General features: G+C 42.0%; 4 protein-coding genes and 2 long non-coding RNA genes across 8 annotated transcripts; 3 read left to right on the top strand and 3 right to left on the bottom strand.

Annotated features, from left to right (window-relative positions):
- Positions 1-1,056: 1,056 nt before the first annotated feature.
- On the bottom strand, positions 1,057-4,598 carry LOC131472739 (uncharacterized). Its single transcript, XR_009242123.1, has 3 exons — positions 4,229-4,598; positions 3,132-3,205; positions 1,057-2,701 (listed from the first exon to the last, which is right to left on the bottom strand). It is a non-coding gene; the product is annotated as an uncharacterized LOC131472739 (long non-coding RNA).
- Positions 4,599-14,398: 9,800 nt separating this feature from the next.
- On the top strand, positions 14,399-29,450 carry sh3rf2 (SH3 domain containing ring finger 2). Its single transcript, XM_058649861.1, has 11 exons — positions 14,399-14,712; positions 15,024-15,478; positions 17,842-18,138; positions 18,790-18,885; positions 19,919-20,314; positions 26,898-27,016; positions 27,168-27,338; positions 27,543-27,817; positions 27,914-28,185; positions 28,272-28,576; positions 28,701-29,450. The coding sequence occupies exons 2-11, from the start codon at positions 15,089-15,091 to the stop codon at positions 28,879-28,881; spliced, it is 2,502 nt and encodes an 833-aa protein (XP_058505844.1). The 5' UTR covers positions 14,399-14,712; positions 15,024-15,088; the 3' UTR covers positions 28,882-29,450.
- A 548-nt stretch (positions 29,451-29,998) lies between these two features.
- kif3a (kinesin family member 3A) lies at positions 29,999-41,935 on the top strand. The gene is made up of 17 exons (XM_058649862.1): positions 29,999-30,171; positions 32,116-32,389; positions 33,032-33,176; positions 33,661-33,745; positions 33,875-33,980; positions 34,126-34,265; positions 34,388-34,585; positions 34,735-34,909; positions 35,119-35,217; positions 37,400-37,556; positions 37,652-37,832; positions 38,390-38,500; positions 38,630-38,755; positions 39,540-39,593; positions 39,683-39,751; positions 39,844-39,974; positions 40,930-41,935. The coding sequence occupies exons 1-17, from the start codon at positions 30,166-30,168 to the stop codon at positions 40,976-40,978; spliced, it is 2,106 nt and encodes a 701-aa protein (XP_058505845.1). The 5' UTR covers positions 29,999-30,165; the 3' UTR covers positions 40,979-41,935.
- A 3,695-nt stretch (positions 41,936-45,630) lies between these two features.
- atrx (ATRX chromatin remodeler) lies at positions 45,631-75,282 on the top strand. Of its 3 annotated transcripts, none has more exons than XM_058649859.1 (34): positions 45,631-45,832; positions 47,355-47,416; positions 47,529-47,578; positions 47,685-47,797; positions 47,920-48,000; positions 48,124-48,233; positions 48,351-48,418; positions 48,778-50,924; positions 51,339-51,408; positions 51,837-52,021; positions 52,115-52,279; positions 52,392-52,506; positions 52,607-52,703; positions 52,929-53,105; positions 53,610-53,751; positions 54,113-54,222; positions 54,521-54,667; positions 54,816-54,993; positions 55,531-55,668; positions 55,788-55,963; positions 56,066-56,183; positions 57,376-57,506; positions 57,767-57,861; positions 57,990-58,129; positions 58,699-58,849; positions 58,979-59,079; positions 60,209-60,317; positions 60,423-60,600; positions 61,777-61,968; positions 69,026-69,175; positions 71,314-71,427; positions 72,338-72,433; positions 72,922-73,050; positions 74,406-75,282. In XM_058649859.1, the coding sequence occupies exons 2-34, from the start codon at positions 47,360-47,362 to the stop codon at positions 74,628-74,630; spliced, it is 6,255 nt and encodes a 2,084-aa protein (XP_058505842.1). In that variant the 5' UTR covers positions 45,631-45,832; positions 47,355-47,359; the 3' UTR covers positions 74,631-75,282. The 3 variants fall into 3 exon arrangements, with proteins under 3 accessions (XP_058505842.1, XP_058505843.1, XP_058505841.1); XM_058649860.1 differs by lacking the exon at positions 45,631-45,832 and adding an exon at positions 46,610-46,643 and having other exon boundaries at positions 47,685-47,755; XM_058649858.1 differs by lacking the exon at positions 45,631-45,832 and adding an exon at positions 46,610-46,643.
- Positions 75,283-78,490: 3,208 nt separating this feature from the next.
- On the bottom strand, positions 78,491-85,787 carry fgf16 (fibroblast growth factor 16). The gene is made up of 3 exons (XM_058649037.1): positions 84,705-85,787; positions 82,401-82,504; positions 78,491-80,031 (listed from the first exon to the last, which is right to left on the bottom strand). The coding sequence occupies exons 1-3, from the start codon at positions 85,006-85,008 to the stop codon at positions 79,786-79,788; spliced, it is 654 nt and encodes a 217-aa protein (XP_058505020.1). The 5' UTR covers positions 85,009-85,787; the 3' UTR covers positions 78,491-79,785.
- A 985-nt stretch (positions 85,788-86,772) lies between these two features.
- LOC131472837 (uncharacterized) lies at positions 86,773-89,558 on the bottom strand. Its single transcript, XR_009242134.1, has 2 exons — positions 88,817-89,558; positions 86,773-87,531 (listed from the first exon to the last, which is right to left on the bottom strand). It is a non-coding gene; the product is annotated as an uncharacterized LOC131472837 (long non-coding RNA).
- Between the last annotated feature and the right edge of the window lie 14,516 nt (positions 89,559-104,074).

Genomic DNA, 104,074 nt, shown 5'->3' with positions numbered 1-104,074 from the left:
TGTTTACACGTTTACATGATCACTGTTAACCACGACGGGCCAGACACCAAGTCAATCCAAGAAACAAATCAAATCAAAAAATTCATTAAAAAGCTGCAGCTGCTCACTCCTGCTACCACAGGGTACTTGCACAACAGTCTTTAACAAGCCAAATTCTGTCTGATTTTCTAAACGTCATGACTCCGGACAGAATAAAGGTTTTAGTTCAAGTCGTCGTAGCGAAAGATAAAAAGTTTGAACATTTGGCGCAACTTTCACTTAATAAATAATCTGAGTTGTCTCTCTGCCAGGTTTGTGTCCACCTAAAGAAAAGAAACGCGCTCTAAACCTGCAACCTACAATCCCATTTATGAAAGAAACTATGCAGGATAGCCCTGCATCCCTAAGGCGAGTAACGCATAGTTTTGCAGGGGAAGATAAAAATCCCCTGCTGGGAGGCCTCCCAACATGACGCGCAAAAAGACTATGAACACAAAAAAGTTCAACTCCTTTAGAGGGAAATAAACTTGGCAGAGTGAGACAAGTCAGCATTAATATTAAATTTTAGTTAGCAACTACAAAAGGCTGATGGCAGTGCGTTAAGTTTACGACTTAAATAGATATCAAAAGTGTGCCAACAAATGCCAGATCTAAACTATATCATAACATTATCCGTGGGCTGAAGAACACCTACAATCTAATGTAGCTACACTTGCATATAAATCAAAAGTTTAGCTTCATAATCAAATCAGGATCCAGTTATCTTAAAGCAATTATTTATTTATTTTTCCCTCAAGACAAAAAATAGATTTTTAAATCAAAGCCATTTAAAACTAAGGTATCATCATTTCCTGCAGAAATCAGACGCCTCAAGACTAATCAACTTTAAAATCATCTATTTAAGTCCAGACTAAAAAGTGACTAAATCCGACACAGGACAGACAGACGGATACCAGACAGACAGACACAGAGAGAGAGAGACAGACAGAAACCAGACACAAGACGGGCAGAAAAACACACAGGACAGACCAGTGAGAGAGAGACAGACAATCGAGACAGTCCAAAGGTCTCACTCACACACACACACACACACACACACACACACACACACACTCACTCACTCAACCAGGAAAACTTAGAAGGAAAAACAGATCAGAAATTATAGACTGGTATAAACACCAAGACCAAGTACAGTCATGACACAGTGGCCATGAAGAATCAAGATTTAGGTCAGAGCAGGTAAAGTAATGGCACAGCGGCCAAGCAAGAAAGACAAACTGCACTTACCATTTGAAATTTTACTTTAACTAAAACGCAATCTAATTAGGATGGACATGCAGTGATGTCGGTGCTCCTCTTGACTGATGCTAGAAGGAAAGTACAGGTTAGTTCACTTACTGTGCATGGACGCGGAAGGCACCCATGTTTGTCTATGCAAAACGACTACACGCGCAAGGCCAGACGTACAATAACACAAGTAGGCTACGAAGGCGCGGGCACAGTTAGCGATCATGGCCTACTTGCATTAAGGGACGTATGGCCATACAAAGGCAATGGCAGGACTGCCATCTAAAGCCAGGTACTATGTTTGTAGATCACCAGGATCTATTTTAACGTTCTAGGGCTAATGGTAGATTAATGGCCACGATAGAAAAGAGAGAAAAAAAAAAAAGGCACAGCGGCCAAGAAGTCTAAGCCTTGTGACAGAGCGTACAAGGCACAACATTCATTTTATTACTACCATTTAGCTTTAACTGTACACCAACATCCATTTAAACCTCATATTAAAGATCTGGTCCTCCAACATCACTACTACTAAGGAAAACACTTCAAGTTGATATTTTTTTTACCTTTTCGAAGTGAGGAAAAGCAAGAGAGCCAGGACAGATCGACACGGCGGCCGGAAGAGCGATGGCCCGCGGCCTGCGTGTCACTTACCGTCCTAAGAAACAGTTGGAGAGAAAAAGTGGTTAAGGGCACAGTGGGAAGGCAAGAAAACGCCTCCATAGAGAGGCGTGTTCTTACCTTTGCGTGAAAATTGTCAGTGTGATTCGTTAGCTGTGGGCAGCCAGACTAGCAAGTCAGTTGCCGACACCTAAGTACCTTCACTTTCAAAAAACACAACACACAAGTTTTCTTTTATTTATTCCCCTACTCTGCAAACCCTACCACACATGGAGGCCAAGAACGTAGCCCCCAGAGAAGAAATACAAAAATATGGACTCACCCTTTGTAGACAGACCTAAAAAGGAAATGTTAGTGCATTATAACTTATCAATCATCTAAGCCCTTCAAGACACCATATCTACTTTAACATGAACTGCTGAACATAATCATATTCTCACACCATCTTAACTATTCAATCCAGGTATCTCAGTCACACACAACCCATTAATTCAGAGAGTGAATTTCAAACACTCCATCAGTCACCTCATTCTTTTAAATCACTCGCTCAGCAGTTCTACAAAAATATAACCAACAAGGACCAGATTTCAGACCACCCAATAAAGTGGACCGGAACATACAAAACCAACCTGTGGCAAATGCTCCACGTACAACCCTCAGCTATTTGACAGATGGAAAGCAGGAGATGGAAAGAACGTGGCCATGTTGGACAATGCAGAGAGATGTAGGCACGGCGGCCAAGAAAGAGTGGGGACACAGCGGCCACCCAGAATTAAATCATGACACCTACTATTTGACAGTCTTCATGAAGATCAATCTGGAGGGGAAAAAAACAAACAAAAAAAAATGTTGAGTCCAGTCTCCAGCCTTGAAAATGTTCAAGTTCATACCGTTACAGGTGTAAAATAACCAGGTAAGGTGTTCTACAATGTGTTTGTATGAGGTACAGACAGGGGTCACCCAGCCTGACATATAAAGACTCACAGTTTTCACAGTGAAACAAAGAAATTAACATAATCACATGTGATGTAGAATAAAGTTGATTAAGATTTAAAGAATGCCTTTTAGGGTGCAAGTATAGAAATGTTAGTACCTCATACAGCCACACTCTTTAAAAACACAAACAACTTATATTACACATGTGTGATTAAATTAATATGATATATTGCCATCAGTTAAATACATTATGAAAATTAGCCATAACATTTTCAATTATGTAGTAAATTATCTCTAAAGGTGCCACTCACCTTTTTTTGACAGCCTCAGGCTTTTGTATATGGCGGGTCCGACCAGGTCTCCGTGAGCAGGAAGCAGGTTGTTCCTTTAAAAAAAAAAAAACGTTTGTATTTTAATGACTACATTAAAAGTTTAGAATTATAAAATAATTGTATAACCCTAAATCTGTTTTTAAACATTAAACAAAAACAAATAAGTCTTTCCAGTGAAAAACTCAATTAGTAATGACCATAACTGGAACAGTGAGTTAACATAGCACAGCAGCCATTTTAACTTGTTTTTAGTCTTGTTTTGTCTATTTTGATAATGGATTGGTTTAAGTGTTTGAGTTTCAGATTTGTTAAATGTGAATATTTCTTTGCTCTATTTAAGCAATCATTGAAACCAAATCATTTAAGAATATAACATTTAACATTGTATGGACCAAGCATGAAAATAAATCACAGGTTAATGAAAATAGAAATGAGTTGCAGCCCCATTTAAACCAATGATTTAACTTCTGTAACCAGACAAAATGGCTGATCCATGATGGTGCATACAGTTCATTGATGTAGTTCATTTATATCCTCAATTCATCGTTATTTACATTTATATATTTACATTTCATATTAATGTTTGGTTTCATGATATTGAGTGACAGATGATTAATGTGATTATTCTCATGTACATTATTTACAACCCTGGTCTCACCTTAATATGGAGACTAGTTTGGTTACTCACTTCCGGTTACTTCCGGTTCTTAGTGACGGAAATTGACAAGATGCTCGAACGATTAGCCGACTTCACGGTCTTTTCTAATTATTCCCGAAGTTTATAAGGTTTACGTTCTTCGCAAAGACATTGAGGACACGTTTCAAGGACACTGCTATTCCCTCCTTTGTGGCATGCAGCCAACGAGGTATTTTATGTTGCTGTATAATATTATTTTACTTTGTATCAAATTGTTTGTCTGGTCTGATTTTACTTTGTTATTTGTGCTGATTGTAATATTTTATGTGTACAGTGTTCACGGTGCTAATGAAGATTTGGACGCTTCATTAAATCAGTTAAAGAAAGCCACTTGTGTCTGTCGTGCCTGGAGGGAATCATATTGACAAAAGTTACTCACCATTCTGGACGGGCCACCAATCTGGACCAGGTCGAACACGCCATCCTGGAGCGCCTTGCTGCGTTTTTATACAGAAGCTGATGCACGCGACCACATTTTCGGCGTCTGACGTCACGCCACGGTAGTTTTCTTTATTTTCTCTTCTTTTTTTAAAATTCCCTCCTTCTTTTTTGAGGTTTTATGGCGGTTGGTGCATTACCACCACAAGTTACCTCCTCCCGGAACAGTTTCAGTAGTTAAGCAGCGACACTTTTTTCGCGTCTTTTTTTTTTTAGTTCCACGGCTCGTGCGGCTTCTCTTCAAAGGAACATCACGGAACTGTTGGCTGGAGCCAGATTATATAAGAAGAGGAGGAGGAGGAGGAAGCAATCAGCGGTCATCAGCTGATTGAAAAACACCTGCGTGAAGACAACTACGCTGAAGTTAGCCTCCGATTCGTCAGCTTCCGATTCGGCACTTAAGGGGAAAGTTAAGGGGAAATTTACCGAATGTGCAGTGCGACTGTTTGTCCACTGACATTAACTTTGCTTGACATCCACTATTGTATTTGTGAAACTTTTATTTTAGTTGTGAAAATGCTAAAGGGGAGATTTCACTGTTTTTGTTTCATACCTAGATCTCATTAGACCAGGTCCACATCAAAAACCACTGTACCTAAACTTCTCAAATCTGGACTGGATTAATTTACAGACCCTGAAGATTCATAAAACATCGTCTCTGATTTGTGAAACCTTTATTCTATTTGTGAAAATGCAATAAATGCACATTTCACTGTTTTTTCAGCATATAGACCACTTTGGACCAGGTCCACATCAAAAACCACTGTACCTCGCATGACTCTGTACTAGTATTCATATTGTGTCTGAAGTATTTCCCCAAACCTAAAGATATTCCTGGGAAATAAAAAGTGACTGTGACTTGCACTGTTCTCTGTGTCCTCAGTGTGTCCTCAGTGAAATTATATAGAAACAAGCCACAAGACTGTTTCATGAAACAGTCCAAAACTGTTGTTATCACCGTCCTACTTTAGCTTGTTAGTGTGCTGATATAGTCAGGGAAATTGAGGAGACGGCGATGACGATGTGAGATAAAGGGTCAGTGGATCAGCAAACGTGTTCAGTTGTATGATGTCTTTTGTGTCAAAGAATCACCAAACAATAGAACATGGGCCTGCATTTTGCATAATGTTATGGCTATCCATCAGCAGTTGTTGAGATGTTTCCGTCTGAACCAAATTAGTGCACAGATGCCAGTCCATAGAACGATGCGTGTTTGTCCCCGAGCGGCAGTTTGTTGTACAGCCAGACGTGACCACTCAAAACCAAACAATAACACTATATACAATCACAAATGCAATTATAGTGTGCCATTTAAAGGAGACATTTAAAATGACTGAACACTGGGAGGGAGTGCTTTTCAGACTCACATTCTATTACTAGGAGGTGCTCTTTAGATGGGAAACAAGTAGAAACCAAGTAAAAACTCAGAAACTCTCTGAAACTATTAAAATGCCTTTAATCTAATGGCATGGTCATGTTCAATGGTTTAAAGCACATACTGTATGTAGCGATGTGTTTCCGCCTGAAGCCTTCATCAGGGTGTCAAACAAATCTTATCTTACAATGATGTTCCACCAACTTGGAGGTAAATGATAATGGTTTTGAGATAGTGATTTTGTGGTTTGGTCATTCACACTTGTTCACACAGCACATCTAAGTGCAGCACATTTTCTATCACACCGCCGTAGCAGTGTGGGGTTATGTGTCTAGCCCAAGGTCCTGGTCTACATCAGCATGCAGACCGGGAATCAACCCCCATATCCTTCCAGTTGAAAGACAACTCACTGAACTACCAACGACCCATGGTGGCCTCAAGAGTGTGTAAGGAGATGAAAATCCAGCAGATGGCAGCAAGTTTGGCCCAAAGTATAAATAATTTAAATACGTCGTAAATAACAAAATAGGACAGATTTGAAAAATAGAAAAAAGTAGCAGATTATAAATACCTGAAGTGACAGTGGGATGTACACAGAAAAACAGTCAAATATAGGATAATTAACAATTCCTGGTCATATGGCAGATTTAGGCTCTGCTAGTCTGTCCTGCCATCGTCTTTTTGTTTTTCAAATGTATAAAAATTAACAGCTGGCACATTCTAGTCTGTAAAACACTTACATTCCTCCATTCAACCACTTTATCCTCCACATGTGGGTCGTGAAAGGGTGCTGGTGCCAATCCCAGCTGACATAGGGCAAAAGGGCGGGGGACTTCCTGGACAGGTCATCAGTCCATCACAGGGCAAACATACAGAGACAAACAACCATTTCCTCTCAAAGTCACAACTATACGGTTAAGTGTCCGGTAATTAAATTCTGCATGTTTTTTTCGGACTGTGGGAGAAACCCCTCGTGCACACGGGGCGAACTTGCAAACTCCATATAGAAGTTGGTCTTTTTGCTGTAAGGCAGCAACAGTGCCAGCCACTACTTATAAATAAATGTTTGAATCTGTTAGTTTTGCATCTTGGCAGATTGCATCTGTGTCCCGACTTAAGCAACACAAACTGACTGTGTGAGCAGTTAAAAATATCTGTTGTTTGACAATCCATGTTCAAACACAATTGCTGTTTTTTCATTAAATAAATAAATAAATAAAATGTGAACAGAATCATTATTGTCAGAGTTTGTGTTACGATCTGAGGATAGAAACTGACAACTGAAAACACAAGAATATTCATGAGCGCTGTTGATCACCACAGAGCGATGGCAGCAGGTCAGCTGATGTGGATGCAACATGCCCACCATCTGTGTTCAACATTTAATCTCTGGAGGGATTAATCTGGAACGCCGTGTGGAATATGCGGGGCTTCTTACATACATCGGCTTTGCCCGGAGATAAGAATGCAGTTTGATGAGTGTAGTGGGAAAAATAATGCGTTTGGCATTGATAGGGAGTGTCTGGTGTGTGGCGCTGGACCCTGTCCACTACAAACAACAGATTACCACTGATAATAGATTGGACTGCATTCAAAGAACTGTGACAGACTGTGGGTTTGTGCGCTGACTGATGCAACTGAAAAATGATTTCGATGGTCAAAAGTATTTGTCTGTAAGTGAGTTTGAACTCTCATCACTCAAATCATGTGAAGGAGGACTTTTAATTAAGCTAACCCCCCTCTCTTTTGCCAACTTTAATACTGAGGTTATTTTCCTTACACAGTAGCAGCTCCAGAATGAATTCAGAGCGGCATTTGTCCCCAGGCCCTCGTTAAAAGGCATGACATAAATGAAGACCCAACACATTATCACACTTATACACCAATAAGTGTTACAAATATGGAAAATTGGCCTGAAACTATTTTCAGGATGTTTCATAAAGCAATGACACCTCGAGGTGCGGCTTGGTTCTAATTGCACAGTACTGGAAAACACTGGGAGGAATTAAATCAATGTTCCCCTATAGTGAATATTTAATAGGCAGACACAATGGCTGAGTGCAGCACATTTTGACATTGCACATTCTGGCTCCATGGAAAAGGGAAATCTTTTGCCTTCACAGCCTGACAGACTTCATCATAAAATGCAAAGTATTAAAGGTTCCTGCCATAATTCTCGCCTCAGAACAGACTGGCTTGATACAGAAGGTGACTAAGTCCTTGTCCGTTCTCCCATAACATCATAACTGTTTACTTGACCCGCTGTAGTCATTGTATGATTATTTTCCAGATTTACGATACAGTGACTACAGTGGGGGGGGGGTTTTGTTCTCCCCCCCCCCGCAATATACTTTGTACTCTTCCTTTGATTTATAATAGCTGCTGCCCTGCACAGCAGCGCACACCACTGCATGCACCCGCGTGCTGCAGTGTAGCTGTGCTGATCAGTAGCCCTCGGAGGTGATTTATGATCAGTGGGATTTCCGGTCAGAACAGCTTAATTGAGCCTGTAGATTCTCCTGAGCAGACCTTGAAGACGAGATAAGGTAATGAGGGGAAAAATGACGAGGTGAAGACATTTTGGTTTTAAATCATCCTCCTTCCACCTGCCGGGGAAGGCAAAAAAAAGTAACAAACCCAAATCATTTAGTAGCCTACACCTGCAGAGATGATGTGGAGCTTCAAGTAAACTTAACTGACCTCATAACAAGGCAGGAGAGTGACTTGTCGCTCACACCCTCATTTGTCTCTCGTTCTCTTCCCACTGGTAGACTCTTTGTCCCAGGAGGGGCTCAGGTGAGCGTCGGCATGCAGCTACCTGGATCGCTCTCCTCCACACTTGGCTCTCGGCGCTCAGGACCCGTGGATATTTTGTCTCATTAGGAGCTTTGCACCTGGAATCAGAACCTTGTTTTGTGCAGCAGGAGGCTGAATGGGTCCCAGGGGAAGATGGAAAGAATATCCAAGAATGTGAAAAGCTGCGCATTTGATACAGATAACTACCTGCAGTGCTGACAGTGGTTGTGTGGGGAGGTGAATGATCATGTGTTCATTGTCGTGCCTCAGTGCTGGCGCTGGAGCTGCAAGCTGAGCGAGGAGATCGGGCGCCAAGGAAATGCAGAAGCATCCTCACAATAGAGTCGATGCCTGCTGAAGTCAGCGCTAATGACTGACACCTGTCACATGTAGATGTGTGTGTGTGTGTGTGTGTGTGTGTGTGTTTAGTAGGCTGTGTGGAGGACATTTTGAACTTTAACAGGCTTTTTGAGCATATAGTTGAAATGGTTAGGTTTAGGTTAGGGGGCTAGGGAATGTATTATGTCTATGAATGGATGAGTCCTCACAACGAATGCTGTGTATGTGTGAAACCTGTGCATTTATCTTCGTTACGCCCCAAAAATCCTACAAACCACAGGAAGCAAAGATATTTTTTGGGGGGTAGGGTTCATTTTGGCCACTTTCTGTCACACCTGTTTATGGTAAGGTATAAGACCTTAGACTGTACATAAAAAAATAAATAGATGTTCAGCAGGGGTGAACATCAGCAAACATTTTTCTGAGTTTCAATGGTCTCAATTGAATATTTGTGTTCCCCTTCAATAGCACATGATGTCGATTTTGGAAAACTGACCATTAAATTCGACATACGTGAGTGGACATCAGTTTGATTGACACCTGGTATTGTCTTCCACACATGTTGTCAACAAACTGTCAACATGGCGCTGACCAAATTGTGAATCCTGAATCTTCAGAACAGGAGGTGACATTCTGACATGGTGACGTGACTGTTTGCTACTTGGTTAAGACCTGGTTTTAGTGTAGAGTTAGTGTTTGAGTTATTATAGGGATAGTTTAATGCATAGAGTTAGGCATTTAGTTGTAGTGGTTAAGGTTAGGATAAGGGACAAGGACAGGCATTATGTCTGAGTGTACAAGAATGTGCACGTGCGTGTGTGTGTGTGTGTGTGTGACAGAGAGAGAGAGAGAGAGTGAGAGAGCCTTGAGCAAATGCATAAACCACTCAGAGGGACTGGTGACATTTCTCGATGTTGTGGTCCATACAGATTTCTTCCCTGGTTTAACACGAGTCATGATCTGGCCTGTGGATGACATTCATCGTCACCTTAATCACTTCTGACATACTTCCCATCACTGCCATGACGCCACTTATCACAGCGGGTAGTGAAAATAGACATGCCTTTTCGTGGTGTTTCGTCATTTTCACATTCCCATATTCAACATTCCTTGTGTCTATTGCACACTTGCAGGTCGTCCCGACAGGTAATCATGTGTGTGAACAATAATCTAAATTGGAGCACTGTGTTTCTGGTGGGTGTGCAAGAATAATGATGAGGCAAAAAAAAAAAAAGGCAGAATTACCCCCATTTTGAATGTGATACTGAACAAACAGTGTGACATGTGCCTACCTGCTGAATGGAAATTAGGCACACACAAAAGCACATCAAAGGGCGTGTGATTGAGGGAGTTTGTTCCACAGGAAATGAGGGAGCGACACTCAGCCCATTCATTTCAGCCGTGAATTACTTTCACCGTGCGCACACGTACAGCAGGCTGCAATAATCATGTTACTGCGTTTACTTTGCGTAACACAATTTTCCTGTTCACAGAGTCTTGAGGGACAATTCCATACAGCATGCATGCGAACGGGGCTGATAGCTTTTCTGTCCCTCATGGAAAAAAAAAAAAACCTGAAATATTTTCCTGTGCAGGTGCTTCTCTGATTTCTGCATAAGGAAAATATAAAAGATTATTTTAATCCTTCCATGTTTCAAACAGAGCCAATGAAAAGACAAAAGCAACAATGTCTGTCTCTCAAGTATGTACAGAATGTGACCCACAGCCCGAGGGCATTTGTTCCTCCTGACATAAATCTTGAAAAAGGGCTTACACGTGTAAAACACAGTCAGTGTGAAGTTTTAAAAGTTTATTCATTTATTAATTAACAGCTATGGTAGGTTTAAGCAAACAGTACTCCATGATTAGTAATGTTTATTTATCCTTACCGCTGATCTTTCCCCAAACCTTCCTCATCCATAATCCTTTGGCCAATTTTAACCTAAAACAATGTGATCATTCTAACAGTTTTTCAAACACAAAAGTGAAAAATGCAAAACATTCTCTTGTAGATTCTCATATGTGAGGATTCGACTCTTTTCTTTGTTATCTATCACGATAAACTGAATATCTCGGACTGTTCACTGTTGGTGGGATCAAAGAAGCAACTTAATGATGTGTGTTGATCTTGATCTTTGTCAATGTTTAGGTCTTTCGTTGTCAGTGGGTTTTTGTGCGAGCATTTTTCTCACAAAAACATCTCTTGGAAATGGAAAATGCCAAACTGACCATTGTCAGATGTCGGATGAAAGGTTCTGTCTGTTGATGGAAAGTTTGTTTAATTATTAAGCAGGAAAGGAGTACAAAGATACAGCTCCAGCAGATCTGAGCTCATTTTGATGTACTGCCAAACTTGGAATACAAATATGTTTGGCATTTTTCTGGGGGTCCTTTTCAAACGCACATTTGCTTTTTGCCACCAGATTTTATTTGGATGGATATTAAAATAATGTGTGCTTCTCAAATAACTGGATCCAAGACTAATGGAACAGAGACTCTCAGTATTGAGCCTCAGTGTTCTAGATTCCCGTCCTGCTGGATAATAGACTGTTCCACAGTGTGGACAAGTGGTGTCGTGTTTCAGGTCTTTCATGCCAGCACAGGTCTAACTGGACACAGAAGGCCTGTTTCAGACACTAAGAAAAGTAGAAGAATGGAAAAAAGGGAGGTGAGAAGCTAGTGTGAAAGAAGACGGAGAGCGAGGACTGAAAGAGGAATGAGGGGAGACGCGGAGGCAGTCCCAAAGGTGGTGTAGAAGCAGCTGGCTCAGAGGTGTGTGTGTGTGCGTCCTATTTTTAGTTTCACTCATGCATATCTCCAAGTCAAACAGTTGCCGGAGAATTTGCACACCAAAAGACTTCGGCGCCATAGTTTCCTGCAAACAAAAATCCATACAACTGGAAACAGATTAAACGATTCCCCGGAGCTCAGGTGCTTCACCTGCCATTGGCTCGAAGTCCTGCCACTCGGCTGAGTCACTTCTACACCTGAACATGGAGATGAAGTGCAGCATGAAGTCACGTGACCTATAGCACTGTTAATGCACTTATCAGCCTGTTAGGTGCAACAGCTGCCCACGTGAGTAATGTACAGAGGGAAAATGCAGGCTAAGAGCAGTCAGAGGAGGTCTTTAATGACATGATGGGCTTCTATTAAAGCAGTAATACATGTCACTTCTCTTGCAGGCGTCTTGGGAAAAAAAGGTGATTTTTATTGTTTTCCCGAAGAGACACAGACACTTCTTCTGCAATAATGGCTACAAACTGAACGAGAAAAAGACACAGCAGCAAGTAAAATAGCAGTGAATGCATACATCCCTCAGCCAAACCTCATTTCGGCAATGACTGAAACAATGTCAGAGTTCCAATAGTAATCCCCTGCTTACGTAGGTAGTGGAGCAACTTAGTGCACTACTCACAAGTAAGAAAAGAGGTTGTTTCATTTATTTATCAAATATGAAATATTTATGACTCAATCAGCTGGCAGAGGAGGACCAGGCAGAACAAACTGTGGGTGGAAGAATCGCAAAGTTGCTTCATGAATGTATGTTTTTTTTCAAAAAAGCATCTGCTTGTCTGCATATATTTCTGTTCTTAATTGCATTCCCATGTTTTCAGGTAGTCAGGACAGGAGTCGGTTGACACAGGGTGACAACACACTGTGGACCATTAATGTATCACTCTATTGTGAGCAGGACTTTGTCTGTCAGACAATGGGAGTGGACACCTCCCCTGCATTAAGGCTGACGTATCTGCATAATACACACAAACTCATGAAGCGAGAACAAGTTCGGGTGTTCCTGTTGAGCCAGTTTAACCGGTGACACAAATGTCAGCCTCACCTATTATGTTTTCTCTGTAGGGAAAGCAAGTGGAAACACCTCTGTGAAAAAAAAAAAAAACCCAAAAAAACCAAACATGAGTCACTTATTGAACCGTTGGGAACTACTGTAACTGTGACAGACACTAAGTTTTGGGTGGTAAGGGAAAGTCAATTATGGGATTTGAATCAACTAAAGGGCTTTCTCATATGTGGTTAATCCTCACCAAACGGCTGCGCCCGGTTTTTATGAATAATAACCTTGTTCAAATCAAACTGCTGAAACACACTTACACAGCAAAGCCCATCGGTACACAGCGAAATGGTCAAACGGAGGCACAGAGAGGGAGAGTGCGGGAGCTGAAAAACGAGGGAAAGGCCAACGCAGAGACAAATCACATTCAATGAGTTAGTAGCACTCTCTGAGCAAGACAGCGTTTTAAATAAAACATGAACGAGGGAGAAGGAGGCACTTCTCCTCATACTGCAACTTGTGACAAGCTATGATATTCTGAGAGACAGCACGCTGAGCTTGGAGCGTTCCCCGGGGAGACCTTTCCCTCTCCATCAGACAGACTATACATCAGGAGCATTAAACATGGTCGCTCTTCCCATGACATCCGAGGCTCCTGAGTGGAGACCACACAGACCGTTGGCTTTTTACGGAGCAGATTTGCACAAACGTGTGCACTGACTACCTGAGCAGCAGCAGCAGCAGCAGCAGCAGCAGCATAGTCACACTCCTCCTCTGTGGGATAGGATGACGGAAAGTCCATCACATGCACTCATGACATCTAGCCTTTAGTTTCCACCCAGGAAAAAAATTAAAGAAAGTTAAAAACTTAAATCAAGTCACCTCCATTTACCTCTGGAGGTAAATGGGACCCAACATGTGAACATGTGAATAAGTGATGGCATAGTATATCTTGCTCTCTCTATCACACACACACACACACACTTGTTCCTTTTGCTCTTATCCATTCAGTAAAAGGCATATGTACATTTTTAGAATTCCCCGAGTTCTGCTGATGTGAAGGAAAAAAATGAAAGATTCATGCTTGTTTAAAAAATTCAAACAAATGTCCTGAACTTTCAGTACGTAGCCAATATGGGTAAATTATTTAGTCTCGAGATGCAAGGAGGGGAATCTGGGGTTTGGACTGTTGCAGATAAAATCCAAACAACAATAACACAAGGTGATGCTAAAAGCACTGAATGTGACTAATGAGCTCCAGTTGTGACTGTTTGTATGCCCAACAAATGCAACACAACAATGAAAGATCAAGGACTTCAGATTTGTCTGATTTCCCTCCAGTTTTCCGCAGGAATGACGGAAAGTGTGGGCATTTGGAGGTGGGGGGGAGAACCCTGTAGACATGGTCAGTGAATGCACCAGCAGAGGGAGACCATGTCACATTACTGTGCTCATGCAGCTGTCTTCCTGAGTTCTCCTTATTCTGCTCAGCTTGATCAATACACAAATAGTGTACAGGGAGAAATAACCAATAAAACTGTTGGACTGCATCAGTTAAAAATGCATAACAAATGACGCATCACATAATGCAAAATGACGCCCACAAAACATAGAAATGAATCCCTAACTGAGAAATTGTTTAACATATAGCACGTTTTTCTTCATTGGTCACTATTTTTTTTTAATAATTATTCTACACGCCTTTTTTGTTTGAATGACATTCCTGATTTTTTTTTTTTTTTTTTTTTAACAGTGCCGTCACAACAAGAGCTGATGAGCTGTCAAAAGGGTTAAAGTGGGTCGGACACTGAAATCTGATACATTTCCTTTAACGAATTTGCCGTGCTGAGGTTGGGACGCGACATAGTTACCTTGTTCTTTCACCTCTGGTTTCTACAAGTGGTTTCAGAGCGTCACGAACACAGAGGAAAGTGTGAACTTGTCTTAACGTCTACTGTGAGGAGAAGAAGAAGAAGAAGGGGGAAAAAAAAACACACGCCAGTTGTGCGTCACACGCGCAGAGTAACACGGGACGCTGCGTCATGGCGACAGCGGGGCAAAATCCAGTCGTTTCCTGATCGGAGTTTTAGGACCGTGACTGTGGCTGCTGTCAGAAACACATGTGAGTACGAAACACTGACTTATTGAGACACGAAGGTTCGTTTGTGTGGTTTTATGTGTGGATATTTCCTGCTTCCGAGTGACTGTCTTACCTGTGCAGCCAGGTGAGCGCATGACACCTGTAGCCCGAGCGCGTGAGCTGGGCTGTGTTGTTTACTACGAAGTGCTTTATCTCAGTGTCTCGAGCACCATAAGTGTTTAAAGTCTTATTTTTAAAAACCTCGGTCTTACACGGGAGGACTTTGGTCAGTGATGTTGGAAGTCCTTCACTGTCAAAGTCCTGACTCATGTCCTCCTTCTCTCTCCTTCCAGTATGGTTTACAGTGTTTCCCATGCACCAGAGGCCATAGTCTCACACAGAGGTGGCCCCATTTAAAATGGAGGAGCTGTCTCTGATGACATTACTAGAGTGTCCTCTGTGTTGGGAGCAGCTGGATGTGTCAGCCAAGGTCCTGCCATGCCAGCACACCTTCTGCATGCCCTGCCTGCAGAGGCAGGAGGCAGAACACTCCCAGCTGCTCTGCCCAGAGTGTGGTGCCTCTGTCCCGGCCAGGACGGTGGAGGAGCTCCCTGCAAACCTCCTGCTGGTGCGGCTCCTGGAGGGGCTCCAGGGCTCCACGGGGCCCAGCAGCAACAGACAGAGCGCCCGCTACGCAGTGCCTTTGGCAAGAAGCTTCTCCACAGTCAGGGAGGGTCAACAACAACAACAGCAGCAGCAGCAGCAGCAGCAGGAGGGTCAACACAGGGAGACGCAAGGGTACAGTGAGGTCAGTGCACGGCCCAGCCCTTAAAATCATTTGCTTGTCTAAAATATGTCATGTGACTCCAATTTGGGGTGACATTTATATACATATTTTTAAGGTCCAGTAGCAAAAGTACTCATAAACACAGTGTATTTACATGCACACATACCCACACACAGATACAGTATGTTTACATACATACACGTAAATGTAAATATTCCAAAGTAAACAGAAAAAAACACAAGACAAAAACACATTAAAATGCAATAAAATAAAACAACATTTAAACTTCAGGAGACTCGCTTATTTGTAAATCACTCACAGTGAATCAAAGAAGAAACCTCACGTCATGATTGAGGATTTAAATATTATCAATATTTACGACATTGATAGCAGGTGAGACTCAGAGGAAGAAGAGTAGATGCTTTATATTTAACCAACTTTCTCCCATCTTTTTTTCATTGCCACTAAATAGTGAAGTTGTAATTTCTTTTAACTATTTTTTTGCTCTTGTTATTTAAATGAACTCTTGAGAAACTTAGATACATGAGCAAACCAATTTGCTCTTGCATTGTGACCAAACGTAGACACAGTGATAATCAAAATGCCAAAGATTAGATATCACAACATTTATTGTCGCTGTAAAACCTTCCTTGCCACTCTTGCAGGATGTGAAGTTTCAGACAAATATACCAGCCCCTGTCACGTCCACCAGCCTATTAACAAAAAACTATCGCACTCTACCCAAAGCTACAGTATGTATGTGGGTGATGACACTAGAGTTACAGTTACAGTCAGAAAACTGTTGCTCCTAAACAGCAGGACAATTAAAAGAGCCTCAAAAGCCATTTTAACGACAATAAACACAAAAAAAAATACAAGCTAAAGTGCTAAATACGACCAAATGCCACAAAATAGAAGTGAATATTATTTTACCTATAATTTACTTACAAAATGTTTGAAATGGGCTTCATATGATAATAAACACCATTTCTATAATGGCTCCAACCATTGCAATACCTGCTAAAAATGTAAAACAATTGACTGCAAACATATTATAACACTATTCAAAATGAACTTACTTAATATATGTTTATAATTAGTGGGATTGCTGTGAACAATCCAGCAGCCATTTTTTACAGAGCAATGTGAATTTATGACTAATTAGGTATGGGACTATATTATGATTTACCACATTAATGGCACATCTCACAGAGGAATACACTCCAGTTAATTATACTGTAGCGTCTGATAGAATATGACACTGTAAACTGAAGTATATTGTGCCGATAACAATTTTAACAAAATTAGAAAATCTGTTTAAATGACACTTTAATTGAAGCGCATATTTAAAGAATACATTTGTATTTGCCACCGTCATAAAAATTGACACATTTTAAAACGAAATTTAAATGACTAAGTAGAGAGGAGTGAGTGTTTTTATGTGTAAAAAATAATCGTTTTAAACACAGTTTTGACTTGAACTGAACAGAGATCCGAAGGCCATGAAGCTACTTCACAGTCATTCTACTGTTACAGTGTTTATTTTCTAGAGACCTGGTTTTATATTAGGTCTCTGCATAAACTGTTCAGAGTTTATTTTTTAATATGTAGCTTAATGTCGAACACAGTTCATGACAGAGAGACTTCCTGCAGGAAATTTGTTTATCTTAAACGATTCGTATTTGTTTTAAAATCAAAATCAACCTGATATGCAAATCACACAGTATACTGTACCATGGTGAGTAACACTTAATCAGACATCGTATGTTTTTTTATTTGCAGACTGCTTTCAATTCCTGCAAACCTTCCGTTTACTTAATTATATAAAGTACGTTTATGACCTTTTAGAATGTTTTTCCATCTATTGTATTCAATGAAACAAAGTGAGCACATAGATTTGTTTTCTGTGGCTGATAATTAACCCAAAAGCAACCACATTCATGGATTATAAACTGTGATAACATTACATTATGTCTGATTCACATGGGCCCGTTCATTGCTGCTGGCAAGTCAAAAAAAAAAAGACTTTGATGGTAAATTCATGTAATAAAAAAGACTTTGATTACATGAAATATAAATAAGTTGTAAAATATGTTTTGCAACTATGTTACTTTTACACAGAATAACCATGTGTTTGTGGCCCCTCTTGTGTTTTCCAGTAAAGTCAGATTCAATACTTGAAAATATCTTTTAAGGTGGAGTTTATTAAGTTTATTAAAAAATGAGAAAGTTTAATCAAAGTGACTTAAACCAAATGAAAAACACTCAACTCATGTTATCATCTTATAAAGAACTTACAGACTAGAGGGACTTAACTGTGTCTGTTATTGTTATAGTTATTGGACACACGCACTGGCTGATGCATGCTTTCTGTCTATTCTCAGCTTTCTCTCAGAGCTTCGATGAGAAACAAGCGAGGTGATCCAGCCGGAAAGCTGGTCCTTGCGCACGAAAACGGCATCACCCCGAAACACAAAGTGGATGACGACTGGCACCAAGTGAATGCTGGTGACAGTAGCACCGTGACTGTCACTGCCAGCACACAGCAGGCCGTCAACCAGACACTTCAGCTGCAGCCACTGCAGCAGTCCCAACCACTGGCTCTCCGCAGGGCGCTGTGCAACTTTAATCCGGAAGAGATGAATCTGGAAGACAGTAAATATTGTCTCAGCTTCCTCAAGGTCTGACTCTCAAAGTGCTGAATTAATGCGGTGGAAAGCCTCATTTCCATTCGGTTTAGTCACTTGCGTTACTGTACTCTTGAACTGTTAAATTACCAGCAGAGTTTCTGAGGGAATAATAAAATGATGAACTAAGCAGGGGAAGAATAAAGTTGTATATAAGTGTTGCATCATTTTGGTGACGTGAATGTTGATCAATGTGTTGCCTTTTTCAGATAAACACTTGAAGTAGATCATGCTTTTGTGCTGCGCAGCTCCCAGTTGTACTAACAAGAGCTGGAGCTTCAGATCCTTGTTACAGTGGTTTTACCCTGAAGGATTTCTGAGGCTATTATATAAGGGCTTCTGCACTTGCGTGTTCTCCATTAAAGCACACTTGAGCTCACCTTTTTTTTTTTTTTTTAATGCAGATGGTCAAATGGTTTTTAGAGTGAGGGTGGCTGCAGAGAGGACTGGGCCTGCAGACACAAAGAGAGTTGGGAGAGAGAGGGAGGGAGAGACAGGGATCGGACAGTTGCTGAGTGGAGTGCTCAGTCTCCAGGGCAAGCGAACTCTGTCGTGACCTCCGTGATTTCTCTGTCGCTCACTTTTTCACAACTTTCTCTAAGTTGAGTTCTCTCTGTGTGTCCATTACTCATTTCTGGTGAACAGGGAGACGTCCTTACTGTCATCAGACGGGTGGATGAACACTGGATCGAAGCCAAACTCTGGGACAAAGTTGGACTCTGCCCTCTGCAGTTTACAGAGGTGAGCGCTCTTCTTCTGTCTTCTTTATTCCTTCCTTACTTTATCGTTTGAATGTGGCCTTTTCAGCGTGTTCAAGGTTGACACTCGCTGTTTGGCACTCAGGTAGTTTTGTTGCTGTATGCCATTATTTCTGGGTCAGGATTGGAGCTCTTAGTTGTCAAATCTTTGATTCATCCCCAAATATCTCTCTCGTGTTGCCAAGTGCTGAGGCAGAGAGCTAATTTGTGAAGCCCTGCTGTGTTTGCAACTGCTCATTAGTCTGTGACTACGTGGCTTAGTTTGCAGAGCTTGCTTATCTATCTGTTTGTCACTGGTTTTCCTCTGTACACTCTGCCTCCAGGAATTAACTTCATCCATGCTGGGAAAAACTATTTGGTCTTACAGTGGGTTTAATGTGGTGCCTCATTCACCTCCTGCTCACTTTTGTCACCTGTCGTCTGTAGTTTTTCGCTCAATATTTCAATATTTCCCCTACTGTCGTTGGTCTTCTCCTCCTCTTACGCCTCCTTTCACCTCCCGTGCAGCCACTTCTTTCCCTAAAGCCCCGCCTCAGTGATGCTCTTTATCTTTTTTTACCTCTGTACTCTCTATTCTTTCATCCTCTACTTTCCTCCCCTCTCCCATCCTTTCTGAGCCCGCCTCTCCTCGTGTCGTGCAGCCAGGCGTAAAGACACATTAATGCTTTCTCTGCTTGGGTGGCATAGCATCACATCACTGTGGGGAGTGAAAGCATTAACCCTACCATGCCTGTCTGTTTGTGCAGCTTCTCTCCTAGCACCAGTCAACCCTTCCTGTCTTATTGGCTGGCACTTATTCTCCTCTCTTCCTGCCTGTCCAACAAGTTGTAGGGGTGAGTGGATTGGTGATAAGTGGGTGTGTTTAGACAGACGTCTGGCTGATCAGCGGCTTGATAGTAGCAGGTAGTAGCAGGTAGGAGCAACTTGGAGAGGATTTTCTTAAGTGAGGTCTCTTCTGATTGAGGATGTATCCCAATGTTCACTGAGGTTTGTGTTTGTGTATTCATCTCCTTCAGCCAATCTCAGTGGCTGCCAAATTCCTGGAGGGAAAGAGTCGGAGGGTGAGTGACTCAGCAGAATTTCACCATCGAACCACTGGGAAAGGGGGCAAAGAGAAGGCCACTGACTCATCCAATAGGACCACCCATTACGGACAGGCTCAAGTTCCAGCTAAGACACCCATCATCAATGCTTTGCCCATCTCCAGCCTGCGGAAACAGCCCATAGCCAGCAGCAGCAACTTATATCAGATATCCAAGGGAGGGACGAACAACAGTCACAACTTCAGTCATCCGGCTCAGCCACACCGTCAGTTTGTGCCCTCTGCTGCTCGCAGCCACTCTTACCCGTCCAGGGTGAACTCTCACCGAATCAGACGCCACTCTGACAACACACACAGACACCTGTCACAGGTGAGTCACTCGCAAACATATGTATGTCCTAATGTGTGCTGCACTGACGTGATAAAGTCTCAAACTCTGTTTGTTAGTCTCATAATCTTGGAGCTCAGCTGTGTTTGGCTTTGTTTTTGTTGTTTCTTTAACAGAAAACATGTGGTTAGCAGAAGGCAGTGTAGTAATAGTTGGTTTTATTTGAGTCACAAAATGATCAAATTGTCCTCAGGGCTAAAGGGAGGGGAAACCATGACATGGAGCTTTAGGAATGAAAAAGAGAGCGGCATCGCCCTTGTGTTGGCCCGTGCTTGGCTAAGTGTGTCTCATTAAGAAAACACAGATGTGGGAAAGGGCTGGATATTAAAGGAGTGAAGGTGTGTGGACTGAAACTATGAAAGGTCCTTAATCATGAGCCAGGGTTTCCCCTCAGATATGAAGAGCACTTTATGAGGAAGTGTGTACTTTTTTTTTAAGTGTTTGAGGGAAGCTGTATCACAGTCATAAAACTAAAGAAATGAGCTCAAGAGAAAATAGAGAAAAATCACAGATGACTTCCTTAACTACCTTTGTCTTGTAGCACTGTGGAAAAATTAGCATCTTTAAAATCTGCATATTTAAAATCACTTTTAAAGATGCAGTACGTATCATTCAGCCCTACAAGATTCATGAGATAAGTAAGACACATATTTGTGATAGTGCGACTAAAAGCAAACTTATGTTAGTCTGACATGCCACGCCAGACTAATAGCGAGAAATATAGAAGATGCAGGTACAGAGAAGAAGACAACAGCAAACAAAACATGGCAAAATGGAGTTGGACTGATAAGGGACCAATTTTTATGCTCTGTCAGCTTCAAGAATTTGCTAATATAAGAATATAAATATATGTGAATATATATAACTATGTGAAAGGAGGTGTATTGCCACCTAGTGTGCCACACGAAGACACACTTGAACATAATTGAGTCCCCACTAATGCTTGTACCCTGGGACAAGTGCAGTAGTCCAACTGAATGGCGTAGTTGTTGCTTAACTGTGCATGAGAACAAAATAAAGTGCGTAACAAGCCGTGCGATAGTGAAGAGGTAATGTTAGGCAAGATTGCAGGAGGTAGTTCAAAGCTGGCTGAAGGCGACTCGTTGGATTTACTTCCAAAGAAAGTTTGCTCTTTAAATAAAAAGGCCTCAGACAGCAGAGATATGACCGAACATGATCGTGATCGAGCTTGATTTCTTCGTCTGTGGTGTTTTAGGTTAGTTGGCATTGGTAATGTTGCTCAACTGCCCTCTTCTGGATTGAATCATCCCTTACTTTACCACTTTTAGTCAAAGTGGTAAAGCCCAACTGCTGTTATTAGTTTCAGCATTCGCAAACCATTAATATACAGCACCTTTAGTCTATCACATGAGCACTACAGACACTAACGCTGACTAAATAATTCACTCTTAAACACCGGCTGCATCATTTATGAGACGACCTTACATAATGTGTGATGAATGAGAATTTTGTCTATTTGAAAGATGTTGTTGAATCGGACAAAGACGTTGTGAAGCAGCTGTGTTTGTGTATACAGGCAACAGTCGGTCGAGCTCTTAGAGACTTTAGGGGATCCAGTTAAAAGGGACCTGGGGGCCATACATTAAACTGAACTGAAGCAAGCGCGTGGCATTGGTTCTCTAGTCAGGGGAGTTTCCACTGACATTGCAACATGGTCTGTCCATAGTCAGTCAAAACATTTCAGGGTGTTCTCACAAGATTGTTGTTGTTGTGGAGTAGTGTAATCATTATTCTCAGGGAGCCTCTCTCAGCTCAGGGACCAGCTAATTGCCTGCTTCTCCTAACCTGTTGCAGCACCCATGGCAACAGTTTACATATGGTAATAGCAGAGTAGTAATGTTTGGCTAAGCGCCATTCAGTTTGTGTTTTGATGACTAAAGCTGTAACTAATGGGATTGAATTGAGAATATTCATTTATTTAGTTCTGATCATTCAGCCTCAAGGGGTTTTCAAAGGCCCAGTGTGTCAAATTTAGGTGAAAGTATTAGAGATAAAATAATTATACTTATTTGTTTATGAGTGACTGTGTAGATTGTTGCTTTAGGGTGAGGCGTCCTCCTGACGGCTGTGCTGGCAGTGTGTGAATGGATGGATATGAAAGATGAGTGATAGAAAAATGCGCCGCACAAAGATGTGCTGTATGAAAGTGTGAGTGAAAACTGTTGTGTAAAGCAACTTTGAGTGGTCATCAAGACTGGAAAAGCTCTATATAAATCCAGACCATTTACCATTTTCATTAGCTCTATTTCATAGAGGGGAGGGATATTCAGCTGCAAGATGAAACTTCAGTAGGTTTGACCCTCTGTACCTTTTAATCAAATTTGAAATGCTGCCATTCATTACCGTAAAAACTGTGTAACACTATTGGGAAATCAAGTCATTGCCAACGAGTGCTAGTGTCAACATAAAATCCTCTCCGGGCGTGACATGACACAGTCTATCCTGCTGCCAAGTGCCCTGCCTACTGAGATAATAATTTCCTTTGATTCATTTCTAATGTCGCGGCTGTTATACATTTCACCATTTCACAAAATAAATGGCTGAACCTTGTGTGGTTCAAAGAAACACCACGAGAGGAAGGGAGGCACGGCATACTTGATAACAAGATAAAGAAGTGGCTAAAGGGAGCGATAAGACAGGAAGAGGAAAAGGTGAGCTGAAGTGTTGAAAACAAAGATGGTGTAAATCTGGGAAGAGAACCAGAAAACATTTGTGACCTGCTAAAAGGCAAAAGAGAATAAGTAGGAGGAAGGAGGCAAAATAAGAGCTAGTGTGGGAGGATTGGAGAGTCCCTCAGTGTGTCTGCTTATCTCTCTTATTCTGATGCTGATGAGTCACTGGTGAAGTTGGTTACATAACACACCCCCCTTCTTTTCTATGCCCTCAAACTCCTTCCTCTTCACTAAGCAGGTAACGCTCACTCTCACATCAGTGCCAGCAATAGCAGACAAACCAGGCACATCCATTTTTAAAGAAGCAAAGGGCTCCGTCCTCGAACCAGCCGTGAAGTTCCCCACTGACCAAAGCAGCATGCACGCTATTCTTAGAGCTACATTCATCAGCCCTCACCTCTGGCTGGGCTGTTTGACAGAGAGGTGCAGCTTCCCACCAACTGTGGATGAAATAATGCATATTAGTGTGAATATTGGCATGGTTATGTAAGAGCTACCATTAACATGGAAATTGGCCAAAGGCAAGAATTACAATTACAATACACATACAGCACAGATTACTGCAACCATTTAGTCAATATGCAAAACAGTTACATCATGCAACATTTCTGAATTCAATTATTTTATAAATTACTAATGGTTTTAATTATCGGCACAATATCGGTATCTGCAGATAGCCGCCCATGACCCTCATGTGGAGGATGAAGTGGTAGAAGATGATGGATGGATGGATACCGGAAAGCAGAGAAATAGAGCTTTGCGAGCTTTGAACGTCTGCGGAACGACCGTCCACATATTCCTAGTGGCAGGAATGACATGCTGTGCATTTAAGCCATTTTGCTGCACTGGTCTGCACTTGGGTTGGCGTTGTATTTGCATGTAAGTGAGAAAACCTTTAATACACATGCACAGAGAAGAGCAGGAGCACAGGGTGCACGTGTGTCCTTTATCATCTGTCATATGACAGATTTTCTTCACATTTGTTGCTCCCCAGCAATTAAAATATAACAGATAATGTTACGGATAAAGTTTTGGAATTCATTTGTTCACTGTAATTTTCCAGGTCACAGGTCGAATGTAGTGGCAGGAAAGGTCTATTATAATAATAACGATGCTGATGTCAGCTTAGTGGCACCGTGAGTCTGAACTAAATCAAAAATCTGAAAGGAACCATCATGTTTTAATTGGTGGTCACTTGGGGGAACCAGCACTCAGTGCACGGCTGTTTCATTTCAAATGAGCCTAATGCAGATATTTAATAGAGAGCAGTGTCATGACGTGAGTAATTAAGTCAGGGACGTTTTCACTGTGTGTTCATGTCTCACTAATAACATTGGCTGTAACATACATACTGTAACATCTGTCCAACACCGCCATTTATTTTTATGTTCGCATTCCACACTCACCATAGTTTTACCATAGACCAGTACTGCTAACAAATATGTATAAATGCATACTATTCAGGTCGGATTTTTCTAATCTTATATTTATATTTTTTAAATTAGTGTTAGCGAGTCGAACTATCTTAAAACTGGTTAAACTTTTTTTTTTTTTTTTTTAAATAAAAAAAATATATATTTTTTTTTTAAATAAAAAACCTGGTTAAAATATCTAATATTAACGGGTGTTAGGGTTTGTTTTATTTGTTATGCCAAAGGTGTTAATCAACATTTACCATTCTGATATAAGGTAATCTTTGGAAAAGAGACAAGGAAGTAAAAAAAAATAACAACCTATTTAACCATTTACTTTATGAGAATAATAATACTGCCTCTGCCACTGTCAGACTTCGAAGAAGAAGACAGTTTAGATAGAGATATGAAAAGAAGTACATAATGTAAGACATGAGGAAACATTGTTCCAGGTTAAATACCAGGTGGGCTTCCCAAAAGTGAACGTGGGGCACAGAAAATCACAAAGGTTCCACATGACAACTTCATGGTAAAAATACAAACTTTGCACACATTTTGTATAATTATAAAATGAAAAGGACAAATAAAATAAATATCAGGTGTGCAATAAATTGCAGTACGTTACAAATATGCTGTAGTAACTGACCCTGTTACCCATGTATAACTATTTCTTTCCTTTCTCACTACGTTCTAGTCAAAGACTGAAGCTTATACATCCATTCTCCTGTATGACATAAAAAGCTGGTTTCTCCTCGGGGCATACAGTCCTAACAGCATCTCAACTGCATGTGTACGTTTTACTTCTGCCTCTCAGAGCAGCCTTTTATCAGCAGGACTGTGAGACCTACTGTACAGCAATGGCTGCATTCCAATTATGGCTCTTTGTGTTTCTTGGAGTTACACTGTGAATACAGTGCAGCTTAATGGTGGGAGAGCTGCAATATCCAGGGATACACAGTACTGTATCCAGGGAAGCCCATGCCCACAGGCCAGCATTAATGCTTTTAAGTAGCAGTTTGCGTAGTAGTGCTGTAAATAGGGACATGCATCTGTGGACAATATTAAGGAGTTAACAGACACTGGGAAGGTTATTTCCACTTCACTGTAATGATGACAGTTTGTTTGGTCTGAAGAGAAAATGAAATCATTCAGTAAAAGATCTAAATAAACGAGTAATTAAATCTTTAGGGATTGAAACTTCATACTGTGTCATCAACAGCCTTGGTGTCACTCCCTGCACCAGACCTGACTCACAGACTGCTGGCTTTAAGCCTGTCACAGTTTTTTAGCCTTAAGCAGAGAAACTGAGGTCTATAGAGGCAAATGTGACATCTGTTGATTAATGGAGCTGGCATCACGAGAAAGTGTGGGACCTGTTCTTCAATATCCTTATAGTGAATTCTGGCCTTAACTAATATACACATTCCTTTATGAAATAGGGCTTTCTTGCTGTAGTTACTCCTCGTACTCCTTGTACTCCTCATACGCCCACCAATTGACTGAAGTCTGAAGTTAATATGAGACTTCTGCAGTCTGAATTACACAAGTCAAGTTTTCTCTACTATTCATTATCCTCTGGTGGCCATAATGATGGTCTTACATCACTTTTCCTCTAGCACTAACAACATCCTTCAGAATTTGAACTAATATTGATATAATTGTTGGATTGTAATAACCTTTGGTGATTTTGTGACTTGATTTTCTTCCGAAATACCTCATTGCTTTCTATTGTCTTATGTCGCATTTACAATTTTTTTACTCACTCACTCATCTTCTATCACTTTATCCTCCACATGAGGATTACGAGAGGCGCTGATGTCAATCTCAGTCCATCACAGGGACACTTAGAGACAAACAACCATTCACTCTCACCTACAGTCAATTTTAGTGTGTCACCTTGCCTAATCCCCAAATCTGCATGTTTTTGGACTGTGGGAGGAAACCGGAGAAGCCAGTGAAAACCGATGCCTTTTTTAAATTTTATGTACAGCACAATTAAAATGTGCTCAACAAATGCATTTGGATTTGAGGGTTGCCGGTTCAAGTCCCTGCAGGATCAAGGGCTGGGCCACCCTCAGCAAGGTACCCAATCCCCATTACTCATTGTTAATTGACACCATCCACAGGGGGCGCACATCTACTCCTTATTCCAAGCACGGAAGGGCAACCAGCATAAAAATATCTGCCAAATCAAATTTGTGGATCATCCGCTGTGATGACCCCTAGAGAAAAAAACCGAAAATAAATTAATTCAGTATATCCACAATTAATCTATTTCACATCAGCCTCAGTTGTAATTTGTATTAGCAACTGCTAGCATGCTGACATGTGACACAAAGAGCATGGACATGCTCAGAATAATAACCAGCTGAATGGCAGCAGACTCTTGTTCACATTTTTCTGTTCTTTATAAATTCATGTATTCCATTTTATGGTAATTGTGAATCTGTCCCATTACAGAGAGAGAAGATGACCAGTGAGACTTCACCCACCATTTCCATGGCCCTGGTAAATCCTCAGATGTCCTCTGCCTCCACGGACAGTAAAAACACCTCCACACAACAGCTTTCCATCAGTGTGTGAGTCACCATTTTAAACATTATACTAAGTGTATGATCCTGCTGGGTCACAGCTGTAACATGTGAACAGAGAAGGGACCACAAACACTCTTACAGTATATTACTGTGTGGTCCTAAAAGTAACAATGACAGTCTGTGTTTGACTCCTCAGGTGTGCTGTCCTCTACTCCTACAAACCACGACGGCAAGAGGAGCTGGAGCTGAGGAAAGGCGAGATGGTGGGAGTGTACGGAAAGTTTAAAGAAGGCTGGTTGCGTGGGTTATCGCTCAGAACGGGCAAAGTGGGAATTTTGCCCAGCAACTACATCACGCCAGTGCTCAGGTGAGAGACTGTGTTCCCTGACTGCAGAGAGTGGGAGGTAAATGATATTTGGATGCACTCAGTAATTTAATGCGGGCAGGACGACATGTCCTTCGGAGCACATTTCACTTATCCAATAAATTGGTATAAACCTCTGTGTAACTTTTTTACAATATCACGCACATGATATTGAAAACTGAAGTTCAGTTTTGTGCCTCACTGCAGAACCTCGGCCAGACTTCTGGAGACAAAAGCAGCGAATGCATCCTCACAGTACAACATGGTAGCTGGGAAGAAACCTACTTCTGCCAAGATTCCTGCTGCGGTCCATACTCTTGATAGGGTTAACAATGATGGAGCAATACACTCAACAGGATGGATCCCATCTGTGGCAAATGGAGCTCAGCATGCAATGTCATCCACTGGCAATGGAAAACTGTCTACCTATGGTAGAGCACAAGGTTGGGACACTGTGAGGCGAATCTTTAACCCTCACAGAGGTGAGTGTAAACATGACACATTTGTCATCTGCACCAGGTTCATTTCTTTTAAATGTTTTTAAAAATATATTTATTTTTCTTATACATCCTCTTTAGATGTCCTCTCGACATCACAGCACTTTGCACAAGTTCAGGAATCTGGCTACTCGCCTGCCATACAGAAGAAGAACCACAAAAGCATCCTGTCCAGTTCTGGCAGACTACTTGGCTGGATGACTGAGCCAACAGCACCCTCTGCTGTTGCAGTCATGAAGGACAGGGACTTCACTGCTTCACATGAAGCGACTGTTCAGCATGAAAGACAGCCTATCATTGCGCCTCACTCAATTTTAGTCAGACCTGCTTCACACAAGAACAATACAGAAAAGGTAATGTTACACAGATGTATTGTGAATGCATTGGTGGTAAAGTCATATACCGAAGGACCTTAACTATTAATGTTTCATTTCCGTAGCCTGCAAAGTCAGTGCGGTTCCTCACAGATGAAGAGTCCCCTCCTCCGAGTCCTTGGACCTCCTCTTGGTCCTCAGGAAATCAGGTCACCACCAGCGGTCAAGCAGGCCCTCCTCTTTTAGAGGTTTGGGCCCCATCACTCACTCTGGGAAGAGATGGTCCAGGGATCATTCTCAAGGAAGGAAAAGCTCCTGTGCTCCGGAAAGGCCTGGAAGCGACCATCTCCAACCTAAATTCAAATCTACAGAAACCAGTATCATCACAGCAGTCCCTATCTGCTGTATCAGCTCAGTTTAGCCCCAGCAGGTGCGTTTGATTTGTGTGTTTGCCCTCAGAAATAACTTATTATCATACCAGCAAAGTAGACGTGAAATGTTATTGAGCTGGTGAACTGAAAAGAGATCTATGGCATATTTTTTCCCCCCCTCAGACACAGAGTCAACACATCACACCTAGCCCAGACAGACTCTGAGCTTAGTCTGCTTCAAGGACAGCTCGTCCTTGTCCACAGACCTCGACCTGACGGACGGATTCTGGTTACTCAGGAAAGCAGTGGTCAGACAGGGTTGTTCCACAGCAGTGTTCTTCAAGCCCTCGAGAGGCTCAGCTGACTGTGTGGTACCATTGTCGTATTTTTATAGTCCATGTGTTCAAACTGCCAAATGACCAGTCTCACCTGCTGAACAAAATGCATTTTACGAATGCCAAATGAAACTCCTGTGAAGGAGGTGTTTTTTTTTGTCCTGAGAGCTTACAATATGAGAGAAAGACTTCAGTTCTCCTATAAGAATATTTTGTGTTCTTCAACATGTGTGCATGTTTGTGACACATGTACCGTTTACTGTACGTAAAAGATTTTGCACAAAAACCCACTTAATGACTGTTCCCTGCTTAATACCCATGTGACAAGCATTGGTGAGTGCCTTTGTCAAAACCCACTTCGTAAACAAATATATTTAAATATATTTAGAGAGATTATAATGTAATATGTGTGATAGTTATGTGACAATAAACTGTACAAGTACACAAGCAATTTAGTGTCTTGAGGTGTGTACTGTAAATGCTGAATGATGATGATATCTTTGACCGTTTCTTCCTTGGTGGGCATAGAAATGAGAAGATCATTTGTTATAAAAGTACAGTTAAAGACATTGCAGCTCGAATAAAAACATTATGTTTACATTTTTTGCATATTTATTTGTGTTGTGATATTTACCAAATTTTATTTCAACAATCCAGTTTTAAGAAATGTTGTCTAGAGTAGCAGAAAGTGTTAAAAGGGGGCGTTAAGATGATCCTTTTTTTTTCTTTCTTTTTAAAATCCAAACCGTGAAATGGAAATGAGGGCTGAACAATTTTAAATAGATATCGCGGTTAAGTAGATATTCCGATTACGTTGACTTAAATTGTGATTGCAATGCGATTCGCGATATCAGAGGAAATTGACATTTTTACATCAGCATTCTCATTTTCATTTGACACAAATTTTGGCTTTAATAATTGTTCAGCCCTAGTATTTCATGTTGTGTAAAGGCTACTCACTGTCTGGGACAATATACAAACAGTAAGTCCCAGAAGGACATTAATGTAGTGATATCCTGAAGTATTTGTTTATTTGTCACAAGACATACTGAAAAATGAAACAACAATATCACATGTTTGAGCCCTACTGTATACCCCCATGTAAATATAACTGCTAATATCTGTAATATTAGAGACCGCCTCCCCTGTACGCATGCGCAGGTTGACTCAGTCGTAACAACAAGCTATCGGATGTTATGGACACTACACTGACATTTAAATTCTTCGGATAGCTTAGCGTCACATGAACAAAGGCGTACGAACATTTCACTGTCCTAAAAATCACGTCATAATCTCGTCTCTGCTTCCTCGCCATGCCGGTAAGTCGTCAGGCCTGACCTGGCATTTTTTGTTTTCTCTGGAAATGGGTTCCTCCCTTCCTCCGACCTCACTGATGTGATGCTAACCGGGTTAGCTTAGGGGCTTACCAGTTGCCGCTGCGACATGATTTAGAAGGAAATTGAACACTTTTGTTCACAGCACCGGGGTTTTTTTTTTTTCAGTCACCACAAACCGTGAAGTATGACGTACTAACCACGTTGAGTTATGACAGAAAACTTGATTGACAATTAGCTGCGACGGTAGTTGACCGTGCAAACGAAAGCGTTCGCCTGCCTAGCAACCCAGTAAAAAGCACAGCTGACGAAACATGTTTGATATCTCCTCATACGTAGTGACCGCCTCATGAAACACACGTTTCTCTGTGATTTGTATTAGTTATTATTCATCTAAGCTTGCACATGTTTGTTTGCAGAATCTTAAATAATGCTGCTCATTGCTCTTATAATTAATCTTTTCGTCCCCAAGTCGGTGTAACAGTTTCCAGTTTCATGAAAGGATAAAACAATACATTATATTCGTGATTCATTTTAATTCAGTCATCCCAGGACCTTTTGCAGGGCCAGCCCTATGCATTTTGGTGCCCTGGGTGAGATTGGGATTTGGTGCCCGACACACAAACACATTTTTCTGTAACTCCTCTAACTAACACTAACAAAACTAAAGTTAGTTTTCCATCAAAAACTGAACACTGTATAAGAATGTAAGACAATGAAACTAACACAGCAATAAACAATTAATAAAACACAATCTAGTAAGGTCGTCAACAGTGAAGTTTAGAAGTATGGACACTACAAAAAAGAAAAAAAAATACTCCATTAATTACCTGTTATAGATAAAAATAAATATAGAGGCAAAAATAAAGGCATGTTTATTTGCTTTTAAACATGCATTGTGGTCATTTGGTGCCCCTTCCAGTAGATGGCGCCCTAGGCGACTGTCTTATATGGCCTATGCTTAGAGACGACTTTGACTGCATCATCTAGTACAGACACTCAAACAGGCAGCACATAGCCTAGAGATGGGAAATAAAACAATGACAACATTGATGATCACCATCTCCCACATCTAGTGATATCTTCGCCTTCACTTGGCTTGTAACCGGAAGGTCGCCGGTTCAAGTCCCCACCAGGCCGAAAGGGCTGGGGTACCCCTGAGCAAGGTATTCAACCCCCATTGCTCCCCAGGCGCTACTCAGTGTGGCAGCCCACTGCTCCTAATTCTAGGATGGGTCAAAATGCAGAGAATAATTTCTCTAAGGGGATTAATAAAGTATCTAAAATAATAAAAGACAGTGTTTACATCATTTATGGTACAGTATACAAAAGCCACCAGAGGTCCCTGACATGCTTTGAAAAAGAAGGGTGGGTGTTGCAATCTGTGATCTCGATGTCAATGATTGTTACACACAAAATCTTAAGCGACCCGTGTGCAAGAATTATTGACATTTCTCTGTGGTCTCACCGATAAATGTCAATCATTCTTACATGCTGGTCCCTGAAGATTGTTTTTTTTTATTTTAAAATGTTCACTTAATTCTTTTTATGGTTGAACGTATATGTTACAACATTTCAACATCTGTTCGTAAAATAAATAGTGATTGTCTGTAAAATAAGTTCAACTGTTTTTTTTCCATAATTTTTATAAAAACCTTATTTTTACAATAATATTATGAATTGAATTATTTCGGTTTGAATAATTATGACATGACATCCTCACATCACCGCATACCTAGTTTTATCTATTTACTTAAGACCCTGCAGTGCAGACATAAAATACAGACTGGAGAGACGGCTCACTGTGGTTCCATGAATGTTTATTTCAGATAAGCAATTTTGTGTATAGAAAACCTTAGACCTTAGACTAACCCATATAGGTCAACCTGTAATTATAACTACATATAAGCTTACATTTTCCTTTTTCAGAGCAATAAGCTTGAGAAACCTGAGGTCAGTGATAATGTCAAGGTGGTGGTGAGATGTCGTCCCTTCAACCAGAAGGAGAAGATGATGGGCCACAAACAGGCCGTCTCTGTGGACGAGATCCGTGGGACCATTACAGTCAACAAGCTGGAGACTACTCATGAACCTCCCAAGACCTTCACCTTTGATACTGTGTTTGGACCAGAGAGCAAGCAGCTAGATGTGTACAATCTCACAGCCCGCCCCATCGTCAACTCAGTATTAGAGGGATACAATGGTACTAATCTCTTGTCACACTTTCTTTTTTGTTTTAATTCAAAAACCATTTGCTGTACAATCAGAATCCTAAGTGTAATGCCTGCATCATCTAGTACAGACACTCAAACAGGCAGCACATAGCCTAGCGATGGGAAATAAAACAATGACAACATTGATGATCACCACCTCCCACATCTAGTGATATCTTCCTTGACTCACAGCCTTCATCTCCACAAAATTACTCACTTACTTTTTGAGTCTTACAAACAAACAGTCAAGTGCGGCCAAAAACATGAACTCCGTGGCAGAGGTAATAATTCATTATCAATATTGCAGAAGGTCATTCTATATCAGTATAATACATTGCAAAATCACACTTTCAGATCAAAATCAATACATATAAGTTTATACCAAACTCAGTCTTAAATAACCTGATATTGATTGTGTTACCTAACTGAATTGAACATTGTTATCATGATAACCCTTTTAGTCATATCATAGCCTCCTTTCCCATCTACTCTTGTTGTCATTCCAGACTTTGTTTTTCCATCGTTTGCTGTAATTACATAAGAAGTATATTATATATTGTATATTTATTTTAATATTTCCATATTCCATATGACACAGACTGTGTGAGTTTACACTCTGCTGTTCATTCCAGGCACCATTTTTGCATATGGGCAAACTGGAACAGGTAAAACATTCACCATGGAGGGTGTGAGAGCAGTGCCAGAACTCAGAGGGATTATCCCAAATTCCTTTGCTCATATTTTTGGTCACATTGCCAAGGCAGAGGGTGATACCAGGTAAGAGAGAACCTAATCAGCAATCAAAATGTCACCTATATATCTATAAAGCCACCCCCTCAGTACAGCTGACAACAAGAATGCCAAAAAAAATAAAAGTTTGGGCGGTAGAGTTCATATTTGTAACCTAGGCATAGTTCTGCACACATGCAACTGTTTCATCTATATCATGACTATTTCCTTTACTGCCCTTCAAAGCAACGACACCTGGTTAAAACAGCCGTTATTTACACTGATCAAAAAGCACTTAGACATCACTCATGATGGCAGAGTTAGTTATCAAGTGGGGGATCGCATGTGTTTTCTAAAGGTACAAAGTATTTGGCCTAAGTTTCAGTGACACTGATGAAAGTTTGACTTCACCCCTGAAAAGACTGTTTGTTTGTTTTATTTTAGAGCAACATTTTCCTGAATATATTGCTTATGTGCATGTTTTAAAGGGCTTTATTCTCATAACCTTTTTGTACACATTTGACTTTCACAGATTTTTGGTTCGTGTTTCATATCTTGAGATTTACAACGAGGAAGTGCGGGACTTGTTGGGCAAGGATCAGTTGCAGAGGCTTGAGGTAAAAAGATATTTATAGTTTAGGCCAGAACATTGAGTTCAATTATTTACAATAAAGCTGTAATAATAATGGAGGAAAGGTTTTCTTTCCCTTTCTTTCCATAGTTAAACATTCCGTTTTTAATTACAGGTGAAAGAGCGACCAGATGTCGGTGTATATATCAAAGACCTGTCTGGTTATGTAGTGAACAATGCTGATGATATGGACCGGATTATGACACTGGGACACAAAAACCGTAAGTATGATGTTGTGAAGCAGGATAGGACAATGTTTTTAGATTTTGAATCTCGTTGTCTTCATGCAAAAATGAAATGAAATGAAACTATGAAATAGTATGAAATGAAATTTCATTTAGTTGTGTTTTTTTTTACGATGTTCAGGCTCTGTAGGTGCCACAAACATGAATGAACACAGCTCCCGTTCTCATGCTATCTTCACCATCACTATCGAGTGCAGTGAGAAGGGTATGGATGGAAACCAGCATGTTCGCATGGGAAAACTTCATCTGGTTGACCTAGCAGTATGTATCTGGGCAGAAATGTATACAGAACTTCAAGTTAAATGACATCAGAGTAATGTCATAAATATATTGCGGAAAATTCATCTAACCACCACCAATAATCTCCCACCCGTTGTCCACAGGGTTCAGAGAGGCAGGGCAAGACTGGAGCCACAGGTCAGCGTTTAAAGGAAGCGACAAAGATCAATCTTTCTCTCTCCACTCTGGGTAATGTCATCTCTGCCCTGGTGGATGGCAAGAGCACGCATGTGCCCTACAGGAACTCCAAACTCACCCGTCTTCTACAGGATTCGCTCGGAGGAAACTCAAAGACCATGATGGTACATTGAAAAGTTCAACCTGTTCCAGAAATATGTATCAGGGTTAGAGAAAATCCCCACATATCATTGTCCATACATGCTGTACATAATCAATGCTGACATTACAGTTTTTGCCTCACATTTTTAAATAACATTTTTCTCCTCCCTAGTGTGCAAATATAGGCCCTGCAGACTATAACTACGATGAGACCATCAGTACCCTGCGTTATGCCAATAGGGCTAAAAACATCAAGAACAAAGCCAGGATCAATGAGGATCCTAAGGATGCACTGCTGCGCCAGTTTCAGAAGGAGATTGAGGAGCTGAAGAAGAAACTAGAAGAGGGTAATGATCTTGGCAGTTATAATTGTATGCTGTTTGGTTTTGCTTTAAACATCACAAGCTTTGAATTTTTCCCTTATGATCAACAACTATTTTTTTTGTGTTTTTTGATGTTGCCCCTCAGTTCTGCATTAATCTGTGTCATTCAGCTACATGGAAGGAAACATTAACTTTTTCTTTAAAAAAAAAAAAAAAAAAAATGTTGTTTGTAGGTGAAGAGATCTCTGGTTCAGAGGGCAGCGGATCAGAAGAGATGGATGAAGGTGAAGATGAAGGAGGAGAGGCAGGAGAGGGTCGCAGGAGAAGAAGAGGTAAATATATATGATGAGTGCACAAATGTAAGTTTCTAGAAAACTATGACTACATATCAATGCAATCTTCTGTCTGCGAGGAGTGTTAATTTATACAGCTTTTTAATATCAGGTTTGGGACCTTGATGGGTTATACGTCTATATATCTGATCTAGCCTGCCCTATTTTTTTTGTTACATTATGACTCAGCAATACATACCTTTTTAGATATTTATTCAGCAGAAGTCAGTTTTAGGTTAGTGATTCATTCATGTTCTGTATAAACATTGAACTTATTTAGGAGTTCCCCTTGTGTTCACACTTTTATTTCTATTACAATAAACTTGGGTTGCATATGTGACACCAAAGTTCCTGTGAGGTTCATGTTCCAGGAAGGTTGATACTGGTCACTCTCCACTATAGTATTAGGTAATTCTGTTATTCTACCATATGCATGTATGCCCCAAGTAACCGAGTGATTTTTTCACTTTTTCACTTTTTTCACTTTTTCACTATTTCACTATTTCACTATTTCACTTACACAAAGTGCATATTTTTGCTTTAAGCTACACAACCTATCACAACCTATCTCTCACTGATTGTGTTGTGGTGGGCACGTCCGCTTCCTCTCCAGACAGTGAGGAGAGCCGCAGCAGCAGCTACTGCTCCTCATCACTACAGAAAGAACGTCCTTTTGTCGCAGTCAAGTAGCAACTGGTCCTGACGCCATCCATAGGAATGTGAAACTAGTGATTGAGACCATTAACTCTTCAGGAAAATGTTGACATATGTTGTAAATCAAGTGGGAAGTAGGCTCATTAACCAAAGACTTTCATTTAAACAGACTTATTTGTGCAACCAGTGGAGTCGCCCCCCTAGTGCCAATAGTCTCACCATTGGATATCACACAAATATTGACACACTGGACCCTTAACATACCATGTTTTTTACTTGTTCCAAAAGGAAATTCAAAAACATGCATATTTCACATTATGATTATTATTACTTTTATTAACCTTGAGAAGGTTGTGCATTTTACACAGAGGAAGTCATATGATCTCTGTATTGTGTCAAGTGTATGATTGACATTGGCCTCTCTTAATCTACTCTTGAACTTTGAATTTAAAGATTACATTTCATATGTGAATGGTTCATTATAATTTCCCTTAGCCTCTTCTGTGCTGTTAGAATTTACACAAAAAAGTTTCCTGATGTGCCGTAGTTGCAGTGATGTTTCAGTACAGATTCCAGTAGTTCAAACTGGACTCTTACACTCTCAAACCTGTCCTTCCAAAAGATTACCATCATTCTAAGTACATTCTACCATTTATTTCACATTACCTAAGTTACTAGATTTTGAGCGTCGTAGGCCTCATAACTTCATATCAGCCTCAGCTTTCACCTCTTCCGTGTGTTTCTGCACTTGTTCCTGATTTGTCCACTGGGTGTCAAACTACTGTCCCATTTGTCTGTGTTTCCGCACCTGCCTATATGACCATATTTGTGTGAAAGGGGTCAAGTCTTGTATTCATGCTGTTTCATGATTTATGTGAAGTGATTCACTTTTGTTTCCTGCCACATGACATGACTGCCTCATTTAACTTTTTCAGTGTGCCCTCTCTTCTTTCACTCCTTCTCTCATATGCAGCGTTCCGTCTGTAGGGTCTTAAGACTGTCAAGAGTTCTCTGTAATGTGTTGCTCTCTGTCTGTGTCTCTCTCTTTCTCTCCTCCCGGTGCAAATGCGGCCCGTGTGACATGCTAAACACCTCTTAATTCAAGAAGAAAGAGGTTGGTGAGATGGTCATACTGTCCAGGTGCCCATTAACTGTCCAAATGGATGTATCTTAGTAGCAATGTCACTAATTCTGACTAATTTGATAATCCAAATTTCAGTTCATATTTCACTTCTGTTATATTGCTTACACTAACAAGCAAGTCATAACTTAATGTAGCTGGATCTCACTGACACTTACTAGGACCCAGGTTCCACCAAAATCTCATAAATGTAATTTATGTAATGCAAGTTAATTAACTAAACTGCACAGATACTAAAAAAATACTAACCCTGAAGTGCAATGTTGAAGAAATTAATCTGTATTTAACCTATTCTGACATGTGGTTAATTTGAGAAGACACAGATAATATAATCCATGAGGTAAACACAATTAAGGACAATATGGTTTTCTGTGTGTCTCTTTAAAGGCAAGAAGAAGGTCTCTCCAGACAAGATGGTGGAAATGCAGGCAAAGATTGAAGAGGAAAGAAAAGCTTTGGAGGCCAAGTTAGACATGGAGGAGGAGGAGAGGAACAAGGCAAGAGCAGAGCTGGAGAAGAGGGAGAAGGACCTGCTTAAAGCCCAGTGAGTCAATGAAAAGAACAATATTTATTATTGAGTGAAAGCATTTGTTGTCTGTACAGTATGGCAGATGAAATAACACCTCTCTAATACCTTAGGCAGGAACATCAGCTCCTCCAGGAGAAACTGTCAGCCTTAGAGAAGAAGGTGATCGTGGGTGGGGTGGACCTCTTGGCCAAAGCTGAGGAGCAGGAGAAGCTTTTGCAAGAGTCTAACAATGAACTTGAAGAGCGTCGCAGGAGAGCAGAGCAGCTGCGGAAGGAGCTGGAGGAGAAAGAAGTAAGGACAGATAATAGTAACTTATGTTGTGTGGTACTGTAACATCAGAATATTATTGCAATACCCTGCCTTTTAAAAATGGCCTTATTTCCTATAAGTTGACACATTTCCAGTATATAACCTTCAGCTAAGTTTAGCCTACAAACAGCAATCGCAATCCTCTACTTGTTTTCTAGCCAGCTATGTAATTATAGTTATAATATCTAGGCTTGCATCATGTCTAAGAGACACAAGTCTTCACCCACACATCCGTATGACATCTTTCTTTTACAACACTTCCATGTGGTACTCAGGGTAACAGGATATGAGAACAAAACCCACAATATTGGTTTGAGTTGCTTCATTGTGGTTGGGAAATAACCACATTCATGCTCTCTTGCTCTCCTTCCGTTCACTTTCTTCATGTGCATGCGAAATTAATGTAAGGATCAATGTTTCAAGTGAGCCAAACATCAGGATTTGAAATCTGTTCCTTGCATGTATGAAAATAATAGACAATAGTTTCCTGAAGCTTCTTTCTGCGTAATCATCACTGATCCCTCTCCTCCTTAAAATAGCAAGAACGCCTGGACATAGAAGAGAAATACACCAGTCTGCAGGAAGAGGCTCAAGGAAAGACCAAGAAACTGAAGAAAGTGTGGACCATGCTGATGGCTGCCAAATCTGAAGTAAGCATAACAAAAGAGTAATACAGAGAGGGGTCAGTTAAAAGCCCAGGTGGTGGGGCAGCAGAGTTTTGTGTAGATATGTAACAGTTGTCTGTAACATATTCTAAATTCAATCTGTTTTTCGGTTAGATGGCAGATCTACAGCAAGAGCATCACAGGGAGATTGAAGGCCTCCTGGAGAATATCCGTCAGCTGAGCCGAGAGCTCCGACTCCAGATGCTCATTATCGACAACTTTATTCCCCAGGATTACCAGGTGTGTGTTTGTGTGTGAGTGTGTGTGTCAGTACTGCTCTGTTAACCATGTCTAACATCTGTGCACACAAAGCAGAAGCATAATATTCAAAAGCTGACTGACTTTTTGTATTTTGTTTGACCTGTTGACCATGGGAGAAACGCAATAATTATGATTGAACCACTCTTAAGTAATACAAATGAAGTGATCCATTATAATATGCCTGTAGTAACATCTTATAAAGAGCTTGGATTGTACATCCTTTATGGTCTGATTAACCTCTCTGAACCTGGAAGAAATGTCTAAAGTAATGTAGACCAACTGAGACCGACATATGTAATGTGACCCTGTGTCACAGGTATTCAAGTTTTCCTTTCTCACCGCATACAAAAGAAAACACATTTACTCTTATTGGGTGTTTTTTCCTGTATTTTTGTCTGTCTTTAACAAGCATTAAACATTTGTCAGTCACACTGCCCGACGAAACGAGTGTGCAACATGAGAGCGACACTTCTTTCCGTCCATTTCTGTTGCTTTACATGTTTGAAATTGTTGAACACCGGACCTACAGTCAGGCATTTGAATTTATAACGATATGAAACAAACAAACCTTAAATACATGCATACAAACAGCAAACAGCTGTGCTTGTACCACTCATTGCCTGTGTGTGGTGAGATGTAGTAGCTCCTTTTTTCCTGCAGGCGGCAACCCTAGCGCATCTGCATATACCTGCGGACACTGAACAGCTCTGCACCTGGATGGGCTTTGCTCAGTTTTTATATTTTCTCATGTTTTTGTTTTTAGGAGATGATTGAGAATTACGTGCACTGGAATGAAGACATTGGAGAATGGCAGCTGGTGAGCTCACTGACCACTCGCCATTTTAATGATCATTAGTCTGAATGTGTAGGATGGCTTATGAACATTTTGTCATTAATGTTTTTCAGAAATGTGTGGCATACACTGGCAATAATATGAGAAAACAGACTCCCGCCCCAGACAAAAAAGAAAAAGATGTAAGTTTTTTTGTAATGGCCGATGTTTTCTTTCTCCACTTTCTCTCCTTTACAAAGAATTGTTGACGTTTCTCATCTACTGTATCTTTCAGCCATTTGAGGTGGATCTGTCCCATGTGTATCTGGCCTACACAGAGGAAAGCATGCGACAGTCACTGATGAAACTAGAAAGGCCAAGGACCTCCAAAAGTAGCAAGAGTGGTCGACCCAAGACTGGGCGAAGGTAATCTACTTTATCTAAAATGCCAAATCCTGCTGAACATTACTGATGCACCAGTCCACCATGTAGTTTCTCAGATACAGTCATTGTGTATTTTTAATTGTTATTCTCATTATGCTGCTGTCTCAAAGTGGTTTCAAACCAAATTTAAATTTGTCTCTGACCCTTGTTTTTTTATTCACTCTACCTTTTTAATATCAGCCCTTTATTTGATTTCTTCACTCAATGGTACTTGGAAAGGGTAATGGGAGCATTCCTGGAAAACTAAGACATGATTCTGGGGTGATTCACAGTTCATAGTCTTGGCCAGCATTTACGCAAGGTGTAGCTCCTTGCCATTTTCGTTTGTTTTCCATCTATACTTCAGTTAAGTCCACTTAGCCTTGATTACGACATGAGCTTGAACACAGCAGCCTCTTCAGCTCCAGTTAAACATGTTAGTTTTTGGCACTGTGAGCGACTGGGATCGTGAGAAATTGAATTTTGTTCAGAAGTGTAAGTGAAACGCTGACAGTAAAGATTGAATTGAAGTGGATTAAAATGATTTTCCACTGGTCAAAAAAACCCCAGCAACCTGCTAACATCTGGTTATTGTCTGCAATAGGAATGTATAGGCAACCTTCAGTCCAAGGTCAAATTACCCTGCAATATGTGCAATAAAACACTTTACATTTTGTGTAAAATGGACATTAAGCTACATTTGACTGTTTATTTCATTTTCAAGGTTCAAGGTTCAAGGTTTTTATTTGCCATTTGTGCTTAAACAGACAGTCCAGGCACATTGGAAATCTTGTGCGGGTTCTCCTGAGTCAGTTGTAATTTTCTGCCCCATTGCACCTTTTGTATGTGTGTATATAATATATGCATGAAACATTATCTTGATATTCTCTTCTGAGAAATCAGAAACTTGACACCTCTCAGAAATTGTTGATAATATCTTGCACTCATCCCCCCACAGGAAAAGATCTGCAAAGCCAGAAGCTGTGATCGAATCCCTTTTGCAGTGAAGGCGGCGGAAGGGACAGCTAGATGTCATCGGAACTATCATATTACCTTATGAAAAGAAGTCAGTCAAGTCTATAAAAGTCACTGTCGAACATAATTTAAAATGTTATCTGATTGCACCGCATAGCTGATTAGGTTTGGAATTTGAAAGTGCTGTTGTTGAGGGTTCGTTCACGATAGGTTTAAGAGATTCATAGCGTAGTGTAAGACCACCAACATTTTTTAATGTTGCCTTGGTTTACACCAAGTGACGTCATCCTTGACTTAAAACGAGCAGATGAATTTCATCGGCACATTTCACTCGCAACATTTATAATTTTCAGTGGCTTTAAAAATTAGAATGCGGCGACAAAATTGACAGAATGCTGAAAATAGAATTGTGCACGTAACTGCTGAGTTCAAGTCTTATGTCATGAATGCTACCACAGATTAAGTTTTCACATGTATCCGTTTTCCCTGCCTTCTGAAGAAATACCGATTCATATTAAATGGCCCGTTACTGGATTGATATAAGAGTGCACTTGCACTTAAATAAAAAAAAAAAATGAAAATAAATTATCCTTTTGAACACAAGCCATAGCCTTAGTGTTGCTTTCCACTGACTAAATATGCCATTTTTGTGGGGAAATGAAAGTAAAGACAGTGTGGGAGCATCAAGAAGAGCAGAACTACTATGTAACTGAAAGGTGTGCTGTATAATTTTAGGTTTGTGCTATTTCAAGATCCAAGCAAGTCACTTTTTTTTATTTTCAGTATTCAAAAAACTCTGTTTTATTGAGAGACACCATAAGTACTATATGTCAAACACTTTAGTACGAGGCTTTGGTGGAGATAATTCGATGTTATGTTCTGTGTGTCGGAGGCAAACTGACTTTTATTTTGGACCATACTGTGTGTCAAATTGTTTACATGCACCCTAGATATTTTATTTATTAAATTATTTTACATGTTTGTTCCCATCTTCATCTGTCTGTGTTAAGTTATTGATACTCTCTGAAATCCTGTCTGAAAACTCCGTGTATGTCGCAGAAAACACATTCTGCCAAACGCCTACAGCAGCTGAGAGGGGCTGACAACATTAAGACGCACTCCATTTAAGTGCTTCTGCTTCTGTAAAGCCAGACAGTTGAAAATAAAATATGAAAAATAAAACTGCTTAGTGTTATAACTGATTATAACTGATCATCATTCATATCTCATACTATGTGTCGGGCCCTTGAATTCAATGGAATTAGTCTTGGGGAGTTCTTGAATGTAATGTTCAAGATGTGGGAGGAAAGTTTTTTGACGGAAATGTTTGTGATTGAGGCCATTATTGTCACATAACAGCCATAAGGAGATTTGTTAATTGCTATTTTTTTTGGAGAACCTGTAAACTCAATAAGTAATTGGTGTTGTCAAAAGCTGTAAATGGTTTACTGAACATTTACACTAGAATGATTTGGATACATCGCTGACAAATAAAAGACTTAAAGCAGGCATGATGTGGAAAAAACTATTATGACAACAAACTGATTTCATATTATAATTTATTTATGCGTACAAATATTGTTACAAAAACATGCAAGAAAATAAATATGACATTTTCTAATAAATAACAATAACTTAAATAATATGGTCACTCCCAAAAGTTAATGTGATCCTGAGATGTGAGCCTTAGGTGGATGTGGAATGGGCCCAAAAGATGAGCATTCGATGATGTCTTTCAGAAATCTCATTAGATGAGATTTATGTTGTTTGTCCAGGGCACAGTTAACGAGCCCATACTGAAAATGAAAACATCAAAACCTTAATTTCATGTGAACAGAAATCTACTTGAATACAGAACTCAAGTGACAGAGAGAATATTGATTTTTTTAATAACAAATGTCAACAAAGAGTCACAAAGTTCTGCTTTACCGCGTTGTTGTAGCTATGAATTTGACGTTTCAGTTTTGCCATCTCGTTTAAATTTGCGGGTGCAGCATCCAGTGTTTGCCAAGCCAAACAGAAGAACTTGCCCTGTGTGGAGAAAAGTTGCAGTTAGTGATGCTGTCCAACAAACTAGTAGACAGGTGTGAATCATGAATAGATTCAAAGTGCTCACAGAGTGTAAAGATCACTGTGCATACGTATCAGTAATAATAAAAGGTTGCCAACATACCCAGCATATCCCGTTGTGTCTTTGATATGTCACATTTACAACTGGCAGCTTAAAAAACAGAATAAGAAAGTCAGTACACAATTAAACAAACAACCAACATGATTATAGAAATGCAGTTCACCGTTTTGTTTTGCAGAGCCATTGCTTCTTCATGAATGAATCTCAGCAGGTATGCAGGTTTTACAGGATTCGCCTCAACCATCTCCGTCACCATCGTTTCGTTTTGCAGAGCGATCGCTTTTTCACCAACGACTCTTCGCTGGTCCACTGTTCTTAAGCGACCCGCCTCAGCCATCACCATCATCATCATCACTGCAAAGCACTGGACAGTGAAGTTCCTCATGTCTATGATCGAGATTACAAGTCAACACTGTCAAGATGAGAAGAGTGAGTTGAATATGCTCCACACATACTGTCACTTAAATACACACAGACCACAGCACATCACACGTCAGAGGAGGAAGCCAATGATGTGTATCTGTTTTACTATCAAATTTTTCCACATGGGCTTTTTGGTTATGTATTAGTAAGCAGCTATTAATTATCAGCTCAAGTACTTGATCATTATCATGATCATTATCTTGGGTGAAGACTTAAAGCTTCCTCATATCGAAGATAAAAAAATAAGAACACATCAGGAGTTCGCGCCTCATGTAATGACCAAATACTATGACTTCACAGTGAAGTGATGACAGTTGAATATAATGACATTTTGAAGTGTAACAGCAGAAGAAACTGGTGAAGATGGTCAAATGAACGATTACCCGTGTTCAGCCTCTCCTCAATGAACCAGCATGTTTTAATGTAACCAGGTCATCACTGGTGACACATGGGCTTTTCCTGTCTCTGCTAAATGACTGAAGTGTCAGCGTGTAGGCACTTGTGGAATAATTTGTCATGGTTTTAACTTGATGGGTTTTTTTGTTTTGTTTTTTTAAATTAATAAACATAATTATTCACATCCTTGCCATTGTTATGATAGTAAAATGATTATCGTCATAATTCATTGTTTTTGTCTGCTCAGGGTTCCTGTAGGGGAATTCTGTTGGGCTTTTACTTTCATCAGTGCTAACTTGCATATCATGCACAAGCCTTTTTTTTAAATGAAGAGTGGGTGCCATTTTGATAATGGAAAACGTTGTGACACTTACACTTGATGCTGTTCATTTGTCTGTGATCTGTGATCTGTGACTTCTCACCTTTAGAAATGTCCTAATAAATATGGAAAAAAGTTCTAAACTCCACACATTAGTAAGAGGAGGAAAATGTGACCCAGTTTCACTCTGGGTGATAGGAAAATAATAACAATAATAAATACACGTTTGTTAATTATGTTGGCACTTTTAAATTGTACATGCATAAATTAAGCACTTATATCGAAACATAAGAATTATAACAGAAAATAGATAAACTTTCTTTTGACTTGTCTAATAAAACAGGATTTTCAGCCAATACTTACACATTAACAACACATTTTACATTTACCATTGATGCTGTGGGAGATTCATTGTCGTGTCACCAACACACAAACATTGAGTAAGAGCCCCATCTTCAGGTAATATCACGTAGATTCACAATATTCACAGCAGTGCACTTTATTTGACACAGTCAGTACAGCAATTATGTTTCTCTGACGTGGAGAGTTAGGATTTCTCTATATTAAACTTCACAGCACAATAATTCATCTAGAATCCTACTACAGGTTTATGTGATATGCTGCATAGTCCGATGATTCCAAACCCTTTTTGCATTGTGACTAGACCTGGTTTAATGCATCTACATTTTAATCCATAGACTCTAATAACACATAAAACATTTTTATTATTTTTATTATACATTAATAACAAGAATCTATAGATAATAGGGCATGTGTTATATGCAGTTAGATGTTCAAGTTGTTTTCACATCCTGTGCAGATTTGAAAGACTGAACCAACCAGTCACAGAACACAACCGGGTTTCACTCACTACACAATTGTGTTGTATTTTACTTTTTTCTTTTAATTTAGAAACTGTGAAAGTGAGGTAAATAGGAATACATTTTGTTTTTAATCCACTATGTTTACATTCTTGCACCACAAGTGCCTTTATGCTGTCATTATATTAATGTTAACAAATGCAGATTTGAGATATAAGAATTCCTTTTAACCCACTGCACCTTATGTAAATATCTTGTGTGTGTCACTGTATGGATTTTTTTTTTTGTATCGTGGGTTTTCATTTTTATTTTCTCTCTTTTTTTCTATTTAAATGCCCCAAAAAACATGTAACATTTCTTATATTTGACATGTGTATGTAAATGTCTATATATACATGTATGTGTAGATGTGAACGTATGTGCGTATATTTTTTATATATGTATGTGTATGTATATATATGAACATATATATAAAAATGATATAAAACTGACGTAAAGAGACGTCGGTGGTCTTCGGTGAACCCGAACCATTCCGATTATGAGACCGTCTGCAGCGCTCAGCCAATAGGAAATCACACAGGATTTAGGATAGATGCGCCATTTTACTGCGTCCACAGCCATCCGGCAAGATGGTCACCTGGCTTTGTCTGCCCTGACCGGAGTTGTTTCGGTATTCACGGGCTTTTCTCGCCATCATACCGCCGATATCGCAAATTCGATCGAACTGTTTCCTTAACAAAACAACAAAGACTAAACGCGCCTCTGGTCCTCAAGCAATGACGGCGGCGATCGGCAGGTAGGAGCGCAGTTTCATGTGTTTGTTTGCACAAGTCATTTCACGTTGATAACTGTGCCGCTTTCACTGGAGGCGAACCGGGCCAACTTAGCAACCTATGCTAGCCGAGTTGCAGCTAGCGACTAGCTGCGCAACCGGCAACAGACAAGTTCGTACACACGCAAATGTAGCAGCACTTGTGCGCATTCGAGGGTGTTGTCAGTGCGGTTGTCTTTATTAAAAAAGTGATTTTTGTGCCTATATAACATGTTGTTTTTTTTGCTGTAGGCAAATGTTGGATTGCTACTTAGGATGCAGCTAGGAAGTGACAGGCTGCGGTTACTGCGCTGTTTGGTTCGCGCCACGGTACCGTCGCAGGCACGGAAGGCCTGTGCATGTATTTTTTCGGTGCATCTCATGTACTTTCTCATGCATACATTAGTCATGTTGCAGGAATGGCTGGGCATTGAGAACGACTCGCCTGGTTACGCGACAACAGCTTAACCCGCTAATGTTAGCAGCGTCAACTTGTGCTTAGCTTCCCCGAATCAGGAGTTCCTGTGTTGTCTAAACAGTGGAAGACGAAGGTACGAGCAGCAGCAAATGTACGAGTGGGAGTTGTTAGTTTGGGCGAGTGTGCTCTGTTTTTAAGGAATGCCACTAGGTTTTGCACATATTTCAGGCCTGGCTACTGCGAGAAGGACTGAATGTTAGCGGAACACATCTTTCGGCGATCTAACCAGCACATTATGATGACGCCGAACGGCCGTTAAACTGGGGTACCTCTGGATCCGTGTAATGAGCTGAAAATAAATGCACGTGTTTTACGCAGGTAGCGCACCGCTCGGCTCAATTATGGTATTATAACATTTGTCAGCGTATTTTTTCCATTGTTGTCTTCTCTCCGAATCGGGTTTTGCTCGTGTCTTCCTATGAGACTATAAACTCTGCCGCTGTCAACCGCCTACACCCCGTTTTTTTTATAGACATAATACATAATGAGCAGTTTGACCATATTTTAAGTAACAGATAATAACAATATCTGAGAGGGCTACCTTAGAATATCATGGATTTGTATTACATATTTGGCTGCAACTAACGGTTATTTTCATAATCAATTAATCTGTCCCGTATTTTGGTTCATAAAAGGTCAGGAAATATTCCCAAACCTAGAAATGAAGATGTTCTCAAATGTCTGGTTTTGTTCACAAACCAAAATTATTCAGTTTTTGTGATTTATTTGTTAAATGGAGCACATGAAACCTTCACAATATTCACATTTAAGAAGCTGATAAAACACTGAAAATAAAACACGGCAAATCAGTTATCAACATAGGTGATCGATTTACTAATGGATTAATGATCAATTAATTGTTGTTTAATTTATAGTCTAGCTACCTAAAAATGACAACAACTTCTGAAGTTTAACATTCAAGGAAAAAACAATATAAAACAATATTTTTTTATATGCAGTCTAATCTTTAATTACTGTTGTGTTACTGATGTGTTAATAAAGGAAACAAATCTTCACATGTCTCTCTAGGTAATATGAGTCTGGCATCTTCTGATTCAAACCTTAATCAAATGGCAGAAAAAGCAGAGGAGGTAAGTATGCAGCTCCTTTGCAGACAAATAATGTGCTTACATCTTTGTTGACAATGTATATTGTTTATTATTGCCGTTGTGGTAGTAAAATAAATGTTTAAATCCCTGTCAGCCTGGTAGCTCAACAGAAAACATGAAGCCATCCTCTTCTCGCAGCAGGAGGTGAGAGCCAGCTTACTTAAATGTTTCAGGGGTTTTTTTATCATGTTTTTCCAAAGCATATCTCACATTGTTTAAAATATGTATTTTTTGTGCTAACTTGTTTTAGGAAGCCAACTACTGTAGCGAAGCACACTGGACCTAATGAATCCGACACCTCAGCTGAAAGCGAAAATGAAGGTGAAAGCTCTGACAATCCTTCAGACAATAACACGTCTAAAGGTATGACCAATGCAGCTACTGTATTTACCATAGCAATCCATTCTGCATGTGGCTGCATTGTTGATGCTGTTGATTGTTGATGCTTAATCGGACGCTGATACAATTTTGCTGTCTTTCTTCAGGCACTCTAGTGATGAGGCCAGCTGGCAATGAAAATAAAGGTGCCATGAAGCTCAGAGTGGATTTTAAACCTAAAAATACTGGTAGGTGTATTACATTATTTATAAAACATTGTGCATGGATCTTCATGAATGAGTAATAAATGATGTATGTAGTGAGGAAAAAGAAAGAATGGTCTCCGCTGATTTTCTTTGTTCTAATAACAGATGATGCCCTGCAGAAGAAGGTTAACTGCACTGCATGTGGAAAACAAGTAAACCAGTTCCAGCGCAACTCTGTGTATGAGCATCCTGCACTCAAAGTCCTTATTTGCAAGGTAGGAACACCCCAAATACACATATTTAATTATTTTACATTATTGACATTTCTTTGAACGTTCCTCTTTACCTTTCTGACAATTTATCAGTGATCATATCCGTTTCCTTTTCTGTAGTCATGCTACAAGTATTACACAAGTGATGACATCAGCAAAGACTCTGATGGGATGGATGAACAGTGCAGGTATACAAGAAACACCCAACAAAACAAAATACAATGGTGTATTTGTCAAATATACAATAAATATGTTACGTTACATTATAAACGTAAATAAATATAAATGTTATGTTACATATAAAAAAACACAACTTGCATACATAAGAAATATTGATGTGTGAATGACCCTTTTAAGAGTGTCTGTCAATGAAATATATACATGTTTTTATTACTGCTTATATTTTGACATATCTGCTTGTTTCAGTCATAAATTTTGCCTTGATCTTTGCTTATAGTTTTGGAAAAGTTAATGTACATGATCTGGGCGATTTTATATTTCAAATTCTTTATTTGCTCATGGACTAAAATACATTTCTCCCTTGCAGGTGGTGTGCTGAAGGAGGAAAACTCATCTGCTGTGATTACTGCAACAATGCTTTTTGCAAGAAGTGCATTTTGCGCAACCTGGGCAGGAAGGAGCTGTCGGTCATTACTGATGAGAACTCAAAATGGCACTGCTATGTCTGTAGGTCGGATCCCCTTCAGGATCTGGCCTCTAAATGTCACCTTATTATGGAAGAACAGAAAGTTGTGCAACACAAGCCAAGGAAATCGGATAAAACAGAGGAACGCGAAAGCAAGAGACACAAGAATAAATCAGGTAATGAGCACAAAGTGGTTGTCAATGGAAAAGAACACACAGAAGCCACAGGGACTATGTCGTTTACCTACAAAAAACTGCAGGTACCCAAAGAACTGATAAAGAAAACAAAAAAACTTGTTGAAACTACAACTGGTCTCAACAATACATTCATCCAGTTCATTCAGCAGTCGGCTGTGGATCAGGGAGATAAATCCATCAGGTTTCGGCATTTGAAAGCATTCCAGGCCGTACTTGCTGATTTGAAGAAGGCCCACACTGCTTTGGAGGAGGCTTTGGAGCCTGAGTTCAGAAGCATGGAGTTCCAAAATGGGAACGAAGGGCAACGTGCAGTGAAAAAGACTACTAGTCCTGTGGCCATTGTAAAAAATGACCACATGAATACTGCGGTGGTGGCTGCTGTTGATGCTGACACACCTGAGGAACTAGACCAGAACATGGATGCGGGTCCAGACCAAAGGGTGGCTGAAGATCCAGATCAGGAGATGGCTGAGGATCCGGATCAGGAGGTGACTGAGGATCCGGATCAGGAGGTGGCTGAGGATCCGGATCAGGAGGTGGGTGAGGATCCAGATGAAGAGGGGGATGAGGATTCAGACCTGAAGCTGGATCAAGGGCCAGAACAAGTTCTGGACCAGGAGCCAGAAGAGGAGCAGCATAATGAGAGCGTGGTGGACAACGATCAAGTTTCAAGTCCGGCTGAAATGAAAGACAGCCAAACAGAAATTGATGAAACCAAAAAGACGATAAAAACCGAGGTCTGTGACGATGGACTAGTGTCAGGTGGAGAAATGTCCTTGGATCACGACATCATGTCTGTGCCCCCGTCTGTGCCTGAAGAACTTTTTCAGATGGTGGAGAGTCTGGCAGATTCCACCATGCTCTCACAGAGTGACGCAAATCCAAACACTGATGCAAGATCAAATAGAAACTCAGACTCTCAAAACCCCCATCCCAAGGTAAAGAACCTTATAGTCAAACTGACTCCAGTACCAGTCGTGACAACCCGTAGTCCAAGGTCCTCCAGGTCCTCAAACAGAGAAAAAGGTGAAGAAGTGCAGAAAAAGTGTAAAGAAGGAAGAGAGGAGAAGGAGGAGGCTGCTGATACAGTTGATGGGTCTGAAAGCCCACGTGCTAGCCGTCGCTCTAGCAGAGTTAAGACCACCCCCTTGAGGAAGCAGGCTGAGAACAATTGCAAGGAAGAGTCCTCTGATTCCGAGTCTGAGGAAGATGGTAAAGAAAAGGCCAAACCATCCAAAAACTCAAAAAAAGAGGATAAAAAGCAGACCAAGGCTTCAGTAAAAAAGACGGTGGACTCCGACTCGGATGAAGTTCCTCACATATTGCTAGAAAAAGCGGCAGAAGGCCACAGTTCGGATGAGGAACAGGGAAGCACAAGTGCTAAAAAGCGTTTGTTTAAGCAAAACAACACAGTCTCAGAGAATGCAGACAAAGCATCCAAACGAAAAAGGAAGTCTGAAAGCTCAGATTCGGGTGAGGAGAAGAAGAGTAAGAAGACTTCCAAGAAGAAGAAACAAAACTCCTCAAACTCCTCCAACTCTGACTCGGAGACAAAAGGTAAAGTAGGCACAGCAAAGAGAAGATCAAGCCGTGTTAAGAAACAAGATGAAGCAAAGGAGGAAGATAAAAACTCACCTGAGGGGAAGGCAGCAGATCGGAAAAGGTCGTACGAGAAAAAGTGCAAGAGAAGGAGCTCCAGATCAACCCTCAAGCTGAAGTCATCGTCCAGTGAGGATGATGAGGAGCAGCAGGATGAAGGTGGCTCTGGAGAGGACAGCGATGAGCAAAAGATCAAGCCAATCGTGGAGGATAATGTGCTGGGAGGCAACGGACCCTTCCATCAGTCTTCAGGTAATTTATTTTTAAAGGGTCAGGTGTCATGTGGCGCTCGGCTCTGCATCTGGCTAATGAACACAGTCTGGTCAACCTGCAAGAAAATAATGTTCATATGTTAAATTAAAAGGTTAATTTGAGAATTCGACTTATTAGCTTGCATGCTATGACCTAGATAAGAATATTGAGTCATTTAGAGTCATTTATCAATATTGTCATTTCTGTGCTGCAAGTAAATGGTTAGTTTAGCTCAGCGGTGTGAAGATTGTTGCCCACCAGTTACTCTAAAATGCTCCCGTGAGCATTTAACATCTAATAAATGTAAGTGCATCAATGTCATGTGGCCAAGATGATTAACACCTGGTCTGAACGGAATCAAACTGTTACTTTTAAGTTCTAACATTAATGTTTCCATTTTATTCTGATGCGTAGGTGATGAAATGGAAGGTAAAGAAGACTCTCAGGTTGGTGAAGAGGATTACGATGATGATCCTGAAAACAGGTACATACTTCAAAACTGCGTAAATATTTAGAAATGTTACATTCAAACCATTGTCACATGAGTTCACCTAATGCTGTCTAAGCCCATCAGCTCCATGTGACTCTCACTATGTTTCTCAGTTTCACAGTGTTTAGATATTGTCGTCGGGCTGATTTTGTGCTGTCATGGCTTTTTATGTCATGACAGTTGCAGGCAGCGGCGACAATATTGTTTAAAAAAACACTGACACTTTGCACACGCAAATGCTTCCTCAGTCAGTTCTGATATTATTGGTATAAGTATTATTATTATTATTAGTAGTAATAAAGTAAATGTTACATTTTATGTCTTGGTTACATAAAACAAATCATATGGTTTTTATATTGTTACTTTTGAGGAAGCAGTGTTAATCTTGTGATTTTTTTTAAAATTTATTTTCTTTTTAAAAGGATTGCAAAGAAAATGCTTCTAGCCCAAATAAAATCCAACTATTCTTCGGGAGCAGAGAGTTCCTCTGATAATGAAGGAGAAGATAAGGATGAAAAGTCCTCTAAAAAAGCAAAAAAAGAGGCTGATGATGATGATGAGGAGGAGGAGGAGGACGACGACGACAACGACGGAGAAGATCAGCAAGGTACCAAGCATTTGCTGATACAGACTTCTTTTTTTTTTCCAAATAAGCCTTTTAAATTTTTATTTTTTCCTCTATTTCTTTTTTTTTTTTTAGATGATGACTATTCAGATGATTCAGGTTCAGACATTGAAGTGAAGAAACAAGGTCGCCGCCATAAACTGCTTCGTCATAAACTCTCGCTGAGTGAAGCTGAATCAGGAGAGGAGAAAGCTTCCAGTAAAGAGAAGAGCAAAGGTGGCAAGAAGTCAACGCGTAAAGGTTCGTATTCAATTTTATTTAATTTGCTCTGTATGTCATATTAAACAATGTATACGCTTATGTGAAATTTGAAACTGGCAATCAACCTGTTACTTGGTCTTTTGACTCTCAGTGGGCAGCGATGACTCTGCAGACTCGGACTTTGAGAAGTCAGAGTCCAGTGAAGAGTCGGCAGTAAGTGAGGAGGTCAGTGAATCGGAAAATGACGGGAAGCGCCGAAAGACAAGGTGAGAAACGAGAGCATCCAACCAAATGTGGCACATTATTTCACTGCCACTCAATCTAGAGTAATCTCATGTTCTTGTTCATGTTCTGCTTTATTTGTAGAGCTGCGAAGAAGAAGGACGAGGAGAAACGGAGTTACAAGCAGAAGAAGAAGCGTCGTAGAATCAAAGTTCAGGATTCCTCCTCCAGCAATGAGAAGGTACATGCCAGGTGCAAGAGATAGACCTAAATAACATTTACTAGTCAAGTCAAACATGACACACACAAAATGTTATTTGAACTCCCCCCTGAGGCTGTTTTGTGGGGATCATAATGAAAACGCGAATGAATCATGGGGTTGCTTGGCTGCTGAGAATAAGATGTGTTATGTTTTTTTCATGTGGGCTGAAGATCTAAAGTCTAAATTTCATGTTCATTTTCACAGAGTGGGGAAGAAGGTGATGACGACGACGATAAAGACGGTAAAAAAGGACGGAAAAAGCTTCGGAAAATCCTGAAGGATGACAAGCTGCGGACAGAGACAAGAGATGCTTTGAAGGAGGAGGAGGAGAGACGGAAACGCATAGCCGAGAGGGAGGCACTGAGGGAGAAGCTTCGAGAGGTAAAGACGAGACATCGCATCGCACATATGTGTGTGTATATATATATATATATATGTGTGTGTATACGTACATTTATATGAGCTTTTCTGTCACCCAATCAGTGGATTATCATGGGTCTAGCTTTGCCTATACTGTACCATTACTCTGGTATCTCAAGAGAAGGATACCGAAAAAAGTAAAAAAAATAAACATATTGTACCGAACCGTTCCACGGGAAACACGCCATTATGTGCACGTATAACTCCATAATCTCACATATTGGCGTTAGGCTCTGGCATTTGTGGGTCTTAATTTAAATTGAGTCATTCTTGAAACCTTTGTTTTATAAGAAGTAATTGAATCCTATAATATAATGGTACACTTGTGTGTGTATATATAGTGGCAATAACGTAAACTTAAATAAGCGTGACTTTGAGTATTAGGACGTAAGAAAGAAAAGTCATCAAATCAAATTTTTCTTTCATTTCATGACTCCCCCTTCCTTGCCTTGGATCTTTCTTCAGGTGATTGTGGTGAAGGAGGCTTCCCTGATGACATGTCCCATCACCACCAAACTGGTGCTGGATGAGGATGAAGAAACCAAGGAGCCTATGGTGCAGGTGCACAGGAACCTTGTCACGAAGCTGAAACCTCACCAGGTTGATGGTAGGTACAAAGCCATTTCAGTCCCTAGAGACATTTGTGCAGAAGGACTGGGTAACACTTTACCCATTTCATGTGTGCAGATGCATGTCTATGCATGTCCACATGTGCATACAGTGAATGGCCATGGTTCTATTTATACTAAAACAAGGGTCTGTGTTAGAGCAGCATTCTGGGCACGCATACTCGACCTTACATTTCATTTTAGAAGGGGTGGTTTCTTGCCAGGACCTTTCTTGTTTCTTGTTTGTTGTCCTTGTACTTTTGAGGAATGGTTTGTACATATGTGGGTAATAGCATGAGCATATTAAGCAAAATGCAATTTCACTAATCCGGCCCCTATATGTTTTGTGTTTGGTTCCAGGGGTGCAGTTCATGTGGGACTGCTGCTGTGAATCTATGAAGAAGATTGAAAAGTCTGCTGGCTCTGGCTGTATCCTCGCTCACTGTATGGGCCTGGGAAAAACTCTGCAGGTAAAAAGGAGAGAGTTTTAAACTAAAACTGCACACATTAAAATGACAAAAAAAGGTAAAGAAAACAAAACAATCACTGAAATGCTCACGTCTGTGTCTACGTACAGTGCTTATAACATTTATTAGACCACCACCCAAAGCCACAGCTGCCCTAAACTAACAGCATTGGTAATTGTCAGAAAACATTTTATGTTTCTGTAATGGTTAATACACCAGTATTTAGAAGCCCTAAATACACAAGCCCTTGTCTTGTGTGTTGTCATTATGGTTAACTGTAAGCTTCTTGTTTGCCCTGTAGGTGGTGACATTCCTTCATACTTTGCTGCTTTGTGAGAAGCTGGAGTTCACCACAGCACTGGTGGTTTGTCCCCTGAACACTGTCCTGAATTGGCTCAATGAGTTTGAGAAGTGGCAAGTAGGAATGGAAGATGAGGAGAGTTTAGAGGTAATTTTTTATTTATTTTTTTATCAGTTTCCCTTTCTGTTCTGTAACTTAATTACAGTATGTCTTTTGTGTGTTTGTATGGACATTTTTTCTTTTATTTCATATCAAAATCCATACACATCTTAATGATCGTTGGTGTGTTTAACAGGTGACTGAGCTGATCACAGTAAAGAGGCCACAGGAGCGATCATATGCTCTCCAGCGATGGCAAGAATCGGGAGGCGTTATGATCATGGGCTACGAGATGTACCGAAACCTGACACAGGGCAGGAACATCAAGAGCAAAAAGCTCAAAGAGATCTTTCAGAAGACACTGGTAGATCCAGGTACTGAGCTGTCTTTGAACTGCTTCATAAAAGAGATTAAGTGGAAAAAAAAAAAAGATCTGCTGCATTTCAACTATGTGGAGGGTTAAAAATATGATTTGGCATTTTACAACTTGTATAAAAAACAGCAACACTAGGTGGTTTCTAATTCTTGTGTGACTCACCTTTTTCTAATGTCATGGAAACGGTCATACCATATCACACTTGGTGTTTAGTAGTCACCAACTTCAAAGTTCTATAGTTCGATATCGATATATATATGTATATATAAGTCACATACATTTTTCTATTAAGTATTCTTTTTAATCTGAAGTGCAATGTAAAGATGGGAAAGTGTAATTTTGTTTTAAATATAGTTTATTTTTGTAAATTGAGCATGACAATCGTAGCATGATTAATTGTAATGGTGTAAAACAATTCCATAAACCTCCTGTTGTGACTATATTAACTAGCCCAATGACTGTGATGACTAATCTTGTTTCTCTTGTGACAAAAAAGTGATTATTTTTAAAAAAAATGTTTTTAATCGTTCACCAGGTCCAGACTTGGTCATTTGTGATGAAGGTCATATCCTGAAGAATGAGGCGTCTGCAGTGTCCAAAGCAATGAACTCTATCAGGACGAGGAGGAGAGTTATTCTGACTGGAACCCCTCTGCAAAACAACCTTATTGAATGTGAGAATCCCTGCTTGTAAAGACATAGTTGTTGTCAGTCACACAGTGAGATTTTATGTAGAAAATCCTAGTGGGGGTTTGGGGATGTATCTAAACACTCGTCTTTGTCTCCTTACCAGACCATTGCATGGTCAACTTCATCAAGGAAAACTTGCTTGGATCAGTTAAAGAGTTCAGGAATCGCTTCATTAACCCCATCCAGAATGGTCAGTGCGCCGACTCCACACTACAAGATGTTCGGATCATGAAGAAGAGGGCTCACATCCTCTATGAGATGCTGGCTGGCTGTGTCCAGGTAAAAAAAACAAAACAAACACCTTCTATAGTTGACCCAGATTCTCTTTGACCACATACTCTTTGTCATCTTAAGTGTTAATTTGATTTTTACCTCCCACAGAGGAAGGACTACACTGCACTCACCAAGTTCCTGCCTCCAAAACATGAATATGTGCTGTCGATAAGAATGACTCCAATCCAGTGTAAACTCTACAGGTACTATGTGGAGCACTTCACAGGTGAGGACAATGCTCTCATTGAGGTTTCAGATGCAGTTTTTTTTTTGTTGTTGCTTAAAAGCAAATGATATTCAGAATGACACTGCCACTTTCTTGCTTGGTCCCAACTATTCTGATCGTTTGTGGTGTTATGAGCAGCAAAGCCACTAGGGGCTGCTAGCAGGGCTTTAAAAGAATCGGGTCTGATTGCTTAGACACAGACTTAGCTTAGTCTTGGACTAAAACTAAATTCCATTGAAATTCCACTGGAAAACATGCATAGTCTAGGATGGGGCTAAATCCTACTACAGGAGTGGCGTTTTGGCTGGGTGTAATTTGTCCAGACAAGGTTTTTGGATAAATGGAAGGCCTCTGGTCTCATGTATTCATGCCGTATTGTTAAGTCGTTTGGTGGACTTTGCTCTCTGAATGTGGCCCACAGTGTGTGTGTGTGTGTGTGTGTGTGTGTCTAAGAGTGGCAGCTGGCAGAGTGCCGCAGGCAGGGTTTAAGCCTAGTTTCCCACGTCTCCCTAATGAAGAGCTCTGGGAGAGAGGGAACAGAGGGTGGAGGGTGGGTGTGGGGGCATAAAGGAAGGGGAAAGACATTGCGAAGCAGAAGGGGCCAGAGGTTTTACACCAAAAGCGAAAACAAAGAACAGGAAAGCCGGTATGTAAGAAGAGGAGGAGTGATGGGGGTTGGTGGTATGTGCTGTGGCTCATTAGGCTGGGTTGTCCACGGGGCACAGTGCTGATGTTGTGTCTGAGGCTCTGGACCTCCACAACTATATCTTTGGACCCAAGACAACCAGTCACTCTGCAGGGTGGGAATCGCCACACAAGCTCCCCACCCCTCTCCTCCGCTTCTGTTAAAGCCACCATAACTATTGGCCTCCATTAAGTGCAGCACAGGTAAAAGATCAACATTTCAGCAGCTGTCACTGTAAATCATGATGTGATTGACGTCATCACAGGACACACATTCTAGACTTGGTGTTTCTGTCAATCAAAAGACTGACACTTGTTGCTTGCTTTGATTTGTCTTGAGAACAACTTTACTGCAATTTGTCTATATTGTGTAGAGATCAAGGTTTGAGTCTTGTGCTACGATTTCCACTCTTGTCAGCATGCATAACAAGATTTTAGGGCATGCTTTCAAGTACATAAATCAAACACACATCCATCTTCCTCCTCAAACTCTTTCCCTTGTGTGCAGGTGTGGGGAATGCTATGGAGGGAGGCCGGGGCCGTGCAGGGACCAAACTCTTCCAGGATTTCCAGATGCTCAGCAGAATCTGGACCCATCCCTGGTGCCTTCAGCTGGACTACATCAGTAAAGAAAACAGGGTAGGGCCACGTAAGACAAGACGAAACCACACTAAACACTAACTCAAATACTGGGAATACAAACAAATAACACACACACTGTGGGGAAGCAATAGAAAGGTAGTGCTGACAGGCCATGCCTCAGGGGAGAGCAACACACATTGTCTCCGCAGCAGAACTTTTTTTCCTTGTTGTGCACAATTTCTGCAGTCCACAATTTAACTGTTTGCCTGACCTGTGTCACTGCACAGTTGAGCCTCACACACTTCTCTCTCTCACAGGGTTTCTTTGACGAGGACAGTATGGACGAGTTCATCGCCTCAGAAACAGAAGAATCCTCGATGAGCATGACCTCTGACGACGAGAAGTCTAAAAAGTAAAGTCCGATACACCTCTTTCTTGTTGTACGTTATAAGTAGAGATGACCTCATTTAGTTGCCCTTCTCTATTGCATCTGTTACTCTTGATGACCCTGGCTCTTCCACTGTTCCTCCACCCTATTAGGAAAAAGAAGCAGAAGAAGGGAAAAAAGAAGGGATCTGATGACTCTGACAGCGATGAGGTGGAGGTCATCAAGGAGTGGAACACCAGCTCTCGGGGCAAAAACGGAGAGAGCAGGCCCAGACCAGAGCCGGTCGAAGAACGTAAGTCTTGCGTAATTACCACATTGAGTGTTATGTCTGGGACATTCCCTTAAAATACAAGTGATGCCACTCACCATTTATTTCCACACATTGAGTAAAGTAACTTTGCAGAAGCCAGAACCTCAACTTTTGTCTGTGGATTTACTGAAAAATGGCCACTTAGAATTGATTGAACCTGAAAGCCTCCATCTTGGGACTCGAAAGACTTTTGAATGACAACAATAAACACAGCATAGTGTTTAAATCTTTTTGATTAAGTATTGTACTGTGTGACTGGTAAAGGAGGGACCCAGTTTGCTGAAAAGTATTAACGGCTCCAGTAATTGTGGTCGGCAGTGGTAGGCTTTGGTCTCTGGCTCCAGTAGTCATACATGCTGATGTGTTCCTGGGCAAGAGCCCTGACCCCAAGTTGCTCCTGACAGCTCTATATCTCCGTGGATTGAGATGGGTTTGCGTGGTAGAGGAACAACATGCAGCAGTGGAACTCTGTACTGAAATGTTGTCTTTGTTGTTGTGAGAGTTCACTTGCTCCATGAAGATAAATCTCTAACCTTGCACGTCACAAACAGCACGGACCACTAGCTCAACACCAGGGAGCCCCTGTGCTGACTGGCACAGAGATTTTGTCACCGACGCTGACGCTGAGATTCTGGAGCACTCTGGAAAGATATCGCTCCTCTTTGAGATCATGCGGATGGCAGAGGAGGTGGAGGAGAAAGTGTAAGTGTCTCTATTTCAAATGTTGTGCACTTGATTCTCAGTGTGACTACAAGGTGCTGGGGTTAATCAGGGTGACATGTAGCTGTAGTGAAGGGATACTGGTCTTTACATCTGTCCTTGTCTTCTCAGGCTGGTGTTCAGTCAATCTCTAATCTCTCTGGACCTAATCGAGGATTTCCTTGAATTGGCATGCAGAGCGAAAGATGAGGACAAACTATCACCTTACAAAGGTATGTTTACGCCACACTCACAGGTACATGGTGAAGGAACTGGAATTATGCTCATTCCCTTTGAATTGTGGGGGGGGGCGTTGCGTGTTGCTGAACTGCATTATGGATTCAGGGCCTCCTTGCTTTTCTTGCATCAAATGTGACAGAAGATTACAAAATGTTTAACTTTCCAATCCGAGCATGAGTGCCGGCCCATCAGATCATGTTAGGCAAATATTTTAGCAGAAGTGGTAGCCAATGAAACTCGGAGCACAACTCCTCATTGCTGGTGTTTTTGTCAGAGTTCATCAGAGTCAGAGTTCATGTCCACCAGCAATGGTGGACTTCATGTCACCATCACTTTAGCAACCATAGAAATGTTCAGTTGTAACATGGCCCGTTTAAATCAAGAGGATTTCATTGTTTGCAGCGTATGGCTTCCACTGAATCCTCTTATATTTGCCTACAATCGCATTCCTCTGCATATTCGTATTTGTAAGGCTGCGCTTGATTTCATGATGTGCAACTATTCAGTGTTTGCATAAGCTGGGTTCTTATGGACTTTGAGGAGCCCAATGTTAATTTTACTGGTTTAACTTTATTCAGAAACACTAACATTGCTTTGGAAAAGGTTGAAGTATTCTCACATGGAAACGCATGTCTTTACGCCCATAAGACTGCCCACATACAACATGCATCCTTGTAATCGTTGCTTTGCTTATTACCACTGAACACACATAGACGCACGCATACACACTGCCGCTGGTGTCAGGTCATGTTCCTAGTTAAACTTCAGCAGCTGTTTTTACTTTCATTTTGAAAATGATTAGACCTTGACTTTTTATTCTACAAAAAAATGTTTGCTCAAGGGTTTGTAATTTGTAATGAAAAGATCACAGTGCCGTAATTGGAAACATACCGAGATGTTTGTTATGAAGGCTGGTGGGGGGGCAGCCATTTTGAAGGCTAAACACGGCTGGCCTCTAACCAACACAGTCATCTATCTGATGTCTGTTAAAACCCAAACTAAGTCTTTTTGACAAGGGAAAGGCCTTGTTGATGGTGACATGTGTTGTTTTGAAGGTTTGCGGTGCAGAAATGGAGGTGGTTAAGTCGTCAACACTTGTGTAACTGTAATGTATCTCTTAAGGTGAAGGCAAGTGGTACAGGAACATTGACTACTATCGCCTGGATGGATCCACTAATGCCACTACCAGGAAAAAGTGGGCTGAAGAGTTTAATGACACCAGTAACGTAAGGTAAAAATGCCCTATTATAGTTAACAGCACAACAAAAAAACCTAGACTGATGGAAACAATTCAGTCCTTAATAACGTTCCCACTTGTCTCCTTCTCCTTTGCCAGAGGTCGTTTGTTCCTCATCTCTACACGAGCTGGCTCACTTGGCATCAACCTTGTGGCAGCCAACAGGGTCATCATCTTTGATGCCTCCTGGAACCCTTCTTATGACATCCAGAGCATCTTCAGAGTCTACCGCTTTGGCCAGATAAGGCCTGTGTTTGTCTATAGGTTCCTTGCCCAGGTGAGTTTCACAGGTTTTGTTTTTATTCATTGTTATGCTTATTGATAGGCAAAGGGGTCTCCTTCAGTCTGTCTGAGCCAGATAATGATAAATATTTAAATGTGATGCATTCACAACAAACACACCTCTATTAATGCAGGTCCTTAAAATGTACATACAGCACTAGATACATTTCATTCTTTATAATCAGATGTTGTGCACCAGCACTCAGAAACCAGCCTAGAGCTCCATGAGTCAGACAAGCATCAGAGAGGGGTTTTGACCTCCAATTCCCTGGATTCTCACCGCAGAAGTCCTGGAAAAACAGGTCGAATACAAGCTAGCGTGAGATTTAATTGTACACTACGCCAACGTCCATATTAATACATTTGGTGTAGTAGGAATCTGAGAAAGATTGTTCGAGCAGGCTCCACTGCAACTGGTTGGGCGGTGTCATGAGTCTCTAGACGTGTTTCATTTTCTTTTTTTTAAGCACAGAAATCTTGTGAGACTTGTCTAGGGTAATTTGGTTTCTGCCATAAAGACTCGTTCCATTTTTTAAATATTTTTGTTTCTGAAAATGGGCTACGTGGTGTCATTAATGATGTAATCTCAGTTTGCCACACTAGGGGCCCTTTTGCTATATTCACTTGTCATTTGAGAACAAACTGGAAACAAAAGTCGTCACAGGCTAAGGGATCACGACAATTTTTTTTTAAATATCATTCGATATCAATATACACGATGTAAATCAAATTAATATTTCTGTCAGGCTTAAACACATAATATATAACACTGACACTACCTGACTGTCAATTTAAACAATAACCAACCGAGTCTTGTTATTTCTCTGTCGCTTCCTTTCTGTCAGCAGAACGTACCGCACACATGGCAGTCGTCGTGATCCATTAGTTTAAAAAAAGAATAGCAGAATAGTCACAGGAATGATATTTCGATGACGTATTGACAGTGTATTTTTTTGGAGGGGGGGGGGGGGGGGGGGGCATATAGTTATCTATTCTTTTTTTTTTTTGTATCGCCCTGTTAAACTGTTAAAGCTATCAAAGATAAAATGATCTACAGTATTGTAATGGCTTCAGTGACCTTGCGATGGTCACTTGTGAATGACAAATGAATACCCCAAGTGTACATAGCAAGGATTTTGACATTCATGCTCATTGTCCTCTCTTCTTTTAGGGTACAATGGAGGAGAAGATTTATGAGCGGCAGGTAACCAAGCAGTCTCTGTCATTCCGGGTGGTGGACCAGCAGCAGATCGAGAGGCACTTCACGATGAACGAGCTGACCGAGCTCTACAACTTCGAGCCAGACATGCTCGATGATCCCTCAGACAAGAAGAGCAAAAAAGCCACGCCCGTGCTCCCTAAGGTAAACATGCACAGGTTTATTCATTTTTTGTTTTTATTCACACTGAACAAATGTGTTTTCATGCTTGACAAATATGTTTTTTTGTAATTAGATTTAGCTCAAATCAGATGTGTAATTGGTCTTTGACCAACAACTACCTCAGATTTCATAGTTGTTGTTGTTTTTTTTTAGGCTGATCCCCAAAGGAAATGCAGAAAAGCAAGCTGTAACCTATTAACAGTAGTAAAATACTCTTTTAGCCTTCAACAAAAACGGCACAGAATGTCTTTTTAAATGCCAAGCTTGTTTTTCCAAACTTGCACCAAGTAGTATGTTCTTTCTTTTGAAGTTTAGCACTTGAGTGATAAACTGTTATTTAGACACGGTGCCAGCTTGTGTCCTGCTTGGCCTTTTTGGGATCTTTCTGTTTTTTTCCATAGTCCTTTGCTTGCCTCGTCTCTCCAATGTGCAGGTGCAGTGTCACTATTTTGGCCCCCTGGGGTTTAATAAGAACACACATCCCTTACATGGCCCATCCAACCCCGCACAGCTGCACTGATGAATCTGTTTACTGCTATTTACTAAATAGTCTTCTTATTGCAACATTGCTGCTGCCCTGTTATAAACCGGCACTCTTTTTTGGGGTTTCATTAATTCCTTGCTATCTTTTACTTTTTTTGCTGATCTTTGAATAAGTTCCATCCTTTCCTCCTCCTTTGAGGTTTATACGGATCCACTTAAGTGGTTTTACCTCGTTGTTTTGGTCTGACCTGGGTTACTATGCAGAAATCTGTAAACAGAACGGATAAATGAAACACTGTATATCCAACACAGTTGCTCTTCCACTGGACATTCAAAAGGTTGTTGAGTGCACCTTAATGGAGAAATCTGTTACTCATTAACGATGTCATAAGTTCTTTATTGTTATTCCCTTTATGAGCGTTAACAGGTAGGAGCACTTTGCGAAACCACTCAGCGATCAGCTGATATCATTGCGCTCACCTTCCATATTCTTCTAAAGCAGGAGTCGCCCTCTTAGAGTGCAGCAGAGCACTGTTGGAGATTTGAAGAGGAAAGATGTGTTCATTAAGCCATGGGCTGTTAGATGTGTATGATCTTTAATGAGCCCAGTGACATTTATGTGACACGGTATTAAAGATGGAGGGACTGACAAGCTCTTTAACAAGCCAACCTGTTTTGGCCAGGGGGTTTACTATGATGTGGCAGCAGGGCTGCAGTATTACGGAAGGAATTTGCTGTCTGGAATGATGTGAAGATGAGTCAGACACCCTCCATCACTTGGAGCCAACATTGCTCTGCTGCACAGAAGGAGAGACTGATTTAGGTTTTGCACTGGGAAGTGTTTTTTTTTCTCAGCAGGAGAGGGTACATTGCTGTGAAAACAGTCACAGGGGACACAGAGGCAGTGGTTAAAGTTAGGAAGCACAATCCTTCTGGTCATGTAGAGTAGAGTGAAACGCTGATGTCTTGCCACCGCCCTCCTCTCGTGTTAAGCCACTCTTTATGTCCTGTACCTGCTTATATCCTACCACAGTCATGACTGCACCTTGCTCACCTCGTAGCTTACTTTTGGTATCCACTCCCCGTCCAACTTGTCCCTCTGATGTCCCCACTCGCTTCCCCCTGTTCACCATTACGCCACTCCAGCTTTTCTCAGCCATCTTCACAACCATCTGTTGCCTGGACTCGACACACTGACTCTTAATGTTCAAAGCGAGCTCAGTAAAGATGTTTTTCTTTTTCTCCCTCTGGCCCTCCCGTGCGTGATGAAGGGTCATTATTTAAACCCCCTCTTTTTTAAAGATGTCTCTGTGCTCTTCAGAGAAACTAATTGGAGACAAAAGAAGCGGGCGTACTTCCCCTTAATGACAAAGAAGGTCCATGTCCCAGACGTGAGATTTCGACTTCTCACCCACTTTTAAATATATTCTGTTCATCACATTTATATCTTCCGGATCCATTTTTTGTCCGTGGCCATCCACACGAAATAGAAAAATGCTCAGTTTGAGACCATTTTTATACAACTCGGCAGTATACACTGTCAGTCATATTGGCGGACAATAGGCGTACCTCACTGTATGTGCTCTCAGCAGGTGACAGCTACAGTGTTCATTAGGCTCAAGGTAGTGCACTCAAACCTCTGTATAGACACGAGCAGACAAGAACACCATGTTTGTCTCATTAGGGTTAGGAAGTCTCTTTGACCTTAAAGGAAAATGACCTCTTGAATAGTGTATACCAGTTAGTAGAGTATACTCGTCAGGGATGATCAGCGGATTCCATGACTTATGACTTATAACAGACAAGTTGTTGTGGTGTACCCACTCTCTGCCTACTCCCGATAGTAAGTGGTTTCTTACACTTCCCAGAATGCCTTTTGCCAGCTTTCAGAAACCTGCCTGAGCTTGTTAAGTTACAGGTGGAGAGAGGAGCGTTAATGACTGAACAGCAAGACTTTGAGCACTGGGCCTCATTTGCAGTTTTTAGTCTGTTGGGATTACTGACTCTGTCTCTGTATACCACTCATCTCTGTATAATTAGAATTTTTTTAGCATGGCTGTTATTTTTTCACTGTACAGATTAGAGCTGGGACAATAAATCGATTAATCGATTATTTATCAATGAATCGATTATTAATCTGTGGTGTAGGGGGCTCATGCTGATGCTGTTTGCTCACCTCGCATTAACACTAAAGCTCTTGGATAATGTCTGCTACTCCTGAGTCGGCACTCAGATTTATTACCTGTGATAATTATTGTAGGCTACTCATCATTGTGAATTATAAGGCAACTGATGGCCCTCTTTTATTGTAAGGTGTCATAAAGACTTTGTTTATTTATTTATAAGGTCATTCATGGTTTTCTACCCCTTATTATCCCCATTTTACCCACTTTTAATACATCACTTACCAAACATGATAAAATGAATAGGCTTGTGTTGGAGGCACTGTCTGTTTTCACTGAAATCCATTTTTTAATTGCACACCTGCCATAAGATCTAAAACAACTAACAGCCTGCTTCTTTTTTTTCCATCTTCAGGGCAGTTTGTTTCAGCATATTCTTAATTGCTTATTTATTTACAGAGTTTCATGAATTGTCTTATCACATTTTACTATGCTTTGCATTCCTTAGTATATTGTCTTTGTTCATAATTTTTTCTTTCCTGTTTACTTTTTTGACGAGTGCGAATTAAGTCTCCTTAATAAATAATAATAAAAGTTGAATATTACATATCCCTCAACACCACAGCCCCCCATACTATGAGTCACTGCCCTTTGGAGAACAGCTGTTTAGTACACAGTCTGATTTTTTCTTTTCTCTCTTAAAAGTAATTCAGAAACCAGTTCCCATTTTTGACTTCTTACCTCCCAGTGGTGTTACTCCATTGACTGCTTCTGAATTCCTCCTGACCTGTCTGTCCAGGTCCAAACAAAGTCTTAGTTAAGCCATTTGTGATATGTTCAATTTTGTCTGTAACTGGCTGGCATCTGGATAAAACCTCTGACTTGTTCAAAGGTCCTGAAGCGTATAAAAACAGCGTAGTCCTGAGGGCAAGAGAAGCTTACTGATGTCCAGCTACTAAACCCATATTTCCTGCAGGGAACTGTTTAGAGTGGGCCAGTAGGGTTCTGTGTATCATTTGTCTGCAGCTGGGGGAGAGGGAGTTTTGTCATGCTATGTTTAGATATTACAAATATGTCAACCACTCTCATTTCTCCTGTTTTGGCCCCTCTGTTGCTATGGTTAATGTACCTGTGCATTGAAGCAGTTTCAAAAAGACACGGCAACCTTTGATACTGTGAGAATTTCTGGACGGCGTGTACCCATGTCCCTCTGTACCACAGACACAAAAATAAGGGGCCTATTTTCCCACCGTATTTTTCCGAACCCGACTGCCTCTCATCTCCTCTCTTGCACATTTAATGCCTCCTGTGTGGTTTATTCTTTTGAGGGTTTATTGTTGTGGCAATGGCAGAACTAAAATAAAACGGTCACTGTAGAGGCACGGTTAAAGCATTCTCAACACAGTAAGTGGCCAGTTAGGTGCAGGAAATTGAGTTAACGTGGTTGCATGGTGTGCTCGAGAAAGTATATGAAAACTCGGCCAAAAAGTCTTGCCTTCATGTAGCGCGCAGCTATTAATGCAGGTGGGCGTTTAATTGCATCAGACCCTTTACAGTTCAGCGTCACTTAAACTCTACTGGTAAAGTACATGTGGGTGCCTTTGCCAAGTTGTAAAGTCTATATGAGGTCTGCTTATGTAGGCTCCCAAGTTTTCATCTTTGTGATGTAAGGTGCCTAGTTTGCTTTACATCTTTTATGGACTTGTGGCGGTTTAGCCATTTTCATAATTCATGCATTATATGTACAGGAATTAAACCTCAAAAGAGCCTAAGAAATAAAAGGGAAAGGACTTAATAGTCATACAAGTCATTCATGTTTAATGCCTTGTTTGCTTATATTGTATAATAAAATGTTTTTTTTACGTCCTCCTTACCCTTTTTCTTGCCTTGTACTGCAGTCTGCTGCGGCTGTGCTTCTTCATATCAGAGCTGTATGTTACATCTGAACATACAGTACATACTGTGCAGCAAAATGCGAGAATCATTTTCTAAATTTCACACTTTCAGGAATTGTTTACATACTCCTTCTCAGGGGGAATACAAATTGACTTGAGTGGGATAATTTACCCCCATCTCTGCACATATGCCCACCCAGCATTACTTGCTTCCTTTTTTTTTTCCCCCTTGCACTTAAGTGATGGGCTTTACCATGCAACTCTATAACAATGACAATAGGCCAGGTCAAGTTACCTTCCATCATTAGTGCTGGCTCGACACACACTCATACACACTGAGCGCAGCGGGATTGGAGATGGACCGGACCACCCCTGCACCACTGCTGTGGGAACATATTTAAACGTCATTCACTGTTGGGTCAAATGACTGCGATGCACACGGGTTTTTATCGGGTCTAATTTGATCAGCATTAGTGAGATTGCAAGACCGGGCTGAACACCTTGCCTGCTTTATGTTTGGCAGCAACACGTGACACACATTCATCTTCCGGCTGTTGGCACAGCTTACTATGTTTTTGTGGAGCTCACCTGGGACAGCGCTCAATCTTAATTGTCTTTCATTTTATTAGCAGCTTTTTAAAGTCCTTCACTCACCATTGAGTTTGAAGAAAAGGATACAAAATAGTGAAGACTGTAACATTGTCACAGAGCTTTATTGAGCCGCTCCCTTTTTAGGAGACCTGGTAATTGGGTGAGAAAATCTTTCAACACTAAAATTCCACATTGATGTTTTTTGTAATTGAACAGGCCATTATGGATTAGGGTTAACCCTAACACTAACCTGACTTATTGTAGCAGCCCTGGTGCACACTGTGGAGGGTATGAAAGGAACAAACTCGTCCCCTTTGCAGAAATTCCTGTTTCCACAATGCAAAATATGCCATTTGTTTTTGCACCATGGTTAGAAGTAGCTGCCATAAATCTCCTCCGTCAGACAAGATGCCAGAGCAGTCACTAAGTAGAGCGATGGAAATTTGTAGGTTGTCATGAAAGATCAACTTGCCCAGATGAATCTAATTGGCCACTGGATAATCCTTACTGTCACCACAGAGTCTGATTCGAGCTTTGTCATCCCATGCTTGTTGTGTCTATACCAGTGACTGAATAACATAACTGCCTGTGCTGGCATCTACCGTGGACTTTCTTTGACCTTGTGCTCACCTACTTTGGCAGAACAAACCATGATGGATGCCTTTTATCCGAGTAAGTTCAACAGGCTCGCTCATGCTTTTATGTCCTAATTAGAGAGCAAAGGAGCAGCTGAATCGCTGGCTGTGCCTCGGCTCTGAAATGTCTGGTGGTAAGGGGTGGCCTGGTTTTGTCCTGATTGAGTGCGATGGCTGCGAAACATAAACATGTGTCAATGAGGAGCAAATCAGATCCAGATCCCAAGTTTGTGAAGTATGTGAAGTTTGATGAGTATATGTGTGAGAGGCTCTTGGGCACCTACCTGTCTCAGCTACCTTAGTTGTCACTCTCCGGAGTGCGGAGAGCCTAAAAATAGGTTCATGTGTAGTTTTGTTGCTGCTCACAACCCCCCCCCTCAAGGATCTAGTTTCACTCCGTCTGGCCTGGTGTTTATTTTCAGTTTATTCGATGCAGGTTTGCAATCACTGCCTAATTTCATTGTGTGTTGTTTCTGTTGTGTGTTTTTTCCTCTCTAATACCAATGACATCTATGATAAATTTTGTTTACAACTTAACACTCATTGTCGCCATTTAGAATGATGAAGCCCGCCCTCTTTGAATCGGGCCATGTGCATGTTAGTGATGCAACTTCTGTATGACGTTTCTTTTCCAGAATGCGAAGTTCCAATTTAATGTAAAGCTAAGTTTAAGACAAAGAAAAGCAAACATGCCGCACAGAGTAATTCAAACCATGTTTGTGTGAGTGGAGCCTGGCCCAGCAATCTTAATTTTACTCAGGTATTGTTTTCAATAACATTGTAGTCATGGAAACCAGACCCCCCAAAATCCTTAATTTATTTATTTCTGTATGTTATATATATATATATATTTTTTTTTTTACATTTCCTTTGAATCCTTGTACAGGCTAATCCAAGTTAGGTACACAACTAGGTTTTTTTCTTTTTTTTTTTTTTTCTTTCTTAATTTAAGCTGAATTTAAAACAAATGATTTCTAAAATATTTTTGTGAATGTTTGAAAGGTCTAGGGGAATAGACACAAAAGGGACACAATGTTTTAATTCAAAGTAGATCTACCTCTGTGCGTGAGTGTGTTTAGTTTTTTTCTTAATTAATGGCAGTTGATAAAAGCAATCTGATTCCTATCTTTATATGCCAAAATCAGGACTTGTACTAAAAGTCTGAAAGCTTTTTTTTTTTTTTTTTTTTTTTAAACTCAGGAGGCCGTGTGGCCTTCATCAGCTCTCCCAGATCCAACTCTCCCTCCCCTTCAGTGATGAATTTAAACCCACCATGACCCTTTTCATCTTTTTGACATCTTCCTTGATGTAGGATCTCTTCCTGGCTGAAATGCTGAAGAACAATAAGGACCAGATTGTGTGTTACCATGAACACGACTCCCTGCTGGACCACAAGGAGGAGGAAGCCCTGAGCGAGGAGGACCGTAAGGCTGCCTGGGCCGAGTATGAAGCCGAGAAAAAGGTAAGAGAGGAGACACTCAGGCATACGTGTTGTAGCCGACGTATCCACCACTTCAAAAACGCCACATATAGCATTTATCCCCTCTGTCTGTCATTCTCCTACTCATTCACATCAAAGGTGTGCTTAGCAAGGCCCCACATTTGTTTGTCAGGATGTGTGAGTTAGTGTTGTATCTGGATAATCCTTTCATCACTCAGAGTGAGCAGATGACAGGACCTCCCTCTACTCTGGTGATGGCCGTTGTGGCCCACCATCAGGTTGGCGATCTGCTGTACAAATAAGTGAGGTGGTCCAAACGTACTGTAAGCACATAGGTCAGTGAAGGTTGAGGGACTCCTGTCTGTCGGTGTAACTCTTTTCTTTCCGTGCCCCTTGTTCATCCCTCACCCTCCTTTCCCTTTCTTGTGGAACAAAGCAATGGACAATAAGTGGGGTTTATTTGGAGAAGTGTGCGGGGGTGCTTGAGGTTGTAAAGTAGCAGGAGCAGGTCTCCTTGCTCCCCCTGTGTAATCCTAGATTCTAATTCACTCTAATGATTATTTTTCCAACACACACTCCCTCCTCTGCCCTTTGTGTGCCTTAAGCGGCTTTTCCCTCCAAGCTCCTCTGCTTCTCAAGAGAACAGTGGGTTCCCATTCTCAGAAAACCGGGGAGATGGGGTTGAATGTGAGAATTTCAGTTTGGTTCACATCACTGCAGTCGAAATATACGAAAGATGGAGAAGTAGTCGAGGGGCTGGTGGTAGGTTTGGGCACTTTTTTTTTTCTTTTTTACATTTAATCAATTGGTGCCACATTTCAGTCCCCAAAGGTGTGTCGAAGTGAAGAGATAAATGTGAACTCCCCCACAGAGAGTCATGAACTGCTCCACCTCTAAACTTAACTGTGAGCTACCGCCACAGCTTGATCTGCGATGGAACAAACCAAGTTCCTAGCCAGGGTGTCTATTTCTGGATTTGACCTGAACCTGAGGCCAATGCGGTTAATATACGCTGCACTGCGTTTCTGTGATACGCTGTTACATGGTCACTGCTCGGTTTAACTGATCATAGGCATGTGCAGTGTGAGTTACTGTTAATATACACATAGAATATAGAATAAACAAGCCAACAGGACAGAACCTAACCCAAAACTGTTCATTTCAGGATGGGCTGTTTCGCGCGGTTATTAATTCTATTGTGAGCAGGACCCAGCCATTGCTGTTGGACATCATGCATCACACTTCTCTGAGCTGTGTTTGAGAAAAAAAACTGGAACAAAATGTGGTCTCTGCTAATGTCTTCACAACCCATAAACCCTCGTAAATGTTGCACCGTACCTTAAAGAGTCGGCTAATGGTAGCCAGGGAAAGCTGTGTGTTAAAATGTCAGGTTTGTAACTCAGAAAAAAAGGAGAATAACAGGGCGCCCTCTACTCTTAACAAGGCTTATTTTCAAAAAAAAAGAAAGAAGAAAAGTCATATTTGATCGTCCTTCTGCAGAGCATCTGAAGATGCAGCTGAGGTTTAAGAGGAGTTGCTTCTAAAAGAGAAACCCAAAAGGGAAATGTGTGTTTTGGCGGTGGATTTATGTGTGCTGTGGTTTTGTGCTTGTTTTGAGGTTTTGGCCTGTTTAGGCCTGAACACCTGCCTCTGACCAGGTCCAAAGGCCTAAAGTGGCCCACAACACACACACACACACACACACGCACCTCTACATACCGGAAGACAAGATTACAAGGCACGGGAAAACCATCTGCAGCAGAGGCTCAATTACACACAAACACTGGCATCCTGCTGTCCTTTACTGAGACAGGACTATTTACATCACGTCACTCTGCATCCCTCACTCGCTCTCTTACTTAAACACACATACACACTTTACTACAAGAGAAGCAGGCGGTTATCAAACTAGCTGCTCTTGAGTTGAAGTTGAATGCATGTGGGGCTTTTTTTTTCTTTTTTTTGACTGAACATGAAGTGAAGAGCAGGACGAGTCACTTTGTGGATGAGTTTGTCATCCAAAGTGACTCTTTAGTTCACGCTGACACAGTCTCTCCCATGATCACATCATGCCTCGAGTAGCTTTAAATACCTGCCTAATCTAATGAATGTGTACTAATCCTGCTGGTCTCTCTTTCTCTCTCTCTCTTATCTGTCAGGGTCTTTCCATGAGGACCAACTACCAGACATATGCCAACATGGACACGGGCGCCTCCGGCTACTTCAACTACAACGTGGCGGCTTTGGCCTCCCTGTCCAACCAGCAGCTGGAGGTATGTAATGAGCTCCACATGCCCCTCTCCTGCCTCACACTCCGCCCTCTCCTTCCCTCACGGCATGGCGCCCCACATTCCTCAGACCCCACTGCTAATTGTGACAACGGTCTACTAGCCAACAAGCCCAGTCTGCCACACTCCTCTACCCAACCGTTTGTTATACTGCATGTCTGGTGCGGCGGCTATTTATACATTGCGGCACATCTGACTCTGAGGACACAAAGTCCAAGAGGAGATTTGTGTTGTTGTGTTGTGTTTTGTTTTGTTTTGTTTTATCACAACATAGTGAGCGTAACGCTACTGTGTGTTGGCGTCTGTTCTTGTAATTGTGGCATATACAAACAACAGTTGTTGAAGCTTGTAGTCAAACATAATGATAGAGTTTAAGTGGACACGCTATTGAATGATGGAGCAATTTTTTTTTAGTGCTTTCACACTGGCAAACGCTGGCACGGTTCCCGTGTGTAGGCTTCAGAACCTTGGTGCTCCAGCACGTATTCACTGAATTCAACTGAAGTTCCACTGCCCTATGTCATCAACAGCAGCTGTTACTCGATACACAACATGAGCAGAAGTAAACATAACAGTGGTGACACAGTCTGCGATCTTTTTTTCCTTCTCTTTATTCAAAATGTATCCAGAGATCACTGAATATGCTTCGTTTCCCTTCACCATTTTCACCGCCACGTACTTTTGTCTTCCTTTGGTCTACACTGACCACTGATGACGTAAAGGTTGGGTGAGAGTGAGTTAGTCAGTTTATAAAAATAAACCAATCGAAGGTCTTGTGTACTGACCAGCTACAACATTAAAACCACTTAATCTCCATCATGTTACGATTGAGAAAAAAAGCTCATCTGCTCCCTTTTTCTTTACCTTTTTAACCCTTGAATTACTTTGTCTTCAGGAGCTCATAAACCAAGGACGACAGAAAGTAATTGAAGCAACAAACGCATTAAAGTGTTTACCACGGGAGTCGGTGGAGGACACCATCGCGAGACTGGTGAGTATAAAGACGAGTGCAATAAAACTCATCAATCATCAGTTAATGGAGGCTTGATGATCATTCTTTTGTATGTGTGTGAGGAGTCAAAACTGAAACGTGAGCAGGGGTGATGCGATGCGTTTAAATATTTGAACTCGAGTGTAAAATTCGCATGACATTAATGTCCAGCGTCCCCATCTTGTATCGGAAAAGGAGGACAAATGGTGGGGCAGAGTGACCAAGGAAGGTGGATCTCCTGGTAACTTCTGTAAATATGTGTCGCTTGATTCAAACATTAGTTGCACTTTACTATGGCCGTAGATAGCTTAGCATTAGCCCCACAATAATAGTCCCCACTTATGTTGACTGCAACGCGTCATGAAAATAAGAGACACAATCTTACAAGCAATAATCAAAAGTAATCCGTCACTAATGTAGAGTAGGATTTTAACTGTGTGTTGGCGGTGGATGTTAACCAGTGTGAGCTGTTGTCCTGTCCCCCACAGTGGAAGGAGAACCCGGCACTGACTGAGAGTCAGGTCAAGGCGATGGCTCTGTCACGACAGGCCACCGTGGAGCTGGAGATCAAGCGCAGGGAGCAGGTCTACAGAGAAGTTCTCTCCAGCCAGCAGACGGTAAGACATTTTCCTGAGCCACAGTGGTTGATATCTTGAGGACAACTTTAGACTGCCCCCATTTTTTAACTACCAAACTAGTAGTGGTGTCCAAAGCCTTGTTTCCACCGAGCGGTACAAGTGTAGTTTGTAACGGCCCACTTTGGTCTGCCTTGCATTTCCAATGCGGGGTGTGTGGGCTGGATGGTGATAGCTGCTTCAGCTACATAAATAGCGTGATGTCTCACTGACACGACACAATGTTGCCCTCCAATAGATTCCATGAAGAAAGCAACACAGTAAACAACGTGTTATAATGGTGGCTCTTTACCACAAGGATAAGACCAGGTTTGTTTGAGAGAAATGTGTAGCATATGTTGTTATTTATTTTGTGTATGTGTGTGTTTTTATCGTTTGTTCCCCAATAGAACGGTGTCAAACTAATATCATTATGATCCCCCGTATAGTGGTCTATTTTTAAGAAAGACTCACATAGTTAAAATAACAGTGTTCTATGCACAAACTAAAGTTTTCTTTGTCTAGTGAGAGGAGTGGATAGAGGAGTAATGAGTCAAATTGCTGAAAACCTGCTGCAGTCGGAGACTTGAACACATAAGCACTGTCATATTGTCAGTATTTCAATAATATGCAATTTTCAAGTATCTTGCCATGAAATGACTGCATCACTATCAATATTTTCTGTCTGCACATACAATTTATCTCATATTTCTGTCAATATTTAATTAATTGTACTTTGGCAATCCATATGTTCATATGTATATCTTTACATATGAGCATATGGATACATCTTTAACCCTCTTATGACCATCATCATCATCAGGCCAACATGGATTTATTTTGATTATATGGCTGTAGAATTGTCTAAAAATGTTCAAACTTTCACTTTCAATAGCTGGCAGTTATTCAACCGTTTAGGAATTATGGTACTGAGAAGCTGACGTCACAAACGTGTGACATGCTGGTGAATCTTTGTCTGTGATTGGACGGTCGTTCCGTGGAAGTATATAATAGTATATATAATACCGTTCTCTGCTTCTCAAAGCAGAGAACAGTATTTCTCTGCTTTGAGAAATCCGTCCATCCGTCTTCTACTGCTTTATCCTCCACACGAGGGTCGCGCGGGGTGCTGCGCCAATCTCTGCCATAGGGGCGAAAGGCGGACTACACCCTGGACCGAGCGCCAGTCCATAGTTTTTGAATTTTCTTGATATCATAAACGGTCTAGGAGTTGCGGCAATGAGAAGAATCCCGTCTGCGACAACACGATGGTCACAGAAGGGTTAATCATGTAAAGTCTGTTGCTGCTGCTGCTGTTTGTCGTTACTTAAATTGTGTGCGTGTTTGTTGCTGCCCAGCTGATGATGTTCGTGCAGAAGCTGATCACCAACAGGAAGGTGCAGGAGCAGCAGCTGGCCATGGCAAACCAGGCAAGTTACCTGAACCAGCTGGCCCTGCAGAACGGCATGATGGGAGGCAGCGGGCTCAGCCAGGTGGACCTACTTGGACTGTACCAGCAGTACCACGGCCTGGGGTCCCGCCAAGGCATGGGCAAAAATCCTGGGCCCTCCAAGGGCCTGTAGGTCAGCGAGACTTTTCCTCCGCACCCCCTTTCACCTCCTCCCTCCTTATCTAGACAGCTCCCAGTGGCCCATTTCTAAGCGTGGCCCAGTAACAAACACATTGTAAGACAGCTGTGAGCGCTAAGCAAACTGCTGCACCAAGCAGTGGGTGGAGTAGTTTGGAGACGAGGCTGCTGTCCACTGGGGCCTCGAGTGGGTTAGTCTCTCAGTCTTTTATTCTGTAGTTCACTGAGAGAGGGTGGAATATAATGTAAATGACTGTGTGAAAGATCAGTTAGGGAGTTCAACAGTAAAAACAAATGTATATAACGCCTTAATGTTATTCAAGTTCTATATCTTAGTTTTTTTTTCTGTTTTTTTTTCATGTATTTAAAGACAAACACGTTTTACCCCTCAATGCTTTAAAGCATTGTATTGTTTTCCCTTTTAGAGGGTTTCCTCATAAGTTAAACTCAGTTTTTTATACTGTTTTAAATGCTTAACTAAACCTGAGTGGGACCAGTGTCGTCGGTGACAGGACTCCATATTGTCTCTATGTGATTATTAGCAGCAGTAGATTCCTCCACCGGTCTGATCAAAACCTGTTGGTGCTGCAAAGTCCTGCTCTTCTTGGGAGACTGAATAAACATTAATCAACAAAAACAAAAAAAAAGTATGGAATATTGGCCTTATATTTGTTTCCTAAAAAAAAAAAAAAAAAAAAGCTCTGTAAAGTTCTGAAATTTGTTGAGAGCCTTTTTCTATTATGCTTTTAAGTGTTTACATTAGCTGTCACTGAACATGGTAATGGAATGCCTGTGTTGTTCAAAACTGCCTGTCGGTTTCTATGACCCTTTTTCGTAACCTCACTCCCATCGTCATGTGTTGTCTAGCATAGCACTGCGTCCTTTTCACTGTTTTATGTTCCACTTGTGTTGATCCCAAGCTTAGGTGACTGACTGGTTCTCACAAAAGCGTAACCACTGCAGCCATATATTAACAGGGCCCAAAACGTTTCCCCTTTACTCGCCTGTCTCTGTTAGAAATGTGTTTTTCAGGTAGGATTTGACAGGAGGAAGTAAAGATCGGAAATCTTCTTATATTTGGCTGATGTGTGTGTGTGTGTGTGTGTGTCCCTGCTTTTGTGAGAGAACGTGGACGCTGTCGTCGCTCACCAGACAGACACCAAGACTACCTGTACTTTGGCACATTCTTGCTTCTAAATGCTTAAACTGGTGTAACTGTTCAACATGAGGAGTTTGTACATTTCTCATGAGGAGACGCATGTTGTCTCTCGTTGGCTCCTGTGTTTGCACAAGATGTATTTCATGAGTGTAAAGAAACCCCCCCTCTCTTTTTTTTTTTTGCCCTCCTCTAAGAATGTTCTTATTTTAGCAAACCCATCAACTTGATTTGCCATGAATCTGATCTGCTATTATCTTGATAAGTATTTAATATAACATTTAATAAAGTGACCAAAAGGATGAGCACCTCCTGTGTTTGAGTTATTTGTTTTTAAATGCTCCGCATTCCTCTGCACTGACTGAGAGGTTATGCGGTGGGGAATGTTGGTATTTGGTCATTTCTTTTTTTAATATTCTAGGGCAAACATTTTATTACACACCTGTATCGTTACGTGTGTGAAGCTCGGCCCATGGTGGATTGTAGAGGTAGCTATTGAGGTATTAAGGAGTTTAAAATATCTTAGGGCGATATCGGAGGGAAATGATAGAGGGTGAGACGTTTCCCCGGTCAGGTTTCAACCTTACAGTTGTATCATTTGACAAAGAGAATGTGTGGAGTTCTAAAATATGTGCTTTAATGGTAAATTTAAGAAACCGTTACTTGTTAGAGTTTGACAAAAGCTTACGTTTAGCACAGGATTAGAAACAGGGAAGTGGATAAACCTCAAAATATCGTTGGTCGAGAACGTAGCAAATATTTTGAAGCCTTAATATTTGCAGTTTTCACGAGCACAAACACCGTTTTTGCAGCCAGGAGACATTGAGCACCTATTGGAAGATCCCAGCTGTCGATCGCACTGGTGCCATGCATCACTTTTCAAACTGGACGACTACGTCAATGATCGAGATCTATGTGTGTCCATGCACAGATCACATCGTTGTTTGTCCAGACTTGTCCTGAATAATAAGTCTGGTAAGTGGCTCCCTGACATGTTTCACGGCAGAGTATTTTGTAAAATATTACATTATGTTATTGGTAAGGTTGCAATATTATGTTAACAATTTGAAAATGGATACTAGTTCAATCAATTCCTAAGCCTTTACCACCACGTGTTACAGTTCACTGTGTGGTTTGGAACAGTTAAACCCTGATCTGGCTTGTGCTGTTTTCAACACAAGGTGTGTGGGCTAGACACTGATAGTCTCGTCAGGTACGTAAACAGCATGACATCATACCGGGGCAACACGGTGTAGATCACCAAAAGAATTCCACAGAGAAAAAAACCCATCTCTGAACGATACCATGGAGGACATCCAGCGTTTCTTATTCTTTCTTGGCACGTGGCTGTTTATCACAGGAAGAGGACAAACTTTGTCTGAGAGGAGGCTGCAGGAAAGAACGCCATCATTTTTCCCTACTGTCACATATAAGTGACGATTCTCCGCTGACCGGTCAGTGGACTGCAGAGTTTCTAGCTCCATCGTGTAGAAGCCAGATCACTGGGCTTGGTACCCCAACGGAAGGGTGCCAAACACTGGGACGGTACGGATCGTTTATTTTGGCGCCCTTCTCAGCGTTTGATAATGGAAATGCATGTAATTGCATCAACTACCAAACCGTACTGCTTGGAGGAAACAAGGCATTGGTGGTGATGGTGGTTATTATAGCAGGATCTAATCAAATTCAGTTTAGAGCCACATCCAGTCTTGAGCTGGCTGTGCACATTACTGTTTTCCGCTCCTGCCTCGTGTTTACCATGCAGATATAAGAAGAACAGAATGTAGCTTCTCAGCTTGGCAAGAAATCAAATGAATTCCTAAATTTAGATTTACTCCTCTACTGTTGGTGAGCAGCCAACTGATTTGCCCTGATGCACTGTCCCTGTATTTCACACCCACTGCACTAAGTGCCTTTTGTCCCACTCTCTTCACCCTTCAATCTTTCATCTATTTTTCCCTCTCCCGGTATTGTTTTCATTTCTCAGTCTGCCAGGGTTTTCCCCTGCATGTCTTTGACTTTTCCATTCCCTCCCCCCCGGGGGAGCTTGCTCTCACAGCTTACAGATATCTGCCAGTGGAGAAACATTACAACTATTGCAGATGTTGAAATGTTGATCCCATCCCCTCTTAGCCCCAGATTACCACCACTCCACGTTTGCAGCACATCCCCGCTGGTTGTCTGTGCAGCGAGCAGCTGTTTCTGTCCGTTCAAGAGACCCAGTGCAGTCTTGACGGTGGAGTCCGTGAGGCCCCTGCCGTGAACAACCAATCACTGCCCCCAAATCCACGCTGATGTGTAAAGCCAATTAGGTGTCAGGATCCAGTTGCATAAAGAATCTTGATTTTGCATGGTAGACGCAGGCTGAATAAGACCCTGTGGATACTGAGGCCTGTGCACATGACATGATAAAGGGTTACTGAGGGCACAATGTTCTCTCAAATGCCAGGAAACCATTGCATTTAATGACATCACACTTTATATGATTTTTAACAATCATGAGTAAGCTCTAAAGCAGCTCTTTTACAAAGATTTGTTCATTATCAGGTGAAAAAAAAAAACTCTTGTGGAAAAAGTCAAGGAAGCACTGATATTAACAGGATCCATCCTCTGGGGATCTTTCAATACCTGAGCAACGTGTCTGGAAGCGGAAATGAAAGAAATGCAACGTTCACATACGTAGATAGCTATATCTGGTTTTTAATTGGTACATCAGATTTTAATCCAAGCAAAAATAGTCTGTCACAATGAGTTCTCGATAGCAGGACAATTTTATTGTCATGTTCATCGCGATTCTTCTTCTTTCTTTCTTTCTTTTTTTATTTGTGTGTGTGTGTGTGTGTGTGTCATTTCAGTAGAATCTACAGTCCAGATAACTTCAAGTTCATTACAAAATAAAGCCTTTGCAATAAATAAATATATAGATTTATATTTATACTTTATAAGTAGAAAATAAATATATTGTACATCTCATAAATAGGATCACCCATATGTACACCTCAGCTGCTTGCATTTTTAATAATGTTCCCGACACTGTGAACATTACAAGTCACCATCCTCATAAAAAAGAAAGCATCTCTTATTCTTTACAACCACAGTCAGAGAAGTGCTTTTTCGTCCCCGAGCTTTAATCGCTTGTTTTGCACACGACTCCAACAAGACGCTGCTCGATATTTTCATTCTAATGTGGTGAATGTCATCATTAGACTTGATGAGTAAGTACATGGGAGAGCAGGCGCGCCTGCAGCTGGGCCTGGGGATGTGCAGTAAGTGCTCTCTCATCTATGACACATTCATCAAGAGATTTTTCATCCCTGCTAAATCTTTGACTAAGAAAACTCCATCTCGTCATTTGCTCTCTCTCTCTCTCTCTCACAAACATTCTCCTCACAGACTCTTTAGTACCTGATTATCCAAACCTGCCGTTTTAACCTGCATATTTCCCTCCGTCTACTGTATCTCTGTACTGTGAAGAATGTGCCGTCACTGTGGCTGAGTATAGTGCATGACAAATGCTTTCTTAAAGTCTCGTCCATGCGCTCCTCATGGTCGACCATTTGATTTCTCTCCCCATCAGCTTAGTGCGACTCAAAACTCCATTTGTCGCTGCGTGTCACTTCAGTATCTATGCAGTTACCTCTAAAACAAAAAGTGGTTATTGAGAGAACGTGGCACACGACGACGACGACGACCCACAGCTGGGGCGTCATCGTGGGCCCCCCATTTGTCCGTGTCCATAGTGGTTTTACAAGGCAACTTTCCCTCTTCTGCTACAGAAGCAAGGAAGCAACATCCAGGAACAGGCACAATGTTTAGATCAGTGCAGTACGGGCTTGGTAGTGGGCCGAGGCATAAACTCAGTGACCTCAGTGGGAGTTGAGGGTAAACAGTTCTGATCCAGAAAAATATCCAAAATATCCAGGACACCCCCCCTCTCCTCGTGTGTAGTTTGTGTTCCTCCCAGTGTAACCGGCTCTCCAGACGTAAGCACTGGTCACCTGTACTGGAATAAGTCTCTGTATGCTTGAGGGATCTTTTCGATCTCCACAGGCCGTGGTAAGAAGTGAGTGAGTTTCTGGTGCTTTTTAGTCCTGTTGCCCTCCCGGGGCGAGCCGTCCTTGTTTAAGGCCACGTAGTAGAAGCGTCCCGTGTCTGTGTGCTTGTACAGAGTTGAAGCGTAGGTGTTGTACCAGTTCTCCTCAAACTGCTCCCTGAACACACATTCTGCTGTCAGCTTCTTCTGCGAGAGAGAAAACAACACATTAATCACGCGCCGGAGTTCTGCTCGTGCGGCTCTGAGTGAGAAAAAAATAATAACGGCAGCAACAGGAGGACAGTGGAAATTGAGACGGACGACGGCGGCTGTTGATGCCGAATTTTTATTGTTACGGATGTTAGTAGTTTATGTTTGTCCCACAAATTCCCTCGGACTGCACTAGAACGCTGAAGCGGAGCAGCAGAGGTTCATTTAGACAGGTGCTCATTATGACAAATGAGGGGAAGTCATTACAGGCGGCTTTTCACTTTACGCCCCACACTCACTCCTCTGACCTGTGACCCTTTCGTTGCACATGGAGAATTATTTCCCTCCCTGTGATACAACAGTGAACAAGAGTGTACACACTCACACACACTCACACACACTCACACACACTCACACGGCCTTCTCTGGCACAGCATGAACGATGGCTGTGGGTTCAGCAGGTGAGGGTGTGTTGGCTGAGTTGCGAGTGTGAGAACAATGAGAGCTGCTTTTCTTGCCAAGACCCGTCAGTCTCTGCCACTTTACAAAAGACGATCGAAACCCAGAAGAGTCGAGGAGCCGCTCACCGAGGACCAGGACCCACACATGAACTGCTCTAAACGCTGTCCCAAACTGTTGCTATGTCCCCCCCCCCCCCCCCCCGGATTTGTACAATTTGGGCTTAGAAGGACATAAATGCAGTCGATCTCTGCCTTTAACGTGTCTTTTTTTTTGGGTTGTTGCAAGAGTTTGTGCAAGAGTCTTGTTTGTTTAATACAGCAGCAGCAATTTTGTTGATTGGCTGTCAGGCTGTGCTTGGCTGTGGCTGTGGCTGTGTGGTGAAGCTATTGTCTGTAAACACAGCCTCGGGGGCACATGACTAGGCCAGTTTAATCATAATAGACACACACACACACAAACCTCATCAGATCAAAAGCCTGTCAAGGTCTGGTGGTTGTGGGGCGGAAGCACGCTTCTCCTCCTGTCTCACCTCCATGGCCTCTCACATTCAGACAGACATGTCTACATCGCTCCCTCTGTCAGTCAGGTGACTCAGTCAGGTGTGCAATTACCCCCCCCCCCCCACCACCAAAATCATTGCCTCCCACTATCACCTCCCCCAAGGTCAAAGCTCCAGGATGCCAGACTCTGATAGCACCCAGTAACCATATCTGCACTTTTCAACATAATGGCCATGCTTTAAAAGTAGCCTCTGTTCTGTAGCCGGGGGGAGTCTGAGCTCTGAGAGGCCCTTAGGTAAAGCCCTGGGACACCTGATACAGGTACATACTTCCCCCTCATTGTTTTCATCTCGTCCATTTCCCCCCCCTCTCTCTCTCTGTCCCCAGATACCGACCACATATGAGAGAAAGTCGGCCAAAAAAGGAAGAGAGAAAAAAAAAATAAGGAAGAAAATTCCCAAAAACAAATGTTCTGTACAGACTACATTTACTGTGGAAAAAAAAACACAGAAAATAATTCTTCTATATTTAACGCTGCAGTCCAAACTGGAGCCCAGCTGTGCGCAGAGACGTAATCTCCATCAAACTCAGTGACTCGGAATGATTCAGTTCCCCACTTTGGGAAAACGTGTAAATATTTCTGCATATGTCAAAACTCAATGAAGAGTTTTTAGTTTGAGCGAAAAAGCTGCTTTTCCCACATTAGTATGAGAACAATTATTATGCGTGAGTGTGTGAGTGTGTGTGGGGGGGGGGGGGGGGGGGTGGTAACCTTGTTTTGTCTGAGTGTGGGTTTCCCATCTGCCACGAGTATGGGAACCTTGATAAGACACTCGCCCTCAGATTGATAGTCATGTGACAGACTTGTTGTGAATGAGGCCCTGGGCTCTGTTAGTTGTAAATAAAAGGGTGACTTGTGTGTGTGTGTGTGTGTGTGTGTGTGTGTGTGTGTGTGTGTGTCTTTTGTGTCATAAATGTCGACCTTCTCAGGTCCACTAGTCCTCATGGAGACCAGAACCTTGTCCTAATGAGGCTGAACCTCATTTCTGAGGAACTGGTTAAGTTTAGGGATAAGACTTGAATTCAAGGTTAGGGATGATCTGGTTATGGTTACGTTTGGGGGTAATGCTTTGTTTAATCTGATTAAATTGAGCAACAGTAAATGCAGTGTCCTAAGAAGAATACCTATGTGTGTGTGTGTGTGTGTGTGTGTGTTCTCATATGGGTATCTTTGAGAGGACATTTTGGGAAAGTGAGGACATTTTGACTCGTCCTCACCTTCTGACACCCAGGGTTAAGTCCTGGTTTTAGGGTTAGGGTTAGAATTAGGTTTTGGTTAGGGTGTGTGGGTGTGTTTGTGTGTGTGTGTGTGTGTTTGTGTTTGAGTTGCGGAGGTTGACTCACCGACCCATAGAGATCTCCTTTTTCATTCATGCCGAGGTAGAGTCCAGCATCCACTCCTCTGATGCTGACCAGACTCACTGCCAGGCTGATGAACTCCAGGATACCTGAGGTCAAACACACACACACACACACACACACACACACACAAATCAGTCCATGTGTCCCCCACTCTCCTTCCTGGCCTCCTCTTAAGCGTCAGCAGACTATGTTTTAGTCTAATGACAAAGAACAAGATGTCAAATGTCCCAAGAAAGTTGTTGAAACACAGGTTACATATTCCACTAACACTAAAACTCAATTTATTGTATTATTTATTCCCTTGAGTTGTTTTTCCATTAGTAACAATGCATGAGCATTGAAAACTCCAGGTGTTTGACTTTTTACTACTACTTGTGAACGTCGGCCCACTGTCATCGTGTGTCCCCAAGTGTGCTTCGTAATCTCTATCATTTGTAATAGGCTCAAAGAAACCCAACATCCTGCTGCCACTGCTGCAAAATAAGCAGATTTAAGACCCAAAGACAAACGTACAAGACTGGAATAGAACAGCAGAGGGAGATTTCTTTGATTTCCGTCCCAAGTCTTCCTTACATTCATGTCACCACTCTATCATAATGGCTTGTGGTGTCTATAAATGTGTCATTGGCGATTCCATCTGGCTACTAATACAGACTGAGGAGTGACTTTTATGAAGCTGGGATGTGGGCAGAGTTGTTTTGTGAACTGCTGACTCACAGGAAGTCGCTTGCAAAGTGAAACGTCGACTTCAAAGTCAAGGAAACAACCGGTGAAATTAAAAGCCATCGGCTGTTGTGATGCAGCGGAGAGGTTAGTCAGAGAGGATCCAGCTGGCTGCAGGCGCTGACTGGCAGAGGCCGCGGCTTCACAGACACCTGGTCCCCATCTCCTCGACCTCATCCGATGCCAGAGGATGACAGAGAAGATCCCTCTAATTTTTTGCGGGGTGAAGAGTGTGTTTCTTATCCCTCTAATCAAAGCCACGTCCTCCTTGTAGCTCTGACAAAGACCTAAAGCGAAGCCAGAGACAAACACGCGGACCACCCATCCCTGTAAAGCCGCTTGTTTTGGCTCGAGTCTGACCAGACCTTCCCCTTAGTTATTCCGCAGTGGTCACGCTTTAATCTGGAGTTATTCCTGCACCTGCGCGCGGACATGAGGCGCGAGGCGGCGTGTGCGTATCTGCCCTCTGACCTCATCTGTTTATCGTTCTCCCGCGAGCCGCAAGTCCTCAGTCAGAGCCGCGCGCGCTCTTTGTTGCTGCGACCGCAAGACGCGCACGCGCCACCTGTTAGCGACTGAGGAGACAGGCACCTGCGCCCCCATTGTCAGGGGATGTGTGTGTGTGTGTGTGTGTGTGTGTGTGTTTGTGTGTGAGAGAGAGGGCGTGCGAGAGAGATTTAGTGTGTGTGTGTGTGTGTGTGTGTGTGTGAGAGAGAGAGAGATAGTGAGTACGTGTGTGTGAGAGAGATAGATAGATAGATAGATAGATAGATAGATAGATAGATAGAGAGAGAGAGATAGAAAGTGTGTGTGAATGTGTGTGTGGGGGACATTTTCTTGGTTTATAAAAACTGACCTTCTCAGAGTCAGTATCGTCCACATGGAGACTTGGTCCTAATCCTTAACTTTTTTCTTAAAAATAAATAAATAAATAAATAATTTTATTTACTTATTTTTATTGACACTGAATAATTTAATGGGTTTGACTTTGTGACTTTAATCCGTGAAAGGTGCTTCATTACTTTCGTTACTAACTCACAAATGAACCAGAGCCTCATTTTCTGGTGAAGTTTACGCATAAGATTTGATAAGAGTTGTGGGGCATTAACTGGTGATGGTTAAGGTTAGGGATGAGGCAGAGTCATAACAAGTGTAGGTGCGCATACCTGCGTGCGTGTCTATGAGTGTGTGTGCCGCTCTCCGGGTGACAGTGACGCACGAATGTGTATTCACCAGGGAAGTGTGTCAGGAGGGAAAAAAGGTATCTTAATTAAAGTCACTTCTCCGTTTTAGATTGACAACAGTGGAAAGTATCTAGACTGATGGAGCAGGATGTATTACATGGACACAGGCTCGTAAATCACCAACAAAAACTGCAAAAAAAATGTATAATATGGATAATTGTTTCCCCTCAAAAATCACCAAAGGCCAAACTCAACCTTTTCATTCAGAAGTCATTAAACCGCTCATTATAAACACAGCAGACTGTAGCCCACGCCTGTTGCTGTTAACTGAGACAAATGAGAAAATACAAAAGTGAACACTTTTTGGAACTTTTCTCACCAAATCTGCTGTGGTCCTGTCTTGTCCCATGCACCGTCCCATTGGGGAATATCTCCAACTGGAAGCCGGTCCTGCAGTAGAGCTGCCGCCGCCTCAGGATTCCTTTCAGGTGCCCGAAATCCGTCGGCGACCCCCGCTGTAGCCTCCCCTCTATCTGCCCCAGCCGCTCATTCAGCCCCACCGGAGACTCCACTACGGGCATAGTCCCTAGCGCAGGAAAGCTTTGTAAATCCAAGTCCACTGTCCCCAGAAAACTCCCGACCTCTGCCATTGTGTGCACAGCTGTCAAATTAAGCGTCGGCATTTCAAATGTTTCGCTGAATCAAAGGGAGGGAGAAAAGTTTTCACTCAAGTCCGGTCCATGCACGCACTCAGCGCGCCGTGCTGCTCCAAATCAGCGCGAGTCCTCTCACTTTATTGATCGGCCCTTGCTGCAATCATCAGTTTGATATCTCTGCTCATCAGACGGAAAGTCTCTTTTATATACATACTCCCCACGCATTCTCACATTGGATGTTCAACCACAAGCCACGCCTGGCTGGCATCCCTTCTTTTACGCGCATCAATTTTCTTTACTGAACGTGTCAGAACCACTTCCAGTCCAACTTTGAGCGTCGGTGATGCCGCTGTCCACACGTTTCTGTCGCCGCGCTCTCACAAAGCTGTGTCTATCTTCAGATCCAACAAATCCAAGGTCCAGAAGTGTGTTCTGCTGCTGCTGCCGCCGCTGCTGCTGCTGCGCTCCGAGGCTCTCCGACGAAACCACATCGCCTCTCCAGGCGCAGTAAAAGTCTGGCAACAGCTTGTGGTGCATTAAAAATGCGAGACAGATGCACGAGCGAAGACCATCATTGTTAAAACACAAAAAGCAGCTGACACCAAGCCGCAAAACGACATTCATCATCAACTGTAACAACCACTTCACCACAAGAGCAATCCATAATTTACACTGACTGGTTTATGGTCGCACCGTGGCCTCTCCTGGAGGAGAAGAGGGGGAAAAGGAGAAGGAAAACCGCAAAGCAGGTGCTCAGGTGAGCGTTTCCTCCCGCAAGATTATATACATATAAAAAAAATGTAATCTCAGAGCACACCAGTGTCAGTGCCAACCAGTGCAGCTGAGCATTTTCTCCACCACCTTGTTGGAAGCAGGTGCTTCCTCAGCCCAGCTCTGCACAACGTTTGCAATGTGCTTCAGCAAAGCAGCAGCTTCACCACATGCACCAGTGGCAACAAGGAAAGAGGGGGGGGGGAATCCAAATGTTGATGACGTGGAGAATCATATCTGACTGCTGCTTCACTTCTGAGATTAAGAGGAGCTTTGATACAAGTAATTCAATCCAAAACTCTAAAATGTTCATTTCACGAGTTTCATACGAAGTTTTCAGACGAGCTGCTGCTTAGTTATTATGTAACAACATAAACCATCAGTGTGAGAAAAAGTGTATATGAATTAGAAGCTTTTTATTTTATTCTAATTCAAGCTTTCAATTCAAGTCCAACATTTGAAATAGAAACATGTACAAGTTCAAAAGTGGAGCAGCAAATCTGTATATAGTTTATTTTAATATATATTGCTGTTTAAACCCATCACGTTTTATTGCCAATGTTAGAAAATAAGAATAAAGAATGAAAAAGTAGAAAAGCATTTACTGTACAATCTTAAATCTTAAGTATACTGTATCTACATTGATTGCAACTATGGAAGGGTTAACCATCACCTTCCACATTTAAGCTGTCAAATAAGTTTCAAACATCTTTCTCTCAGTAGGATAACAACACTCACTAAAAACAGTGTTTGAATGAATGTCCTGTTTCCACTGATTAACGTTTCCACACGTCCGCCTGTCTCTGCACCGACGTCCAACAGTTTCTGATATTTCAGGTGCACAGCGAGCTGAGCCGCCGTGCACATGAAGGGAGAACACGGAGAAAGCCACAAAAATAATAACGAATAATATCTGTGATTTATGACTGGATGGGGATTTTGCATCTCTCCTGAGCACAACGGCGGCAACAGGTCCCAACCTGTTCAAAAAAAAATGAAAGAAAGAAAGCAAAATGGAGCTGTTTAGTGAAGACTTTATTTGTGAAATGAAAACAAACCCCAGAAGTGTTTTTTAATTAGTTCACTGTTCTTGAGATATTACTGACAGCAGGATGAGGAGGGGGCGGGTGTGATTACATCAATAACACACTTTAACTATTAGGCATGTTATTTTTAACCTCCTTCAAGCTGTTTTTGGAAACCCCCGTCCTGAGGGGGCACTATGAGCTGCTCATCACCACCAGCAGCAGCAGCAGCAGCAGCAGTGTCGCGGTGCAAAGATGGGATTTATGATGGTGTCTCACTTCCAATGAATGGTGACGACGAACAGTGTGTTTAAATTACACAAAGTGTGTACGATTGTCCTCGCGTCACTGTCGGCCTGTGATGAATTTCTCGGGCTCCTTGTTTTTTGGCCAATTAATCAACTTTTGTGATGGCGGCGCAATCTATTCTGAAGCAGATGTGAGTGTCTTTCAGGGCTCCTCTGACTGGGATACAGTATGATTGACCCTCCAAAGCATGCAGGCCTTTTTCACTGCTACTAATTATGCCACTATAAATCTTGCGGGTGTGTCACGGCTGCATTGAAGTCAGAGGAGGGACAGTGGCTTTCAGCTGGTGCGGGATATGAAAGGTGGTGGGGGTGATGAATGCCCATGGGCCTCCGCTTGATGAATTGGGCAAAGGGGTTGACGAGGAGTCAGGGATGGTCAGGCTTTGTGCGAACAGACACCAGGGCCTCGCTGCAGCAGAGGATGAAAGGAGGATTCGTCTCAGCTAAAGGGTGGAAAGAGAGGGATTAAAGAAATGAGAGAAGAGGAGAAAGAAAGACAGTGAGTGAGCAGGCGAAACAGAGTAATAGAAAATTAAAAGGAAACACCTTTTTTTTTTTCTTCCCTCCTTGTGAGCGTGTTCTGACTTTCGCTCGCTGTCCATCTCCTCTGCACACAAATCAATCTAAATGGCCTCGAAGTGTGAGAATAAAAATCTAGGGCTGCTACATTTTTTTTATTTATTTATTTATTGGTTGATATTACAGCTACATCTGTTGCTGGTCAGCCATATTTTATAGTTGACATGGCAGATTTATGGCCGCACACACACACACACACACACACACGCACACACACATACATCCACAAAACTCCACAGTTAAAATGTTCCCATATGCTCAGAACCTGCAGAGGATTTAGAAATGAAGATAATGACCTCAAGTGCACGGCTGAAGCTTTGAAGTCGCTCTCCCATGAGTCACAGCGAGGGAGTCGAAAATTGAAAATGAAGTTACACTTGCAGTGGGAATTTGGGGCTAATGTGTGCATCACCTGTTTGTTTGGATTAGACAGACTTCATATGTGTCCTCTTCGGAGGGTTGAGCAAAGGTCCGCTTGGACAAATTAAACTGCAGACTGAGATGTGCTCAGATTTGATTACGGAGCACGCCGGCGGTGCGTGTCTGTGCACAGTCTGCAGAGTCACAGTTAGCGTCAGAGATACAGTCCAACAGCTTGGGAGATTAATTCTTTCTTGGTGAGAGACAGATGTACGCTGAGTATGAAGCAATGGCCTGCAGCTGGTCATATCAGCTTAGGAGGACAGGGAGTGTGCAAAGGAAGAAGAAGAAGAAGAAGAAGAAGTTCAGCTAGGCCGTCAGTTCCCAATCACACTTTGGTTTTTATACCTTCAGTGTGACACAATCATGACAGTGGTCCTCGGTTTCAACTCAACTAGGTACACAGAACACAAATAAAGGGTCAGAAGTGGGACCTGTGTTGGTCTTCTGCAAACCTTGGACGTAACGAGTGATTATTTGAGTTACCGCTGCCCTTCTGTCATCTCAGACCTGTCTTCATTCTCCTCTGACGCTCACTGGATGTTTTCTCTTTTTCTGCTTCTGTAGAAAAAGTCCATCCGTTTTCTTCTACCACTTTGTCCTCCTCATGAGGGTCGCGAGGGGAGCTGTGCCAATCTCAGCTGACATATGGCCAGTCCAGTCCATCACAGGGCCACACACATGAACAAACACCAATCACCTATGGTCAATTTAGAGTGTACAATTTACCTAGTCCCGATGTCGCATGTTTTTGGACTGTGGCAGGAAACCGGAGAACCCGGAGAAAACCCACGCACACACGTGGAGAACATGCAAACTCCATGCAGGAAGGCCCTTGTTTTGACCGGGTCGTGAACCTGAGTCTTCTTGCTGCAAAGGCAAGAGAGCGACACCAAGTCAAGTCAAGTCAAGGAACACAATTTGCCTCCCAAAGGCTTTACAGCCTGTACAGCAAGGGACACCCTCTATCCTTAGACCCTCACATCGAGTGAGGAAAAACTACAGATGGTTGTGCGCCAACATCTCAGTAGATCAGAGGTTTGTGAGATACTTGGCACCAACAAATGTTCAAAGTCACCTTGGTTGCCGCCATGTGATTGGCTGAGTGGATATTTAACAATCAGTTAAGGCAGGTGTGCGTGAAAAGGTGGTTGTGAGTGTGTGTCTGTTCTGTGATGTCGTTGTGATGAAGTGGACAGAAGCATTATCTTCTGCCCCGTGACTGTCCTCCTCTTCACGGCCTCCTCCTGCTGCTCCTGATGGCTCTCGCACACATAATCGTCAGATCGGGTTCCGGTTCAGGTTCCTCACACTCCCCTGAACCTCGGCCAAGGGAGGAGGGCATGAAAAAAAAAAATGGCTGAGTCAATATCGGTGGCTATTAGCAAATGTGGTCTTGTAGCTTATACAGCGAGGTCAACAAGGCCACTGAAGGGGTCAAACCCCTGCGTCCGCCTGCACGCAAAGCAAAACACGAGTGACTGGACTGTTGAGCAGAGCCACAAACTCTTGGTGAGGCAGAAGAGAGAGGGGATATCATCTGTTCTTATTTTACCTTTTGTCAAGCAGCATGTGGAAAATGATCTTCACTGTGAGTTATTTGCAGAGCTGGATTCCATGTTATTTCATTCCCTAGCAGAGACATAACAGAGAGGGTCTCCTCTTTCACGCAGGTGGTCCTTCGGTCTTGTTCAAGGGCGCCGTGTGTGCGCTGGGGAGGGGTGGGAGGGTCCGTCGAGGGGGGGGGGGGGATTGTATGGGGAGGAGGAGGGGACACAGACAGATGCATGCGAATTTAGGTAATGGTGTAACGTTTCAGCGCCTGCTTTCCTTGGCCACCCCATGTAAAGATAGTGTTAATTAATTTGTTTGCTTTGCTTTCAAGCACTAACGAACGGAGCCCTCCAGGTTTTGAGAAGCCACTAGTATGCAAGGAACACGGTCTAAAACCAACATTTGTTGTACAAATTGCTCGCATATGTTCTTGGGAGAGGAAAAAAGATCCTTGTCATGACACACGAGCAGAGATGTCCCACAATTTTCTCTTTACTCGATGGGAAAACCTCGGTAGGAATATTTTAACTTCATCTCCAACGTTCTGGTTTAGCAGTTAATTATCCGTACACCAAACTTGTGGTTTTGCTGTTTTCACCAGACAGCTGACTTAAGTATGAACTGGAACACTAAACGCTGTGTGTCTTGGGGTAGACTCCCCACTTATCCGCGATATTATTACTACTTTTAAATGTTTTTTTTCCTCTCCCTGTTTCCTTTGCTATTTGACACAGTCTCTGACTCTCGGATGGATGTTTTCAGTAGTGATGCTGACTAGAACCAGTTGAATGAATGTGTGAGCTCTCGCTATCTGAGCAATGTTCCACCTGTCCCTGCGCGCCGATGACTGAGGTGCAGTGTAATAACGGCAATAACAGGCGTAAGGCCTTGCCGTGCAGTACTGCGGTCTGTCGTTAGAGAGTGTGTATGCGTGATCATGATCCTGTCTGATGAGGGAACAGGCCCTCAGAGCGAGACTATTATTCTTACTACAACGCAGAGCAGGAATCTACCCTCAAACAGATGTTCGCAGTCCTTTGTAGAGCCTTTGGCTCTGAGCCCAACCCTACCTATCTGCACAGCTATTTACATGGCAATCCAGCTGCTCAGTCTCTCTCTTTTTTCCTTTTTCTGTCGGCCCTCTCTCTCTCTCTCTCTGCTTCCATCCATACATTCACATGCCCTCTCTTTCTCACCCCCCCCCCCCTTCTCTCGCCTCACTGTTTGAAATCAAATACCCGCTCTCATATAAACTTTGATCAATCAAACGCACTAATTTGTTTAGCTGAGGAGACAGTGACATACTGATGCAGGTCCAGTTACACTGACATGAAAAAGGCCAGGCAGCCCATATCTGAGAATATCTCAGTGCTGACGCAAGTCTGTGCCCATGCACTTTATATTTAGTCATTTTCTTTTTTTCACCCCAAAAGCCAAATATACCCCGGGAACCTCTACCTGCTACGCTGACGGATTGTCCCCCCTCCGGTCCAGACAGATGTGGGAGAGAAGGAGTTATAGTGATAACTATTCTTGGAATCAGCAGTTTATATTTGCTTTCTCACTAATCTTGCGAGGCGATATAAAACGCTTTACACGTCTATTTTGGCTGTGTGGCCTTTCGTATGTGCATAGCTGGAGCAGAGCCATTTGTAAAGTGAGTTATTTAGATTTATGTAACTCATCTGTCAAGTTCAGAGAGTACTCACAGGGCTGTGCACAAATTAGAGTTGGGTGTTGTAGACAGGCCCTCCCCTGTGTTAATACATTTTCCTTTGTCTTTGAGAAAATTGGAGCAAACTTCACAGAAATAGTATTTTCTCTGTGCTCTGTCACGAGGCCAAACATATATATTATGTTTGCAAGAGGGGAAAAAAATGTCATTTTAACATGATTTTTTTTTCCTCTTTAGTGTTTTGTGTGTGTGTGTAAAGCTCACTGGGGGAGAATAAAATAAAAATATAAATCTCAGATAAGAGAACATTAGTAATGATTGTATTTTTGTGCAGTCCCTGAGAACCGAGCCAACATGTGGCTGCTAGAAATAGTGTGGGGAGACTGAGCTGCTGCTTTCAGAGCGACTCCTCAGTGAGAGTTTATTGTCATTGTCATGACAGCACAACTACAGCTCAGAGGACTGACCTGGTCATTTATCAAAAGACGGTCATCCGACAAACAACCTTCTTGCAAATGAAAGAAAGCAAAAACCAAAGTCCACTGGGGCCTTGAAGCCGGCCTGCTCGTCAGTAGAGGGTGCTGATGTTTTCTTCTTCCCGAGTCCAGCCAACATCACAGATTGCCTCAGAATCATGACATGTCACGCTATGACAAATGGAGATACATTAGTTAATTTAAGTGGGGAGTTCAGAGCGCGGTGACGCATGTTGTCATTTTCTTGAAATTTTTGCTTTCATTCTTGAACATTCCTCCGTGTCACGGTGCAGAGGCAGAGCCCGGTCCAACTCGCTGACTCTCCTGGCGTGATTGGATGAGTTGTTTCTCAGTTTTCTGCAATCAAGGCTGCTTTAGCGTCTGACGTCGTTGCTCTGTTATTCTCTCCTCCATTGTTGACTTAAGTGAACACCCAGATCTGGTGTATTAGTGGAGGTAATTTACTGTCCAGAGTGATTTACAGTTCAGGGCGTCTGTGTGGGCCCTCGCATGAGAATGCCTAAAGTTTGTTTACCAATTAGGATTAACAGAAGTCATGTCTTTCGCGTGCTCATTGACTTTAAAGAGTCCCTCAACCAGAAATGTTTCAAATAAATCCAAGTGATTTTTGGCAAATGATAAAATACTCAACGACCTACCGGGGGCAGAGGGTGCATTGTTGTTGATGATTCGTGTTGGGGAGGTTGAAATGAAAAAGAAAGCAGAGGAAACCCACTGTTTTCATCTGAAGTCTTCAACTCCTCAGTCTTTGATGTTGCAGTTGTTCGGCTGAGATAGTGACTCTGGTGCCAGTAACAAGGCTGGAGGCTGAGACAGGTGCAGCGTGTTCATCACATCCTGATGGAGGAGACCGAGCGCCAAGACGTTGTTCTCAACATATTGGAAGTGTTTGTTAACAGATGGAGACATGTGCTGGCAGAAGATGCCTCACTTTGTGCAGAAAGAGAGCGAAAAAGGATGGGGCGGGAAAGAAGATGCAATTTCCAACAACACAGCAGACACGAGAGAGGGGAAAGAGAGGGAGAAAAGATAACAGGGGACAGGTTGTTATTCAATTTCACAGTTGTGTGTCCAAGTATTACAGCGAAAAACAACACATTGGAGTAAAGCAGAATCTCCATTGTGTGTCAGTCTAATGGAGATATTGATCAATCCCATGTCTTTGACCATAATATTCAGCTGCAAATTGTGCCAAACCGCAAGCGAGTGAAGGATTTTTTCCCTCAGAAAAACCTTTTTTAGTCCGATGTCTGTCATACTTTTCGTGTATAACTTAGTCACTGCCCGCCCTGTCCGCTCCTCTATCTGTGTTTGTATCACAGCTTTATTTCTCTTGTAAGGTCATGCAGCTACAGCTGGCATCAATATGGCAGGGCTTTCTTCTGTCTAGTCCAGTGCTGGAAAGTTATATTCATAGGGCTAATCAGTTTAAAAGATAATGAAAACAGAGATTGTTTACAGAGATTAGGTCCTTGGAAATAGAGTAATCAGTGCTTTCGAAAAGGGCACTGACAGCGGTGGGCTGGATTACTGTCTGTAGAAACCGAGCAACGCTGCTCTAACTCTCGATCTCTAACAAGCTCTCCGAGCCCTGATGTCATCACAGATAGAAGATAGAGTACCTTACCCTCCTCTTCTCTCCATTTGCTCCTCTTTGCTGGAATGAAATTACTCAATGTTTAACAGACGGGGCACCTGTCAGCCAGATGTGTTTGAGTAATGAACAAAGTATAGGATGAAGTAAGCGTTTTGACAAAAATGTCCAGAGAAAAATTAATCATGGGCTTAATTCCTGCTCAACCCCATTGTTTAATATGCTGTATGATTTATGTGGCAGTGCTTTGATTTATTTCATGGCAGCGATGCTGGATTACTTTACTGAAGTCACCAAATCAAAGCTTACACACATGCTCTGAAATAATAGAAACATTTCACACTTACATAAGCGTATGGATTGTGTACTTATTTTTGACATAAGCCCCGCTGACTAGAGACCAACTTTTGTTTCTCGTTCCCTCTTGAGGTGGGCCTTTTCTTTTTTTTTTAGTGTTGTTTGTTGGCTGAGCTATTCGATACCGTTCCCATTTTATTGATTGGAGAGACACATGGGGCCCCATTTTAATTGGGGGGAGGGGGGGGGTTCCCCCATAAGAGCTTGCCCCAGTAAAGCCATGAAAGTAATTATCAATATCTCAGATCTCATCCAGCAAGGGGGGGGAACATATGTTTAGGATTTGGACTTGTGCAGGCTTTGCCCTCTTCACCAGCCAAACACAACTTGCATCCTTTAGCTCACTGGGCACACAGTGTGAGTACATGTGTAGCAACATGTCTTCTGACAGAAATAAAAGATCTGGGAGAACGATAGATGGAGGGGCCGCGTCCAACAGTGAGAAGATACCGAGTCTGATGTGCCAAGAAACGAGGTAGAGCAGCTCATTTTGGCTCCAGATCTGATGCAACGCTTTGTTGTTCTTTTCCTAAAGAACAGCCAAATGTTAGTGAATTCCGACCTCCATGACCATATTTCGTGCTCTCACAATGTATGTGATTGCTTTGTGTCAATACACAAAGATCATTTTGGGAACAAATATCACGGCCTGTGTCTTTTTGGTGGCTTTTCGTTCGCCCTGTGACTAATCAAGTAGGGAAGGGATCCTTCTGGAGAGAAGAGGATGGGTGTGAATCTTTTGTCTCAGTCTGAGTCCACTCTTGGCCACATCACACTGTCAGCTGAGCAGCCCACTGAGGCTGACCCCCGGCCCTCCGCCTCTGACCAATGACTCTGGCATCCTCAGCTCTGGCACTGAGAGCTCCTGGGGGAATCTTTACTCTGATCAGAAATCAGGGCAGAAACCTCCCATAAAGTCCCACAATAACATTAAGCGGAAACGCTGTGAACTGTGCTGGAGAGGCGGAGGGGACAGACCACCATAAAAATGTCATTTATCAATAGGGATTCTACGTCAACGTCATCGTTTCTCCGACAAATAGACAAAACAAATGGACTTTTTGTTCTGTCAGAGCTGCTCCTGTCACATTTTCAACCATTGATGTCGGGGTTTGTAAAGCCCTGCGTGTACTTCAGTGGTATTCATTAGTGTAATGCTGGCTGTTTGATTGTGGAGGAGACCCTGACAGTGTACTTGACAAACAGTCGGCTGATCCATTTCCTTCCCAAAGGAGAATGACAGGGGGCTGCCTTTGCAGTGAGTGGCCCCACTGTGCGCCTATAAGAGCTGAGAGATGGGTGGTCTGTCCATCAACGGCAGATTTGGGTTTAGGCCTGAGAAAAGCAGCTCACCCATATCAGTTTCAAAGGGTGAAACCTTAAGCGCCAGGGCCGCTCTGCCCGCCGCAGTCTCACATGCACAAAGACACCTGTTGTTCGACTCTCATGCAAAGGCTTAATCAATCTAGGTGTTTGCAGCCAAACAAACACAAATGCCATCTTGTATTCAGTTTTGCTGAGTTTCATGTGATTAAAAAAAAAAAAAAAAAAGTGCATGTTTGTTTTGCACTTGGCCAGACGAAGCGGTCTGATGCCAAAACACTGATTAAACACATTTTTTTGAACATCAGGCCTCAGGCCTCGCAGTGTTGTGAAGCTATTTAAACCAGATATGGTTTTCCGTTTACTTTGAGTCTGCAGAGTGAATGAGACGGCGACGTAGTGTTAAGCTACTGCTAGTTTCTCGTAAGGTAATGTGCATTTTCTGGAGCTCGCGGGACATCGTTTCCCAAACGTATAGGAGTTTGTGCGCTAACACGGAAAACAACCCTCAGACTGATTCATCCCCGTAGGCCGCGGTGAACAAGCCGAGGACGTGCCAAAATTAAACAAAAAATGACAACAGCTTTAAAAAATGCACCCTCTGTTTCCATTTTCCATATTCATCTGAAATGATTTTGTCATAACCAAGGTTATTGTTCTTTTAACAAAATGAGAAGTGTGCTGAGAAGCCAAGATGAGATGAAGTTTGCTCGCTGCTATTGCACAGACTCTGTGACGCTCGGTTCATGGCTACTTGTCCGTTCACTTGTTAGGAAAAATGACACGGCACGGCAACTTCATAGATTATTCTTGGACGAGGCCGGCTGATTGGGTTTCTCCTCTGGGGAGCAGCAAACAGCAGAAATGAAATTTTTATTTGACAGTGTGGGAACAAATTGAACCCAATTTTGATCGTGTTTGGTTTTAAAGTGTAATGGTATTACATCAAAACCAAACTGCAAATACCACCATCAAGTTTTCAACAGTGTGAAAACTCGTCCTGCAGATCAGTAGTAATCGTTTGTGTTGAAAGGTTGTTGCTTATGCCTTCATTAGAAACTGCAATCTCAATGAACAGGGGATGTTGGTCCACACCTGATCCAATGAGACAGCATAAATATCAGAGAATTTTTGCATTTTAATGTCATTTTAATGTGGTAGTTTACATTAAGAGAGCCTAATTTCACTCCTGTTGGCTGCATGTCAGACGCTCTTTAATCCAGTAGTTAAACAGTGAACAATTATGAGAGACTGAAGACTGCTGAGGAAAGATGGGATTGGTTTCTACTTAAATCTTTCCAGTGGAGGGGAGGCAGATATGAAAAGCTGTGGTAATTTGATGAGGCGCTGCTTCTCTTTGGGATAACACACTGAGAGGAGGCTTTGTTTATGTGCCAAAAGGATTTATGGAATCAAACTGAAGTTTTCATTTCCTTGTTTGAGTCGACGTGCAAGGGATTAGTTGAGGGAAAAATGTGGGCAAAGATAAAAGTAGTTATCAGACACACCGTGGTGAAACAAAGACTCTTTGGTTACCTGGTCGTTGTGTTCCGATTTTCCATTTCCTTTTGAACTGTGTCTTTATGTGGCATAGTACAAAGGGGTGAGTCTGGAATTTAAGCATCAAACCATGGCAACTTAGAAAGTTTTGCAAAATTTTTCCAGCTAAGTATTTAGTTCATTTGTTTGCAAAAAAAATATAGAAAAAGCAAGAGCTCTCATAAAGAATAGGGAAAAAAACAACAACAACAAAAAGTACTTACAGGGATATATTGACAGTACTAAAGATGTAATATGTAGCATTTATGCATTAATTTATCCAAGAACACTTAAATTAAACTTTTCCAACACTATTTAAATTTTTCACTCACCTGTTAAACTGCAGGTGAAGGAGACAACAATTCCCATGATCCCACGCTGCTTCCTGACATCATCAAACTACTATTTTTCTTCTTTTTTTTTAACGTTTTGATTCAGAGATCCCTAGAGGCAAAAATTACATACCGTGTGCTTAAGTTATATTGTTTGAGTGGAATAAATCATTTGCCATGCCAGGTTTTTACAAAGCAAGAGAGAAATACAAATACAAGAAGTTGCTCCAAGTCTGCAGGATGTAACTGACTACATACAGTATATTCACTCTGCAGTAGTAAATTATACATTTCTTGTCTGCTCCACTGTATATTCTGCTGGGGATAAGACTTTGTAGAGAAAAACTCTCGCATTTCTTGGACGGATGAGAAGATCAGTTCCATTTGTGGTTTCACTGTCCAGCACATGTTTCTTTGACTTTTTTTATCGGGTTAAATAACCGAGATATGCATGTGTTAATATCTGTCGTTCCTCAGTCGATGTAGCAGGTTTCATGGTCTTCTTTCCACATTGTCATTACATAACTACCAAAGTGTGTCCTGACAGATGTGTGATTCTAGTTGGCAAATATCTAGGACTATTAAATCATGGATGCCAGCTTCAAACAGCCCCCCCCCCTCCCCTCTGTGTGGTTTAAAGACTCTTGTTCACATCCTTAGTCTATTTTACAATCCAGTAAGTTGGAATCGAACCGTCGCTTTGACTGCTCTGTGCGGTTTCAGGCGGCACAGGTTCAAATTTGTCAGTGGGAAAGGGCAGCAGCCAGTTTCTTTGAACCACCAGTCGCACTCTAATTTGAGGCGCAGAGACGAGGTTCATGGGTGTGTTTTCTGTCTTCGTGTGTCCCCGTGTGAATGTGCGGATGTGTTTGTTCCTCTAAATCTGAAAACCTGAAAGGGACACTCAAGTCCGCTGGTGGTCTGCGTCGTCCTCGCGCTTTCTCCCACCCGACATAGGCCTGATATGGAACTATTTGTCATGGTGTTGTGTGTATTTTGACTTTAAACGCGCTCTTATTGGCTTTTTGCATGTGAGGCACAAGTGAGGTTATTAATTATCACAGACTCCGAGCTCCACTAAAGGCAACAGCTGCATTTCATCGAGGATTTACAGGCAGCTTTGTATGTAAAGAGAGGGATAGAAATAGACCTTTGCACTTCAGAGCGATGTGTTACTCACAAACTGGCATTTCATCACAGTTGAAGTGACTGAGGGGTAAAATGAGAAGTGATGTACCTATTTCATTAACATTAACTTGAAAAGAGTCACTGTGTATACTGTCGTTCTCAGCCAGAACTCAGTGTACTGGCATGCAGGGTAGAGTAATAATGGTAGATTTTCATTTATCGTGAGTGTCATTTTTGGCAGCTGCAATGACTAATTTCACTGGCTCGTCGTGTTGTAGCCAGCTAATAAAGCTAAATTTAGCTTTATATTTTTTAATTGCTGTTGCAGGTTGAACTTCTAGTATTTCAAGTTGAATTTTGTACAAGAATTGTATCAGGGTTGTTTTGCACCCGATGGCTACATACATACTATCATGCTTAGGTGCATGTGCGAGTAGGTGTCCTTGTACTGCAAGTCTGAAAGTGAGGGAAATGATGCAGTATGCACCATGACTTTAGCACTCATGACAGCATTGAGGACCATGTTCAACACAGTGGGGATATACAGCACAAACGCTGCACGTGTGGTAGTTGTGACTGGCCTTTTAACTCATTCCATCCATCCATCGTCTACCTCTCTTTGCTGGAGCCAATCCCAGCTGACATGGGGCAAAAGGTGGGGTACGACCCGATCGGTCTATCTGCATGGAGTTTGCATGTTTTCCCAGCATCATGTGTGGAGGAATCAGAACCTTGACACTGACAGCCATGCTGTGTCCACTTGCAGTTGTTGCCGTTTGTTGTTTTTTGTGTGTTTCAGTTTGCACCAAAAGACAAGTTGAGGGAGAACGAGGCCTGGTGGTCTCTGCGTTTTGGTAATAAGTACATTTCCTTCTGTTGTATTCAGTATCAGCACGACGGAGACAGAACACACACACAATACGGCAGCTTCACTTTAGGAATATATGAGCATCACCTTTGAAGTGACTTGTGACAGTAGCTCATAAATCTGGCAGTGGTTTTGTCAGGTGGACAGCTGTCCATGAACACATTCCAGAGGTCCAGACATAAGCCGTTTTCCAGAGAACGTGGAGCGTATTTGGTGTTAAAATCACAAGCTTGTTTAGGTTTTTGTCAAGTGATCATTGCATTATGAAACTTTACATCTCTGACCCCGGGGTCTGGAAATGCCCACATGGACACATGGATTTTTCATTGTCCTCACAGAGTCTGTGTATTGTCGTCCTCCTCTCTATGTCTCAATCAGAGACTCTGGTCTGCGGATGCACCTGGACCATAAGGTTTCACTCACATGTCTTCGGCCTTGGAATATTAAAATGCTGACAAAAAGTTAAACCGAGTGGTGCTGTCATATTTTTTTTGTTAGTCGACCGCTCTGTGGTGCAATATTAGGTGATAATCTCCGTGAATTATATTTAAAAACAACACTCTTTATTGGGGATATTGGATATCCTTGTTTTGGGGAGGATTGCAGGGTTATTTGAAGTGGACGGGCTGAGAAGAGGGTGTGAGGTGTGTTGGCCTAAAGGTAGCTCTGACTTTAACTTTATGTCTCTCCCTTTTGTTTAGGGGCACACATTGAGTGTGCGTTGGCCCAGTTATGAGCCTAACAGATGTGGCGTCTCTCTGTTCCTCTTCCAGGCTGCGATGGCAGTCATTCAGTTATTCTCTGTCAGAGGTTCAGCTCAGGGAGTACAGGCTTTGGCTTTGTGTGCCCTCCCCATCGCTACCCTTCATTCTGTCAGCATGGCTGGATACAGGATAAAAACAGCCAGCAGATATCCCACACTGATAAAAGGTATCTGCTTTCATTAAGGAAGACTCTATTAGCCGATAGTGTGAATTTAACATTTCATTGTCCGAGGCCAAGCCTCAAATAAATGAAGAGTTATCTATAGCTCCTTAATTGGAACCACCTTGACTCTCTCCCTCTCTCCCTCTCTCCCTCCATCCCTCCCCGCTCCTCTCTAGTGAGTGATTTCATGACTTTTGTCCATTGGCGTCACAAGAAACAGATGTGAATGAGATTCCTGCTGGTTTCTGTTTTTGATCGAAAACCTGGTAGATGGTTGGATTGATGACATTTTGTTTGCCTGTGAACATGTTCTTCATTGGATTTATAGAGTGTCTCTCTGTTTTCAAAACACCTGCTGCGCCGGGGCAGATGTCAAATCAAAGTTGATACTTTCATGTCTTCGACATCACGGAGCAGAGGAGAGTACGTGGAAAAGTAAACACGGCGGAGGCATGCAAACGTGAAACAAAATATACACTTGGTTGACATGCGATTCATGACTATTTTGTGTCTCGTAAAAACAGAAAAAGATGTGGCCGAGAAGGAGGACAAACAATCGCCCTTTTTATTTATTATTTATTTATGTCCAGGAATTAGTATTGTTTTAACTTATACTATCGACACCAGATCTTTAACTTTAAGCAAGTGCTGCTGATACATTGTGTCACTTTATTATGCTAAATCTGTACAATGTGATCAACACTAGATTTTAGTGTAGTAGGAGTAATCATTTGTAATTTCTGAGTCCTAAAATTGTCCAACAAGACAAAGTGTACAGTAGGAGATCAGGTGAAAAGGTAAAAAGTGTACATTAAATATGTAGAACAGTCAGACAATAGCTTTTCATTATGATGTTTTGCAACTTTTCAAAAGATTCGGTAAAAGAAAATGCTTATTTATTTGTTTTCCCATCCACTGCTCTAAAGCAAATGTTAGAAGTTAGTTGACTGAGGTAAGCAAACATCTGTGTCACCGTAGGAGGATAGAATGCAGATGCATCATGGTCAGAGAGCTCACTACCTTGATGGGGTGTGATATGAAGAGACACGTTTTTGATGTTGGGGCCAGAGTCTGTTTTGACCAGGGCTACTTAGAGTTCAGTCTTAGCTGAACTGAGATTAGCTGAGGGATGCTCGTCGGTCTGAGAGACAGGCAGTGATTCAAACTAAACATCGAGTGATCTGGTGAGAATGACATGTACAGCCGGGCGTCTTCTGATATGAGACGAGAAATCCTGCAAGCACATGCTCGGCTCAGAGGAAGTGGTTTGGATTGCAAAGGGCTGAGGGTATACATTAAAGACAAAAGTGCCGGCTTTGATAATTATTAACATGATATATATGTAAATATATTTCTTGATTTAAATAAAAATGAAACGACCACTGTCATTTAATGTAATCCACTGCAGTTAAACCTCTCAAGCAGAAAAGCAGTTAATATTGGATCTAAGCATTTTTTTTTTTTTTTTTTTTCCTGATTTTGTTTAACCTGTAGTTAACCTGATAGGTCTCGGAGCAGCTCTGGAAAGTAGAATGAGCTCTATGCTTTCCCTCAGCATCACAGGCCTTGTCACTTCACATTAGTGCTAACAGTCAGCTGCACCCCGCTCTGCTCTCTCTGGCAATCAGCTTGAGAGTGAGACACCTGCTCATGTTAAACAGTTTCCATGGAATAATGCAGTAATTCCATCAGGAATTGATTGGGATTGGGAAAAAATAGGGGGGCGGGGGAACAAATATGCACATGCATATACAGAAGACTCGAGACTGTTTGTTTTCTCAAGCTAAGGAAAAACCTCTCCTCCATCAAAGAGGTTTTGAGATATCAGATGGTCTGCACACACCGTTTCTAAATGAATTACACCCTCTATTCCCTCGGTGTAGTCTGCAGCCTTCTTTGATAATTGAAAAAGGGAGCTGTTATGTCTGCATTGTCTTGGATATCTGTCTTTATGTCTGTGAAAATGATCAAAGTTCAGGTAGCCTTCGCTCTGGATTCAGAAAAAGCCTACTTGTGTTTGCAATTGTGCACATGGTAAATCAAAAAAGAAAAATGGAGCATGGACAGGCAAAGAAAATGACACAAGAAGCCTCTCAGCTCCTCACACAACTTTATGTCTTTGCAGTATTTCCTGGATCATAGCTTTTTTTTTTTTTGGAGGTCATGATTCCCCTTTTTTAATTTCTCCCAAAGCCCAAAGAACTCCCTCCTCCAACAGACACTTTTACGATCCATCAGGTCTTGTTCTTTTTCTGAGACACTCACTGTTTTTCATCCGTGGTGTCTTCATCGACACACAGATATACACACATGTCCGTGCGATTCATTTCTACCCTCTGGTTCTCACTGCTGCTGGAGTGTCTCGTCAAGGTTGCGCCGCAGATCCGTGGCAGTAACTCTCGCTCTGACGTCCATGTTTCCACCATTTTGACAAATACAAATATTCCCACTCCTTCCAGAGGGGAGGATGAGTGTTGGTATTCTTGCCAGGGTTGAACATGCTGCAAAGCAGGCCTGATATCAAAGGGCTGGGGAGGATTTGGAGAGGGAGGAAGCACACCTCGTGGGCTCTGGAGAAACACAACTCTTCACACATCCATCATCCCACAAGAGCACCATTAACATCGTCCTCGCTCACCGTGCAGCGCACAAAGCATTTTGCTCGAGCGGGATTCCTCTCTCGGATTTGAATTCCTTGTCACCTTTTAGATCATCTCTCTTATAAACTTTGGTGTACATCTTTTTTTTTTTTTGATTAACTGTCTCACAGGAAAAAAAAACGACGACCTCTAGTGGTTGCCAGAAAACACATTTTGGTATGTGACTGAAAGATGGAGATGAAGCTACAAAGGTTCGCCGATGCACTGTCATCCAGTTTGCTGCTGATTTGTCATGTAGGAAGAGGAGCGGTACTGACTGACAATTTGATCCTTTCTGAAAAATGTAGAGTTATTGATGGAAAACAATGTGTGTGTGTGTGTGTGGTGGAACGTTCTGTCTGATTAAGGAACAGGTTGTCCTGCTCCTCCTGAGCTTAGTCCAAAGTTTACTTTGTCTCCACGACCTGCTTAGACATGAGATATTGTTTTCCAGCTCACAGGGATTCTCTTAGCTGTCTTTCCTGATCCTACACACACGCACACACACACACACGCATAAAAACATTCCTCAGTCAGGAGATGGAGAGGTGCCCTGAAGGTCTGTGTGTGTGTGCGCGTGTGCATGTGCGTGTGCGTGTGTGAGAGAGAGGGAAAATCAAAGTCATTTTACATCAGTCTGACAAGACGGTGGAGACAATCAGATGTAGTCTCTCCTTTTGCAGTGGAGGAAAGACACAATCACTCACTGACACACAAACTATCGCTCACACGTACAGCACTGACACACACACACACACACACACACACACACGGCATGAGACATGCTGGTACTGCAGAGTGAGAGCAAGGCCAGGTGAGTTACATCAGGAGCCGAGTGTTACTTTAGGTGATGTCCTGTCATGGTGCTGTAGTGTGCGTGGAGTGGAGTTATGCAGCAAAATCAAGGGAGAGGCTTTTTTTTTTACTTCATAGAAGTAAGTCTGTTGTCAGGGCAACATCAAGCGGCTTCTCTCTCGTCCTGTGAATGTCAGTGCGACTACTTGGGAAACCGCGCCGCTGTTTCTGTACTTAAACACCTGTGACAGATGATATGGGCGCAGCCTGGGAAGAAACATGGCTGTGGTTCCCTTGGGGTGGTTGGGGGAATGAGGGTGAGGATGTGTGAGGCCTGAAGAAGTGTGTGTTTCTGGGGTGTTTTGTCATGACGCCCAGTGCTGGTGGGGACTCCGCTGTATGTTCAGCTGGACCTGCAGGATGTTTTTATGAGGGAGGCCATTGCACACACACACACACACACTCTTTAGGTATGATGGCGCAGGGTTATGCAGTCAGTGCACCACGCATCACTGTGCAATATGTTTGGTATTTGGTACTTAGGTCGGCCTCATTGCAGCAGCGGGGCCCTTCCTGCAGCCTCTGTCTGATGTCTGCTTCATGGCAAACCGGCTCGTACGCCTTCTCCACTGGGCTGTCAGTCTGTCAGAGGGCTTGCTCTAAAATCTGGAGCGTTGATCTGCCCCTGCCAGGCCTCAGAGGGACCTCCACTCACATATTTCCCACAGGAAACAGCAGCAGCAGCAGCAGCAGCAGCAG

The sequence above is a fragment of the Solea solea genome, chromosome 14, assembly GCF_958295425.1.
Source record: "Solea solea chromosome 14, fSolSol10.1, whole genome shotgun sequence".
Lineage (NCBI taxonomy): Eukaryota > Metazoa > Chordata > Actinopteri > Pleuronectiformes > Soleidae > Solea > Solea solea.
The sequence above is the reverse complement of the archived record's forward strand: the minus strand, read 5'-3'. Positions and strand labels throughout refer to the sequence as shown.

What these genes read in the sequence shown, in the direction of transcription:
- fgf16 (XM_058649037.1), bottom strand. Translation starts at nt 85,008, where the DNA reads ATGCCGACGCTTAATTTGACAGCTGTGCACACAATGGCAGAGGTCGGG. An exon ending in ACAGGACCACAGCAGATTTG is followed by an intron (nt 82,505 to 84,704) that starts GTGAGAAAAGTT and finishes GTTTGACCTCAG; the next exon opens with GTATCCTGGAGTTCATCAGC. An exon ending in AAGGAGATCTCTATGGGTCG is followed by an intron (nt 80,032 to 82,400) that starts GTGAGTCAACCT and finishes TCTCTCTCGCAG; the next exon opens with AAGAAGCTGACAGCAGAATG.
- kif3a (XM_058649862.1), top strand. An exon ending in AAGGCAGAGGGTGATACCAG is followed by an intron (nt 33,177 to 33,660) that starts GTAAGAGAGAAC and finishes TGACTTTCACAG; the next exon opens with ATTTTTGGTTCGTGTTTCAT. An exon ending in AGGAGCTGGAGGAGAAAGAA is followed by an intron (nt 37,833 to 38,389) that starts GTAAGGACAGAT and finishes TCCTTAAAATAG; the next exon opens with CAAGAACGCCTGGACATAGA.
- sh3rf2 (XM_058649861.1), top strand. Translation starts at nt 15,089, where the DNA reads ATGGAGGAGCTGTCTCTGATGACATTACTAGAGTGTCCTCTGTGTTGG. An exon ending in GCCCTCTGCAGTTTACAGAG is followed by an intron (nt 18,886 to 19,918) that starts GTGAGCGCTCTT and finishes CATCTCCTTCAG; the next exon opens with CCAATCTCAGTGGCTGCCAA. An exon ending in AATCTTTAACCCTCACAGAG is followed by an intron (nt 27,818 to 27,913) that starts GTGAGTGTAAAC and finishes CATCCTCTTTAG; the next exon opens with ATGTCCTCTCGACATCACAG.
- atrx (XM_058649858.1), top strand. An exon ending in TCTATAGGTTCCTTGCCCAG is followed by an intron (nt 60,601 to 61,776) that starts GTGAGTTTCACA and finishes CTCTTCTTTTAG; the next exon opens with GGTACAATGGAGGAGAAGAT. An exon ending in AGGACACCATCGCGAGACTG is followed by an intron (nt 72,434 to 72,921) that starts GTGAGTATAAAG and finishes TGTCCCCCACAG; the next exon opens with TGGAAGGAGAACCCGGCACT.